Here is a 144,179-nt window from a genome sequence, read left to right as displayed (position 1 = left end):
TTAGTGCCCGTCCTCGGGCACTGTTGAAAAGTGTCCATGGAGGCTGTGGAAGGTTTTTGATTGGTTGTTGATGGGCTGATCGTCTTCATTTGTCATTGAATTTGTTGATGAGGTTCAATATGCTGTAACATCTTGATTGGTATGAATATGTCTGATGTGAGAGATGATGTTGTATTTGTCCATTGTAATAGCATAATGATGAGGCTGTTGTTTATTTATGAAAAGTATGTACAAGGGAAGTAGAATGATGAGGTTCTATGACCAAAGGGAAAAAACCCAATGGGAAAAAGTACCTTTGGGACACCTGCATTATTGGAATACTTATTAGTATGGAAAATATTAATATAGTACTCAAGGGATTATTTGCTAATAGATATGGAATTGAAAATTGTGATATCCGTGGAAGTTTACTGGCTTGACGCCAATTTGCCAAGGCCAGCACCAAGAGATGGGGAGCGTTGGGCAGTCACCAAGCCTCGTATTTCCTCGGTGCTGACTCCACTATTGCATGTAATGATTCTAATCCCAAGGTCAGTACTAAGCGATAGGGAACGTTGGGCAGTCCCCAAGCAACCTATTCGCCCCGTGTTGACTCAACTATCGTATGTAATGACTTTAAGAGCAAGGTCAACAACAAGCGATAGGGAGTTTTGAGCAGTCCCCAAACTTCCTAATTGTGCAGTAGTGACTCAACTGTATTTTTGTAATCATATTACCATGGTCTTCATCATCAGTTACACCAAGGTCTTTGCCATTGCCTCTAATGGCTTTAATACCTAGGTCAACACCAAGCAATAGGGAGCGTTGGGCAATCCCCAAGCTTCCTATTCGCTCAGTATTGACTCCACTGCTTGACTTTTCGATTAGCATGACATTGGTTTTCCAGTTGTAGTCCACTCAAGGTGCATAGGTGGAAGCAAAAAAGAGTGTTTAATGCGTATGTCCAATAATGGGACATCCTATTTATGCATTCACAGAAATGCATGGGAAACAATATGTTGTGCAAGAAAGATTTTGAGGGGTAATTCAAAAAGATGGTGTAGCTATAAAAGCATATGACATGGCCTTGCAAGCTAGCACCCCTTTAAGAATGGTTTTTGTTGACAAGGATATGTGCTCTCATCTTACTGTGCACTGTGCGTGAGTGTTGGACTCTACGACACTCCACCACGTGTAAGTTAATAGACTTCGACTCTTATGCTCATCTCATCTAGCATGAGCAACATGACTTAGATATGCTCAACTCTTCTAGATTGAGCGTAAGACTAATAACTACGACTCTTAGCACAAAGTTTAATATGACTTGAAGCTTTGGGACTAATGCTTTGCTCATTTTATGGCTTAGCAATCCGACTCTGACTATGCCAAAGAGTGTTTTTTGCACCCTGGCAACTTGACTTTTCACATTCTTGTGCTTACTACAAACATTTCTTCAAGTAAAAGTAAGCTTGAATCCTCAAAAAGAGGATTAGTGAAGGACCAAGTTGGCATTGAAGGTTTCTTTTGCCATACCTGTTTTATCATCTTTGAATCTCCATCACGTTAATTGGGTTGTTCTTCTTTGACTGAGAAGACTCCATTATTTGTTTGATTGTCCAATTAGGCATGTTGTAAAAAGTCTTTGATGTTGTTGTAGGCCTATGTTCACTATCGGCATTTGGCTTTTGACTAGGAGAATTGGAAGACTTAGGAATCCAAATCTTTTGATGACCTTTGTATCTCCTTTGTTGACTTTGTTGAGTTGTAGGTCTTGTTGAGCTCTTTAGATCTTCATGCAGATCTAGTGTAGTTGCAGTTGGCTTGTGGTTGACTGGTAGCCAAATCTTTGTATACCATGTGTAAAATTCTTGTCCAAGAGGAAGACTCTTTGAGATTCATCTTTGTTTTGTATCTGCTTGAAAATTGTGGTTGACTTTAGCATGTTTCGATGTTGTTTTGTTGTATACCTACTTCTTTGGTATCCTAGGATATTGCTGAGGTTGATACCTTGTGGGCCTTCTTTCTTGGGAGGGACTTGAAATTACTTCATATGCTCTAATCTGCAGTTTTGGCACCCATATCTGTTTGTTACCTCCATAGTACTCCTGTTCTTTTAAGCTCCATTGTGATGCTATCCATCCCATGTGTTTGTCTTTCTGTGTTGACTTCTTGTCTTTAATCCAAACTGGATCATTGACTTTGACTAAATGGCTCGGAATAGACACTTTCTTGACCTTCCTTTGATTTCTTGAGTACTTTGGCTGAAATATCTTTGCTTTTCTGGGCGTCTCCTTAGAGGTTTTAATTGGGTCAGCAATTGTCTTTAAGTTTTGAAATCCTTTCTTGCTTGAAGAAGCTAATCCATGAGGGTTCTTTGATGTAGAGGCATACGCTGTCACATCTTCTTTGCTAATCGGTGGAGGGTCCACTTTGGCCTTAACTTTGTCTACAAGATTTGTCTTTGATTCTTGTGACTTCTGCAACTCTGAATCTAGCATTCACGGTACCTGTAAATGTTGTTGGCTACCTCTTGAAGAAGAGAGTATTAGTATTGTATCTTCTTTGTAGGCCTTGTGTTGGTCTAACCACTAATGTCCAAGGATGACATCTTCATGCATGTCCTTTGAAGACTTTACCTGAAACTTTACCTGCTCTTCATGATTTTGGATGCTAAGGGTAGCAACCCTCTCTTTTTTATTTGTAGCCTTACACATGGTTTCTCTATTATCTGGCTTGCCTCAAGTAATCTCTAGAATACTCTAGATGTTATCTGCAACCATATTTCAATTTTCTTCTTTATCTAATAGAGCATTACATCTTACACTTGCTCCTTTTGTATTGTTGAGAACTACAGCTATTCTCATTGTTTGTTCTACTGAAGATCTTTGTCTAGCTTTTGCCATGGTCTCATCTTGACCTAGCTGTGTCTCTATGGAGGGTGGTTTGAGACTCTGTTTTCCAATTTTTCTTACAATAGCTGATTCAGCTAGCAATGTCTGATTAATCTTTAGACTTCCTATTGCTTCCTAACTTTTTGCAACCTCATTCTTCTTAACTTCTGGCTTTGGTGGCATTCTTTGCTCAATAGACATCATGGTTGCTCTTTGCTCTGTTTGATCTGCACTTGCTATTTCCTGATTTGCTTTAAGCTCTTCTGAAGTTCTCTATGATGGAGATGAATCCTCTTCAATAAGATCTGCTTTGATATCAGTCTCCATTTTAACTGTGCTTGAGGACTTTGTGTTGTCGTCCGCGGGTGACCAGTCTTGGTCTTCATTCTTTGTTGTCTTTGAAGACTGCATCTTCATTGAATTCTGTATCTCAAACATCTTTTGGGCCATTGGCATTCCCATTATGATGTTCTCTAGCATATCCTTTGTTGTGATCACATGGAATTGGGTTGTGATGATCTGTGAACTTACTTCAATGGTGGTGGAGATGATTCCCCAGCATTCTGCTCGTTTGTTTCCTGATATGCTCTCAAATTCAAGAGCATCTCCTAGCTGTGGTTGGCCACATCTTTTCCAAGTGCGAAAGGACATGAGGTTCTTGTCTAGTTGAAAATCTAGCTTTACTTCTCTTGACAGCTTATTTTCGTTTTCACCAACAATGTTACACTTGATCATCTTGTGATATCTTTCTGTATTGATTGCTTTTGCTATGGCAGTGTCCTTGAATTGAACTTTTTCTACATTTTCTTTGCTTTGACCACCTACTTCAATTGATTGTTGACTCCATTGTCTATAATATTGCACTTTTTTGTTTGCAATTGTTGAGAATTGTCTGCCTGCATCTGAGTAACCTTTGACCTTCAAAGATCCATTGTACTTTCTGGCAGAATCTCTCTCTTCTGTGGAGATTTTGGTGGTGACCTTTGTGTAGCTTTTTGAACTTTTTCTCCCATTGACTTTGACTTTTCTATCACCTGTTCTGGCAGCTTGAGGCTTTGCATCATCTTCATATAGTCTTTGACTTCAGTCGAGGGCCCATCCATAGGGGTTTGTACAAGGTCATGATCTTGCTGATATTCGTTGCCATTTGCATCTAGATATGCATATGTGAGCTTGATCAAATGCAATTGTTTGATCACTATGGGATTTGTCGACTTTTGACTTTAACTTGTGGAGATCAGCTGAAACTTTTGTCCCTGATGATCTTCATAGAGGCATTTGTTTGCAAATTCTGAGGGAACCTGGGTCAATTGGAAACTTCCAACAACCATATGATGTTTCAATGGTTTCTGCCTTGAAGAGGTATGTTGGCTAGAAGCTCTAGGGCTTCTAACTGCTGTAGCATTTCTTGGTACATAAGCTGAGCTTGATGGATTTACAGCTCCCCCCTTCCTAGGCTGATCACTATAGCCTGCTTCATTGTAAGAGTTCAAAGTTGTTTGGCTCTGGTTTAATCTCACCTTTTGGGACTGTGAACGTACACTTTGGGTAGCACTGTTGACATTTGGTATCTATAAACCTTCTACATAGTTTCCTATGTATCTTCATGAAACATGACAAATTATTCCCCAAGTCACGCTATAAATAGCATTATCTTTGCCCTCATATTGTCTATCCCATGGGTCTCCTATGATATGAGCTTCTGTGGTTTCAGGACCCAAGGCATCATAGATGTTAGACTCTCGTCTATATCTATGACTGTTTTGGTCAAAGTATATGCTAGTTTGGTCACAATGTCGAAGTCTGATTTCCAATGGAGGAGAGTTTGGCTCTGAACAGATTTCTGGGTTCACTCAGGTAATATCCTTCAGCTCTAGAGAGGATGGGCTATAATAGATTCTTTCCTCTGAAATGAACCATCCTTTTTTATCTATCATTGGACGCACTTCTATGAGCTGGTATGTGGGTCGTTCAAACACTGGTTGATCCTTTTTGTACAGTTGCCCTTTTTGGTCTACATAGTGTGCATATCAATTATGTGTACCATACAAAGCTAACATCATTGTGTTGGATGTGTCCCTTAGACTCGTGAATGATTGCACACTTATGGCAGTGGATGCAGAATCATTTACAAATTTAACAGTCTTTTCACCCTTCGATGATATCTCAACACCTTGACTAAATTCATGCAAGAGTTTGTTGTTCAAAGGATCAATTTTAAGCTTTTCAAGTGCCTGTGCATCTTTATGCCCATTTTGAACTTGCAGTGTTTTTACTGGTGCTTCTAATGGTAATGTAGAATCATCTGATTGCATTAAATGTGACGAGTTAAATGCACTTACATCAAGACTTGCATTCCAATTTTCTTTATACCTTGCTTGGCGGTTGATATGTCCTTGTTGTCTGGATTTCTTGGACAATCTTTAGGAAAATGTCCACCTTTTTGTCCACAATATGAGCAATACGCCATGACTGGTAGTATTTCACTTGGTTTTGTCATGTCAAGCTCTAGCTGAGAAGTTTCAGCTTTTTTACTTGCCAAGTTGTCGACATCTTCTTTTAAAACACTAAGCATCAAGCTATAGACTTCTCCATCTTTACCTTTGTACCGTCTTTGGCTCGGTTCTCCAATTAGATTGGCTTCTATTGGTTGATTTATTGGATCTTGCAATTATGGCTCTCGACTATAGATCTGACCATTGTAATCCATGTACAATGACCCTGATTGTATATGCACTAAATGGATGCTTTCGAACTTGTGAAGGTTTCTGGATAACCACTTGGGTTGATTTTCTGAACTTTTATCTGCACTTCATCTTTGAGCTTGCAATACCTGGCTCCACTGAAGTCTGTGAACATTTGGGAGTTCTCTAAATATGGCTTTACCCTGATCAATAGAATCTTGGCTCCTGTGCTGCTTTTGCTACTCATAAGATACCTATGGCCTTCTGAATCTGCATATAAGACTTTATCTCCATTGTAGTCATATAGCTGTAAAATCTGTTATGTTGCACTTGAACTCTCCGCTCGATTTGAGTCCATGTCAGTGGGTTCTGTACAAACTGCTTCCTAGCAGATTTAGGTATCGATTAGCAGAATTTCTCCTGTTGGATTATTATTAAACTGCTTTAGCCAAAACACTTTTGCAGTTGACTGCTCTTCAGACTCACAAGAGTGGATTAAATGTAGCTCGACACTGTCAAAATTAATTGCAACCTTTTGAAACGATGAAAAACTAGGCTTTTAACAGATTAATCTGCAATCCCCCGTGATTGGTCGATTTTCAACTTGATTTTGATAAATTTAGAAATTTGTCTGTCGCTCATGGTTTCGAGTTGACTGTTTTCTTGCCGGCTGATCTGATTCGCTTTTGTACAGTTTGCTCGGTTTTTTTCTTGGTTGTTGTTCTCCATTTGTGCTCGCTTTGCGGTGCACTTCTCGCATTTGCTTTTTGGCTTTTAATGTGCTCGTGGGTGACTTTTTACGGCGGTGCGTGTGTTTTTTGCGTTTCGGCCTCGTTCTGGCTCTTTTTTATTTTTTCTGGCTCTTTCGGCGACTTTCTTTTTATTTTTCCTAATTATTAGTGAAATTTTAAGTTTTCTATTTTTTTTGTTTTTTTATGAATTCTGTGATTTATTGTGAATTTTTCTAGCCACTTTTTATTTTTATGGATTTTTTTTAAATTTTTGCTTTTTTTAATAGAATTTTTTGTGAGCTGTTATGAATTTTTTACAATTTTTATGATTTATTTGTTAGTGTTTTTTATTTTTGTGATTTATTTGTGAATTTTTTGTTTTTCTACATTTTTATGGATTTTATGTGATTTTTTTTTTTAATAGAATTTTTTGTGAGCTGTTATGAATTTTTTACAATTTTTATGATTTATCTGTGCGTGTTTCTTATTTTTTGATTTATTTGTGAATTTTTTTTCTACATTTTTTTAATGGATTTTTTTGATTTTTTTATCTTTTGAATGAATTTTTAATGTGTTTTTTCTATTTTTAGCAATTTTTAAAACTCTTTTTGGTTTTTTTTTTTGAAGTTTTTTATTTTTTATTTTTTTGGATTTTTTATGAGCTTTTTAATTTTTGGTGAATATTTCTATGTTTTTGTGAATTGTTTTATATTTTTGTACATTTTTAAAACCCTTTTAAAATTTTTATTGAATTTTTTATTATTGTTATATTTTTTTAATTGAATAATGAAACTAACCTAAAGTAACTTAATTATACCAACGCTAGCTAAACTTAATCAAGCTAACTGGCAGCTTACCTGGCACGAGCGCGTTGACAACACTGATGACTAGCCTTGATTGCGCGCGCGTGCGGTTGATTGGAGCAGCGCGTTTCATAGCGGGGGTTTGGCATGCAGCAGGGCAGAGAGCACAAGCAGGCGCGCCAGCAGAGGAAGTCCTCGCGCCCGTGGGCTTGGAGGATGTGCAACGCGGTTTGTGGGGCGGACTCAACGGGCGCCGGGACAAGAAGGAGAGAGAGAGAGAGAGAGAGAGAGAGAGAGAGAGAGAGAGAGAGAGAGAGAGAGAGAGAGAGATAGAGAAGGTGTGTTCTCACGAAGGAGAGAGATGGCAAAAGAAGAAGAATTTGAATGTCTTAGGAAACTATCCTGCGAGACATTAAAAACTTATCTGGCAAGGAGAATTGAGAGAGAGAAAGAGGGAGGGGAAGTTAGAGAAGAGAGAGAGGGTGGGAGAAAGTTAGAGAGAGAGTGATGCGCAGTCAGCGGGGCAGCCTGTAGGGTGTGTGTGTGTTTTTGAATGCGCATGTGTGGGCGGTAGTCAGCGAGAGAGAAAGAGAGTGCGACAAGGCGGGGTCCCGACTGGCAGCGGTTTGGCGTGTAGTAGCGAGAAGCGAGGGGTGTGTGTGTGTGTGTGTGTGTGTGTGTGTGTGTGTGTGTGTGTGTGTGTGTGTGTGTGTTAATAGAACAAGAGGGGGTACACGCCCTTGTGATAGAGGCAAGAGAGAGAGAGAGAGAGCGGGCACGCTAGAGAGAAAAGGAGAGAAGAGAGAGAGTGAGTTAGAGAGAGAGAGGGTGTGTTTACGCGGAACGAGACGAGCACGGACGACAGAAAGAAGAAGATTTTTTAACGTCGTAGGAAACTGTCCCAAGAGACCGTGAAGGTCTATTCGACGAAGAGTTTTATGCACCGCAAGGGACGGTTTCGAAGTCCCAAAATTGTCCTTTAAAAATATATATATATATATATATAATCTAAACATCCAAAAATGCCAAAATTAGGCCGAAAATTAGCCGAAACTCCAAAAAATCCCAAAAATTCCACAAAACTCCCAAAAATTTCTAGAAACCTTAGAAAATCATTGTCATTTACAACCAAACATTTTTTATACGCAAAAGCACACCAAAAATAGTAGTTTTTATCGAAAATACAATTTACGACACAATCATCAACCTGGCTCCCGAAAATAGCAAAACATTCAAAACTCGACCACGGAGGGCACAAATGCGAACAAAATGATGCCTAAATACACACACACACACGCACAAAATAGCTCGTAAAGATCGCAGAATATCAAATTTTTATGGAATTAACCGAAAATTAATACAAAAATTACCAAAAATTTTCTAAAAATTCTCCACACATAGGGGAATAGTGCAGCCAAATAAAATTGCAACAATCTCATTAATTCAATTGCCCAAGAATTTAATCAATAAAATCTAAACTAGGCAATTAAAGCGGCAAAATAGGTCAAAATTTGATGCAATTGAAGTGTGTAAATCTCTGTTTTGAGCACAAAAATGCAGCAATTAACCATTACACACACCAAATATGCAATCAAAAATGAACCAATCATGCAAATTAAACACGTTTTTAGGCAAACACACTAATAAAATTGGCAGTGTTTACCAATCTTTAGGTGTGCACACAAAAGGGAAAATTTTGTCGAAATTGCAATGTGACTTCACAAATCATTAGTTGGGTATGAGCACAATACAAATCAATCATCACATTTGAAAAATCATTAAGCACACATTGATTTTTAGGTAGAGAAACATGGGCAAAATAGTGCACACACACCTAAAATTAGGCATACACACACTCATTAGAACGCACATACACTTGAAATTGACCATCCAAGCATGCAATTAACTCAATTAGGCACACAATTAGCAACGTACATTCACCAATTAGCAATTGAAACTTCTCAAATTCGTACGCCACCAAATCTTAAAAATTTCAACATTACGATGACATGAAAACGAACAATAGAAAAATTTTCAATCCAACATAGCATTGCATCAACATTACAATGCATCATGGTGGGATCTTTACACAATTCTACGCATCTTTATATTAGAGGGAGGTTGAGAATACCACTTTGATTACCTTCCATTGAAGATCAATTGAATGGTTGAATGCTCCAATCCTTTATAGCAAATTAGTAAGTTAGAAAAAATTAGTGAAATTAGCAAGCGATTAGTGTGAAATTAGAGTGTGTAAACACACAACTAGCAAGATACGGTGATAAATTAGAGAATTATGAACACATTGCTTCATGCACACACATCCAAAATCCACAAAAACATAAACACACAAGTGAAATTAGTGAGGGAACGCATTCGATTATACCACAATTACTCTAGCGTAAGCCATTGTTCCCGGCAACGGCGCCAAATGTTGGGGGTCCCATAGTTGCAATAGCTCCAATGACCAACAAAATTATCAATCCGGAGGGATGAGCTACCCCGCTAGGGCATGGAAACACTCACACGGTTTGTGAGCTAATCATGGCCACGTAAATGGTTAACTCTATGAGGTGAGCTTCTGGGCCTATGGAGGAGCTAAGCTGCAATGAAGGGCAATCTCCACATCCACTTCTCTTCACCTCTAATCAACCCAATCACACACACTAACGAGTGCAAGTGCACACAACACTAATCCTATCATGCAACACATTAATCGCAAGCACACATACATAGATCTATCGAGCACCACACTCCAATCAAACCTATATGCACACACAAGAAAAAGAGGGCAATCACACAAGATTAGAGAGGTGTTAACCACTAATTAGTTAAGATTTAGTTAATCTAAGCATCATAGGCAATCATAAGAAGCATGAGAGATGCATAGTGAAAGAGAATGAATCATTGATTAGTGTTAATCAAGTCTCATGAGCAAGGAGAAGCTCAAGGACTCCATAGCCACACACCTCAAGAGCTCTCACCAAAGAGTGCTCTCCACAAATGAGCTTGAGAACCCTAATTTCTTTTACACACTGCCTTATATACCTAGGGTAAAAATATGTAATGTCCGGGTGTCCAAGGCCTTTAGGGCTCCACCACTTACTGAATCTGTAACCTAGCACAGTAACTGACCTGTTCTTTACAACTTGGAACTCCCATTGAGCCCGTAACACATTAAAATATTACAATGTCTTCAAATAATTCGGGAATTTACAATACGTGACCACTTTGGAAAAATGTGAAAAATGTGTAACTCCAATCTTTACTGCTTTTTCACTTTGATCTTTGATGTACATCCCTACATCTTCGGTCTTTAGCAGCTCCTGTTAACTGGCGTTGACTCAGTTAATAGAGAAGAAAGGTGAAGGGGATCAGAGAGCACCACAGACGGAGAGTGAGAGAGAGAAGGAGACACACGACACACAGATATGGGTGGGGAGACTCAATCAGTGAGCAGCCCCCTATACACTTATGCTATGTATAAGGTATACAAGTCAGTGGGTGCCCAGACTCTGGGCTGTCGGGCAAGGCAGAGGCGCCTATGCCCCAACAACCTCCCACTTAAAGGCGATTGTGCCTTTAAGCAAGGGAAGCTAGTCTAAAGACTACAAAAGGCAAGAGAAAATCGCTCTCAACCGATGCCCACTGGCTGGCTGTGATCGTGTGCATCCGGTTGTCCTGCTCCCGTGTAAGTCCATACACCACCAGACGTACCACACACGTACTGCAAGTATGTACGCAATACCTGCATATCTCCCTCGTGCACTATGCCATCATCAGTCAACAAACGATTGACAACCCCAACTGCAAATGCTCCCACTACAGCTGTGATATCCGGTCTCAAGATCAGCATCTCATACATGAGACCACCGAATGCCGATGCAATGCTAGCGGGCCCTGCTAGCTCTACGGAGCATGCATCAACATATATATCCCTGGAAATAGGCATCTCTAACTGACAAGGCGTGTCAGCCACATCTATCTCCTGACTGTCCGCAAAAGACGCATCAACCTGTCGTGCAATCTCAAAGCAAACCAGCTGCTCTAGGTGTCTGCTGGAAGATATATCCTGCACAACTATATCCCCATGCTCACTGTCGAGCATAGAAAGGAATGATTGCATAATCGCTGACGTCTCAGCCTCCTCTGCAATCATCCACTGCAAACATGACCACTCAATCTGATGTGACTCACTAGAGCTCTCATGCTCTAACTCCTTATGCATAGACTCTTTCACAACGTCCTCCTGTCGTGACTCACTAGAGCAAGACCGCTCTACCTGTCTATCCTACATAGAAGTATCTCGCACAATTGACTCTCTGCTTTGCTCAGTCACTAGCAAAGCATGCATGTCTAACTCTGTCACCTCTCTATGTGACTGCTCAAGTCATGCCCCAATTGTGTGCACAACGAGCTCACTACTCTGCACTCCATGCAAAGCACCCTGCAACCCATGAGCAAAAGAGACTGTCCGGGTCTCTCGCTCTCTACATGGCTGTAACAAGATTGAGACTCGACCATCTCTCACGTGATCTACATGCAAGGGACAAAGCATGCCACACCTGGCACCTCTCGCAATCACTAGCGATCCCCAATGCATACGAAATGAGTGTTCTCCAAGCAATACATGGCATCCACAATGTCGTAACTGTTTGACTGAGTTCAAATCCCGTCTCTGATCTGGCACATAACGCACATGATGCAGGGTAAATCTCATACCACTGGGCAAGGACAAACATACGTCTCCTGCACCCTCAATGTCATATACAACACCATCAGCCATGTGCACACAACCAAGTCTCCCACTAGAAAACGTGCTAAACCACTCACGATGCGACGTGACATGGAAAGTAGCAACTGAATCTAGTAACCAATGTGAAGACAATGTGCAATCCGATATGCAATCCGTAGACATAAGATCGTCTGAAGACAAGCTAGATGTAAATGTGACATCGCCATCACAAGCATACTCAGTAACCACCATATTGATCTCACTAGCATCTGTCATGCCCAAATCTGCATCACTCATCTGTCGCCTCCGTTGTCTCAAACGCCTGAAACATCGACGCCTAATGTGCCCTCTATGTCCACAATGCCAACATGTCAAGTCTCTATGCCGTCGAGACTTGCGTGTGGGACCAATCTCTCCCATGGACATAGAAGTGGGACTAGACTCCCCTGTAGACATGGATGTCGCGTACATAGCATGTAAACTCTGCCATAAAGCATGAGTTGTAGTCTCCCTTGAGACCTACCAATAAACAGACTCAACCAGATGCAAACGAATCGTAGACATTGCTAACTCATCAAGATCCTGCCAATCATAATCACGCATAGACTTGGGCTTCGCCGATAAACCACGCAAGGGTTTATCCTGCCCCAAATCCGCCAATGCAACAAGCATATGCTCCTTCCAAGCAACAAAATCTGCACCATCAAACTGTGTCAGACCATAACGTTGGAAGTCAAATGAAAAATCAGCCATAATGCTCGCAAAAGAGCAACCAACAATGAGTAGCACATATCAACCAAATCAGCCCTAAACTGGCTCGAATCGCATCAACAAAAGTCTGCAAATATGGCTCAAAACCTGATGCAAAATTGCACCAATAAGCGTGCAAAACCTTGCACAAAATCACAAGTCAATATGACTCAATCGCGCATAAATATCTCACAAAATTTTGGCAGAGTCTCCTTTGCAACTGGAGCAAAATCTCAACAGTAAACCTCAAAGAGACAATAATATATGCCACAATGGCCAATCCGGGAATAAACTCGATCGGAATCACCTCACAAAGTCATACATATGAGCATACCCGCTCTTGCCGGAGTACCACTCAACAGCACCTCAAATGACATACATGTGTGAGTGATGATTGCTACCAAAATACCTTTCAATCGATGACCAAATGTCTGCCAGATAACCATAGCAACATTTTGCAAAACCTTGCAATATCTGTCGCTATGCACAATGGGAAATACGGCACACAAGGGCATACACAAGTGACTCCAAACTCCAACCAAATGATGGCTGAAAATCACCTGTCAAAGTGGGAGTAAACTCAACCACTAAACTGTCAAAGAGCAACCTGCGGATACGTAGAAGCTATGGCGAGAACCTGGATAAAATCCAATAGAGTTTCTTCTATAAATTGATCCAAATCTCAAATAATCTCAGCCATAAACAAATACACAAATCCATATATGGCATACATAAACCGCCAAGACCATGGCAACATAGCTCACTCTCGCATGAGTGGCTCTCTAGTCAAATGCATATCCAAAAACCTGTTTACACCTATGAATCTGCTGGTTGCTGCAGAAAATACTCCGTGTGTCTGAGATATACCAAAAGCAGTGTTTTTGGGACCCAAAGTGCACAAACAAACCTGTTGCTGTACTTGTTGTAATTCAAAGCAGAATTTCAGCAAATAGACATTGTCATCGCGTCCGGAGTGTGCCAAAACCCTGACCTAGACTCCTGGATCATGTAGATCTGACTCTGTATGACGGAGCTACGCAAAAACTGCGTTTTAGAGCCCGAAAATGGCTAAAAACGAGTTGCAAACAGTCTTGAACCTGCTCCTGCTCCACTCTGCATGATGCAATGTCCTCTCAATGCAAGCTCCAATGCAAGAGCTCTGCCACAACAGCATCCAAGCACTCGAATGTCAAGCTCTCCTCCGTCGAGCACTTCTCTATCGAGCTCCACTGAGCTCAAAGCTCCTCTCACCAAGGAAGCCGCAACCGCCTCCTCGACCAAGCTTGACCACACCAAGCTCCTAAGCTCCAAAGACAATCCGCCTCAAGCTAAAATCACTCTCCGTGAAACTCCGCGATCGAACTCCACCACAACGCCACCACGTCGAATCGCCCGATCCGACGTCGCCAAGCTCTACTGCCAGGCTCTGATACCAATTGAAGGGGATCGGAGAGCACCACAGACGGAGAATGAGAGAGAGAAGGAGACACACGACACACAAATATGGGTGGGGAGACTCAATCAGTGAGTAGCCCCCTATACACTTATGCTATGTATAAGGTATACAAGTCAGTGGGCGCCCAGACTCTGGGCAGCCGGGCAAGGCAGAGGCGCCTATACCCCAACAAAAGGGAATAGAAGCGAATGATGAAAAAGAAGAAGAAGAATATAAAGATGTACCTTTACAACATAGAAAATCAACAGCTCTAGAACGGATCAAGCAACATAAAAGATAGGAAGTGGAGGAGAATTTGAACATTGCCATCGAAATGCGGCAACGGATTCATAATGAGATCAAACGAAAAATGGAGCAAAGAGAAAGAGAGGATGCAAAGCGGCCATGCATCGATGTTCTCGAATCATCCGATGAATCTACCAAGGCCAGGGGAAAAGATGAAAACCTAGAAGAGAAGGGTGAGCAGGACACACTTGACCAGCAAGAATATGATTTTGAATCACCAAAAGATAAAGAGTTACCTTCAGAGGCTGGAACAGAAAAACAAAAAGAAGCTTTAGATCTTCCAGAACAAGTGGCAGACAAAGTGCTTCACAAAAGAAGGCAGATCAAGAAAAAGAGACAACACCGCTAGAAACCACTACAGCTTCGGTTGTCGTTGAAGTACTGAAAACAAAGGAAAGAACGATAGATGAGGTTGGAACCTCGGATCAGGGCCAAACAAGTCAAAAAAACCAAGATCGCCTCGTTCGCAAGTGGTGGTAGAGGAGGGAGCCAAAATGATCAGGTCGTTTGACATTGATGCATATTTAGACCAGATCAAGCTCCAGTTCCAATGTCAAAGAGCTCTCTACAGCTTGCACAAATTAGAGTTGGAGGACACCAAGAAAGAGGCAACAAAAGCAGCTGAAAACACACTGCAGCTACAAAATAAAATAGAGGAGCTACAAAAAGTCGAGTTGCCACTCCAATCAGAGTTACAAAGGGAACAAGAGAATGTTGCCTATTACTACGAGAAGGTCCAGCAGTTTAATGATGCCAACACTACTCTGTAGCAACAACAACTAGAGGAAGAGTTGGTCGAGGAAAGAGAACAGAGTGAAAAGCTGCAAGAGTCCTACGTGGTGGTCAGCAAGACTCTGACCCAGCTTTTAGCCTTGCAGGAGACTTCGAGCTCCTCAATCATGACAGCTAGATCGACCTCGCTGAACAAAGAGGTCCAAGATCTAAAGGAGGCCCTTGCTCAAGAGAAATATGACAGATAAATCATGAAAGTAGGGCATAAAGCATTGCAAAAAACTAAAGACAAAGACATTGAAAATTTGAGAAAGCAGCTGATAGAGGCACAAGGAGATTTGGATGCTCTAAGGGCAACACAAGCAAAGCCCGAACAAACAGTTCCAGTGGGATTTGAGCAAACAGGAGGACTTGAGCATTTCACTTTTGAAACTCACCAAATGGATATGCCAAGTACAAGCACAAGAAAAGCAACATAGCAATCTGAAGATCCAACCAAGACATCCATTCTAGATACGGCAAAGAAGAAATTCAGCACTGGATCTCAGAAGTCAAAGACCCTTCACACAAGGAGTATCTACAATATGAGCTCAAAGTGTTGGAGTCAACAACCTTGCTCATGATCACTCCAGATGAAGTGGTGAAGAACCTTGGGCATGAGATGATCGCCCTACCACTGATGAGGTAGGAGGTCCTATTATGGAAACAAAAAATGCTACCTGCCCTTGAGCCAAACAAAAGAGGGGATTACAGGGATGTTCATGTCATTGCGCTACAAGTTCAGACTATCATTGACACTCAACCCCTCTGGCAAAAGAAATGGTTTGAGCAGCAACCAACAGATGTAACATACTATAGAAATGCTCCACAACATCTCAGGATTGACCCAACTTATCGTCCCATCAATAGACAGCGATCCTAGGAAAGCTTTTACTCATGGAAAAGCAAAAGACTGGCAGTGTTGAATTACCCCGTCATAACAAAGCCAAGCAATAACAATCCCCCATAAAAAAAGTATATGGTTCAGACGCTCAAGGGGGTCATTGTCATAATAATCAATATCTAATTCTCCTAAATGATTTTCTCATATTAAATTGATCATTTAATGTGGGGAAGTGCCAAGGGAGAAAAAGCTAGAATATTGGTTAAGTTAGCAGACCGGCCACAGTAGGGATCCAAAGGAGGGAAAATAGGGATCCAAAGGGGGGGCCATCTGCAAAAGAGCCATGTGAAACAACGGGCTAAAAAGACCCTAAGGTTCAGCCCATTAAGACTTCCAAAATGCAAAGGTTCCAAAATTCAAAGGTTGTGTCCAAAGGTCAACCTTAGGGAAAATTGGATGCTTAGTGTGTGCCCAAAAAGTCTTTCTAAATCCCTACATGGGAGGGGGCGAGCCCCAAAGCTAGGGGATGAGAGAGAAAGCCACACACACACACACACAGGCTCCCTTTACACAAAGGGAATGAGGGACACATGTCAGCTCCCTAGGCCAGATGCCCACAAGCTATGTCCAATTCCTATTGGAAGACCCTTGAAGTGGACCAATGAGAATTAAGCTAGAGTAAATCTAGTTTAATTAATTTAAAAACATTTAATAAAAGAAACCAATAAGAATTAAGTGTCCTAGAAGACTATTGGGCAGTCTCCCAAGGGGTCCAATGAGCATTCAGGAGCCCCATGGCTTGCCTGATTCCTATTGGCCAGGAGGCAAAGGGGTCCAATGAGAGTTTAGTTTAATTATTTAATTATCTAAAGCTCTCACAAAAGGGGAAAGGGGGACACATGTCAGAAGGCTATCACTTATGCTGCTTAATCCCTATTGGCTTGACCTGGGGAGGTCCAATGAGGCAAAAGCCAGACTAACTTAGCAGCTAGGGCTCGCCCAAGAGAGAAAGTGGGCTGATTTTTGCTTGGCATAAACTCTCAACACTCTCACACTTGACAAGGTGGGAAGGGAAAATACTCTATCTCCTCCCAAGCTCTAATGGAGAGATCATCACCTACTCCAAGCTTGTGAGATAGAAGCCTACATCAACACTCTCTTGGCATGTGGATGCAAATCCAACCAAGAACCAAGCTTCAATGCATGCTCATCTTCTCTACCAAGCTAATTACTAAGCTAAGCTATGCTAATATGAGTGATTATGTGAGGAGATGTACTTCTTTCTCGTAAGATACTTCTTTTTCCTCTCAATCTACTCTCATACCCTGCTAGCTCTCACCATCTTCGAAGGTGTGTGAGGTCTTGGGTCTGAGAACGGGGATAATTCAAGTTGTGTTTGATTAAGTGTTTTGCTTGGTGTATGAAGCTTCCATCTTCATTGCACTAGCTAGTCTTGAAGGAACACAAAGAATTGTATTGTACAATGTCTCTCTTGATGGGAGAAACCATAATACAAAGCCTTTTGGAGGGGGGACCGGCTCCATGCAAATCCGGTCCTCAACTGTTGTCAATAGCTTAATTGCTCTCTCTTTTGAAAGTCTTGTCGATGCTATCTAACTAGGTGTTATGCTTTTTGTTGCTCTCTCCACCCAAGCACTCTTGTAATTCTCATTAGGAATCAACTCTAATGAAATGCCCACTATGTTCATACTAAATTCCGCTACACATAAGATTTTAGGCCATTAAATGTTACATTGGTATCAGAGCACAAGGTTTCTCTTTTCTTGCTCAAGAAGGGAGGTCCTCAAGCTAGCTACAAATGGTTGGTATTATTAATTGCCTGTGAGTAAGTAGAATAGGGATTTTTCAGCCTTTCAGTGCGCCTGCCTTTGTGCAGTTAACGGGGCATCACCGTCGAGAGCTATGGTCTTAATAATGGAGTCCTACGGGGCTTGCCTACGGCTTAACCACTATTGAGCTATTAGAAGCTTGACAGGAGCCGGTGCTGTTTTGGTGTCGAAAGACCCTCTCTTCTATTCCTTGCAATTAATGGTATTCGAGCCGCGGGTACAGTAGCTTGAGTGCTTTTTCTAAAGGGGTAAAGAGGAGTAGCAACTAGGGCTTGAAGTGCCAAAGTACACCTAAAAAGTTTACACCTAAAAGTTGTTAGAATGGCTGACAATATTAAAGAGAGTGAAATTAATGTTGATAACTTTGATTTTGCTCATGAGCAAGCTACTAATGATGCTTCAATGCTTGTTAATTATCTTGTTTCTAGGCTTCAACAAGCCATGGGCAATCCATCTCTCCAAAGTGAAGTGCAATGGCAGCTCCGTGCTCACGGGATTCTCCAAGCTCATCACCATGACAAGAGAACACCTAGGAAGCCTCCTTGTGAGACTACCAAAAGAGGTCTCTCTCCGATTCGGGAAGAAGAAGAGAATCCATATGAAGGGCTCAAGAACTTACTTCTTGATGATGCATCTCCTTCCCAAAGGAGAACTCAAGAGCCTCCACCGAAGGAACGAGAAAGAAGCGAGTCTCCCGCCACCTCGGCGGAGATGGCTCCACGAAGACGGCGGGCTAAACGCTCTCCATCACCACCAAAGCGGAGAAGACCATCACACTCTTCTCCACGCCATAATTCAAAGAGGGATGATAAAAAGCAAGAGAAGAAAAAGGCGAGAAAGAGGACACCCTCTTCTCCATCTTCTTCATCCTCTTCCTCTTATGAAAGCTATGGTGAAGACGACAAAGATCAAGACAAGAAAAAGGCGAGAAAGAGGTCACCCTCTTCTCCACCTTCTTCAAATTCTTCATCTTCTGAAGAAAGTGATGGTGCAACTTTTGAACCATCAAAAAGAAGAGGCCATAGGAAATCCTATGCCGCATGGAAGAGGTCGTCCAAGCTGAAGAAATTCAAAGAGGGAGGGAAGAGCATCTCTTTCCTTACCTATGATGGCACCTTCGGTGCTACAGACAAAGTTTTGGCCTTTATCCAGCAATTCGATGCGGCGTTTGGAGATGAGGGCTTCACGGAGTCCTCTAAGCTACGCCATGTAGCTATGCACTTTCAAAAGTCCGCCAGACAATGGTGGTCTAGCCTACGAGCCAACGGTGAAGCTCCACGAACATGGAGGGCTTTAAGAGCTTCCATTATGAAGCAGTTTTTGGCCACCGATGCCAAAGACAAAGTACTCACCGAATGGCGAAGCTTAAAGCTCTCTCCCAATGAATCCATCCACAAATATGTAGACAAGTTTTGGGACCTACAACTCAAAGCCACTGTCTTCAAAAAGTTGGATTTTGGAGAGCAAAAGCAACAATTTTGTGCGGGCTTAACCGAAGAAATGGCGGAGTATGTCAACTCCCAAAGGCCACGTACCATATCGGCAGTAATACACCATACTATGGTGGCCTCGCGAATCAATTTCCAAACGGGGGGTAAAAGAAATAATAAGCCCCCGGAAAACAAAGGTTCCAATGAGCCTAAAGGGAAGGACAATGTCCAAAAGTCTCCTAAGGGCAATTCCAACAAAGCTAAAGAGAAGGGAGTTTACAAAGGAAAGAATAAACTCTCTCCTGAAGAGCTTGAGCGTTATCGTAAAGATAACCGGTGTTTCAAGTGCGGCGAACAAGGGCATGCGTACCGCGCTTGTCCCCAAAAGAACAACCGCCAAGATCCTCCTAGAGCTTCTTTGGTTGAAATCCAAGAGGAGGAGATTCACCAAACTCACCACAAAGGATCTCCTCTATGCCATGCTTGGGGAAAGGTAAGAGAACATGATGCTTTTATTCTCTTTGACCCTGGTTCTACTCACAATTTCATATCTATGGAGTTAGCCACCAAGCTAGGCATACAATCCTACGAGATGGGAGATATCCTACCCACAGACAGTGCCTTCAAGGGGCAAGAAGCTTCAGTCACTCCCTTAATCGGGAAATTGAGGCTTCATGTCCAAGGCTATGTGGACAAAGAGGACTTCTTTATCTCTCCTCTCAAGCATGAGGATGTAATCCTAGGGGCACCATGGTTTGACTGTCTGGCTGCCCATGTTAAATTTCCTGAAAGGAGAATCTCCTTTAAGTTCAGGGAAAAGGACATGTATATAGATGCTAGGGAGATGGGTAACACCATTCCCATTGTACATACACCAGCTTTCAACAAGTCAATAAAGAGCTCTATTTCCGTGTACATGATTTTTGTTAAAGATTCTCAAAATGAACCTAATGCTTTAGCAAAAGAAAATAAAAGCAACCAAAAGGAATTAGAGTTATCCAATTTTCTCAAGGGGTTTCAAGATGTCTTTATTGACGACATCCCTTGTGAGCTACCTCCTAAACGAGGTAATGACGACCATGCAATTGAACTTCTTCCAGGAAGTTCACCGCCTAACAAACCTCCTTATAGAGTTTCTCAAGCTCAACAAGAGGAGATTATGCGGCAAGTGCATGAGTTAATTGAGAAGGGCATGGTTAGGCCTAGCTCATCTCCATTTTGCTCACCTGTGCTATTAGTGCAAAAGAAAGACGGCACATATCGTATGTGTGTCGACTATAGAGCACTAAATAGGATCACTATCAAGAATAGGTTTCCCGTTCCACGGGTAGAAGACCTATTTGATAAGCTACAAGGATCGACCTACTTCAGTAGGATTGACCTAAAAAGTGGCTATCATCAAATAAGGATAGTTGATCAAGACATTGTAAAGACCGCATTTCGTACTACATTTGGTCTTTACGAATACATTGTCATGCCTTTTGGCTTGACTAATGCACCAGCCACATTTAACCGCTTGATGGAGAAGCTGTTCAGACCTCATCGAACCTTCACTGGAGTGTTCTTTGATGATATTATCATCTACTCTAATTCCTTAGAGGAACACAAGCAACACCTCCAGGTAATATTTCAAGTTTTAAGAGAGAATAACTTTATGTTAATCGAAAGAAAAGTGAATTTTTCTTGCAAGAGATTCAATATTTAGGTCACATTATCTCTCAAGATGGAATCCAAATGGATCCATCCAAGTTAGAGGTAATAAAAGGATGGCCTAAACCAAGGAATCTTCATGAACTAAGAAGCTTTATAGGTATGTGTGCATACTATAGACGCTTCATAGAAAAGTTCTCACAAATTGCGGGACCATTACATGACCTAACAAAGAAAAATGTTAGGTATACGTGGTCTGCTAAGGAGAACAATGCTTTCGAAAAGCTTAAAGAAAAGCTTATCTCTCAACCTGTGCTTACACTACCGGATCTCTCAAAACCATTTGAGGTCCAATGTGATGCTTGTGGTGATTGCCTTGGGGCTGTTTTGCTCCAAGAAGGGCACGCCATAGGCTATGAGAGTCGAAGGCTCGACCCTGTTGAGCAAGCTTTAGGCATATACGAAAAAGAACTCCTTGCAGTTCTACATGCCTTAGACTCATGGAAGCACTATTTATTGGGGACTCCTTTCATTCTGCGAACGGATCACCAAAGTCTTAAGTACTTCATGACGCAGACCAAGCTCTCCGACAAACAAATGAGGTGGGCAAATTTCCTTTCGCAATTTCATTTTCATATTGCTCACATTGCTGGCAAGCATAATCAAGTAGCCGATGCACTCTCAAGACGACCGAGAGTGAATGCGGTTTCCATAGCAACTCACAATGATCTATCTTCAATGATAGATGAGTATGCTATTGATCCCGATTTTAGAGATGTGATTTCAGCCCTTGCATTAGGGAAGAAAGAAGAACCATTTACTTTACAAGATGGTTATCTTCTCTATGGCAATAGACTATGCGTTACTAACTCACTACGTGAGAAAGTAATGTATGAATCTCATGCTCCCCCATATGCGGGGCATAGAGGGATTCAGTCTACCCTAAAGGGAATTGAAACATATTTCTATTGGCCTACCATGAAAGTGAACATACATGAGTATGTTTCCAAATGTGTGGTATGTCAAAAGACAAAATTTGATAGAGGGAAGCAACTTGGATTGCTTCAACCCTTGCCAATCCCTAATTCACCGTGGGAGAGCATATCCATGGATTTTATCTTTGGATTGCCTAAGTCTATCCATGGGAATACGGGAATATGGACGATAGTAGACAGGTTCAGTAAACAAGCTCATTTTATACCTGTCAAAAAGACTATCAAAGCCCATCAAATGGCAACCCTCTTCATTTCACAAATTTTCAAATACCATGGCTTGCCAATGTCCATAGTATCGGATAGAGATCCTAGAATGACCAGTAATTTCTGGAAGGGTCTCTTTGAGAATTTAGGAACAAGGCTAAACTTCTCTTCGGCCTATCATCCACAAACTGATGGCCAAAGTGAAATAGCTAACCTAGCCATTCTCGATCTACTAAAAGCCTATGTAACGGAAGTAGATCAAAGATCCCAATGGGAGAAGTACTTACCCTTAGTAGAGTATGCTTACAATAACACTGTACATACTTCTACAGGAAAAGCACCTTTCGAGGTAATTGAGGGAAGATCAAAAAGTCCCTTGCTACTTAAGGTACATGGGAAGATCTTCGCTGCAGATGAGTATAGCCGAGACCTACAAGAATCTTTCCAAAAGATTAAGGATGCTATCTCTATCTCACAGCAAAGGCAAAAGGCTGCTGCTGACAAGCACAGAAGAGCCCAAGCCTTTAAAGAAAACGATTGGGTCTTGTTAAAGTTTCCCAAAGCTCGATTAAGGCACACGACGGGCAAGAATCCTACGGGCCACCAAAAGTACTATGCTAAACTAGCAAAAAGGTACTATGGTCCCTTCCAGATTCTTAGGCCAATCAATGAGATGGCCTATCAACTTAAGTTGCCCAATCATTGGCTCATACACAATGCTTTTCATGTGAGCCTCTTGAAGCCTTACAAAGGAGAGCCACCTCAAGAACCAACTATTGAAGACCCACCGGAGATCGAGGACCACGAGGAGGTGCTGCAGCCCGAGTCCATTCTCCGACATGAAGACAAGGTATTAAGAGGCGGTAAGACTATCCGACGATATCTTATTAAGTTTAAGAATTATCCTTTTGAAGATGCTAGATGGATGCAAGGCATACAATTAAAGGATAACCTAAACCTTGTCAATGCTTACAATGCTTCCCAAGAGTAAGCAAATGTACAAAATGTTAAAAATGAACAAAAATTTTTGTCTTATAAGACTCTCTTTTTCTTTATTTGTGCACAAAAAAAAAAAAAGTAGTATGCATGCTTAGATCAAGTTTGCGGAGACGACGTCTCCCGAACACCAAGTAGAGCTTGTCACTCTACTATGGAAGACTGATAAGACTAATGTGCAGACATGCTTGCGGCAGCCTCAGGCTCTCAAGTGCCAAATGGACTAGTCATCCATTATGGAATGATGTCGTAGGGTAACATAGGGATCCTCTACCCGCTAAGAAAAGGACTCATGCATATGCTTTATCTTCTCTACACCATAGTCGAGGACGACTATGATTTCAAGAGAGAGGTAATGTCATAATAATCAATATCTAATTCTCCTAAATGATTTTCTCATATTAAACTGATCATTTAATGTGGGGAAGTGCCAAGGGAGAAAAAGCTAGAATATTGGTTAAGTTAGCAGACCGGCCACAGTAGGGATCCAAAGGAGGGAAAATAGGGATCCAAAGGGGGGGCCATCTGCAAAAGAGCCATGTGAAACAACGGGCTAAAAAGACCCTAAGGTTCAGCCCATTAAGACTTCCAAAATGCAAAGGTTCCAAAATTCAAAGGTTGTGTCCAAAGGTCAACCTTAGGGAAAATTGGATGCTTAGTGTGTGCCCAAAAAGTCTTTCTAAATCCCTACATGGGAGGGGGCGAGCCCCAAAGCTAGGGGATGAGAGAGAAAGCCACACACACACACACATGCTCCCTTTACACAAAGGGAATGAGGGACACATGTCAGCTCCCTAGGCCAGATGCCCACAAGCTATGTCCAATTCCTATTGGAAGACCCTTGAAGTGGACCAATGAGAATTAAGCTAGAGTAAATCTAGTTTAATTAATTTAAAAACATTTAATAAAAGAAACCAATAAGAATTAAGTGTCCTAGAAGACTATTGGGCAGTCTCCCAAGGGGTCCAATGAGCATTCAGGAGCCCCATGGCTTGCCTGATTCCTATTGGCCAGGAGGCAAAGGGGTCCAATGAGAGTTTAGTTTAATTATTTAATTATCTAAAGCTCTCACAAAAGGGGAAAGGGGGACACATGTCAGAAGGCTATCACTTATGCTGCTTAATCCCTATTGGCTTGACCTGGGGAGGTCCAATGAGGCAAAAGCCAGACTAACTTAGCAGCTAGGGCTCGCCCAAGAGAGAGAGGGGGCTGATTTTTGCTTGGCATTCACTCTCAACACTCTCACACTTGACCATGTGTGAAGGGAAAATACTCTATCTCCTCCCAAGCTTTAATGGAGAGCTCATCACCTACTCCAAGCTTGTGAGATAGAAGCCTACATCAACACTCTCTTGGCATGTGGATGCAAATCCAACCAAGAGCCAAGCTTCAATGCATGCTCATCTTCTCTACCAAGCTAATTACTAAGCTAAGCTATGCTAATATGAGTGATTATGTGAGGAGATGTACTTCTTTCTCGTAAGATACTTCTTTTTCCTCTCAATCTACTCTCATACCCTGCTAGCTCTCACCATCTTCGAAGGTGTGTGAGGTCTTGGGTCTGAGAACGGGGATAATTCAAGTTGTGTTTGATTAAGTGTTTTGCTTGGTGTATGAAGCTTCCATCTTCATTGCACTAGCTAGTCTTGAAGGAACACAAAGAATTGTATTGTACAATGTCTCTCTTGATGGGAGAAACCATAATACAAAGCCTTTTGGAGGGGGGACCGGCTCCATGCAAATCCGGTCCTCAACTGTTGTCAATAGCTTAATTGCTCTCTCTTTTGAAAGTCTTGTCGATGCTATCTAACTAGGTGTTATGCTTTTTGTTGCTCTCTCCACCCAAGCACTCTTGTAATTCTCATTAGGAATCAACTCTAATGAAATGCCCACTATGTTCATACTAAATTCCGCTACACATAAGATTTTAGGCCATTAAATGTTACAGTCATCAACATGATGAAGGAGATACCAGATCTCGCATGCCAGATGCTCATCAAAATTTCCAAGATTCTAATCACCTGCATAATGGCATTCAATGATATAGAGGCAGCAAAGCATCCCTGGCAGGTTTTTGTGGAAGGCACAAGAGGGCTATGCTGGAATATGGAGACAGAAATCCCAAGCAAAAATGTCATCATGGGATTATATGCGAGAGTCATGTTACTGCCCTCCCACTACATGCAAACCTTTGAGGAGGCATTCATGACCGGATTCTTTGAGGTAGCACTCCTCCATATTTAATCCCATGACCAAAGATCTACCAGCTCGACATTATAGCATATCAGAGCACTCTCAGCAATAATCCCTTTAGAGAGCTGGAGACAAAAGTAGAGATCGAGGCAAGGGTGCAAAAGTTCAAGCACCTCACTAGGATGCTAGAAAAGAGACTGATCAGCTACTAGAAGACAGTCAAAATCGATTGCACAAGGACGTGCAATGAATAGGAAGGGGGGAATGTTTGGTGGACCCAGCAGACTGACACGTAAAAGACAGAAATGCACCAAACCTCATTGTACTCACTCATTTTTTCAAAAGAAGCAGTGTAGTTTTGCTAATGAGGATTCTCAATTGTAATATTATCTGTCATTCCCTCTTAGCCTCTCTGAGTCAACACATCTTGTCAATGGCCGAATAGCCATGGGAAAGTCCCCTTAGCTCTTAAGTCAAAACCCTTAGTTTTAAAAAGCACATCATCATTATCTTGGAAAGAATTGGACGTTGACTGTGAGAGCTCTTTGCTGCTACAAACTGTAATCCACTTTTCTCTTGTCTGGTAATCAGAATTTGATTCTGAATAGCACATTGTGTTCCTTGTCTCTTGCTCTACAATCTAAGTGTAATCATTCTCAATCCTGTTGTGGTTTGTGACGTCTTGTTTGTGAGCTAAATGCATTGCTTTGAGGTCTTAAATGGTTTTTTTTTTATGTTTTGACCTTGGAAAAGTGTTTCTATGCTTAAGGGGAACCTTTTGGTGTAGTTCTATTTCAGTTTTCTGCACATTTTTTATGATGGATCGTGATTTATGTACCTTCCCAGATGGCTGCAGAACTTGGTAGGTGAAGTCGCGGAGCGGAGCATGGGTCGACTCTCTCTCACACACACGCACACACACAGTGAGCTTACACAGTACAGTACGCAGAGAACTGTTAGAAGGGTTATCTCCCAATTCCTTAGTATTCACAAAGTATAAGTTAGTATATACAAAGAGTTAGAGGTAAGTGAGTTAGGCGGGCAGCCGGCCATATCCGCATAAGAGGCCACTTGGGCTTTAATCCCAACAACCTCCCACTTAAAGTCCAATGTGGCACTTTAAGTAACTATAAATCTATGAACATAAATGTACAAAGATTTACATGGCTGCCATCTATCCAATGCCCAATAATTCACGACAATGCACAAAGCCCTCTCCTGGAAGTCCCTTTGTGAGTAGATCAGCAGGATTGTCCTTGGTGTGGATCTTCAACAGTTGTATCTGCTTGTCTTCAAGTACTTCCCTAATGAAGTGATATTTCACATCAATATGCTTAGTCTTCGAATGGAACACTGGATTCTTTGCCAATTGTATAGCACTTTGACTATCACAATATAACTCTGGCATATCTGCATTGATTCCCAAGTCTGCAACCAATCTACCAAGCCAAATAGCTTCTTTGCATGCCTCATTTGCTGCAACATACTCAGCTTCTGTAGTAGACTGCGTAACACAATCTTGTAATCGAGATTGCCATGATATGGCACCTCCAGCCAATGTAAAGACATAGCCTGATGTAGATCTCCTCTTATCCAAGTCTCCTGCATAATCTGAGTCAGTGTATCCTCTGACACTCCAATCCTGACTACCATAGCATATGCGCATACTCTTTGTATGTTTTAAGTATCTCATGATTCCTTTCACTGCCTCCCAATGTTTCTTGCCGGGATTTGACATATATCTGCTAGCCACTCCCACTGCAAATGCAATATCCGGACGTGTAGCAATCATTGCATACATCAAACTACCCACTGCAGACGCATATGGAATCTTATCCATTTCAGCCTTTTCTTCCTCAGACACAGGACAATCTTGTTTGCTAAGTTTCACATATGGTGGCAATGGAACACTCAATGCCTTTCCCTTCTCCATATTGAAACGTTGCAAAACCTTTTCAATATACTCTGTTTGAGATAACCAAATCAACTTCTTTGATCTGTCTCTCTCAATGCGCATACCAAGTATATGACTTGCCTCACCCATGTCTTTCATGTCAAACGATTTTGCCATCTTTGACTTCAAAGCTGAAATTTCTTCCAAGTGTTTGCCAGCAATCAACATGTCATCCACATACAAAATAAGGATCAGCCAACTGCCATCCTTAGCCTTCTTTGTATATAGACAGTGATCGAACTCACTACGTTTGTAGCCTTGAGAAAGCATAAACTGGTGGAACTTATGGTACCATGCCCTCGGTGATTGTTTTAAGCCATAAAGACTCTTTAACAACTGGCATACCAAATGTTCCATGCCTTTCTCAACAAACCCTTCTGGCTGCTGCATGTAAATTTCCACATCTAAATCACCATGCAAGAACGCTGTCTTGACATCCATTTGGTGCAACACCAAATCCAATATAGCAACCAATGCAAGAAAGCATCTCAATGTAGTCATCTTGACCACTGGAGAGAAGACTTCATCAAAGTCAATGCCTTGTTCTTGCTTAAAGCCCTTGGCAACAAGCCTTGCTTTGTACTTTGGTTGACTATCATGAGCGGTGATCTTATGCCTGTAAACCCATTTACAAGGTAGAGCCTTTTTGCCTTGTGGTAATTTAACCAACTTCCATGTCTGGTTTTTATGCAGAGCTGTCATCTCTGACTGCATGGCCAACTGCCATTTTTTCGAGTCAACCACTTGTAATGCTTCCTTGTAACAAGATGGTTCTCCGCAATCTGTGAGCATGACATAATTTAGAGATGGCACATAACGATCAGGTGGTTTGGAGACACGCTCAGAACGTCTCACCACAACTGATTCTGCCTCTCTAGCCACTATAGGCTGTTCCTGAGCCTGACCATGCTGTTTTGATGTGCTAGCACTAGGTCCATCTTCCCTGAAGACAACTCTTCTGATCTCCTCTGTCTTCTCTGGCTTAGCGTGAAACTTGGCTTCATTGAAATGCACATCATTGCTACGAATAAGCTTTCTGGACTCAGGATCCCAAAGCCGGTAACCCATCTCGCCCGATTCTCCGTAGCCAAGAAATATACACTTCTTGCTCTTTGGTTCTAACTTATTTCTGAACTCCTTAGGAATATGGCTATAAGCTTCACAACCAAAGACTCTGAGATGCTTATACGAAGGTGCCTTGCCTGTCCATAGCATCTCGGCCACTGCACTCTTATCCAGAACCCTACTAGGAGACCTGTTGATCAAATGGACTGCTGTAGCCACTGCTTCCGCCCAAAATCCATCAGGCAACTCAGCATTTGACAACATGCTTCTGACCTTCTCTTGTATGGTCCTATTCATACGTTCTGCAACCCCATTCTGTGAAGGATTATATGGTGCAGTAAGTTCCCGCTTAATCCCTTTTGCTTCACAAAAGTCTTGAAAAGCTTTGGAAACATACTCTCCACCATTGTCAGTTCTCAAGCACTTCAGCTTCTGACCACTCTGATTCTCCACCAGCTGCAAGAATGTCTTAAAGACCTTGAGCACCTCATCCTTGTGCTTCAAGAAGTAAACCCATACTTTGCGAGAATAGTCATCTATGAATGTACAAAAATACGTTGCTCCCCCTAGTGACAAACTAGGCATTGGTCCGCATAGATCACTGTGTACAAGAGCTAACCGTTCGTCCCTACGATTCCTCTTTGATCTGTGCGGTTCCTGTGTTTGCTTACCATAAACACAATGCTCACAAAACTCGAAATCTTGAAATGAAAAGCCAGGCAAATAACCATAATGAGAAAGTATTTCCATTCCTCTTTTTGACATATGTCCCAACCTACGATGCCACAGTGACACACTTGGCTGCTCAATCACATTAATTACATGGTTTTTAACCTCTGAAACATGTAAAGTGTACAGAGTTCCTGACTTGCTGCCATGTGCTACAGTCATCGAACCTTTGGAGATCTTCCAAGCGTTGTTCCCAAAAACTGTCACATAACCCGCATCATCCAACTTCCCTGTACTAATCAAGCTCTTTCGGATTGCTGGAACATGTCTGACATTCTTGAGCCATAAAGAAGAGCCATTCTGAAACTTCAACTGCACATCTCCCACTCCAAGTATGTCACAAACCTGCTCATTGCCAAGTCTGACATAATCTTTAGTAGCCACATATGATGTAAACCACTCTTTGTGCGGAGAAACATGTAAAGATGCCCCTGAGTCGATAATCCAATCACTCATAGCATGTCCATCCTCTGCAGTCAAGAAAACAGAATCAAGATTGCTTGTAAGGAAGATGTCACCAGCTGCTATACCAGAATCACTGTCTGAACCAGATCCTGTGACATTCACCTCTTCAATCTTCACTGAACTCTTCTTTTCATCTTGCTCAGAACTCTTTGTTTTTCCTTTTTCTTGTTTCCACTTCATACAGTCTCGCTTCATGTGACCCTTCTTGCCACAATGGTAGCATTCTATGTCATCCTTTGACTTCGAATCACGAGACTTACTTCGGTTTTGTGCCTTCTTACCCTTCTTCTCTTTAAACTGTTGTCTCCCTCGAACGACCAAAGCACTATTGCCTTTGCCTTTGTCAATGTTCTTCCTGTTCACTTCCTCTGTGAGCAAGCTGCCTTCTACATTGGCACTTGTAAGACCTTCTGGCGCGACAGAATTACTTAACGCTATACGAAAAGTATCCCAACTGTCTGGCAAAGTGATTAAGAGAAACATAGCCTTCACTGATTCTGGAAAGACTATCTCCTGTGCTGTTAACTGGCTGAAAATTGTGTGAAATTCATTCAGATGATTTGACATGGCTGTCCCTTCCTTCATCTTCAAATCCACCAATTTCTTGAGCCAGTAAATCTGAGAAGCAGCACTTTGTTTCTCGTACATATCACATAGCTTTTGCCATACGCCATACGCTGTAGTCTCTTCTGCTACATTGAAGTAAACATTTTCTGCCAGTGTCAGCATGATTGTGGAACAAGCTAACTCGTCAAGCTCCACTCATCTTCAGCCATAAATTCTGGTCTCTCCCCTTTGAGCTTCAGTGGCTTCACTTGTTTTTTCTTCACCAAAACCTGCCAAATCTGCTTCTTCCAGAATGAAAAGTTTGTGCCATCCAGCTTCTTTATGTTGTAAAGAGTCTCACTTTGAGAAGATGCCATATCTGCCAAACTGTTTACTCCTGAGAAAAATCCGGCAGAGTTTCCCCTGTAAACTAGCCTCTGGTCTATAGATGATGCTCTGAAGACGAATAAGTGATGTATGTCGATGTCGATATTGATGTCGACCACCTCCTGCTTGTCAATCTACACAAGACGGATTTCTTTGCGGCTGAAATCTATCTTCTGCTGTAGTGCTCAGAACGAAATTCTGAGGGCATAAACGGCTTCGAAAGGGGGGTAAAACCCCAAGTCGCCTGACGGAAATGCTCCCGGAACGCCGAGTGTGAATTTTCGAACTCCGGATCCAGAATCTGCCGGAAAAGTGCGCGCGCGCGCGATTGCGCAAATCCGCACTGAACCAAGGCTCTGATACCAATTGAAGTCGCGGAGCGGAGCATGGGTCGACTCTCTCTCACACACACACACACACACACACACACAGTGAGCTTACACAGTATAGTACGTAGAGAACTGTTAGAAGGGTTATCTCCCAATTCCTTAGTATTCACAAAGTATAAGTTAGTATATACAAAGAGTTAGAGGTAAGTGAGTTAGGCGGGCGGCCGGCCATATCCACATAAGAGGCCACTTGGGCTTTAATCCCAACAGTAGGAATGTGCCCTTAGGTGTTGTAATACCTCTCCTTAAGTTTTGTGGCATTCCAAACTTGTTTGGATGTTGAAAAGACGTGATAACCTAGAGCGATGAGATTGGACGTACACTGATTTTCTGACTAGGAAGTGATTGATTTGCTTTTGGAGTAGTATGAATAGTCCTCTAAGTTCACTTTGGTGAGATTGACACTCTCATTAAGTCTTCGTGCCCCATCCCGAGTCGCTTCCTTGCATATTGACATTATGCTAGTAACAAAAAGCTATGTTGCAGACGTCCCTCGTGGCGACCCGCTACCAGACGACAAACATAAAGTTCTTTGATATGCTCATGCTAGATACTGATGAGTTGATACCAGGGCACATAGTTCTGCCTATGGGTGAGAGGGACGTAGCCATCCCAGTGTCGGCACTGAAACATCCATATGCGATGAGTAGTTGTGTTGGTGTAGTACATACAGATAAAGTAGGAGAGGCTAGGACAACCATGTTTGTGCAGATTTTGTCAGCGGTCGGGTGTCTCATGTACGATCTACTTGTGTTGAGGCCTGACCTAGCAATTGTAGTGGGACACTTGCAGCAAGGATTTTCAATCATATGGTGACTGACGCTTCATGGAGCTTACCATACAGAGTTGTTTGCAAGATTTACATGCAGGCTCTAGCATTGATATGCACGCTCGCCTACCACTAGAGCTGATACAATTGCATGTAGATCGACTGAGTGCACCAGTGGACGTAGGTTGAGAGCATCTCTCACCTATTTTCTTGTACATCCTAGTAGTTTAGCTAGTAGGACCCACTTATCAGCACATTGGCCTTTAAGTGGAAGATTGTTGGGGTACAGGTGCATGTGCCTTGCCCAACCACCCAGGTTATAGGCACCCGCCCACTAACACCTTATTCTTGTGTACATATACAAGGAATAAGAGGGAGCTCATACAAGAGTCTTGCGCCACCCACATGTTGTGTACTCTCTCCGTATCTCCCTTCCATGTGCACATCACATCGTGCATGCACGCATCCGCACATGCACTCTTCACTACACTGTTTTGGATAGCAAAAGCACCCAAGTGGGAAAAGTACATTGTGGCCATTTAGAATACCCTAGGTATAAAGATCAATAACCTTAATGTGAAAGGAGGCTTATCTTGAAGAGAAGAAGGAGTTCTAAAAATGTACGCTCAAGCTACGAGCTGCTCCAAACTTGTAATCATCACAGCTAATGATTTGTAATCAATTTTCAATTCTAAAACTTGCGCTCTTTCAATTATATGTAAGCATTGTCAGTTTTTTTGTGGTTCGCGACTACACATCTGTGAGCTGTAATTGTAGATTTGAGTGCTTAAATCACTGTTTATAGTCATTTTGACCATATATTGAGCAAGGAGTTTTCCCAGCAAACTTGAGCCGAGCCAGACTACACTCAATCTAGCAAGAAGAGGAGAACTATGCTACGATGGAAAATAACCTATATCAGAGAGGGATAGATGGAAATTTAAGAACCTTATCGTGGAGAACAAGTACTTACCAATCCTCAAGTAAGCACATGCCAAACCGGTAGGAGGTCACTTTCGACCAACAAAACCACAAAAGCGATACTCCTTGCAGGAATCTGGTGGCCTACTTTGTTCCTAGATGTAGAGCAATATGTCAAACAACGTGATGTCTGTCAAAGAATGAAAGTACAGATGCAACATGATGAGGTGTTGTTGCAACCAATGATGGAAGCAGGGTTTTTGCCAAATGGGGAATAGACTTTGTTGGGCCTATATCACCACTGGCATATCGAATTCATGCCCAATATGTCGTAGCGGCCACAAATTATTTGACCAAATGGGTAGAAGCTAGAGCAACACAAAAGAACGATGCCAAAACAACAAGCATAATTCTTGTATGAGAACATCTTCATGAGATACGGACCTTTGATTGAGATAGTGAGCGATTGCAGGACTCATTTCCTCAATGAGATGATTAGTTATCTAGTGCTCACAAAAAATTCAAGGAATCCAGAATGGATTGGGATCAGAATAAACACTCAACTTTATGGGCATATCGAGTAGCATACAAAATGCCATTGAACACAACACCATTCAATTTGGGGTTTGGGATAAATGATATACTGCATGTAGAGCACGCGTGCATGCGGATGCGTGTGTGTAGGTGCACTAACAAGGGAGAGTATGTGAGGGGGAATTGGGGAAGAAGGAGAAACACAGACAACAGCTTGGGTTAGTGGAGTAGAAAGTGAGAGTGCAAGTCAACCTCACTAACAAGGGAGAGTATGTGAGGGGGAATTGGGGAAGAAGGAGAAACACAAACAACAGCTCGGGTTAGTGGAGTATAAAGTAAGAGTGCAAGTCAACCTCACTTTCTCTCCCTATATTCATTATAGAGAAAATATCTAGGAGTGGATCCCATGGCCACTTGGCCTACACCCCAACAACCTCCCACTTGAACGTCAGGGTGGCCAATAGTGGCGTTGGTGCAAGCAAAGTGTGTCAACCATAGAAACTGGCACAAACAGGTATATACAAGCTAGCAGAAGCATGGCAGAGGGCTAGGGTAGCTACAAAGAGCCTGGGAAGATAAGTGGCAGTGGTGATGTATGCATAATGTGGTTTTCAAACCATATGGACTCCAAGGTGGGCAAATTACGGTGGCATATGAAGGGTAATCAAAGTGATGGTTTTTGGTCCAGATGTGTGGAGCTCAAGGTGCTAAAGGAGCAAGTCCAGACGGCTCGTCAAACGGAGCCATGGTGTGCACGATATTGCAATTGGAAATTCAAGGTGTTTGCAAATTTGAGACGGACAGTGCAAATGGAGACAAGTGGTTGAAGCCAGTTTGAAATTATGGATGTGTAGTGCTTGATTTATGGAGCCTGCTGGTCTTTTCAGATTGGCAATCTGAGTCCTGGATGTCAAGTTACGGAGATTTCAATTTTTGTTGGGGGTCAAGTTTGTGTCAGTTTGTCTGCATCGAGAAATGTGCCAATATAGGTTTTTAAAGCTCGACAGAGTTTTCAGGGGTAAAGGGAAGCACATGGAGCTAAAAGAAGAGGAAACACATTAAACGGAGTCTGAAGCGTGACGTTATAGCTGTTGAAGTTGGGGACTCGTTGTTGAGCAAATCAATACTGATGATTGTTGCAATTTTTGGACCAGCAGTTGGAATGCCTAGCGAAGTCAAAGTGCAGTCGAGATGGAGGAGATTGGAGACGGAAACATGGATTTTCAAGGGAAATTTAGGGCTCAAGATAGGAGCTCTACGCAAAGAATGGCAGGTCTATGAAGTTGGGCCAAAAAAAATGAGTTTTTTGGTGGAATTTTTTGGGGATTTTAGGAGCCCTTAGGGCTGTGTTGCTTAGAAGGCGACACGTGGTAGGGGAGACATCCCATATGTGAAAGTGGAAACGAGTAAGCTAGGCATTATATGTAGGAGCGTGACCTCCAAGTGAAGCAATGAAGCGAGTGGAGAGAGGAGCTCAAGGCTCGTGGTCTATGACAGACCACTGTGTGGGCTTTCTTGGTGGCGCAGTTGGCGTCCATGGGCAGCCATTGGCTGGTTTTGGCGGATATGAGCGGTGACGCTGAGGACAGTGGCAGTTGGTGGCGCCCTCAAGTGGTGATGTGGCAATGTCGTAGAGGCCTGTCCCGCACCCAAGTTTTTTGAAGGCAAAGGGTGAGAGCACCGACGGCACCGTCGGTGCCCCCCTCAAGGGTAGCTTCATGTGCTGAATTGAGGAGAGCAGGTGCCGAGAGCCGTGAGGTGATTCACATGCAGAGGAAGAGGGAGATGAAACTCAAAAAGTTGGCCCCAAGTGTTCGAGCCATGCATAGATGCTAAAACGAGATAGGACGTGTTGGAAAATGCAAAAAATGCCAAATGAGGCTCATTTGAGTAGCACGGCCTAGGGAAAAACCATTTTTTTTGTTTTTTGCCTTTGTAAAGACCCTATAAAAGGGAGTTCCCACACAATTTGGGGGGTTCTTTTTTGAGGCCAATGAATCGGGAGGACCAAGGTCTATCTGGAGCCGAGTTGCAATTATGTAGATGGTGTGGAGCCGGAGGGTTGCCAGATTTTCGTGTTGAGCTCGCCGATGCTTATGCCACCTAGGAGCTAGAGCTGTATATGGTCGGATTTGTTGAAGGAAGCCATCATCATTGTGCATCTTGTGTCGATTCCCCCTTGCCCCTTCTCTTTTTGGTTGTATGTGTGTGTTTCCGGGTGCGTGTAGGCAGTTGTGCCCCCCCGGATGATCTGTTGTGTGCAGAGAGATTGAGAGAGGTTGTGTGTGCGGTGAAGGGCTTGAATCAAGCTGTACATAGTGATTGGGCTTTGTTGGTGGTGTCATATCAAATGTGTGCGTACTGTGGTGTGCAATTGGTGGTTTGTCAGTGAGTCGTGTGATTTTTGAAGGTGAACTCTAGTGGTTAGGGGTGTTGTGATTATTCTAAGCTATAGAGAGGCATGTTGTCTATGTTTTGGGTGTGTACCTCTTTCCCCCTATCCATCTTCTGGTTCCCCCACTGAGGATCTGGTTGATGCTCCTGATTAAAGTTGAAGCGACATCAATGTTGAAGGTTCAAAATTTGAAGAGCAGGTGTTGCTAGCATGGCGTGGTCGGGATTTTTTATCTTTACAGGTGTTGAAGACGTGGAGGTTTGGCTGCAAGACTATGGATTGTTTCTGTTGGAAATCTCACTACGGAATATTTTTTACCATACTTGTCCATCATGATTGTCTGCGTATCTCTCTCCACTTCATACGTGAAGACATATAAGCATTTTTGCTACGTTAACTCCCTCACATTGGGTTTATCACACCTGTTATAGAGCATTTTCTCTCTGTTATCATACTTGTATAAACCCACATGCATATTGTCTGTGTTGACACAAGTAGCCACATTGATTTGCCTAAGCTTGGGGCATTTGGAATGTCTAGCTTTGGAGGCTTTTCCTCAGGCTCGACATCAATTTTTCCTTTGTGCCTGTTAACCCCACCTGTCCACAATAAAGGGATTATGCACAACTAGATACATGTTTCCTTCCTCATCAAGGTATCGATCACCATTGTAATCCAGAGGCACTATGAGCTTAAGCTCAGTAGGTCTCTCTTCTATTTTCATGCAATAACGATCCCTACCGTCTGTATAGATTTTGGCACCCTATTGTAGGTGCAAAAGTTTCATGGTTTGTGTTGAATGTGATGGTCCCACTCCCATTTTGGTTTCCTATTTGAAACTCAAACTTTTGGATCCCTCGGCCATGTAGGTATAAGATCTTTCTGAAGAAGTATCAGAAATACTTTCCTCCAAAATTGGCTCTAAGGTTGATAAATTTCCATGGTTCACACTTTTCTCTGTAGAAATGTGACTCGATTGGTCTCTAGCAATAGGGTTTCTATTCTAGTAAAACTTGCCTACTTGCAAATACATCAAGAAAGTCACAATTACAAAACTTTGACATGTTACCTTTTATGATGCATCTAGTCCTCCAATCAATAGCAAATGGTGATGAACTCTGATTTCCACGACCTGTACAAAAATCACTTGGTGGGTATAACTTTACAGCTGCTCCGCTATTCAAAATTGCTCAAATCAGAATTTTATCGCACTTTTGACACAAAATCCTATTTTGCTTGTAATATGCAAAATCCTATTTTGCTTGTAATATGCACAAATCAAGTCCAAATTGAATTTTGAGAAGACTACTATGCTCTTTAGGATTAGTACTAGCCTTGGTATCTTTCTGAGTTCACATAGGGGGTCATCCCGGGGGATTCACTCTATATACAAAATGGGACGCCAGTTGTTGCAAGCGGACAACTTTGATAAAACCCCTATATACAACTCATATTAGGAAATATGACCCCCCTTTCTATGCTTATACGACAACCAATGCAAAAAACTATCGTACCCCTATCTTACATATAAAATTTAGGTCTCACATTATCTAACTGAGTAAAACTATTCAAAGAGTGTGTAGCATAGTGACTGGCAACTTACTAAGAAACCACTTCTATTGATAACTAGATGTACCCTCAATGTGTCTTAGTTTGACTTTCAAACAATGTGCCCATTCACCCTGCACTCTAGCTACTCATCCAATTTTGACCCATCTAAATTACTCAAAGAACATGGTTATAAACTTGTGCTAGGTTCTTCGTGTAAATTTTCATCTATAAAAACTCTTTATAGCTTTCATCCCTCAACAAATGAACCCATAATCACAAAACAAGCGATTGATACAAAGCAGTGTTAGTTCTTGCATGTATCTTTGTAGCTATTGACTCACAAGTTTGAGGGCAGACTCTTTTGAGAAGCCATGATTTTGAAACACAAAACTTCCTCATTTTCCCCTTTTTTCACCCCCCCAACCCCATAAATATGATACCCCCTCTCTTATTTTTAAGCTTGGGAGATAAATTATTGGGGGCCTGCCCCTAGCTTATACACTTATGTAACTTGTAAAAAAAAAAAACCCTCCCCTACACTTATGTGGTGCGGTAAGTTTTCCATGGTGAATCCCTCAGGGGGGGGGGGGGGGGGTCATGGATCACGATCCATGTATCCCAGTGTCACAGAATCTTCTAAAACTTGGCACACAAGTCTCTCTCAGTCTCATGTTCCCTGTTATGTGATTTTTTTATGGTTTGATTCCCCTTTGATCACTCAAAAGTCACTTTCTAGATCAGTTGGTTTTTGGTACTCTTGCTTTTGGATGAGTTGTTTGTGTTGGTCTCTGCTACAAGGCTGTATGGTCTCGTTTTAAAAATTTAGCAGGGAGGCATGGATCGCGATCCATGTTCCATCAAATATGAACCTGAAACTTGGCCTACTATTTATTTGCAGTCTAAGGAGTATACCCCACCACTTATTTTTGGATTTGAAATACTTTTTCTTTATCAAAAGCTAGATTCTGTGTCTGCTTTGCAGTTTTTTTTAACTTGCAATCGGTATTTTTGGTGATTGGGTCAGATTTTTGTTGTTTTTTGCTATGATGCCCTTTACAAAAGTTTCCCCAAATGGTGTTAGCTATTGACTACCCAATCTCAGATTCAGATGCCTCGAGGGGTCATGGATCACGATCCATGTTCCATCACATTTAAACATGAAATTTGATCAGTTGTATATCTGCACCCTATAGAGGTTAGATTTCCACTTATTTTTTTATTTGGATTTCAAAAAGTCAAAGAAACCCCAATTTTTGCTCTATTTCCAAGGTTTTTGTGTTTTTGGTCCAATTTCTTGATTTGTATGAGTTTTATGTGTCAATTTTTCACCAAAAGTGTATATCTAGTGGCCAGGAACCTCAAAGAACCCTTTGGTATCGGTTTCTATCTAAAATGACTCATGGTCATGGATCATGATGCATTTTGGCTTGAAAATTTCCAAATCAACTCTCGCTTTCTTGGCCTACCCCTTTTTGCACTTATTTTTGGGTTTATATCTGCTTTTGAGCTCTGACCATCAATTGCTCCATATTTCAAAGTTTATGGTCTTGGATGTCAAAATAAGGTTTTGATAGCTTTTTTCTTGATCCTTTTTGCCCAATTTCATGGTTGCAAATGCTAAACTACTCCTAAGTATTGAAGTAAATCCTATGACTAAAAACCAACAAATGGTGCAAAACTGGAAGAAAAATTGAATATGGAATAGTACTTTCAAAGCATCAAAAAATATGCATAATGAAATGCTCTTATATCTCACTCACAACTCCCAATACCTCTAAAAAATGGACCTAGCAAGTCCCCGACTTCTAGCCTCTACCAAGCACTAAACCCCGTATCTAGCTGTCTGACTGTCAAAGTGTAAGTTGAATGGAAATCAAAATCAAAGGTCTCTAAGTAAAAAAACTATGACTAGGTCACTCACCACCTAAGGATCACTAAACCTGGCAGTGGTGCCAATGTTAGCGGGTCGCTGCGGTGGACCTATGTAGCATAGCTATCTGGCACTAACATAATGTCAATACTTAGGGAAGCGACTCGAATGGGGCACAGAGACTCTTTGAGAGTGTCAACCTCGAGAGAAAATATCTCTCGCACTAGAAAATCTAACACTCCTAAATCTGGCAAATTGTCTATATCATATGTCATGACGTCAGGCTGTCATGCCATTTTGGCACTCAAATGGAGTCCAGATACTATGAAACTTTAGGAGGAGGTCTAAAACACTTAAGGGCACAATTCTATCGAGTTTGGTTGCAATCCAATGAAGTTTCAAAATCACAATCCATCATGATGAAGGTCCTAAAAATTGCAACAATACATACCAAAAAGGTTGCTCTATTGTCTAGGAACACTCTCCTCTAGTCGAAACGTTAAAAAAAAACCAATAGCACACTCAAAAAAACCAATTTAGCTTGCTAACATGTAGTCACAAACCATAATTACACTTAAATCAAAGAGCAATAGACAAGGAACACAGTGTAAGTCTCGGAATCAAAATGCGATTACCAGAGCTCAAGATATGATGTTTTCAAAGCGTGTGAGAGTAGCTGCTTGCTCTCAATCATACGCTCCAAATTCAAAACCTTGTGATAATGATTATTCCTTTTCCCACTTACAAAAATGAACTTCATACCTAGTGCTTCTTGGCCAATGACTGGCTTTACAAGGTTCATACTCAAAATTGAACTTTACAACTTAGTAATTACGTGAACTCACTCAAAGATCATTTAGCTAACTCAGAGGTTCTCATATAATAACAAAGCTTTTCCAAAATAAATGATGGTCATCAAAAAATTTAGGGCTCAAGATGAAGGGGTCACTTAGAGGATGCCCGTCTAGTTCGACTACCAATAGCGGCTCTGAGGAGATTCCTTCCCCATGAGTACTTATAGCTTGACAAATTTGTGGACCAGAACCCAAAGTTTGTAGTATTTCTTGCAAAAAATACCATGTTATCCTATCATATGCCTTATCAAGGTCCAATTGGAGTAGAATACATCCTTGTTTCTTGAGCTTTGTATATTTCATACCTTTCATGGCCGATGGCCGCCAAGGTGTTGTTGTATATTGATCTTCCTTCAATAAAACCACGCTAATGGGAAGAGATAACATCAGCCAACACTCAGGACATTCATTTAGCATTTAATTAGCTAGCACCTTGTACACCACAATCACCATTGTAATTGGTCTCCAATGTAGGCCTTACAAGTGGAGCTTGCAGATGGTTCATTTTTGGAGTGCAATAGAAAGCTTCATCAATTACCGTTTAGATTTAGGATTACTAGGATCAGTTAAATTTTTCAATGATACCATTTTCACATTATGATGTGATTCTTGGCCAATCTTGGTTGTAAGAGTATGATCCTATCATCAGCTTCAATGATCATTCCATTCGCTTTATCATAATCATCGTGAAGTCGAAGTTGAAAGCAAGCTAGTTGCTTGGGGATGAGCTTAATTAATCCTTTCTTCACACCCAATTCAAGTGTACCTTATGTAAAGGCTCTGTTAACCATATGCAAGAAAGATGAGCCTAGAACCTCCCAAAATTCATGACAAAACTCAGCAGTAATCCCATCCCATCCTGATGGCTTTTCTTTGCCTAGTGTTTTAAGAATCCTCCAGGGTAAAGCGTCTTTCTAAATAGTTCACTCAGTTAGGGTCTACTAATGTTGAGGTGGCCAAAAAATTATTTGACCTAGCTTCTCTTATGAATGAGAGAGGGGAATCTTCCTTTCCAATGATTTGGTTGAGATAATCTAACATCACTTTGCCCATTTAATCAGGGTTATTGATCTGGGATCCTTGTTTGTTGATAAAGGAGGACATAGTAGCCTATCACTTTCTTACCTTGATCATTATAAGTAGGGTGTTTTTGTCAGCACCCTTAGTCTTGATGTACCTTTTCTTGGCTTGAAGTCTAAGGAGATTAGTCACCTCCATTTCCCTTTCATGCAAGGTCTGCTTGATCTTCAGCCATTCAATGTGTTCTTGGCCGGAGGCAAGGCCTTACATTTTCTTCTCGCTTAGCTCTTCAACTCTAGATTTGCAAACTGAGATTGAGTGGTTGTTACTCTTTTTTAGCATTGGACCCACTCTCTTGATTGTAGATTGGATTTTTTTACTTGTACTTTAATAGACATTGCAAGAGCCCTTCCGGTTGGGTGCAGAAAAACAACTTTAGGCTCCAGATCCTTGTGGAATCCTGTCGTCACTCCATTGGAGCCATCAAGAGCGGTGTTGTAAAAAGAAGGTAGTTCCTCAAGCATTTGTTTTCTTTGCACTGAGGCATCAGGATGGTTTGCTTGTATACACCACTAGTTGATATTATTTCTCCTCTTCATGCATTGCCAAAGCTTTTCTTGCTTTTTATTCATTCTTATGCCCTTCATATTCCATGACAACAATTGAAGTGTGGGGTTCATTGGGAGAGGGACAAGTTTTCAACATCCACATTCTCCACATCCTATTGGAATTAGGGTTGCATGAAAACACACAGAGCTTGGAGAAGATGAAGGAAGCTCAAGGCACACAATAGAGAGTATATTACTTAGCGTGCAATGAAAAGATTGATAGCCCTAGAGTGATGGGAATATGTATAATGCACGGGGGGGGAAACCTCCTAGTGACGGAAAAATACCCCGACATTCCTAAGTGTGTTCACACACATCACTACCACATGTACATGGTAACAAATCTCCCATGGGAGTGATGCAGTGAATGAGAGCTAGCACATAGAGTATATGGAAGTGACATGCCTAGTGAGGTCATGACCAATCCACAAAGGGGAGTAAGGCAAAAGTTTTGCGGAAAGCTTTGAACTTCTCACAAGACAATGCCGTTGTGAAAAGATCTACAAGGTTGTCCTATGTTGGCACATAAGTCAAGTTGACATCTCCTACTAAGAGCCTCACCCTGACATAGTGGTAATGTACCTCAATGTGCTTTGTGTGAGCATGAAAAATTTGGTTCCTTGCAATTGCCAATGTGCTTTGACTGTCAGTGTAGATAGTGTTGGAAGTGTCTTGTCCAACACCTAGATCAGCCATAAGGCGTCTGAACCATACACACTCAACTGTAGCTGTAAAGGTTGTCTTGAACTCAACCTCACAACTAGAACTGGACATAGCAATTTGCTTCTTGCTTAGACATGATATGCATTAACTGTCGAGCATGAAACAAAAACCACTCGTGGACACACGCGTGTCAAAACAACCAGCCCAATCCGAGTTCAAAAAGGCATGTAAGTTTGGCAGCAATAATCCCCCCTTGGGATAAAGCCAAGATATAAAGTGCCACTCAAGTAGCAAAATATTATCTTGAGAGCCTTCCAATTCTTAGACCCTGGGCTATGCATAAATTTGATGAAATGTGAGATTGCGGCAGCCAACAACAGTTTGGTAAAGAGTGACATCAGGAGGATCACCAACATCATGAAGACTCAACCTTAAACCTGTTTTCATGGGAGTGACAATAGGTTTGTAATTCTCAAAACCAAACTTACATAGCAATGTCTCTATGTAACTTGTTTGGCACAAGGCAATACCACCATCACACTACTTAAACTTTATTGCCCAAGTAATGATGGAACAATCCCAAATCTTTTTCTTGAAATTAGCATTCAAATCAGCCTTAAATTCAGTAATATGTTTCTCATTTGGCACAGTGATCAACAAGTCATCCACATAGAGAACGACAATGAGAAGTACATCATCCTCACGCTTTACATACAATGTGCTTTCTGTTGGACTGTTATGAAAGCCTCGTTTGACCAAATGAGTGTCAGCCTTCTCATACCAAGCACAAGGAGATTGCTTCAACCCATACAAAGCCTTTTCACATTTTCACACTTTATCCTCTTGTCTTTTCTTGTCAAAACCACGAGGTTGTGGTACATAAACTTCATCAAATCTATCACCATTCAAGAAAGCAATAATAATGTATGAATGAGTACGTCCCAACCAAAATGAGATGCCAATGCACACAGAAAATGCACAGTAGTCATACAAAAAGTGGGAGCAAAAGTCTCTTCATAATCTATGCCTTTTGTTGTGCATAACCCTTTGCAACAAGTCAAACTTTATAGCGATCAATCTCACCTTCCACTTGCATTTCAACTTGTAAACCCACTTTGTACCAATGGCCTTTTTGCTAGGACGCAAATCACATAAAGTCCATGTGTCATTTTCTATAAGTGCATCATATTCTGATTTCATGGCAGCCATCTAATTTTCTAAATTTTGTGCTTCATCAAAATACAAAGATTCCTCAGCATCACATAAGCTAGACACAGCCAAAGCATAACAATCTGATGCATAATTTGCATGGCCATTGATGAGAACCTAAACGAGTACGACTAGACAAAGGTGCATCCAATATATTGTCACGCAAAGTATGTACCTGCCATTTTGGCATACCTCTAGCCTACTCATTCTCAACCCTTTCCTCGTCAAGTACATCATGTACATCTACATCAGTAATAGGCTGATATGTAACTTTTTTGAAAACCCCATAGGTTGTACATTTGCCTCATTAGAATTCACATTCAAATTTCCACCACTGAAAAGAGGCAACAAAAGTGTCATAAATGTCCTATGAGCTTACATTGATGTCTTTAGGACATGAGAGTAAGGACTGAATAGAATCTTCCACAAACAAAACATCTTGTGAGACCAAGGTATGCTTTGTTTGTAGATGATACAACTTGTAACCTTTGATTTCAGCACTATAACCAACAAAAATACATTTGATAGCCTTATCATCCATTTTTTGGTGTTGCAACTGTGGCACCAAAGCATCTGCCAAATAGCCAAAAACATGCATGTGCTCAATAGAAGGCTTTGTATCATGCCATGCTTCATATGTAGTCATAGATTGCAAAGCTTTCATAGGAAACTAGTTAGGTACATAAGTGGCACACATGATAGCCTCAAGCCAAAATGAATGCAAAAAAGCTTGACTTTTGACCATACATCATGCCATTTCCATAAGTGACCTGTTTTTCCTCTCAGCAACACCGTTTTGTTGAGGTGTATACGGCATTGTATAGTGGTTTTTTATCCCACGACTAGCTAGAAATGCATTAAATTCATGAGACATATACTCTCCCCCTCGATAGGAACGAAGGGTGCCCATAGTACATTTTGAGACATTTTTCACCATAGCTAGAAATTTCTTGAAGCACAAAAACACTTCAGACTTTCCCTTAAGTGGATACATCCATGAATGCCTGGCGTAATCATCAATGAAAGTCACAAATTAAAGGTAATTGCTCAAGGATGGAGTTTGCATAGGCCCACAAACATCACTATGCACAGAGATGCAACCTGCATGTGGTCATACAAATTATTTCCCACACTTGTCATACAATGTGAGCTTATACATCCCATGGCATAAAATGCCAGATGCAACAATTTCATCACCAAACTGAGATCATGTACTGTAATAGACCAAGTCTAGTAAGTGCAGATACAGACAAGAGATTCTTCTTGATCCCAGGTACATACAATGCATCAACAAGTGTGAAAAGAAGTGCCATTTGTAGTAGTAAGCACAATCTTTCCAACTCCCTTAACCGGATAAGAAGCATTGTTGGCACAAGTGATTAAATTTTCATGCGGGACATCTTCAAGAGAGGTAAACAAGTCACGATGTGAGGTAATGTGCTTTGTAGCACCACTATCAAAATACCACACATGTGAATCTGTAGCAATTGACATGCATGCATCATGGACAATGGATCATAAGTACACTCTACACTAAAAGACCACTTTGCATCTACATCAGCATCACAATCTCCTTTCACAGAAGACCAACAATGGCTGCACTTATATTGGACCCTGTAGTTGATCCAGCATCTTTCTTCTTAGTGTCTTTTGCCTTCAATTTTGGACACTTCTTTATCAAGTGATCATTAGCCAATAATGACAACGCATCTTCTTTTTGCCTTTATCATCAAAATTCCCAAACAAATTGATGCCAGTAGAAGCATTAAGAACAAGCAATTTACCACTCATAGAAGAACCGTGAGAAGTGGCTACATTGCTGTTACCACCTTTTCTTTGAGCAGCAATAAAGGCCTGTTCAATTGCACATTGTCTAGTCCTGTTTGTTCTGGAAAGTGACTCTTGCAATAGCAACATGCATAATGCATCAAACTTGACAACTTCTAGATTTCCTTGGGCCATAAGTCTCCAAGTACTAGCAAAAGTCTCGTAAGAATCTAGCAAAGCATCAAGAATGTTATGCATAAGGTAACTATCAAAAATGACTTTGCCTATAGAAATAAGTTGCTCATTTACATCCTTGACACCAGTAAGGAAAGTGTCCATTTCATCTTCCTCATGCAGAATCTTTGACTTGCATAAAGACCAACTAGAATATCCCAAGATTGTTTTGTAGATTTTGCTAAACAAATGTAAGGAGAAATAGTGTGCTTCACAGATAATGTGATCAATGCATGAGTGTGTGCATCTTTTACATCCCAACCTACTTGCTCAACCATAGGCAAAACAGCTATGGCAGAAGCAATCCTACCACCGAAACCTGCAACATCCTCAATGCCTACATCCTCAGAACCAGGATGTACATCAATGCCCTGCACAATGTTCCAAAGTCCTTGTGACACTAGAATATGTTGTATCATATAAGCCCACATAGGGTAGTTGTCCCTATCCAATCTATCCTCAGCAGCAAACATCTTCACATCTGTGTTGTTGTCAACCATGGTAAACGTTGTACCTGATGTGAAAATGGTCCAAAAAGAGGAGAAACAAATCAAGAACAACACATGCTATATAACACAAACCATAGAAGACTGTAAGATACCTATTATGCAAAAAACGGCATTGACAAAAAAAAAGCACAAAATGACAAAATAGCCTGTGCAGTACTTCTTGTAGTGGGAACGGAGGCCGAAATGACCTTGAATAAAAATTTGAAAAAAACAAGCTCTATGAACCCCCCAAAATATTTGTCGACCTGCAGGCACTTGCCAAAGCTCACAAAAATTAAAAAAAGTGAGTAATTGTGTGCTAGAGTTGTTGCAACTAAGCTCGGGAGGATGGAACCTGCTCTGATACCAATTGTTGGAATTAGGGTTGCAAGAAAACACACACAGCTTGGAGAAGATGAAGGAATCTCAAGGCAAACAACAAAGAGTATATTACTTAGTGTACAATGGAAAGATTGATAGCCCTAGAGTGATGGGCGTATGTACAATGCACATGGGAGAAAACCTCCTAGTAAGGGGAAAAATGCCCCGACGGTCCTAAGTGTGTTCATACACTTCAGTACCACATGTATATGGTACCACAACCCTGGTCCCAAGAAAATCTGGGTCTCCAAGTCAAGGGACTTCTTTTCTTGTAGCACTGCAAAGGGAGCGTGAAGTGGGATGACACACGTCCCTCCTTTTAGTTGGGTGGGGGGTGGAGTGGAGCCTTTCTCTTCCAAGGCTCTAGTAGCCTCAAGGGACACGGATTTCTTTGCCACTGCCTTTACCCTTTTGACCCTCTCTAGACTTGAGATTTGCATAGCTGACATAGTTGTCACTGTCATAAACTTAGGTATAGAAGCAGGAAAAACTAAACTCACAAGACTACCTTTGACTGGGTGCATGAAAAATTTAAAAAGAAAATGAAGCATTGGGAGTACATCCTAATTCCCTTCCAATGTAGATTTATGATAATAAATATCTTTGTCATCCTGTAGATAACCTTCACGCCGACATTTCTACAATTTTTTCAAAAAGAACTGGAGTTCCTTTTTGAAACCAATTAAGGAACTCTTGTGGAGAGATAATATGACTACTAGTAGATCGTGGCAATGGGGTAAATGGGTAGCTATTGCTAAACCAAAAGCTCAGGGTGGGTTGGGCATCCTTGACCTTTTTACTCATGACTTGGCTTTATGTGCTTTTTTTTTGCTGATGAGAAATGGTAATGGAAGCCCACATGAAATCTAAAGGTGGTTTATGGTCCAATCTCAACATACAAAAGAAATTTTTCCCCCCTATGGAGTAAAAGCTCAAGTAGGTGGACTTAATGGAAAGTTGAAAAATGTATTAAATCCATTGTTGCACTCAAGTCGAAAGAAGAGATTGAGTACCAAAAAGGGACGGCTAGGCACTAGTTTCCATGGGGCCCATAGTGGAATCTTTGAGCCTTGATAACCATTGGTTGGAAATTTCCACGAATCTAAACAACAAGGGCCTTGACACCTTGGATGCTCTATGGAATGATAAAAAAGGGGATTGGAAAACCTTGGTGCATCTAAAGATTTGTTGCAATTTCTTGCTCCAAGAGGAAGTCCTCATTGGAAGACTACTAGAAAAGATATCAAACCTACCCTTCCTCCTTGCTCCACACCACTTGATTGAAAATCTTGGAAGTGGCTTGGAGAAAGACTATTCAGATTGCACAAGACTAAAACTATCTATGAAAAGCTATGCTTTACGGAGGTGTGGATCAAACACCTTAACAGGATCGTGCCCCAAAAAGTGGGCAACAAGCAAATGAAGTCGGGTACTTGGTAACATTTGGAGGGCCAAGACGGTGAAGAAAGGGACTAAATCTTCCTTTGGAGAGTTTTGTTTGGTTTCATCCCAATTAGAGATAAAGCCAAAGCTAGAGTCTTGCCGAAGGTACCTGTGTTAGGTGCAAGCACCCACATGAATCCCTCTTGCACCTATTCTAGGGATGTTCAAAAATCAGAGACTTCACGAGCTCAATCTGCAAGAGGTGTACATGCATTTAGGAACTCCCTTCTTTAGACACGGCCTTGCTATGGGCTCCAAGTTCATTGATGATTTGGATCTTTTGACTGACATATGCATAGTAAGTGCTACTGTATTGAGAACTATTTGGCAGTCCAAAAATGAGCTGCTATTTCGATGGAAGTGTGATCCCCTAGTCACAACTGTTGTTTTGGAAATGTGCTGGTGGAAAATACATTGTCTTATGCAACCAAGAAGGAGGAAAAGTTCCTCTACAGCAAATCTATTTCATTCAACATGGAAAGCACGAGTGCTAGATTTGAAAGTGAAGGTCGGCAAGAAACCTGTTAAGGAAGTTTTGATTCAGCGTGTCTACAATCACTCTAAAGTGTTTACAAATGGTGGAGATGTCTCACTGGTTTACCATCCACGATGCAACTGTAAGTGCTTTCTTAGGTGTCCTTTTGTATTCTTCCTTTCAGACCTTCTTGGTCTCTTACTTTCTTTTCTTTTTGAAGAGGTAGAACTATATTAAATGAGGTAGATCTAGTTCCCTAAAGTATTCCTAGATTCTATTCACTTGTCAGACTAAGTGATCTCTTAGTATTGGTTATTGCCATTGCAAATGTCTATCCTTCATCATACAAGGAATGGGAGCCAGTTGAGTGTATTGTAGGTCTCATATCTGTAATCCACACTGACATTGGTGTTTTACAGTATGTTGGAAGAACTAGCAAGAGCCTTGCAGATGAGGACATTTTCTTCTACAATCACTTCTACCAAGTCAACCAAAGAAATAAAAAAGGTACTTTGGTTAAACTCCCTCTCCCTACCAATTGGAGCTGAATTGACTGGCCAGTCCCGGACACCACAGTGTGTGAAGCTCTCTGAAGTAAGTTGTTTAGGGATGTGTAGAAGTCCCTACAAAATTTTGTATCCACCAAATTGGTGAAGATTGCTAATTTTTTTCCAATAAGTTTATTGGTAGAGCTATTTCACACTTTTCACATACATGTTGCAAAGACAATGCTACTATGTAAATTTGTAAACACTTGCTTCTATGACAAGCTTCTTGATAGAGAGTGGTATGTTAAAGAGGTGGATGGAATGTGTTGCAAGGTTGCACTGGACACTTTGGTGGCCAAGAACATGATTGGCACACAGTCACTTTTCATCTCCTTCTGGTACAAGTGCTCCCAAATTGTTGTTGGTTGATCTCAAATTGTGCCTATTGATCAAGAGTCGGCGGGCATGGAGAACAATGTTGTCATAGATATGGAGGTATTGGGCAAAGAGTTCAACCTTGTGATAGTGGTCACAATAAGGGAGCAATGCAATCTTTTGCAACTCCGGCACGACATAGTGGACGAAATCGTGGACAATGAGCCCTCAAAGTTCTATTTCTTACTAGGTGGACGCAAAGTAATGCAATGAAGGGAAAAAGAGATTGCTTGTAGAGAACTAACTGGCCGAGTTCAAATCGTGCGCCAATGTAACTTGGAGGAACTCCAATGGGTGTAACTTCTTCTTCGATTGAAAGCTATATTCATGACTTGCATCGCAGCATTTCTCTCAATTGAAATCTTTTATTTCAATTGTGAGATGATTCCGACCATTTGGTTGTAAGATGAAACTGTCTGTCTATCTCTCTCCCTTGTGAAAGTATGTGCAACATATGCAGATTTTGATGTCTAATCTCTCTCTCTCTCTCTCTCTCTCTCTCTCTCTCTCTCTCTCTCTCTCTCTCTCTCTCTCTCTCTCTCTCTCTCTCTCTCTCTCTCTCTCTCTCTGTGTGTGTGTGTGTGTGTGTGTGTGTGTGTGTGTGTGTGTGTGTGTGTGTGTGTGTGTGTCACGCGCGCGCGCACTGACACTTACATCCATGGAACCACATTGACAAGTACAAAGAATCATATTAATGTACATAGTTAGCATTTTGGAGAGTATTTGTAAGTACATATTTTGAAACAGTCAATGGGTTGCAATAAAAATTCTGTAGATAAGGGATCAGAATGTCCTCTAGGTAGAAGTCATGCTCATGCCCTTCAAATGAGGGTGTCAAGAGAGTTGTGCCTGATGGATTAAGTAATCCCTTATGTGGTGTGTCGTCTATCAACAGAGTGTTGTCAACATCAAATGGGACATGGATTTGAGGAAAAGGTTTGTAATAAAGTTGTACATTTGGTTTTGTAGGGTGGTGGTGGCCATCGATGACATCACACTATGATTGGCAATACACAAAATTAAATTGCCAACGCTCGATTTTGGCTATGTTAAAGTATGGCTATGAGGGGGTTGAGGTTTCTCAGGTGCATACAAGACCATATTGCGTCACAAAACCTAGGAAAAGAAATTGCAAAAATTCCTTGGCGCTCGGTCGTAAAATCACTCTGTGTTCGACTACAAGAAAGTTGCACATGTTGAGAGATCTTGCATTTGAATGATATGGCTCTCAAAAAAACAACAATCTGTTGATGTCAAGAATAATTAGTATCTACAAACATTTTGTAAAACAAATAAGTAGCTAGAGAATAGGATGACTTTCATATTCTTTTACATTGGTTATTACCGAAACAATCATGTCAATGTCTAGCATAGGTCCATACTGGGTTTGGGAGCTGTGGAGGTTATCCACTCCAATGTTGCCATCCTCATATTTTTTTCTCACCACTCCCTTGTTCTTTTGTTTATGAGACTCGTGTCTCCAGTGTAGAGTGGTCCATAGCTAAAGAATTAGCTCGTAACTTTTGCATAGCTTGCCATATACGAGCAATAGTCTTTTTATGCAACTGCAAGTAAACAAGTTTGTTATGATTTCAACACAATCACTGTATGCATTCCTTATTCCACATCAATCCAAATTCTAATATCACAATCTTAATTCTGGATGCATTCCTCGAATTGTCTTGTCAAGCTCGATGCAAACCAAGCTCTAGTGGTGGTTGCTCTCATATGGAAAAATGATGGTTGTGACTTCGAGCATCGAACAATGGGCAAGCCACTTCTTGAATGTGCTCTGAGGGGTGATTTTCATTTGGAGAAAGACAGAGAGTTGAGGATCCATGATATATATTTTTGGTTGACTTTGTGCAGGTAGATGGCTCTTGATCAAACTACAAGACAGTTATTGGAGTTATTCTCTAATCTAATGACTGAAAGTATGTTGAAGCTAGTGAACGCATCTTACTTTAGGCACATATAGACAATTGATCAGCTATTTGAGCATCTGGATCCTTCAATATATTATTGTCAACAAAATCTAGTGCAAGTATCTCTCTCTCTCCCCCCTCCCCCTTCCAGACTCTGCTTCTCCTCCCCTAGATTATCCACCTCTCTCTCTCTCTCTCTCTCTCTCTCTCTCTCTCTCTCTCTCTCTCTCTCTCTCTCTCTCTCTCTCTCTCTCTCTCTCTCTCTCTCTCTCTCGCTCGTCTTCCTACCATTGATATAAATTTCCCTATGCGCCATAGTGCTACTTCCCCCCTCTCCCTTTTAAACTCTACTTCTCCTCCTAGATTATTCACATCTCTCTCTCTCTCTCTCTCTCTCTCTCTCTCTCTCTCATACCTTCAAGTATATGTAGCTTCTAGGTTACTCTAAAGGACATCAAGACCTTCCTCTGAACAGTCTAATGTTGTTGAATGAATTTTTGACCCTCTTTGGGATGGAGTTGTGGTATGTGAGACATTTACTCTCTCTCTCTCTCTCTCTCTCTCTCTCTCTCTCTCTCTCTCTCTCTCTCTCTCTCTCTCTCTCTCTCTCTCTCTCTCTCTCTCTCACACACACACACACACACACACACACACACACACACACACACACACACACACACACACACAATGAAGGATAGTCTATGTCTCCCTCTCTCTTTTTCTCTATGTTGTGGTATATTAAGCATGCCACTGAAATATAGTACATGCATTATCTATTAAAACCGTACAGCACATTAAATGCCCAATATACATAATTAGACTTTTCACACGCGTTAGAAATGTACCGTGCATGGCAAAAATGGTTACATGATTGTTTAGATTATGAGATTGAGGGAGAGAGAGAATGATAACGAGAGAGAGAGAGAGAGAGAGAGAGAGAGAGAGAGAGAGAGAGAGAGAGAGAGAGAGAGAGAGAGAGAGAGAGAGAGAGAGAGAGAGAGAGTAGACACACACAAACGCACACACACACACACACACACACACACACACACACACACACAAAAAAATGAAATGATATATTAACATCTTCAAAAGGCCAAAGTGACCTATGAGACAAAAGAGTTTACAAATGGTGAAACTGATACAATGTTTATGTAAAAGACTAAAAACTAAAAAACTAAAACTGAACTGAGCTAAGGTGAAATGGAACAAAATGAAATAGGATGAAATGAAATGAAATGAAAGGCTGAGATGTTGGAATCAAGATCCTATCCTATGATATCCAACATCGGTCTTTTGTGAAGCTTATCAATGTCCTCCTCAGTGAGTACTCTGACTGGGCGTCTCCCATGTCGTGCCAGAATAGTCTGGACCCTCTAATGTGGCTTCCATCGATGTCTCGATGACCCTCTCAATCGTGGGTGTCAGGATTTCCCAAGCTCAGAGGCCCTCTCAATCAGTGTACCTCTGTTACAGGAAGACTCTGAAGTCTGTTGTGATGCATGCTCATTTGAATGTTGCGCATGTAGTCTAAAAAATCTGGTGATCTCCCTCTATGAGTTCTCCTACTGTCTAGTCTCCTCAAGAGGCTCTTCCTGTGTCTGTGTAGCTCCAATAAAAATAGCCCAAGGCATCTCTAATCTTGATATCTCATAACTTTCGCCAATGGTCCAAACCCCTCTCTAAATAGGCAATGGAAATGCCTCGTATCTCATAATACACTGGTCAGTGACAGATGTGATGTAACTCTATCTATGGCTCTATATGGCATAGCTTACAAATCATGGCCTTTGCTGGTACTCCTCTAAATCTACCATTCTCAATCTCTACCTAATGTGATGATGTGCACATCTATCCCATAATACATCGTAATCCATGGGATAAATGAGTGTCCACGTAGGCAGGTCTGATCATAAAACCATCCTCTGTAAGCTCAAGGAGATAATACAACAACAGGCAAACCCTGTTTTGGAGAGGGAACATTCGAAGGCCGTTTGTTGGTATCGAGGCGCAATGGTGGAAGGACAAGGTAGCACACTCAGACGCTCCACCGCAAGGAGTGGATCAAGGTTGGTTTTTTTCACAGATACCCCCCACCCCCCATGTTTGAAATGTGCACACACATTGTTTGGAACACACACAGACACACACGTAGATAGTTTAAAATACTGACCGTTTGCATTATAGGTCATTTATATGCCCAACGATCAATTAGTTTGCACCGATTTACTTGTATAATGCATTCTTTTGTTGAGATCAACGATCGATTTGTGAAAGAGAGAGAAAGAGAATGAGAGGGAGGGTGTGTGTGTGTGAGAGAGAGTAATTAGAGTGTGATTAGAGTGTGGTTAATTAGAGTGTGAGAGGGAGGAAAGAATGTATGTGTAATTAATGTACGAGAGAGGGAGATGAAAAGAAAATGTAAGTGAGTTTGAGTTTTATATCTTAATTAACTAAGTTAGTGAAAATAAGTAGGTTTAACTAAGTATCTTAATTAACTAAGTTTGAGTTTTATATCTTAATTAACTAAGTTATTCAAAATAAGTAGGTTTAGTTTTTAAAAAAATGAGTAGGTTTAGTTTAAAAAGACTTTAAATAAACTTCAAGAAAAATTTAAATGATTGTTTGAAAAGAACACAATTAAAAAAACCAAGAAAAGTAGAGAGAGAAAAATGTAGAGAGAAAGAGTTAGAGAGGGAGAGAAGAGAGAGATAAAGAGAAAATGTAGAGAGAGAGAGAGAGAAATAGTTAGAGAAGAGAGAGAATGTAAAGAAAGGGAGAGAGAAAGAGCAAAAGAGAGGGAGAGAGATAGAGCGAAAGAGAGGGAGAGACGGAGAGAGGGAGAGAGTGTATTACTTAGTGTCCAATGGAAAGGTAGATAGTTGTAAACCCTCACGGCTCAAAGACACCCTATCACCTACGACGGACGTTGTAACCTACGGCGGACATTGTATTATTTATTTGGTAGAGTCAGGTACCGGGCTTGTCGGTCCAATAGGAAAAGGGTAAGAGTGATCGCCGATGAGAGGCGCACTCTAACTGGAACATTCAAGGGATTAGTTGGCTAAGCATGGGCGCCCAAGTGTGAATGGGGCGAGCTCATATAAAAGTCAACTAAACCTAAAATTCACTCATTCTCTCATTTGTGCAATAGAAGATTGCTCTTGCTCCATCTCCATCTTCTTCTTCTTCATCTCCTTTTGTGTGTGTGTATGCATGAGAGAGAGAGAGAGAGTGTTTGCAATCGAGCATTGCGACGACAGCACGGTGGCGGCGAAGCGGTTGAGCGTGGCGAAACGGCGGCTCCTTCTTCTTCGCGGCGAGGAATCCTCCACGAAGCAAGCGTAGAGCGGTGAGTGACACACCATCGCCTTCTTTGAGCTTACTAGTTTAGGCTTGTTGTGTGCTTGGAGCCATTTGTGGCTCGCACACGGTGTATCGGCAAGTTCCTTGCATTGACACGTGCGACATACGCACACATTTTTGGCGCCGTTGCTGGGGATTGTGTTAACCCTCACGGCTCACGGACACCCTATCACCTACGAGACAGACGTTGTAACCTACGGCGGACATTGAATTATTTATTTGGTAGAGTCAGGTACCGGGCTTGTCGGTCCAATAGGAAAAGGGTAAGAGTGATCGCCGATAAGAGGCGCACTCTAACTGGAACATTCAAGGGATTAGTTGGCTAAGCATGGGCGCCCAAGTGTGAATGGGGTGAGCTCATATAAAAGTCAACTAAACCTAAAATTCGCTTATTCTCTCATTTGTGCAATAGAAGAGTGCTCTTGCTCCATCTCCATCTTCTTCTTCTTCATCTCCTTGTGTGTGTGTGTGTGTGTATGCGTGAGACAGAGAGAGAGAGTGTGTGATCGAGCATTGCGACGACGGCATGGCGGCGGCAAAGCGGTAGCTCCTTCTTCTTCGTGGTGAGGAATCCTCCGCGAAGCAAGCGTAGAGCGGTGAGTGACACACCATCGCCTTCTTTGAGCTTACTAGTTTAAGCTTGGTGTGTGCTTGGAGCCATTTGTGGCTCGTACACGGTGTATCCGCAGGTTCCTTGCATTGACACGTGCGACATACGCGCACATTTTTGGCACCGTTGTCGGGGAATGCCATACATTAAGCTCCAGTAGCACTCTGTGCTTCTCCGTGGTGCAATTTCTATTGTAGGAAAGGTAAGGAAGGAGGGTATGTGTGTTGAGAAGAGGGATTTGGTGTTATACTGTGTGTTTTTTTTGTTAGTGGAGTTTTGAAAGGTACAGTGTTTATTCTCTGTGTATTAAGGTTGTTAGTTTTCTTTGTTAATGGAGATTTCAAAGGTACTGTGTTTATTCTCTGTGTATTAAGGTTGGTTAGTTTTCTGTGTCCAGTAAGTACGAAGTAGATCTGTGAGAGTTAATAGAGTGTGTTAGTGTGTAACAGTAGGTGTATTAGTTAGAAGTAGGTAGATAGAGTGTGTGTGTGCTCTCGCGCAGGCCAATACCTACTCCACATGTACTCTCTGGAGCGCCTTCACCCACGGTGCCTACTCACTTAGGTGACTTGGCAACATTTGCTCAAACTATCGGTCGACGTATTGCTGAGAATATGCGTTACGCGTCTGATAGAGAGCCTAGAAGTAAGGCAGTACAAATAGCCAAGCTCACACAAAAATTTAGTGGAGACGGGGATGTGAGAAAGCATATCGAAGTGTTTGAACAAATATGCGATTCTCTAGGAGAACACAATGAGCAATGATTTAAGCCTAACCTTAAGTGGAAAGGCTGGGGATTGGTATAGAACCCTAAGGGTGGAAGAGAAAACGATTTACCCTACTCTTAGGAGACTGTTCTTAAAAGAATACATACGAGAGGGAGTACTTTGGGGTGTAGCCTCTCATCTCCAGAAAGCCCAACGAGAAGAAGGAGAGTCGGTGAGAGACTTTATAAGTCGCTTGAAGCATTTGAATTCTCGTTGTAATCCAAATGAGCGCTTCAACAATAACTAATTGCTTGATAGATTCATTAGGGGATTACGACATGAGGATATCTACAATGGCTTAGTCATTAGAGGTATCACCACTTGGGAAGCAGTCACCACCAATGCGATCCAATTGGAGGATAATTCAATGATTCAAGGAGAAAGAGTGTCTGTTGAGACTAAATCTATTAGCTCGCAAGCATCAGGGCATCAGCCAATGACCCTAAAGCCTATTGCTAAGGAGCCAAAGATATTTGAAATGACTTTAGCAGATCTCACCAAGGCTATTCAAGAGAGTCTTACAGACAATCGTGCTCCGCAAAACAATCATATGTATCCAAGAAGGGAGCAGCAATGGTGCTCAGTATGCTATGGACCGCATAGTACCAGTGAATGCCCTACTGTTAGAGTAAAATTTAAAATTCAATGGGAACTGCAATGCCTGTGGGAAGTATGGTCATCAAGCTAAGGATTGCATAGTATTTAAGCACGCGATGGTCAATAGAACAACCTTAGCATGGACAGACACACCTCGAGTGCCTGCATTGATGCTGGCCCCACCTCTTGAACAAACAGCACAACACATGGTCCCTAGGGCCCAAAATGTTGTTCAAACAACACCCTTACCACCTCCAGTGCTAGGACCGCAACCACCACATCCGAGAATCACATTTGTGAATCAAGTGGGTTGTGAGTCATCTATTTCTTGTTTGGAAGGCTGTGAGGAAGATATAGATCCTAATATCACCTATGGGATGGATGTGCTTGAAGAAAGTCCACAATAGTACATGGAGGAATATTAAGGACAAGTCAAACCTGTATATCAAGTAGCTGCTCTTGCGGCAAGAGGCCAAAATATCAATTACACTGCTAAGAGACCACCTCTTCAATGCTATGAGTGTGGAGGTCCACATCGTGTAGCCGAGTGTCCCATTAGGCTACAAAAGAACACCACACTAATGCAAACCGATCAAGCGAGCATGTCTACAATGCCAATACTCGTGTGTAATCGATGTGGCATAGATCATTTGATTGCCCAATGTCCAAATAATCCAAATGCACCGAAGATCACGCCATTAAACTTGATTGAAGTTACCTAGTAGCCATCACCAAGTACACCCGTGGTACCAGTAAACGTACTCACACGATCAATGCTCCAATTATATTCTTGAGGAAAGAGACACGGCATCAATTGCCCAATCTCAGAAAAAGAAGAAAACACGAAGAAAGAGATTGCAAAAAGCAGCGAAGTCAGACCCCAGTTCAAAGACCAACATAGGGACTCGTGACGACCCCGTATATATGAACGACGCTAAAGAAGATTCTGATTCAGGTGAAACCATGGAGACCAAAACAACCACTAAGATAGAAACCAACAAGAAAGATCTTCATGAGCCACAATGGCCAGGATCCAAGAAGAAGATAGGAACTTATCCAAACCATACAGAGGAGATTGAGCGAGTCAAGCAATTAAGGAGTTTGGTAGAAGATACCCAACAAGATCTAGAACCAGCACCTAGGCAGATCCAGATTACAGACACCGTGTTCCCTACGCAACAACAACCTCACCAAGACCATAGACCCTTAGCCACACCTAGTGTCATCCAAGAAGAAAGTGACTTAAAGTCATGGGAAAGTGGGCAGAATGTTTACAGAGGGACTACTTGATCCTATCCAAGAAATGGAGATCCCATCTTCCCCACGTCAAGGGACTCAAGGCCAAAAGGTGCCGTTAAACATTGCCAAATTGATTGATTTCATGTCTTCAGAAGTTAGAACCACCATCATTTCCAAACTATATAAAGACCATGAGCTAGTCTCAGCTCTTCGAGCCTTCCTCAATGGAGAACTAAAGTTTGGGCTACCACAATTTGCACATATGGATGGAGCTGGGGAGATGCCAACAGAGGAGGAACACTTAGATCCACAACCCAACCTAGATGAGAACCTTGTTATAGAAATACTTGTTAACAAGTTGGGACAATACTTTGAGGGTGATGAATCCAATGCGACCATACCAATCACTACTAAGGGATTAACTGTGAAGGGAATCCTTGATGGTGGCGCTGGGGTTAGCATTGTGACTAAAAATTGTTGGGAAACTATAGGAAGACCTCACCTTGCGACGACAACCATAGTAGTGAAGATGGCCAATGGGTCTATTGTTAAACCTATTGGGATGCTAGAAGATCTCAAATTCAAGGTGTTTGGACATAAAATAAGAGTTACCTTCATTGTTATGGATTTCTCTAAGCACACTATGGCATCTGAGATGATCTTAGGACATCCTTTCATGAGGGAAGCAAAAATGGTGCATGACTGGTCTAAAAACCATGTCTACCTGCAGTTCCAAGATTCTGTCATTCGAGTGGATCTTGTTACGGGTCGAGCACACTGATGTTGGGGAAGATTCTCCTTATATGGATGTACTACCTGGGATGACTGAGTTGGACAATGTGGATTGGGTCCACCTAGCAGCAACCATAGACACTTGGGGAAATAGGGGGACGACCTGGGTAATACCTGAGGGATATGAAATACCACCACTTGTACCCTTAAACATGCTAGAAGCAATGCATATAGCTTCTGATGATGTACAAGATGAAAGTTTGACTGGCATTGAAACCAGTAGCGCCTCACAAGACTATAGCCCACACAATTTGGGGTCAGAATCATCAGTTGAAATTGACTCTGAGGACAAAGAATCTGATTAAATCTTAGTGCAAATGTGGGGACAAACCATTCAGGGCCCAGTGGTAACCTCGATGATAATCTATCCAAGGGAGCAGAAGACACAAGTAGTGATTCCTCTAGTGAGTCTTCACTAGAAATCGATCGTAATCGAGAATTAAACAAGAAGAGTAAGAGATATAAGAGGCGACGATATCGAGCATATGTGCGTGCTAGAATAAATCTACCGCAGAATGGCTTAATTATATAGGGGCATGTGATGCTCATCGAAAGTTGGTAGATAACTGGGGTGAATACCTTCAAAGCGTTATGTGGTGTAGTCCACAACCCATTGACATCGCACAACTAGAGGCTACAGAGAAGCCAAAGTTGAGTCGTACCGTAAGGAGACAACAAAATCGAGAGTTAGCTCAACAACAAAATGAATTAGAAGTTAAATCACAGTCCACAGAACAACAGGACCCCACAGACTTACACCCTGCACCTGAACATTTCAAATCCAATACCATAGAGGAACATAAGGTTGTGTATACAAAAGCTCAAAGAAAACCTATCGATGGGAGCAATGGAGTCTATGATGGTCCAGCGATAGTTAAGAAAATAGAGTTAGCAGACCCAGGAGAAGATTCTAAACCTGTTTTCATTGCCCAAGATCTGACTGAGACTGAGGAGTGTGTACTTAAAGAGCTTCTCAAGGAATTCAGGGATATATTTGCATGGACTTATCATGATATGAAAGGTGTTCAACCTTCCGTGGTGCAACACACAATCCCTATGAATAGCATGGCTAAACCAGTTCATCAACGAATCCTAAATATGCAAAAATTGTTCAAGAAGAGATTGAAAAGCTTGTGGAATGCGGATTCGTATACCCTATTGAGCACTCAGAATGGGTGTCACCAATAGTGATTGTGCCAAAAAAGAATGGGAAACTCATAGTGTGCGTGGATCTCAAGAAGTTCAACGCCACCACTAGGAGGGACCATTACCCCTTGCCATATTCAGAACACGTGCTTGAAAGAGTTGCAGGGAAGGAAGCTTATATCTTTTTAGATGGGTACTCTGGCTACAATCAAATCACAATTGCACTGGAGGACCAAGCTAAAACAGCCTTTATAACCGAATTTGGAGTGTTCGCATTTCGTGTTATGGCTTTTGGTTTAACCAATGCCCCTGCTACCTTTCAAATATTAATAAACACTGCTTTTAGAGAATATTTGAGGGAGTTTTGTGAAGCTTTCTTAGATGACCTTTGTGTTTATTCCTCTTGGAAATAACATCTATCATGCTTACGAAAAGTGTTTGAGAAGTGTAGACTGTATCGCATCTCCTTAAACCCTTTCAAATGCCAATTTTGGGTTAAACATGGAGTCATTTTAGGGCATATAGTGTCCAAAAATGGGATTTCCACAGATGAGAGCAAAATTAAAGCCATTGTTGAATTGCCACCACCTACAAATTATAAAGGAGTTCAAAGGTTCATGGGCCATGTTGGTTATTACCGACGGTTTATTTTAAACTTTACCGAGATAGCTCGTCCTTTGTACAAGCTTCTTATTGAGTTCCAATGGACCGCGGAGTGTGACCATGCTTATGAGTCATTGAAAAAGACCTTGACTAGCACTCCTATTCTACGAGTGCCCGATTGGAATGTAATTTTTCATGTACATATTGATGCATCGAACTTTGCTATTGGGTGTGTTCTAGCTCAACCAGGAGAATATAAACTGGACTACCCCATTAGCTTTGCAACTCGTCAGTTGAATGATGCCGAAAGAAACTACACCACTACAGAGCGAGAAGGTTTAGGTATGATTTATGTAGTGAAGAAATTTCGCTACTACCTTCAGGCCAACAAGCTTGTGTTCTATGTTGATCATCAAGCCTTGTTGTATCTAGTAAATAAACCTTGTTCCACGGGAAGAATTACACGATGGTTGTTAATTCTCCTTGAGTTTGATTTTACTGTTGTGGTGAGACCTGGTAAAAGACATGTCATGGCTGATCATTTGTCTCGCATACCCAATGGTGAAGCCCCTACTGGAGTCGATGATGAATTGCCTGATACTTCTCTATTCCTAGTCGAAACCATAGCTGAATGGAGTGAGAAGATTGTGAATTTTCTAGTTAATGGTTGTCCACCCAAAGAGCTTCGTAAAGACAGAGCTCGAAAACTGTTAAAAGAATGTGAACCTTACTCTCTCATTGCGAGAACTCTCTATAGGCTAGGGAAGGATGATATTCTTAGACGTTGTGCGCATGAGGATGAGTATTTATACATACTGCAAGAAGCCCACATGGGTAGAGCCGGAGGACATTTCTCAGGGGAACTAACAGCTAGAAAGGTGTTGCAATCAGGCTATTGGTGGCCAACCTTATTTAAGGATGCATCACTTTTTGCAAAAGAATGTGATGAACGCCAACGTTACAAGATCACACAACAAAAGGATAGGATGCCCTTACATCCTGTTAAAGTGACTCAACCATTTGAAAAATGGGGTTTGGACTTTGTAGGCCCAATTAGCTCGGCAGCTCGTTGCCACTGACTATGTGACAAAGTGGGCGGAAGAGAGGGCGACACGTAAGGCCGATGCGAGGTCAACTGCCAAGTTTCTCTTTGAGAACATTATTACAAGATTTGGTTGTCCCTTTGAGACTGTGAGTGACAATGGTACTCATTTTATAAATGGAGTAATAAAAGAACTCACTACCAACTTTATGATAGCTCACCATAAATCCACACCTTATTATTCACAAGCAAATGGCCAAGCTGAGAGCACCAATAAGACCTTAATCTCTATCTTAACCAAAACGGTGGAAGCTCATCGCACAGATTGGGATTTAAAGCTTACATCAGCTCTATAGGCTTATCGTACTGCGTATAAAGTTGCCATTAAGTGCACACCATTCAAGATGGTGTATGGCCAAGAAGCGGTTATACCATGGGAGTTTGTCGTTCCTAGTCTTCGAGTAGCTTCTCAAGAAGGTTGGGATGGTAACCCCTTAGTTGAGCGATTATATATCCTTGAAAGGCTAGATGAAGAGAGGCAATTAGCTGTGCAAAATTCACTTGTGGAGAAAGATAGGAGGAAGAAATGGTTTGACCGTCATCTAAAGAACAAAGATATCAATGTTGGTGATAAAGTCCTTATGTATGGAGTGCGTAACGAAAAGAAAAAGTTGAAATATGTGGGAAAAGGACCATATAGAGTATGTGAGATCACCCTACAAGGAACCATTCGTGTGGAGACTCTTGATGGAGTTGAACCATTGGATTCCTCAATGGGAGAAAATTTAAAAGATACTATGATCTTTTAAGCCAACAGGAGTTGCGTGCCATCCATACAAAAAAGGCAGCTAAGGCACAAATAGAATTGAAGAAGATACAAGCTCAAGCTGAGGCTAAGGAGCGACAACAACGTATAAGACGAAAACGAGAGGCTAACCTTGGAGTCACACATGCATTCCACGTTGAAATCGACAAGGATTGGTTGGACTCTGACACACCTCTACGATACCCTATTGAGCTAAACAGCACTTGTGGAAAAGTGCTATATAACACCTTATTGGACATGGGTGCTAAAAATAATCTGCTATCATATGGGGTGTGGTGTCAGTTAGGGAAGCCACCTCTATCTGAGAGTATTATCCAAGTCAAGGGTGTAAACAAGAAAAAAACTGCAGTTTTTGGAATCTGGCACACTTATGTCAGTTATGACAATGGGGTTGTAGCTCAAGACTTTTTGGTCATGCCTGTTGGAACTATGGAGGGTAATATAAACCTAGGACGCACATGGATGATAGCCACCAAATGCACTATTGATTGGGGGACAGGGGGTGTCACAACACAGAAACCAACTCTTAGCCCTGCCACGCAAGCCATAGTCCCTGAGATATTGCCTCTTAAGGAAATAAAACCCAAAACATTGCATGTCCAAAAGGTTGAACCATATGTCCCCATAGCCCAAGTCTCTAAAGCTTCAACTGATGTAGCTGAAATAAAGCTTGAGACACACAAGACCCATCCCAATATAACAAAGAAAACATACAAGTGGGTCCCTTAAGCTTCTTTAGCAACCATGACGGATGCTAAAAAACAAAAGCCTTGTAAGAAACGTACCACTCGCTCCAAGAAAAGTAAGAAAACGTGGCGTTGGATTCCTAAACGACTATTGGAAGCCCAAAGCTACTATGAAGGAAATGATCAAATCTGGGTGCCAAAACGTAAATTGTGCTCTTACTTGTCACCGGGCCCATGTGAGCTCAATCATGTGGCTCCAAAACAAATTGAAGATCGTGGAAAGGAAAAAATCACGGAATGCGACACACCCGCTCCAGAGCTAGTTTGGGTACCAAAGAAAAAACGATTTGTTCCACCTAGCTCAGGAACAGGGAAAGCAAATGAAGCTTCTTGCTCTTCATGTAGTTCCTATACGAAAATAGAAGCTTTGACACAACCTCCACCTACCATTGTACATATCCATGCAAGCAAGAAAGAGTTTACACCTCCAGTTGTAAGTTCACCACCTACAACGATGTTGCAAATAAAATCAGGGGAGAGTACCTTACCACCCTTGCAACTAGATGAAACGCATAGAGCGGTCGAAAACTATTGGTTAAAGCCTTCACCTATAAAACTTGGAACAACTGGTTTCAAAGGGTGACGACATCATTTCAAACGGTATGATCTACCCAAGGAAGGGGGGAGTGTTTGTTGACATCCATCATTCACTTGCTTCCCTCTCAACCTTTCTCCCTGACCTCTTAATCTCCAATCTTAGGGAATGTATATATAAAGCCTTATACTCACAAAAACAAGATAAAAAAGTGAGAGAGCAAGAGCCATAACACAAAATCATAAAAACACATTATGCACAAGAACACGACCCTTGTAATATTTGCACTCTAACCATCATCTATTTGGGTGTACAGATATGGCTAGTACGCTAGAGTCATCCACTCCTGCCTTGGGTGAGAGGTACCCTCGTTACTTTTCACAAATGTTTCACATGGCCTTTCCGGTGCTTGCATGTGAATGGGATTTGGTAGGTACCCTAGCATGTGAGAGGAATTTTGAGGAGTTAGAGTGGCTGATACGTCTCTTGACCACGATTGATCCATACTTAGTAGAGAGCGTTTCTCCCATTGCACAAGCCTATCCTTTTGACCAAGATGACTATAGGCGTCTAGTGACCTTCTTAGTAAACATGGGTACCTATGATGAAGAAGAAGATTTACATGACTACACGGATGGCACATATGGTCTCATGGATGATGACTTTGTTTATCTCAACGACGAGGATAGGGGTTTGGCCTTAGGGTTTCCCCCCAATCTCTACAATATCCTATTCCCTTGACTCTCTAAGGAGAGTGCAAATATTTAAGTTAGGATTCCTTATGTTTTTTTTTTTGTTCAATAAGTGTTAGTACCTTTTCCCACTTATGTGCCTCCTAGAGGTATTCTTTGTGTTTCTTAGTCTGTACAGGAATGTGTTGCTGTTGTTAGGATTTGGACCTTCATGGGATCTCTCTCTCATTCACACTTCAAATCAAGCGCGACCATTGACAAAAAACAGGTGTTTCTTCTCCATTAGCATTGCCCCTTATCTTTTTGCATCCATGTTTGTCTGCTTTGATTGTGATTGGTAAAATAATTCAGCACATTTGCTTAACACCAAACATTATTCAATGAATTTTTTGTCATAATCGCTTGTCTAGATTTAAAAATCAAGCAGTCCGACTAAGCTAGTTTGACCAAGTTAGGTGTTAGAGATCTTCTCTTAATACCATGGGGAATGCCTTCTTAATAATCAATGGTTACTTAGATTCTTAATCCGATTTAGGCACCATTGTGTGAAATGTACTAGGGCTTTCTAGTGGACTTGACCCTATTGACCTTTAGCTTAAGTATCATAAAGGGAGTTTACTTGAGTGATGAGCCTGGGGAGGTGTATCAGTGTTATATGACCCCCCAAAGTTACAAAATTAAAATGATGAAAATGAACAAACAAAAAATCAAAGTGCCACAATGTAAAATCTTAAGCTGGAAGAGAAATCTCAGCTTGATTGGGTACTTCACTCACATGTATCGCCTATGGTACTAGAGCCCTAGAGGTTCCCAGTGTGGGCGTTTTTCCTTAAAAAGCAAAAAACCCAAGGCATACAAAATAAGGACACACATCAAATTGAATCACTGTGAAAAGACTTTGGGGGGTCAAAGAAAAGGTAATCAATCTGGCTATGATTTCATGAGAAATTCCTTTTATCGTAGCTTAACTACAAGATCTTCTAGGTATAGCCTCTAGTCAGCCCTCGAACATGAAATACTTTGCTCTCGCGATTAAACAACTTAATTGACCAGAGAAAATTAAGAAGCTTACCCATGGTATTAATAATCGATCTCTAGTGCCTTTGAACCGTTAAATTAGTGACCCCATACTTGTTTAATTTTTTACCTTTACATCTGTTTATGCATTTGATTATATTGCAATTTAATGTTTATTGCTGACAAATTGTTGAAAATTCTGTTACCAATCAATTTGTCTGCCTAAAACTGCATATGCTTTTTAATCGCTTATGAGAATGCAATTACTGTGAAAATTTGTTTGATTTTGCAGTGAGTGAAGAAGGCTAAGGACATTCATCTCAAATGCTCTTCCACCTCGACGAACAAGCTTCAACTCAATAGCTTCCCAGGACGGAATCTACATCAGGAAGGGGGGCATGTTAACACTCACGGCTCACGAACACCCTATCACCTATAAGACGGTCGTTGTAGCCTACGGCGGACATTGTATTATTTATTTGGTAGAGTCAGGTATCGGGCTTGTCGGTCCAATAGGAAAAGGGTAAGAGTGATCGCCGATGAGAGGCGCACTCAAACTGGAGCATTCAAGGGATTAGTTGGCTAAGCATGGGCACCCAAGTGTGAATGGGGTGAGCTCATATAAAGGTCAACTAAACCTAAAATTCACTTATTCTCTCATTTGTGCAATAGAAGAGTGCTCTTGCTCCATCTCCATCTTCTTCTTCATCATCTCCTTGTGTGTGTGTGTGTGTGTGTGTGTGTGTGTGTGCGTGAGAGAGAGAGAGGGAGGGTGTGCGATCGAGCATTGCGACGACGGCACGGCGGCGGCGAAGGTTGAGCGCGGCGAAGCAGTGGCTCCTTCTTCTTCGCGGCGAGGAATCCTCCACGAAGCAAGCGTAGAGCGGTGAGTGACACACCATCGCCTTCTTTGAGCTTACTAGTTTAGGCTTGTTGTGTGCTTGGAGCATTTGTGGCTCGCACATGGTGTATCGGCAAGTTCTTTGCATTGACACGTGCGACATACGCGCAAAGAATGCCATACACTAAACCTTAATGGCACTCTGTGCTTCTTTTGTGGTGCAATTTCAATTGTAGGAAAGGTAGGGAAGGAGTGTGTGTGTGTTGAGAAGAAGGATTTGGTGTTGTACTGTATATTTTTTTAGTTAATGGAGTTTTCAAAGGTGCTGTGTTTATTCTCTGTGTATTAAGGTTGTTAGTTTTCTTTGTTAATAGAGTTTTCAAAGGTACTGTGTTTATTCTCTATATACTAAGGTTGTTAGTTTTCTGTGTACAATAAGTAGGAAGTAGATCTCTGAGAGTTAATAGAGTGTGTTAGTGTGTAACAGTAGGTGTATTAGTTAGAAGTAGGTAGAGAGAGTGTGTGTGTGCTCTCGCGCAGGCCACGGCAACCTTATCCTTTTTTAAAAAATTAAAATTAAAATTAAAATTAAAATTAAAAAAATAATAAATTAAAGGTAGGACCGGGATCGGGAATATCTCCTAGACCCAAGCCCAGACCCAAGCCCAAGCTCACGCTCAGGCCTAGGCCTTAGTCGCCTTTTAAAAAAACGAATTTTAGCTTCACACGTAGCTAAAAATCGATTTTTTGAGGACCAACGGAACTTTAGATGCCCGAAAATTGTGATGTAAAGCACACAGCGACCCTCTAAGTGATACACTCATTTCGAGCTATCACACACTTTAATCAGAAAAATCAAACATTAAAAAACATTAAAAACGTAAAAAACAAGAGTGAAAACGGACACTTAAAAACGGTAAGCGGTTAACCTTCGAGGTTATTCGCCGACGATTGTAGGGTGCCAAAGGCACATGCATCTAGGCTCTGGTCGTGTGCTAGAGACGGCGCAACTAGAGAGAATTTCGACTTACGCGAATTCTCAATATCCACCTACTTTAGGTTCTAGCCCCTCGGCGGGGACCCAAGGTAGTACAAACCAAGACCCGAACGTAGCGGCTAGTGACTCTTCCTCTGACTACGACGTCATGGAGGGTTTCCCAATGCCTAATCCCGATAGCTCGAGCCAAGACATGCATGCCATGGGTCCTCCGTCTGGGCCGAGCGTGCTTAGTCGCCTGAAGGAAACCTTTAGTAGAGCCACTGGCTCCGAACATGGAGCTAATGATGTAAATGAGGGGGGTGGGGAAGTAAATTCTCCATTCGTGACCAATGTAGACCCTATGCCCTTAGAGAATGTGCATGTGAATACTTCATTCACTGCACCTCCTGACTCTTCAGAGTTATTTCCCTCCGAGGTCATATTACCCGATGATAGAAGCCTTGCCGAAGTACAAGAGGTTGAGCGATATATCCTTGCAAGCGAGGGAAAAGGAAGTCGAGAGCTTACGTAAGGTGGAGCAACAAAGAGAGTTAAAAGAGAAAGCCCCTATGTCAATATCCTTGCTAAGAGAGCAATCGAGTGCCCCTGACTTAGCAACCGCTGAGGGCCAACCCCTAGAAAGCAACATTGCATCTAGCTCAAAGGACACCCCTAGCACCTCAATCCTAGATGGAGTGTTCTTAAATGAGAACTGGGAGTACGAACAACAAACAGAGACTCTGACCGACCTATACACAGGTCACACCTATCACGTGGGTTAGTTAGATGTCCTACAATCCACAATGGGCGCTACTACTGTGGAGGATCAACAACAAAGAGTTTGTGAGGTCATCCATAGGGTCATTGAGTTAGAGAGACAGAACAAGGGGATCAACATGCCTTCAACGGGTCTCATGAGATTCTTAGATACAGGAAAGGCTAAACAACCGACCTTATCGCAAATGGAGACTCCCTCGGTAAGTCCAATGGATCCCCATATGTTGTTTCTCCAGGGGTCTCAGTGCAATCTGAGCCCACAAGTGATAGCTTCACCTTTCCAAGTCTAGCTCATCTTTCCCTTGATGACACCACGGCTACCATGCCTACCCCAATGATGGGCATGCCGAGAAACATGCCATGGCCTCATTTGTTAGTAAAGCACCGATACATGGTAGCTCAATGCCTACAATAGTACCTACAAGTGTGTACCAATCGTATGCACCTATGGGTCATCGCACTCATGTAGTCCCTACCCCTCCTATTGTTTCAACTACCTATGCTCCACAACCACAACACCCGAGTTCTTATTTCCATGGGACTATACCGGCTAGCATTAGCATGTCACATCCGACGTCTGCTATGCTTAGGGCCACACATATGAAATTTGGACCACCACATGGCACAACATCGTACCCAACGTGGAACCCAAGGGCTTCCTGTGCGCCAAGCCCAATGCCAATACCTACTCCACATGTACTCTCTGGAGCGCCTTCACCCACGGTGCCTACTCACTTAGGTGACTTGGCAACATTTGCTCAAACTATCGGTCGATGTATTGTTGAGAATATGCGTTACACGTCTGATAGAGAGGCTAGAAGTAAGGCAGTACAAATAGCCAAGCTCACACAAAAACTTAGTGGAGACGGGGATGTGAGAAAGCATATCGAAGTGTTTGAACAAATATGCGATTCTCTAGGAGAACACAATGACCTGCATAAGAGCAATGATTTAAGCCTAACCTTAAGTGGAAAGGCTGGGGATTGGTATAGAACCCTAAGGGTGGAAGAAAAAACGATTTACCCTACTCTTAGGAGACTGTTCTTAAAAGAATACATACGAGAGGGAGTATTTTGGGGTGTAGCCTCTCATCTCCAGAAAGCCCAACGAGAAGAAGGAGAGTCGGTGAGAGACTTTATAAGTCGCTTGAAGCATTTGAATTCTCGTTGTAATCCAAATGAGCGCTTCAACAATAACTTATTGCTTGATAGATTCATTAGGGGATTACGACATGAGGATATCTACAATGGCTTAGTCATTAGAGGTATCACCACTTGGGAAGCAGTCACCACCAATGCGATCCAATTGGAGGATAATTCAATGATTCAAGGAGAAAGAGTGTCTGTTGAGACTAAATCTATTAGCTCGCAAGCATCAGGGCATGAGCCAATGACCCTAAAGCCTATTGCTAAGGAGCCAAAGATATCTGAAATGACTTTAGCAGATCTCACCAAGGCTATTCAAGAGAGTCTTACAGAGAATCGTTCTCTGCAAAACAATCATATGTATCCAAGAAGGGAGCAGCAATGGTGCTCAGTATGCTATGGACCGCATAGTACTAGTGAATGCCCTACTTTTAGAGTAAAATTCAATGGGAACTGCAATGCCTGTGGGAAGTATGGTCATCAAGCTAAGGATTGCATAGTATTTAAGCACGCGATGGTCAATAGAACAACCTTAGCATGGACAGACACACCTCGAGTGCCTGCATTGATGCTGGCCCCACCTCTTGAACAAACAGCACAACACATGGTCCCTAGGGCCCAAAATGTTGTTCAAACAACACCCTTACCACCTCCAGTGCTAGGACCGCAGCCACCACATCCGAGAATCACTTTTGTTAATCAAGTGGGTTGTGAGTTATCTATTTCTTGTTTGGAAGGCTGTGAGAAAGATATCGATCCTAATATCGCCTATGGGATGGATGTGCTTAAACAAATTTCACAATACTACATGGAGGACTATCAAGAGGCCAAAATATCAATTACACTGCTAAGAGACCACCTCTTCAATGCTATGAGTGTGGAGGTCCACATCGTGTAGCCGAGTGTCCTATTAGGCTACAAAAGAACGCCACACTAATGCAAACCAATCAAGCGAGCATGTCTACAATGCCGATACTCATGTGTAATCTATGTGGCATAGATCATTTGATTGCCCAATATCCAAATAATCCAAATGCACCGAACATCACGCCATTAAACTTGATTGAAGTTACCGAGGAGCCATAACCAAGTACACCCGTGGTACCAGTAAACGTACTCACGCGATCGATGCTCCAAAAACAAAATTATATTCTTGAGGAAAGAGACATGGCATCAATTGCCCAATCTCAGAAAAAGAAGAAAACACGAAGAAAGAGATCGCAAAAAGCAGCGACGTCAAAGCCCAGTTCAAAGCCCAACATAGGGACTGGTGATGACCCCGTATATATGAACGATGCTGAAGGAGATTCTGATTTAGGTGAAACCATGGAGACCAAAACGACCACTAACATAGAAACCAACAAGGAAGATCTTCATGAGCCACAATGGCCAGGATCCAAAAAGAAGATAGGAACTTACCCAAACCCTACAGAGGAGATTGAGCGAGTTCAAAGCCCAACATAGGGACTGGTGATGACCCCGTATATATGAACGATGCTGAAGGAGATTCTGATTTAGGTGAAACCATGGAGACCAAAACGACCACTAACATAGAAACCAACAAGGAAGATCTTCATGAGCCACAATGGCTAGGATCCAAAAAGAAGATAGGAACTTACCCAAACCCTACAGAGGAGATTGAGCGAGTCAAGCAATTAAGGAGTTTGGTAGAAGATACCCAAAGGGATCTAGAACTAGCACCTAGGAAGATCCAGATTACAGACACCGTGTTCCCTACGCAACAACAACCTCACCAAGTCCATAGACCCTTGGACATACCTATTGTCATCCAACAAGAAAGTGACTTAAAGTCATGCGAAAGTGGACGTACTCACTTCTTGATGGAAAGAATGTTTACAGAGGGACTACTTGATCCTACGAAGAAATGGAGATCCCATCTTCCCCACGTCAAGGGACTAAAGTCCAAAAGGTGCCGTTAAACATTGCCAAATTGATGGATTTCATGTCTTCAGAAGTTAGAACCACCATCATGTCCAAACTATATAAAGACCTTGAGCTAGTCTCAGCTCTTCGAGCCTTCCTTTATGGAGAACTGAAGTTTGGGCTTCCACAATTTGCACAGATGGATGGAGCTGGGGAGATGCCAATAGAGGAGGAACACTTAGATCCACAACCCAACCTAGATGAGAACCTTGTTATAGAAATACTTGTTAACAAGTTGGGACAATACTTTGAGGGTGATGAATCCAATGCGACCATACTAATCACTACTAAGGGATTAACTGTGAAGGGAATCCTTGATGGTGCCGCTGGGGTTAGCATTGTGACTAAAAATTACTGGGAAACTATGGGAAGACCTCACCTTGCGACCACAACCATAGTAGTGAAAATGGCCAATGGGTCTATCGTTAAACCTATTGGGATGCTAGAAGATCTCAAGATCAAGGTCTTTGGACATAAAATAAGGATTACCTTCATTGTTATGGATTTCTCCAAACACACTATGGCATCGGAGATGATCTTAGGACATCCTTTTATGAGAGAAGCAAAAATGGTGCATGACTGGTCTAAAAACCATGTCTACTTGCAGTTCCGAGATTCTGTCATTCGAGTGGATCTTGTGACGGGTCGAGCACATACTCTAGGAATCAGGTAATTGATCATAGATCTGACACCACAGTTCACTCGGCCCCATTGCAGTATTGTTACACGTGTAAAGCGGACACTGAAGTTGGGGAAGATTGTCCTTATATGGATGTACTACCTGGGATGACTGAGTCGGACAATGTGGATTGGGTCCACCTAGCAGCAACCATAGACACTTGGAGAAATAGGGGGACTACATGGGTAACACCTGAGGGGGATGAAATACCCGTACCCTTAAATATGCTACAAGCAATGCATACAGCTTCTGACAAGACTCATTCTAATATAACGAAGAAAACATACAAGTGGGTCCCTAAAGCTTCTTTAGCGACCATGGCGGATGCTAAAAAACAAAAGCCTTGTAAGAAACGTACCACTCGCTCCAAGAAAAGTAAGAAAACATGGCGTTGAATTCCTAAATGACTATTGGAAGCCCAAGGCTACTATGAAGGAAATGATCAAATCTGGGTGCCAAAACGTAAATTGTGCTCTTACTTGTCACCGGGCCCATGTGAGCTCAATCCTGTGGCTCCAAAACAAATTGAAGATCGTGGAAAGGAAAAAATCACGGAATGCGACACACCCGCTCCAGAGCTAGTTTGGGTACCAAAGAAAGAACGATTTGTTCCACCTAGCTCACGAACAAGGAAAGCAAATGAAGCTTCTTGCTCTTCATGTAGTTCCTATACGGAAATAGAAGCTTCAACACAACCTCCACCTACCATTGTACATATCCATGCAAGCAAGAAAGAGTTTACACCTCCCATTGTAAGTTCACCACCTACAACGATGTTGTAAATAAAATCAAGGGAGAGTACCTGACCACCCTTGCAACTAGATGAAACGCATAGAGCGGTCGAAAACTATTGGTTAAAGCCTTCACCTATAACAACTTGGAACAACTGGTTTCAAAGGGTGACGACATCATTTCAAACAGTATGATCTACCCAAGGAAGGGGGGAGTGTTAGGTTGACATCCATCATTCACATGCTTCCCTCTCAACCTTTCTCCCTGACCTCTTAATCTCCAATCTTAGGGAATGTATATATAAAGCCTTATACTCAGAAAAACAAGATAAAAAAGTGAGAGAGCAAGAGCCATAACACAAAATCATAAAAACACATTATGCACAAGAACACGACCCTTGTAATATTTGCACTCTAACCATCATCTATTTGGGTGTACAGATATGGCTAGTACGCTAGAGTCATCCACTCCTGCCTTGGGTGAGAGGTACCCTCGTTACTTTTCACAAATGTTTCACATGGTCTTTCCGGTGCATGTGAATGGGATTTGGTAAGTACGCTAGCATGTGAGAGGAATTTTGAGGAGTTAGAGTGGGTGATACGTCTCTTGACCACGATTGATCCATACTTAGTAGAGAGCGTTTCTCCCATTGCACAAGCCTATCCTTTTGACCAAGATGACTATAGGCGTCTAGTGACCTTCTTAGTAAACATGGGTACCTATGATGAAGAAGAAGATTTACAAGACTACACAGATGGCACATATGGTCTCATGGATGATGACTTTGTTTATCTCAATGACGAGGATAGGGGTTTAGCCTTAGGGTTTCCCCCCAATCTCTACAATATCCTATTCCCTTGACTCTCTAGGGGGAGTGCAAATAATTAGGTTAGGGTTCCTTATGTTTTTTTTTGTTGTGTTCAATAAGTGTTGGTACCTTTTCCCATTGACGTGCCTCCTAGAGGTATTCTTTGTGTTTCTTAGTCTGTACAGGAACGTGTTGCTGTTGTTAGGATTTGGACGTTCATGGGATCTTTCTCTCATTCACACTTCAAATCAAGCGCGGCCATCGACACAAACAGGTGTTTCTTGTCCATTAGCATTGCCCCTTATCTTTTTGCATCCATGTTTGTCTGCTTTGATTGTGATTGGTAGCATAATATTCAACGCATTTGCTTAGTACCAAACATTAAATTCAATGAATTTTTTGTCATAATCACTTGTCTAGAATTAAAAATCAAGCAATCCGACTAAGCTAGTTTGACCAAGTTAGGTGTTAGAGATATTCCCTTAATACCATGGGGAATGCCTTCCTAATAATCAATGGTTACTTAGGTTCTTAATCCGATTTAGGCAGCATTGTGTGAAATGTACTAGGGCTTTCTAGTGGGCTTGACCCTATTGACCTTTAGCTTAAGTATTATAAAGGGAGTTTACTTGTGTGATGAGCCTGGGGAGGTGTATCAGTGTTATATGACCCCCCAAAGTTACAAAATTAAAATGATGAAATGGACAAACAAAAAATCAAAGTGCCACATTGTAAAATCTTAAGCTGAAAGAGAAATCTCAGCTTGATTGGGTACTTCACTCACATGTATCGCCTATGGTACTAGAGCCCTAGAGGTTCCCAGTGTGGGCGTTTTTCCTTAAAAAGCAAAAAACCCAAGGCATACAAAATAAGCACACACATCAAATTGAATCACTGTGAAAAGACTTTGGGGGGTCAAAGAAAAGGTAATAAGTCAGGCGATGATTTCATGAGAAATTCCTTTTATCGTAGCTTAACTACAAGATCTTCTAGGTATAGCCTCTAGTCAGTCCTCGAACATGAAATACTTGGCTCTCGCGATTAAACAACTTAATTCACGAGAGATAATTTAGAAGCTTACCCATGGTATTAATAATCGATCTCTAGTGCCTTTGAACCGTTAAATTAGTGACCCCATACTTGTTTAATTTTTTACCTTTACATCTGTTTATGCATTTGATTATATTGCAATTTAATGTTTATTGCTGACAAATTGTTTAAAATTCTGTTACCAATCAATTTGTCTGCCTAAAACTCCATATGCTTTTTAATCGCTTATGAGAATGCAATTACTGTGCCAATGTTGTTTGATTTTGCAGTGACTGAAGAAGGCTAAGAACATTCATCTCAAATGCTCTTCCACCTCGACGAACGAGCTTCAACTCAATAGCTTCCGAGGACGGAATCTACATCAGGAAGGGGGGCATGTTAACCCTCTCGACTCACGCACACCCTATCACCTACGACGGACGTTGTAACCTACAGCAGACATTGTATTATTTATTTGGTAGAGTCAGGTAACGGGCTTGTCGGTCGAATAGGAAAAGGGTAAGAGTTATCGCCGATGAGAGTCGCACTCTAACTGGAACATTGAATGGATTAGTTGGCTAAGCATGGGTGCCCAAGTGTGAATGGGGCGAGCTCATATAAAAGTCAACTAAACCTAAAATTCACTCATTCTCTCATTTGTGCAATAGAAGAGTGCTCTTGCTCCATCTCCATCTTCTTCTTCTTCATCATCTCCTTGTGTGTGTGTGTGTGTGTACGTGTGTGTGAGAGAGAGAGAGTGTGCGATCGAGCATTGCGACGATGGCACGACGGTGGCGAAGCGGTTGAGCGCGGTGAAACGGCGGCTCCTTCTTCTTCGCGGCGAGGAATCCTCCACGAAGCAAGCGTAGAGCGGTGAGTGACACACTATCGCCATCTCTGAGCTTACTAGTTTAGGCTTGTTGTGTGCTTGGAGCCATTTGTGGCTCGCACACGGTGTATCGACAAGTTCCTTGCATTGACACGTGCGACATACGCGCACATTTTTGGCGCCGTTGCAGGGGAATGCCATACACTCAGCTTGAATGGCACTCTGTGCTTCTTTTGTGGTGCAATTTCAATTGTAGGAAAGGTAAGGAAGGAGGGTGTGTGTGTTGAGAAGAAGGATTTTGTGTTATACTGTGTATTTTTTTTGTTAATGGAGTTTTCAAAGGTACTGTTTTTTTTCTCTGTGTAAGGTGTTAGTATTAAGGTTGTTAGTTCTGTGTAATGTAATGTACAGTAAGTAGGAAGTAGATATGTGAGAGCTAATAGAGTGTGTTAGCGTGTAACAATAGGTGTATTAGTTAGAAGTGGGTAGGTAGAGTGTGTGTGTGCTCTCGATGTAGGCCGCGGCGACCTTATCCTTAAAAGTGGGTAGGTAGAGTGTATGCTCTCGACGCAGGCCGCGGCGACCTTATCCTTAAAATTTTAAAAAAAAATTAAAAAAATTAAAATTTTTAAAGGTAGGACCGGGATCGGGAATATCTCCCAGACCAAAGCCCAAACCCAAGCCCAAGCTCACGCTCAGGCTTAGGCATCTATCGCCCTTTAAAATTACGAATTTTAGCTTTACACGTAGCTAAAAATCGATTTTTTGAGGACCAACGGAACTTTAGATGCCCGAAAATTGTGATGTAAAGCACACAGCGACCCTCTAAGTGATACACTCATTTCGAGCTATCACACACTTTAATCAGAAAAATCAAACATTAAAAACATTAAAAACGTAAAAAACAAGACTGAAAACGGACGCTTAAAAACGGTAAGCGGTTAACCTTCGAGGTTATTCGCCGACGTTTGTAGGGTGCCAAAGGCACATGCATCTAGGCTCTGGTCGTGTGCTAGAGACGGCGCAACTAGAGAGAATTTCGACTTACGCGAATTCTCAATATCCACCTACTTTAGGTTCTAGCCCCTCGGCGGGGACCCAAGGTAGTACAAACCAAGACCCGAACGTAGCGGCTAGTGACTCTTCTTCTGACTACGACGTCATGGAGGGTTTCCCAATGCCTAATCCCGATAGCTCGAGCCAAGACATGCATGCCATGGGTCCTCCGTCTGGGCCGAGCGTGCTTAGTCACCTGAAGGAAACCTTTAGTAGAGCCACTGGCTCCGAACATGGAGCTAATGATGTAAATGAGGGGGGTGGGGAAGTAAATTCTCCATTCGTGACCAATGTAGACCCTATGCCCTTAGAGAATGTGCATGTGAATACTTCATTCACTCCACCTCCTAACTCTTCAGAGTTATTTCCCTCCGAGGTCATATTACCCGATGGTAGAAGCCTTGCCGAAGTGCAAGAGGTTGAGCGATATATCCTTGCAGCAAGGGAAAAGGAAATTGAGAGCTTACGCAAGACGGAGCAACGAAGAGAGTTAAAAGTGAAAGCCCCTATGTCAATATCCTTGCTAAGAAAGCAATCGAGTGCTCCTGACTTAGCAACCGCTAAGGGCCACCCCTAGAAAGCAACATTGCATCAAGCTCAAAGGACCTACCACCTCAATCATAGATGGAGTGTTCTTAAATGAGAACTGGGAGTACGAACTACAAACAGAGACTCTAAGGACACACCTATCACGTGGGTTGGTTAGATGTCTTGCAATCCACAATGGGTGCTACTAGTGTCGAGGATCAACAACAAAGAGTTTGTGAGGTCATCCATAGGGTCATTGAGTTAGAGAGACAGAATAAGGGGATCAACATGCCTTCAACGGGTCTCATGAGATTCTTGGATATAGGAAAGGCTAAACAACTAACCTTATCGCAAATGGAGGCTCCCTCGGTAAGTCCGATGGATCCCCCATATGTTGTTTCACCAGGGGTCTCGGTGCAATCTGAGCCCACAAGTGATAGCTTCACCTTTCCAAGTCTAGCTCATATTTCCCTTGATGACACCACAGCTACCATGCCTAACCCAATGATGGGCATGCCGAGAAACACGCCATGGACATCATTTGTTAGTAAAGCACCGCTACATGGTAGCTCAATGCCTGCAACAGTACCTACAAGTGTGTACCAATCGTATACACCTATGGGTCATCGCACTCATGTAGTCCCTACCCCTCCCATTGTTTCAACAAGCTATGCTCCACAACCACAACACCCAAGTTCTTATTTCCATGAGACTATACCGGCTAGCATTAGCATGTCACATCCGACGTCTGCTATGCCTAGGGCCACACATATGAGCTTTGGGCCACCACATGGCACAACATCGTACCCAACGTGGAACCCAAGGGCTTTCTATGCGCCAAGACCAATGCCAATACCTACTCCACATGTAGTCTCTGGAGCGCCTTCATCCACAGTGCCTGCTCACTTAGGTGACTTGGCAACATTTGCTCAAGCTATTGGCCGATCTATTACAGAGAATATGCATAACACACCTGATAGAGAGCCTAGAAGTAAGGCAGTTCAAATAGCCAAGCTCACACAAAAATTTAGTGACACGGGGATGTGAGAAAGCATATCGAAGTGTTTGAACAAATATGCGATTCTCTAGGAGAACACAGTGACTTGCATAAGAGTAATGCTTTAAGCCTAACCCTAAGTGGGAAGGCAGGGGATTGGTATAGAACCCTAAGGATGGAAGAAAAAACAATTTACTCTACTCTTAGGAGACTGTTCTTGAAAGAATACATACGAGAGGGAATGCTTTGCGGTGTAGCCTCTCAGCTCCAGAAAGCCCAACGAGAGGAAGGAGAGTCAGTGAGAGACTTTATAAGTCGCTTGAAGCATTTGAATTCTCGTTGGAATCCAAATGAATGCTTCAACAATAGCCAATTGCTTGATAGATTCATTAGGGGATTACGACATTAGGATATCTACAATGGCCTAGTCATTAGAGGTATCACCACTTGGGAAGCAATCACCACCAATGCGATCCAATTGGAGGATAATTTAATGATTCAAGGAGAAAGAGTGTCTGTTGAGCCTAAATCTATTAGCTCGCAAGCATCAGGCCATCAGCCAATGACCCTAAATCCTATTGCTAAGGAGCCAAAGATATCTGAGATGACTTTAGCATATCTCACCAGGCTATTCAAGAGAGTCTTAGAGACAATCGTGCTCTGCAAAACAATCATATGTATCCAAGAAGGGAGCAAAAATGGTGCTCAGTATGCTATCAACCGCATAGTACCAATGAATGTCCTACTTTTAGAGTAAAATTCAACGGGAATTGCAATGTCTGTGGGAGGTATGGTCATCAAGCTAAGGATTGCATAGTATTTAAGCACGCGATGGTCAATAGAACAACCTTAGCATGGACAGACACACCTCGAGTGCCTGCATTGATGCCGGCCCCACCTCTTGAACAAACAGCACAACACATGGTCCCTAGGGCCCAAAATGTTGTTCAAACAACACCCTTACCACCTCTAGTGCTACGATCGCAACCACCACATCTGAGAATCACTTTAGTGAATCAAGTGGGTTGTGAGTCATCTATTGCTTGTTTGGAAGGCAGTGAGGAAGATATAGATCCTAATATTGCCTATGGGATGGATGTGCTTGAAGAAAGTCCACAATACTACATGGAGGACTATTGGGGACAACTCAAACCTGTCTATCAAGTAGCCGCTATTGCGGCAAGAGGCCAAAATATCAATTACACCGCTAAGAGACCACCTCTTCAATGCTATGAGTGTGGAGGTCCACATCGTGTAGCCGAGTGTCCTATTAGGCTACAAAAGAACGCCACACTAATGCAAACCAATCAAGCGAGCACGTCTACAATGCCAATACTCATGTGTAATCGATGTGGCATAGATCATTTGATTGCCCAATGTCCAAATAATCCAAATGCACCAAAGATCACGCCATTAAACTTGATTGAAGTTACCGAGGAGCCATCACAAAGTACACTTGTGGTACCAGTAAACATACTCACACGATCGATGCTCCAAAAACAAACCTATATTTTTGAGGGAAGAGACACGGCATCAATTGCCCAATCTCAAAAAAAGAAGAAAACACGAAGGAAGAGATCGCAAAAAGCAGCGAAGTCAGACCCCAGTTCAAAGACCAATATAGGGACTAGTGACGACCCCGTATATATGAACAACGCTGAAGAAGATTCGGATTCAGGTGAAACCATGGAGACCAAAATGACCACTAAGATAGAAACCAACTGTCATAAAATCTAATATCTAACCAACCCAAATGATTTTCTCATATTAAATTGATCACTTAATGTGGGAGAATAAACGGGAACAAGTGTTAAGATATAGATATGTGCTTATAGATCTATCTCAACACGGGGCCAATGGTAAAGGGGCCAAATGAGAGATGGTCTATCAAAGAGCAAGGCTAACCAATGGAGCATAAGACCTTAGGGTTAGCTTCATTGAAGACCTCCAATAATGTGTGTAAAAGTCCTTTGACCTTAGGTAAGCTAGGGCTGAGCTTGAGGCGGGAACCCGGCCAAGCTGGAGGTGCTTGTCATGCTTGAGGTGCTTGATTAAGGTGCTTGAGGTGCTTGATCTGCTACATGCTTGAGGTGATTGACTTGCTACTTGATTAAGGTGCTCCAGGTGCCTTGACATGCTTGCCTGAGATGCTTGTGGGAATACCCTAGTCCAAGTGCTTTGTCATGCTTGATGACTAAGGAGCTTGAGCTCCTAAAGTCAAAAGCATCCCTACAAGAGGGGGGGCGAGCCCTTTTCCTAGGGATTAGAGAAGAGAACACACCCTCACACTCACAAGGGAAGCCCCAACTTGAAGAGGCAGCAAGGACACATGTCAGGTCCCTACCCATGTTACCTTCATGTGTTGCTTGAAGCGTATTGGCTAGGCTTCAAAGGGGTCCAATGATAAATTTCTTGAATTATCTAATTGTTTTTGCATTTATCAAGTCCTCTCTCTCTCAAAGGGGAAAGGGGGACACTTGTCCCAAGCCTACACCTAATGCTAGAAATGGCCCAAGCTTGTGATTGGCTAGGCTTGGCAAGAGCCAATGAGCTTCAATTATGAGCTAGAAGGGGGGGTCGACCTAGCAAGGAGGGGGCTTGCTTGAGGGGTATACTCACCCACACACACTCACAAGCACTCTCATTGTGTGCTATGCAAAGTGCAAGAGTGCCCTCTCCAAGCAAGTATAGGTTGAGAGCCTACACCAATACTCTCGGCTATGGAGTGCAAATCCAACCAAGAGCCATGCTTCAATGCTTAAGCTTGCCATCTCCTTCTTCTTCATTACTATGCTATTATGTATGCTAGCAACAAGAGTATGATAAGTGAGGAACTAATTCTTTCTCCTACGAAATGTTTCTTCTTCCTCTTCCCTACCCTCATTCCCTGCTAGCTCTCTCCACCTTCGAAGGTGTTTGAGGTCTTGGGACTGAGGCTTGGGATAGTTAAAGCTTTCTTCAAGTTTATGTTATGTTTGTGATTCATGAAGCTTTCCATCTTCATTGCATCACCTAGGTCACAAGGAACACAAAGACTGTATTGTAACAAGTCTCTCTTTTAATGGGAGAAATCACAATACAAATGCCTATTGGAGGGGGGACCGGCTCCACATAAATCCGGTCCTCAACTGTTGTCATGTTCTCTAAATTCTCTCTCTTGCAAAAGTATTGTTCATGCCAAGTTAACTAATTGTTATGATTATGTTGCTTTCTTCAAATATGTTCACCCGTTATGCTCACAAAGTTATTTCTCAAAAGTACTCTCATTAATTTCCGCTACTCTCAAGTCAAATAGGCCAATTCCATTACATTGGTATCAGAGCATTTGGTTTCTCTTTTCTTGCTTAAGAAGAGAGGTCCTTAAGTAGCCTAAAAATGGTTGATGTTGTTAATTATAATAGGGTAAGTGGAATTGGGATCTATTATCGGTTTTGTTGAGCCCACTATGTGGGGGATGGTGCACACCTCGGGAACTTTGGACTTAATAATGGAGTCTTTCTAGACTTGCCTACGGCTTTACCATTATTGAGCCATAAGAAGTCCGAAAGGAGCTAACCCTTGGCAACTCTGCTATGTTAGACCTACTCCTCTACTCTCTATAATTAACCACTTTGAGCCGTGGGTGTAGATACTTAAGAGCCGATTTTCAAAGGCTAAGAGGAGTGGCAACTAAGGTTTTGAATTGCCAAAGCATACACTAAGTACATACATAAATTTTGTTAACATGGCTGACAATAATCAAGAGAGTAATTGAACATTGATAACTTTGATTTTGCACATGAAGGTGCTAATGATGATGCTCCCATGTTTGTGAATTATCTCGTCACTAGTTTGCAGCAAGCTATGGGCAACCCTGCTTTGCAAGCCGAAGTTACTCAACAACTTCGTGCTTATGGAATTTCCCTTCCTCTCCAAGAGGAGAGAGAGCTTAGGAGGCCTCTTGAAGAGACCCCCAAAAGAAGACTCTCTCCCATTCGAGAGGAGGAATCCAAAGAGCAAGAAAGCAATGAAAGTCTAAGTTCCTCTGAAGATGTGGCTCCACGAAGACGGCGGTCTAGACGATCGCCTACTCCTCCCAAGAGGAAAAGATCAACACATAGTCCTTCTCCTCGTCACTCTGAAAGTCAAGAGAGGAAACAAAGGAAGAAAAGGGCTAGGAAGAGGTCACCCTCTTCTCGTTCTTCTTCACCTTCCTCCTCTTCTGACGAAAGTTATGGCTATTCTCCTAGAGAATACAAGAGGGGAGGACATCACAAATCATTTCCTGCATGGCGAAGGTCACAAAAGCTAAAGAAGTTCAAGGAGGGAGGAAAGAGTATCTCTTTTCTCACCTATGATGGCACCTTCGGTGCTATCGACAAAGTGTTGGCCTTCATCCAGCAATTTGATGCGGCCTTTGGAGATGAGGGCTTCACAGAGTCCTCCAAGCTACGCCATGTAGCTATGCACTTCCAAAAATCAGCTCGTCAATGGTGGGCTAGCCTTCGTGGAAATGGTGAAGCCCCAAAGACATGGAAAACTCTACGAGTTTCCATCATGAAGCAATTCCTTGCAAGCGATGCAAAGGACAAAGTGCTTACCGAATGGCGCAGCTTGAAGCTCCTCTCCCATGAGTCTATCCACAAATATGTAGACAAGTTTTGGGATTTACATCTCAAGGCTACTGTCTTTCAAAAGATAGATTTTGCCGAGCAAAGGCAACAATTCTGTGCGGGATTACCTGAAGAGATGGCCGAATACATCAACTCTCAACGGCCTGCTACTATTACCGAAGTAATCCATCACACCATGGTTGCTTCACGCATCAATTTCCATCAAGGGGCTGGACGTAATGTCAAGCCCATGGAAAACAAAGAGAAAAATGATGCAAAGGGGAAAACCAATACTCAAAATAATTCCCAAGTCACTTCCAACAACAACAACAATCGATCCAAGGAGAAGGGAGTTTACAAAGGTAAAAACAAACTCTCTCCTGAAGAGCTTGAAGCTTTTCGCAAGGACCATATGTGTTTCAAGTGTGGGGAGCAAGGACATGGCTATCGTTCTTGCCCCAAGAAGAATACTCGCAATGAGACTCCTAGGGCTTCCACCATCGAAGCTCCAAAAGAGGATGCTCATTGCAAAGGATCATCACTCTCCTATGCTTGGGGAAAGGTAAGAGAGCATGATGCCTTCATCTTGTTTGACCCTGGCTCTACTCTCAACTTCATATCAATAGAGTTGGCCACCAAGTTGGGCATTCAAGCTTTTGAGATGGGAGATATAGTAGTGGTTGATGCAGCTTTCAAGGGACAACAAGCCTCCGTTACTCCCTTGATTGGGAAGTTGAGGATTCATGTCCAAAGCTATGTCGACAAAGAAGACTTCTTCATCTCTCCTCTCCAACATGAGGATGTTATCCTAGAGGCACCATGGTTTGATCGCATGGTTGCCAACATTAAGTTCCCTGAAAGAAAAATCTACTTCACCTACAGGGGAAAGAACATGTATATAGATGCTAGTGAGCGTGGTCGCACTATTCCACTTGTAAATCCTCTTGCTTTTGATAAGTCAATGAAGAGCTCAGTTTTTGCGTACATGATTTTTGTCAAAGAGTCTCTAAAAGATACTAATGTTTCATCAAATGTAAATAATGGGAATCAAGAAGACTTAGACTTGTCTAATTTTCTAAAAGGATTCCAAGATGTGTTCATCGATGATATCCCTATGGACTTACCTCCAAAACGAGGGGATGATGACCATCGTATTGAGCTCCTTCCTGGAAGCTCACCACCTAACAAGCCTCCTTATCGAGTCTCACAAGCTCAACAAGAGGAGATCATGAGGCAAGTACAAGAGCTGGTAGACAAAGGGATGGTGAGGCCTAGTTCCTCTCCCTTTTGTTCTCCAGTCCTTTTAGTGCAAAAGAAAGATGGTACATACCGTATGTGTGTAGACTATCGAGCACTAAACCATATCACTATCAAAAACAAATTTCCCGTACCTCGGGTAGAAGATCTGTTTGATAAGCTACAAGGCTCTACCTACTTCAGTAGGATTGACCTTAAGAGTGGCTATCATCAAATAAGGATAGTGGATGAAGATATCTCAAAGACCGCGTTTCGCACAACGTTTGGTCTTTATGAATATCTAGTCATGCCTTTTGGCTTGACTAATGCACCAGCAACGTTCAATCGTTTGATGGAGAAAATTTTTAGACCATATCGCAAATTCACTAGAGTGTTCTTTGATGATATCATCATCTACTCCAAGTCTTTGGAGGAACATAAGCAACATCTCCAAGTGATTTTTCAAGCATTGAGGGAGAACAAGCTTTATCTCAACCAAAAGAAAAGCGAATTCTTCCTTCAAGAGATTCAATACCTAGGTCATATTATCTCTAAAAATGGTATCCAAATGGATCCATCAAAGTTAGAGGTAATAAAAGCATGGCCTAACCCAAGAAATCTACATGAGCTAAGAAGCTTTGTTAGTATGTGTGCATACTATAGACGCTTCATAGCAAAATTCTCTCAGGTAGCAGGACCACTACATGACTTAACTAAGAAGAACGTTAAGTTTGTATGGACTGCTAAGGAGCAAAATGCTTTTGAAAATATCAAAGAGAAGCTTACTTCCCAACCAGTCCTCGTGCTTCCGGATCTCTCAAAGCCATTTGAGGTCCAATGTGATGCTTGTGGTGATTGCCTTGGAGCAGTTTTGCTTCAAGAAGGGCATGCCATAGCATATGAGAGCCGAAGGCTCAATATTGATGAACGAGTCTTGGGCATTTATGAGAAAGAGATTTTAGCTGTTCTACATGCCCTAGACACATGGAAGCACTACCTATTGGGGACTCCATTTATCCTACGAACCGACCACCAAAGTCTCAAGTATTTCATGACGCAAACCAAGCTTTCCAACAAAGAAATGAGGTGGGCAAATTTTCTTTCGCAATTTAATTTCCATATTGCTCACATAGCTGGTAAGCACAATCAAGTAGCCGATGCACTTTCACGACGACCAAAAGTTAATGCGGTGTCTATAGCTACTCACAATGATCTATACTCTATGATAGATGAGTATGCTACTGACCCTGACTTTAGAGACATAATGTCAGCCCTTGCTTTGGGGAAGAAAGAGGAACCATTCACCTTACAGGATGGTTATCTTCTCCACGGCAATAGGCTATGTGTTACCCATTCCCTTCGTGAGAAAGTTATGTATGAATCCCATGCTCCTCCATATGCGGGGCATAGAGGTATTCAACCTACTCTCCGAGGAGTAGAGATGTACTTCTATTGGCCTACCATGAAAGTGGACATACAAGAGTATGTATCAAAATGTGTAGTATGCCAAAAGACCAAGTATGATAGAGGGAAGCAACCTGGATTACTCCAGGCATTGCCTATTCCAAATTCACCATGGGAGAGTATATCCATGGATTTCATCTTTGGATTACCCAATTCTATCCATGGGAATACAGGAATATGGACAATAGTCGACAGGTTTAGCAAGCAAGCACATTTTATTCCTGTCAAAAAGACTATTAAGGCACATCAAATGGCAACTCTCTTCATATCTCAGATTTTCAAGCACCATGGATTACCCACATCCATGGTGTCAGATAGAGATCCCAGAATGACCAGTAATTTCTAGAAAGGTCTCTTTGAAAATCTAGGAACAAGATTGAATTTCTCTTCGACCTATCACCCACAAACGGATGGCCAAAGTGAGATAGCCAATCTTACGATACTCGATCTACTCAAGACGTATGTTACTGAAGTAGATCAACGCTCACGATGGGAAAAGTACTTACCTCTTGTAGAGTATGCTTACAATAATACTGTACATACTTCTACGAGAAAAGCACCTTTTGAGATCATTGAGGGAAGACCTAAAAGTCCCTTGCTACTCAAAGTACATGGGAAGATCTTCGCCGCTGATGAGTATAGCCGTGACCTACAAGAATATTTTCAAAAGATTAGGGAGGCTATATCCATCTCTCAACAAAGGCAAAAAGCTGCTGCTGATAAGCACAGAAGAGCCTTAATGTTCAAAGAAAATGATTGGGTCTTACTCAAGTTTCCTAAGGCTCGATTAAGGAAAACGACGGGCAAAAATCCTACGGGCCATCAAAAGTATTATGCTAAACTAGCAAAAAGATACTATGGTCCTTTCCAAATCTTGAAGCCCATCAATGAGACGGCTTATCAACTCAAGTTGCCCAACCATTGGCTCATACACAATGCCTTTCATGTAAGCCTACTTAAGCCCTACAAAGGAGAGCCACCAACTGAACCAATTATTGAAGACCCTCCCGAAGTTGAAGACCAAGAAGAGGTGCTACAACCCGAAGCCGTCCTTCGGCATGAAGACAAGGTACTACGACATGGTAAGATTATCCGACGGTATCTTATTAAGTTCAAAAATTATCCTTTTGAAGATGCTAGATGGATGCAAGGAGTACAGCTTAAGGATAGTATGAACCTTGTCAATGCTTACAATGCTACATTAGAGTAAGCAAATGTACAAATTTCTTTTAAATGACTCATGTTTTTGTCTTATAAGACTAGTCCTCTTTTTAATTGTGCACAAATTTAACTAGTATGCATGCTTCGAATCATGTTTGTGATGACGACGTCTCTCAAACACCAAGTAGAATTTGTCACTCTACTTTGGGAGAATGACATGGACTAAAGAGCAGACATGCTTGCGGTAGCTATGTCTCCCAAGCACCAAATGGATTAGTCATCCATTTTGGAAAGATGTCATAGGGTAAAAAGGGATCCTCTACCCACTAAGTAAGATTGACTAATGACTAAAGCTTTATCTCTTCTACCTCATAATCGAGGACGACTATGATTTCAAGAGAAAGGTAATGTCATAAAATCTAATATCTAACCAACCCAAATGATTTTCTCATATTAAATTGATCACTTAATGTGGGAGAATAAACGGGAACAAGTGTTAAGATATAGATATGTGCTTATAGATCTATCTCAACACGGGGCCAATGGTAAAGGGGCCAAATGAGAGATGGTCTATCAAAGAGCAAGGCTAACCAATGGAGCATAAGACCTTAGGGTTAGATTCATTGAAGACCTCCAATAATGTGTGTAAAAGTCCTTTGACCTTAGGTAAGCTAGGGCTGAGCTTGAGGCGGGAACCCGGCCAAGCTGGAGGTGCTTGTCATGCTTGAGGTGCTTGATTAAGGTGCTTGAGGTGCTTGATCTGTTACATGCTTGAGGTGCTTGACTTTCTACTTGATTAAGGTGCTCCAGGTGCCTTGACATGCTTGCCTGAGATGCTTGTGGGAATACCCCCTAGTCCAAGTGCTTTGTCATGCTTGATGACTAAGGAGCTTGAGCTCCTAAAGTCAAAAGCATCCCTACAAGAGGGGGGGCAAGCCCTTTTCCTAGGGATTAGAGAGAGAACACACACTCACACTCACAAGGGAAGCCCCAGCTTGAAGAGGCAGCAAGGACACATGTCAGGTCCCTACCCATGTTACCTTCATGTGTTGCTTGAAGCCTATTGGCTAGGCTTCAAAGGGGTCCAATGATAAATTTCTTGAATTATCTAATTGTTTTTGCATTTATCAAGTCCTCTCTCTCTCAAAGGGGAAAGGGGGACACTTGTCCCAAGCCTACACCTAATGCTAGAAATGGCCCAAGCTTGTGATTGGCTAGGCTTGACAAGAGCCAATGAGCTTCAATTATGAGCAAGAAGGGGGGGTCGACCTAGCAAGGAGGGGGCTGGCTTGAGGGGTATACTCACCCACACACACTCACAAGCACTCTCATTGTGTGCTATGCAAAGTGCAAGAGTGCCCTCTCCAAGCAAGTATAGGTTGAGAGCCTACACCAACACTCTTGGCTATGGAGTGTAAATCCAACCAAGAGCCATGCTTCAATGCTTAAGCTTGCCATCTCCTTCTTCTTCATTACTATGCTATTATGTATGCTAGCAACAAGAGTATGATAAGTGAGGAACTAATTCTTTCTCCTACGAAATGTTTCTTCTTCCTCTTCCCTACCCTCATTCCCTGCTAGCTCTCTCCACCTTTGAAGGTGTTTGAGGTCTTGGGACTGAGGCTTGGGATAGTTAAAGCTTTCTTCAAGTTTATGTTATGTTTGTGATGCATGAAGCTTTCCATCTTCATTGCATCACCTAGGTCACAAGGAACACAAAGACTGTATTATAACAAGTCTCTCTCTTAATGGGAGAAATCATAATACAAATGCCTATTGGAGGGAGGACTGGCTCCACATAAATCCGGTCCTCAACTATTGTCATGTTCTCTAAATTCTCTCTCTTGCAAAAGTATTGTTCATGCCAAGTTAACTAATTGCTATGATTATGTTGCTATCTTCAAATATGTTCACCCGTTATACTCACAAAGTTATTTCTTAAAAGTACTCTCATTAATTTCCGCTACTCTCAAGTCAAATAGGCCAATTCCATTACACCAACAAGGAAGATCTTCATGCGCCACAATGGCTAGGATCCAAGAAAAAGATAGGAACTTATCCAAACCCTACAGAGGAGATTGAGCGAGTCAAGCAATTAAGGAGTTTGGTAGAAGATACCCAAATGGATCTAGAACCAGCACCTAGGCAGATCCAAATTACAGACACCGTGTTCCCTACGCAACAACAACCTCACCAAGTCCATACACCCTTAGCCATGCCTAGTGTCATCCAAGAAGAAAGTGACTTGAAGTCATGGGAAAGTGGGTGTACTCACTTCTTGATGGAAAGAATGTTTATAGAGGGACTACTTGATCCTATCGAAGAAATGCAGATCCCATCTTCCCCACCTCAAGGGACTCAAGGCCAAAAGGTGCCGTTAAACATTGCCAAATTGATGGATTTCATGTCTTCAGAAGTTAGAACCACCATCATGTCCAAACTATATAAAGACCCTGAGCTAGTCTCAGCTCTTCGAGCCTTCCTCAATGGAGAACTAAAGTTTGGGCTACCACAATTTGCACAGATGGATGGAGCTGGGGAGATGCCAATAGAGCAGGAACACTTAGATCCACAACCCAACCTAGATGAGAACCTTGTTATAGAAATACCTGTTAACAAGTTGGGACAATACTTTGAGGGTGATGAATCCAATGCGACCATACCAATCACTACTAAGGGATTAACTGTGAAGGGAATCCTTGATGGTGGCGTTGGGGTTAGCATTGTGACTAAAAATTGATGGGAAACTATGGGAAGACCTCACCTTGCGACCACAACCATGGTAGTGAAGATGGCCAATGGGTCTATTGTTAAACCTATTGGGATGCTAGAAGATCTCAAGATCAAGGTCTTTGGACATAAAATAAGGATTACGTTCATTGTTATGAATTTCTCCAAGCACACTATGGCATCGGAGATGATCTTAGAACGTCCTTTCATGAGGGAAGCAAATATGGTGCATGATTAGTCTAAAAACCATGTCTACTTGCAGTTCCAAGATTCTGTCATTCGAGTGGATCTTGTGACTAGTCGAGCACATCCCCTAGGAAACAAGTTTATAATTGATCATAGATCTGACACCACAGTTCACTCGGCCCCATTGCAGTATTGTTACACGTGTAAAGCTGACACTGATGTTGGGAAAGATTCTCCTTATATGGATGTACTACCTGGGATGACTAAGTCGGACAATGTGGATTGGGTCCACCTAGCAGCAACCATAGACACTTGGGGAAACAGGGGGACGACTTGGGTAACACCCGAGGGGGATGAAATACTCGTACCCTTAAACATGCTACAAGCAATGGCTTATGACAAGACTCATCCTAATGTGACAAAGAAAACATGCAAGTGGGTCCCTAAAGCTTCTTTAGCGACCATAGGTAGTGCTAAAAACGGAAGCCTTGTAAGAAACGTCCCACTCGCTCCAAGAAATGTAAGGAAACGTGGCGTTGGATTCCTAAACGACTATTGGAAGCCCAAGGCTACTATCAAGGAAATGATCAAATTTGGGTACCAAAATGTAGATTGTGTTCTTACTTGTCACCTGACCCATGTGAGCCCAATCCCGTAGCTCCAAAATGAATCAATGATCGCGGAAAGGAAAAAATCACAGAATGCTACACACCCGCTCCAGAATGTAGATTGGGTACCAAAATGTAGATTGTGTTCTTACTTGTCACCTGACCCATGTGAGCCCAATCCCGTAGCTATAAAACGAATCAATGATCGCGGAAAGAAAAAAATCACAGAATGCTACACACCTGCTCCAGAGCTAGTTTGGGTACTGTAGAAAGAACAATTTGTTCCACCTAGCTCAGGAAGGGGGGAGTCCCATGAAGCTTCTAGCTCCTCATGTAATGCATCCATAGAGGTAAAGCTTATTCACAGCCTCCACCTACAATTGTGGACCTCCATAAAGCTACAAAGGAATCCACACCTCCCGGTGTTCAATAATTACCTGATGAACCACTTCAAGTTCGATCCTAGAAGAGTACCTTACCACCCTTACAACTCGACGAGGTGCCTAAGGTAATAGAAAACTAATGGCAAAAATCATCACCTATTACCAACTGGAACAATTGGTTTCAAAGGGTGACGAGCACATTTCAACGGTATGATCTACCCAAGGAAGGGGGGAGTGTTTGCTGACAGTCATCATTCACTTGCTTCCCTCTTACCCTTCTTTCCATGACCTCTCAATCTCCCAATCTTAGGGAACGTATATATAAAGCCTTATACTCACAAAAAATAATAATAATAAAGAGCAAGAGCAATTAGCAAACGAGTATGCACAATAAAAGTCAAAAAATTGACCCAAACCTACACATTCACATCCGAAACACTGAAACAGAAACCTATGTCATAAAACACCTTTGATCCTCATCACTCGAGGGATGGAGGGTAGGTAGGATTAGTACGATAGGAGTTCTGTTTTAGAGTTTAATGATTAGCAAAGTTCTTTCTTCCCACTTATGTGCCTCCTAGAGGTATTCTTGTGTTTCCTAGTGTGTACAGGAACGTGTTGCTGTGGTTAGTATTTGGACCTTCATTGAATCTTTCTCTCGTTCACACTTCAAATCAAGCGCGACCATCAACACAAGCAGGTGTTTCTTGTCCATTAACATTGCCCCTTATCTTTTTGCATCCATGTTTGTCTGCTTTAATTGTGATTGGTAACATAATATTCAACGCAATTGCTTAGTATCAAACATTAAATTCAATGTAATTTTTTGTCATAAGCACTTGTATAGGTTTAAAAATCAAGCAGTCCGACTAAGCTAGTTTGACCAAGCTAGGTGTTAGAGATCTTCTCTTAATACCATGGGGAATGCCTTCCTAATAATCAATGGTTACTTAGGTTCTTAATCCGATTTAGGCAGCATTGTGTGAAATGTACTAGGGATTTCTAGTGGGCTTAGTCCCTATTGACCTTTAGCTTAAGTATTATAAAGGGAGTTTACTAGTGTGATGAGCCTGGGGAGGTGTAACAGTGTTATATGACCCCCCAAAGTTACAAAAATAAAATGTTGAAAATGAAAAAAAAATAAAAAAATCAAAGTGCCACAATGTAAAATCTTAAGCTGGAAGAGAAATCTCAGCTTGATTTGGTACTTCACTCACATGTATCGCCTATGGTACTAGAGCCCTAGAGGTTCCCAGTGTGGGCGCTTTTCCTTGAAAAGCAAAAACCCCAAGGCATACAAAATAAGCACACACATCAAAATTGAATCACTGTGAAAAGACTTTGAGGGGTCAAAGAAAAGGTAATCAATCAGGCGATGATTTCATGAGAAATTCCTTTTATTGTAGCTTAACTACAAGGTCTTCTAGGTATAGCCTCTAGTCAGCCCTCGAACATAAAATACTTGGCTCTCGGGATTAAACAACTTAATTGACTAGAGAAAATTAAGAAGCTTACCCATGGTATTAATAGTTGATCTTTAGTGCCTTTTGACCGTTAAATTAGCGACCTCGGACTTGTTTAATTTTTTATCTTTACAACTGTTTATGCATTTGATTATATTGCAATTTAATGTTTATTGCTGACATATGGTTTAAAATTCTGTTACCAATCAAATTGTCTCCCTAAAACTGCATATGCTTTTTAACTGTATATGAGAATGCAATTACTGTGCCAATGTTGTTCGATTTTGCAGTGGACTGAAGAAGGTTAAGGACATTCATCTCACATGCTCTTCCACCTCGACGAACGAGCTTCAACTCAATAGCTTCCGAGGATGGAATCTACATCAGGAAGGGGGGCATGTTAACCCTCACGGCTCACGGACACCCTATCACCTACGACAAACATTGTATTATTTACTTGGTAGAGTCAAGTACCGGGCTTGTCGATCCAATAAGAAAAGGGTAAGAGTGATCGCCGATGAGAGGCGCACTCTAACTGGAACATTCAAGGGATTAGTTGGCTAAGCATGGGCGCCCAAGTGTGAATGGAGAGAGCTCATATAAAAGTCAACTAAACCTAAAAATCACTCATTCTCTCATTTGTGCAATTGAAGAGTGCTCTTGCTCCATCTCCATCTTCTTCTTCTTCATCTCCTTGTGTGTGTTTGTATGCGTGAGAGAGAGAGAGAGAGAGTGTTTGCGATCGAGCATTGCGACGACACAGCGGCGGCGAGGCGGTTGAGCGTGGCGTAGCGGCGTCTCCCTCTTCTTCGCGGCAAGAAATCCTCCACGACAGGAAGCATAGAGCGGTGAGTGACACACCAACACCATCTCTGAGCTTACTAGTTTAGGCTTGTTGTGTACTTGGAGCCATTTGTGGCTCGCACACGGTGTATCGGCAAGTTCCTTGCATTGACACGTGCGACATACGCCACACCATGCCCTGACGACATGATCAGTCCACAAAGGGGAGTAAGCCCAAAGCTATGCGGAAAGCTTCAAACTTATCATGAGACAATGCCTTTGTGAAAAGATCTGCAAGGTTGTCCTGTGTTGGCACATAAGCCAAGCTGATCTCTCCTCCTGAGAGTCTCTGTCTGACATAGTGGTAATGCACCTCAATGTGCTTCGTGGGAGCATGAAAAATTGGGTTCCTCGCAACTGCCAACGCGCTCTGACTATTAGTGTAGATAGTGTTGGCAGTGTTCTATCCAACACCCAAATCAGCCATAAGGCGTCTGAGCCATACACACTCAAATGTAGTTGTGAAGACTACCATGTACTCATCCTCACAACTCGAAGTGGCCACAGTAGGTTGCTTCTTGCTCAACCATGATCTACATGAATTGCCAAGCATGAAACAAAAACGGCTTATGGACACTCACGTGTCAAAACAACCAGCCCAATCTGAGTCTAAAAAAGCATGTAAGTCCGGTGACAATGATCCCCCCTTGAGATAAAACAAGCCAAGATGTAAAGTCACACTCAAGTAGCGAAAAACCCTCTTGACAGTTTGCCAATGCTTAGACCCTGGGCTATGCGTAAATCTGCTGACGTGTGAGACTGCAAACTGAATATCTAGCCTCGTGTTGCATACATAAATGAGGCAGCCAACAACAGTTTGGTAAAGAGTGACATCAGCAGGATCACCACCATCATGTAGACTCAACTTCAAACCTGTCTCCATGGGAGTGGCAATAGGTTTGCAATCCTCAAGTCCAAACTTACATAGCAATGTCTCTATGTAACTTTTCTAACACAAGGCAATACCACCATCACAGTGCTTAAACTGTATACCCACGTAATGATGCAATAGCCACAAATCTTTCATCTTGAAAGTAGCATCCAAATCAGCCTTAAATTCATCAATATGTGCCTCATTGGGACCAGTGATTAGCAAATCATCCACATAAAGAATAATAATGAGAAGTACATCTCCCTCACGCTTGACATTCAATGTGCTTTCTGTTGGACTGTTACGAAAGCCTCGTTTGGCCAAATGAGTGTCAGCTTTCTCATACCAAGCACGAGGAGATTGCTTCAACCCATACAAAGTCTTCTTACATCTGCACACTTTGTCCTCTTGTCCTTGCTTGAAAAAACTGCGAGGTTGCGTTACATAGACTTCCTAAAAAATGTCATCATTCAAGAAAGCATTAACAATATCGGATTGATGTACATCCCAACCAAAATGAGCTGCGAATGCACATAGAAAATGAACAATAGTCATATGGAAAGTGGGAGCAAAAGTTTCTTATAATCTATGCATTTTTGTTGCGCATAGCCTTTTGCAACAAGTTCGAGCCTTTTGGCGATCAACTTCACCATCCGGCTTGCGTTTCAACTTGTAAACCCACTTTGTACCAATGGCCTTTTTGCCAGGAGGCAAATCATATAAAGTCCATGTGTCATTTTCTATAAGTGCATCATATTTTGATTGCATGGCAACCATCCAATTTTTTGAATTCTATGCTTCATCAAAAGACAAAGGTTCCTCAACATCATGTAAGCTAGACACAGCCAAAGCATAACAATATGATGCATAAGAGGCATGGTGAGAACCTGAACGAGTACAACTAGACAAAGGTGCATCCAATTTGCTGTCATGCAAAGTGTGCACCAACCATTTTGGCATACCTCTAGCTTGCTCATTTTCAGCCCTTTCCTCATCAAGTACATCATGTACATCTGCATCAATAATAGGCTGATCTGTAATATTTTTAGAAACCCCCATAGGCTGTACATTTGCCTCATTGGAATTTACATTCGTACTTCCACCACTAAAAAGAGACAACAAAGCGGCATAAATGTCATGTGAGCTTACATTATTGTCTCTAGTACATGACAACAAAGGCAAAACAGAATCTTCCACAAACACAACATCACATGAGACCAAAATATGCTTTGTTTGTGGATGGTACAACCTGTAAACTTTGCTTTCAGCACTATAACCAACAAAAATACATTTGACAGCCTTATCATCCAATTTTCTGCGCTTTGCTTGTGGCACTAAACCATAAGCCAAACAACCAAAAACATGCATGTGCTCAATAGATGGCTTTCTATCATGCCATGCTTCGTATGGAGTCATAGACTGCAAAGCTTTTGTAGGATGCCTGTTGAGTACATAAGTGGCATACATGATAGCCTTGAGCCAAAAAAGAATGTGGTAAAGCTTGACTCTTGACCATACATCTTGCCATTTCCATAAGAGGCTTGTTTTTCCTCTCAGCAACACCATTTTTCTGAGGCGTTGATGGGAGCAAAGCGAACCCCGAACCCCGACGGCCTCTAAAACACCGGGGACCGAATGGCGCGCCTCGAGCCTGTCATGGTAAAGCAAACAGGGGGCACCACCTAGCTTCAGCGGCTAGGACGCAAACAACACACCACCATAACAAAGTTTTCATCCAAGAGAGATGGATGCTTGGGAGCAATGATGAAGAGGAAAGGGAATGAGATCAAGTGAGAGAGAGAGAGAGAGAGAGAGAGAGAGAGAGAGAGAGAGTGAGGGAGGGGGTATAGCGGCTTAGTACTTAGGCACCACAAAAGGATGGCGAATCCGCACACCCTTCACACATACACAAGCTCACTCCAAACACAAGACTAGGTGGCGATTCCGCACACCTCACATGGGCAAAACATTGCAAGAAAACATACTCACAAAACCTCAAGCTTTATTTAGAGAATAAGGCGATGAAATGGGGAGCATAGGGTAGGGGAATGAGAAGGGAGAGCGTGGTAGAGCACATGGCGGATAGGTGGGAGTTGATGGCGAAGACTCGCACGAGGGTTATGGCCATCATCCTTCATTTAGTTGCCCTTCATCTTCCATAGCCAAGGGTGTAGAGGTCATGCTCAAGACAAGCATGGTGATTGCGGTGATGGTGATGGTGTGGGTGTGGGTGTGTGTGTGTGCACTAGGCACACACAGTGCATAGTGTGTTCTTTGGTGATGTTGTGTGTGTTTTTAGTGTGATGGTGACCCCTCTTTATATAGGGGAGGAGGGGGGAGAAATTCTAGAATTTAGAAATGAAGAAATCATTATCTACATAGGCCATGTGACTGTGGGCCCCACTTGTCTGGCTGTGTGTATATGTGCCAAAACAGCAGTCTCATGAGAGAGAGACTAAGAGAGAGAGAGAGATGGGTTGATGAAAAAAAGTGAGAGGTGACATGGAGAATAAAGTAATTACAAGAGGGGAGATAGGGGAGTGTGTTCACAGGTGAATCTGTGTGCAGATGTGTGTGAACACAAGAAAAATCAGGTAACCACCGGGTGGGGATGGGTCTGTGGGCACTTTGTTTAGTGAAACTGAGTGTGTGTGAGTGTGGGGGAGGTTATTTAGCTACAAGACAAGAGACATTTCAAATTTTAGAGAGAGAGGGGGGTATTTGGATCATGGGAGAGTGTAGGAGAGAGAAAAGGGGGGTGGGGTATACTGTTTTGGAAGATAGGAGAGGTGGCATGTGAGTTAGGGTGCATTATTGGTAAGGACAGGGGTGGGGTAGCTTCAAGGGAGAGAGAAAGGAGAAAGGACAAGGGGAAGAGAGAGGGGGTTGACCTTTTGAGTGGAGGAGAGGAAAAGGGACACCCTGCGGGGCAACAGTGAAGAAAAAGGAGGCAAGGTGGGGATGGGCTACCCCGCAGGCATGAGGTGGCCTATTTTACCTTTCTTATATATTTACATAATCATACTTTATTTTTTTCTTACTTTTTCCAATGCCTTTTATCACTCCCTCCCTAAGAGGGGGTTTTCATGGGGTGGGGACGAGAGAAGAGGGGTATGGGAGCTTGGCTTGTGAAAAGCCCCCATCAGCGTTTACGGCACTGTACATTGGTGTTTTATCCCACGACTAGCCATAAATGCATTAAGCTCATGAGGCATATACTCCCACCCTTGATCGGAATGGAGGGTGTCCATAGTACATTTCGAGACATTTTCAGCCATAGCAAGAAATTGCTTGAAGCACATGAACACTTTAGACTTAGCTTTCAACGAATATACCATGCATGCCTGGAGTCATCAATGAAAGTCACAAAGTACAAGTAATTTCCCAAAAACGGAGTTTGCATAGGCCAACAAACATCACTATGCAGAAGTTGCAATCTGCATGTAGCACGAACTGACCCATTCTTTGGAAACTTAGCACGCTGCATTTTACCCAAAATATAGCCTTCACAAACATGGTTGACAGGTGCTTCAAGAGGCGGCAAAGAAGCAACCATAGCAGATTTCTGCAAACGTAGCAAACTGGTAATATTTAGATGCCCAAAACGTGCATGCCATAGTTTTGCATCTGAAACAACCCTTGAATCTACAACTGCATTTGCAAAATTTTATCCACACTTGTCATACAAAGTGAGCTTATACAAACCCACGACACAAAAGGCCAGATGTAACAATTTCATCACCAAAATTGAGATCATCAACTGTACTTCTGCCATCCACAAATTTTACTACCAGTCCAAGTCTAGCAAGTGTAGATACAAACAAAAGATTATTCTTGATCCTAGGTACATAAAGTGCATTAACAAGTGTAAAAGAACTACCATTTGCAGCAGTAAGCATGATCTTTCCAACTCCCTGAACTAGATAAGAGGCATTGTTGGCACAAGTGACTGAATTCTCATGAGGGACATACTCGATAGAGGTGAACAATTCATGATGTGAGGTAATGTGCTTTGTAGCACCACTTTTGAAATACCACACATGTGAATCTACAGCTACTGACATGCATGCATCATGGACAACATGACTGTAAGTGCACTCTACACTATAAGCCCATTTTGCATCAACATCAGCATCAAAGTCTCGTTTCACTGAAGACTCAACAATGGCTGCATTTGTAGTGGAACTAGCATTTGCAGTGGAACCACCCTCTTTCTTCTTAGCCTCTTTGGCCTCCAACTTAGGACATGCTTGATCAAGTGATCATTAGCTTTACAATAATGGCAACACATCTTCTTTTTGCCCTTATCACCAGAATTTTCAGACAAATTGCTGCCATCAGAAGCATTAGGAATATGTGATTTTCCACTCGCAGAAGAACCATAAGAAGTGGCTGCATTGTTGTTACCACCCTTTCTTTGAGCAGCAATAAAAGCCTGTTCAATTGCACGATGTCTAGTCTTGTTCTTTCTGGTAAGTGACTCTTGCAACAATAGCAATGTGCATAATGCATCAAACTTGACAACTTCAGGATTTCCTTGGGTCATAAGTCTCCAAGTACTAGCAAAAGTCTGGTAAGAATTTGGTAAGGCATCAAGAACAGTTTGCACAAGGGAACTGTCTGAAATGACTTCACCTACAGAAATAAGTTGCTCATTGATATCCTTGACACCAGCAAGGAAAGTGTCCATATCATCTTCCTCATGCATAATCTTCAACTCCAGCTCTTTAGGTAGCAATGCAATTTTTGCCTCATTGCGGCTTGCATAAAGACCAGCTAGAATATCCCAAGCTTGTTTTGCAGATTTCGCTGAGCGAATGTGAGGAGTAATGGTGCCCTTCACAGACAACACAATCAATGCATGAGCTTGCACATTCTTTACATACCAACGAGCTTGTTTGGCAAAACAACTCTAACAGCAGCAAGATCTGCAACATCCTCAACATCACCTACATCCTTAGAACCAGGACGTACATCAATGCCTTGCACAATATTCTAGACACCCTTTGACACAAGAACATGTTGCATCATGTAAGCCCACATAGGGTAATTGTCCCCATCCAATTTGTCCTCAATAACAAACATCTTAAACACATCTATGTTGTTCTCAGCCATGGAAAATGTCTACATCTGATGTGAAAACTGCCCGAAATGAGGAGAAACTGAGTGAGGTCAACATGTTCTATATAGCACAACCCACAGTAGACTGTATGGGACATGTTATGCAGTAATTGGCACTGACAAAAATTTTGCACAAAATGACAAAATTGCCCGTGCAAACCTGATTGTACTGGAAACGGAGGTCGAAATGGACCCGAATCAAAAATCTAAGCGCGTGCGCGCGCGTGCACATACACAAACACAGAGCACAAGCTTACCCAAAAAATTTGTCGACCTGCGAATGCTCGCTCACTGAAATCGGAGAAAGTGAGCAGGCGTGTGTTGGAGCTGCTGGCTACTAAGCAAGGGAGGACGCAACCTACTCTGATGCCAATTGTTGGAATTAGGGTTGCAAGAAAACATGCACAGCTTGGAGAAGATGAAGGAAGCTCAAGGCACACAACATAGAGTGTATTACTTAATGTGCAATGGAAAGATAGATAGCCCTAGAGTGATGGGCGTATATACAATGCACGGGGGGAAAACCTCCTAAAGAGGGGAAAACTGCCCCGACGGTCCTAAGTGTGTTCACACACATCACTACCACATGTATATGGTAACATCTCGGCCATTCCAAAAAAGACAGCTCGTAGCCCTTCAAAAACAGATGGTTCTTAGCACGTCCTTGTATCATACCGACAAAGAAGATGTAGTAAAAACGTGCCGAATTCCATTATTCCTTCAGAAATAGAGGACACACACACACACACACACACAGATAGAGAGAGAGAGAGAGAGAGAGAGAGAGAGAGAGAGAAAGAGAGAGAGCATGTTGGGCTAAGGAAAATGTTGTAGCCTGCAATGGCGTGTGCCCCCTGTGTATGCATACATTGCTTGTCATGTAGCTTATTGTATAAGCATACAAAAATCTGCTTGTACGATGCTCTCACATAGAGATGCATCAAAAACCATAATTCACGTCTTGACCTAGTTACATTGTATGCACATTGTATGTGGTCGTGACTGAACCAGATTGATGTAATGATGATACTTTGCCCATGAATTAAGTTTGTGTGATTAATTCATTTTAAACAATCAATATCTTTCTTTGTCCTTGTTGACAGAGTAACTGGTGTTATAGTGGAAGTGTAAACAATGAGTGAGGTGAAGCACATTCTACCTACTATGATGGTCTCAGTAGAGTGAGTCAAAACCAAAAGTGCCTTGAACAATTTGTACTAGCGTGGATACATCACAATTCCATGTTGGCATACATAAAGTGTGAGCTTATATCCCTATGGCTAGTTGTCTAGAAATTCAAAAGTAAAAATCTTATTCGAATCTGGCTCATATCCGTATCTATTGCTTGATTAAGCTGTCATATGTACCATATACGCCCTCTTGGCATGTAATAACCTGCAGACACATTGGCAAATTCCCCCAAGTTCATATATTCATATACTAATAGCATATTCTAAACTTTGAAAACGTCGATGCGAGATGCCAAAATTGAAGCCTTGCTTCACATAAGTACTCATGGAGTTCTTGTGCTCATAGCTAAGATATACTCTTGCTAACTGACAGATGTCATAGCAAAAGAAATTTGACCTTGTCAATCATTCATAAATAATTGACCTTGGCTAAATGTAATCTTATTGAGAAGCAGAACAATACTTGCAAGTTATGTAGCTTGTACCTGCTTGGCTTGATTACTAATGTCCTTGGTTGATGAAAGCGTAGAAAAATGTTGCCTAGGAGCCATGCCCTAGCAAAAATTCCAAGGAAAAACTCAAAACCTAGAGAGACTCTTGCCAGCTTCCTAAACTGGAACAAAAGGTGGCCATGTCAAGCACCTATGCCTCCTTCATCAAGTCTAGCAACATGCCATGCCGACCTCCGTGAGAGTTTATAGGATTGCTGCTTGGCCTTGCCTTTGCACCAAAATTTAACCTCTGATGAGCATGCTCTATCAAGGTATTTAGGAGAATCCATGCTTCTGATTGAGATTGTTTTGTATTCAAGCCTGCTTTGCCTAACCACAAGACTTGCTGGACAAATGCAACCTTTGCTTGCCGTGCTTGTAACACGGAGAGATTTACGAGATTCAATGAATTCATAGTGGGAAACATTAAAGTCAACTTGCTTACCAACTCTTACAAGCCCGTTTCGAGCAGCTTGGGTACTTGTGAAACTATGTGACCTTGTTCGTATTTTTGATTCCCTTGTTTTCATCATCTTGCATGTTGCATGACCATGCATGCCAACTTTCTCATATCGAGATCCTTGGGAGAGCTTGGTCGTAGTCTTAACTGTGGTCCTACCATGTTGGCTCGTAGCCTTGCCAATTTTCCCTATTGAATCTCAAGCCTTGCTCGAGTGCATACGACCTTGTCGTCGCAGCCTTGCTAAAACCTTCATATTGAGAGTGCTTCATGTTAGGTAAAGACAGTGTGCCTCATTGTGCTTTGCCCATGTCCGTCGATCAGTGTTCAACCGCCCACATTTATCTCCGTATTCTTTATACATACAAAGAATAAGGAGCTCTCACTTATTAACACAATGTACTCATACAGTGAGATTTGGGAGCTCCACTCCACATCCTTGTGGCGTGCTCTCTCTCTCCCTCTCTTCTCTCTCCATCTTTACTGCACACACGCACGCCTTTGATCCATTCCTTCACAATTGGTATCAGAGCTTGGTCGGCGCGAATCCTCAGTGTTGTGGTCGTAGCAACTGTTGGTGAGCAACCACCAAATCTGTGCTCATGGAAGCTTGAGGGAAAATCCCAAGCTTGAGAGAAGGGTGTATTGCAAGTGTGTATGCTTTTTTGCAGTCATACTTGCAGGAAGAATGCAGATTTTCATTTTTGCAGGTCATTTTTTGGGCTCCAAAACAGTGTTTTTTGTGTAACTTTTGCATACGAAATGCGATTTATGCAAGGTTAGGGTGTAGGCTGGGGTTTTTCCACACTCCGGACGCAATGGTAAGTTGTCCATTTGGACTGATTTTGACCTCCAAAATTTTTGTTGCAGCAGCTGTTTATTGTGTGTCGAGGATTCCACACATGGTTTGCTCTCGGATGTGAGAGTGATATTGGTTTGCAAGTTTTCTCACAGGTGGGAGAATACGATGTATGCCTTATGTGGTTTGATGCTCAGGGAGACTCATGTGATTGCAGTTTGAGCTCGGAAATGTGTGCCTCGAGCATGTTTTTTGGCAGTCACATGTAAAGCAAGTATTTGTGTACTAGATTTGCAGTGTTTGCAATGATGTATGCAAAGTGTGGAGATTATTGCATGTATTTGGAGTGTGGTTTGATGCGCTTTGGTTTCTCGTGGCTTTGAGCATGTAGTCACTTTGGTTATTGGTTTTGTAGCCGGTTTATGTGCATCATTGGTGCGATTGAGATTGCGATTGCTTGTAGCACTCAAGATTTGTGTGCAGTGTTTTCCCTTTTGGGTGGCGCATCTCCGGCTTGTTTTGCTCTGCATTTTTGGTCTTGAGTTGTGAGTGCTCGGCCATTTGGAGCTTCTAGTTTTGACTCCCAACTACAGGTTGAGTTTAGTACTCCCACAAGTGTTGCCATTTGCAGTTGAGGACATCTTCAGCAGTGTTTTGGCTTGCATACAATTTCAAGACAACAGGTGTCTTGAGCTTTTGCTTTGTGTATACTTTTGTGGGATGGTGGTTGGAGTTTACTCGCCATAGTTTGTGATCGAGCTTAGATCTCACATTGATAGGTTTACAAGCAGGTTTGAGGGTCATTTGTGAGCTGAATTTTTCAGCCATCATTCCCTCTTTGCAGGTGCCTATGTATGGCTCAATTGTAAGCTAATTTGTAGCACATATGTGACCTGTTTCTTCAGCTATTTGAGAGCTGAATTTGGGACTGTTTTGGGACTGATTTGCAGCCATATTTTTCAGCCATACACGAGCTTGTGTTACTCTACAAGTACAGTTCTTGTTACTCTTGATAGTGGCTGATTTTTGACTCCCACTTTTACACCGGTTGTGTATGCTATAGTTTTCTGGCACGTTGTTCATTCATTGACACATTTTGGTAGCAGTTTTTCACTCACATATGTATGTCATTTGTGGCACCATTGAGTGATACTCCGGCTAGAGCGGTTTGGCTCTGTGTATGACTTTGTGAGGTAATTCCGGACGAGTACATTCCCGGATTGGCCATTTGGGCATTTGTTTTTGTCTCCATTGCGATTTACTATTGAGCTTTTTTGCTCCAGTTATAGAGGAGACTCTACCAAAATTTTGTGAGATATGTATCCCTATTGCAGAGGCTAGTGAGCTTGACCGCTTACTCACCTTCTTTGCTTCAGGCAGTGGGTTGCTCTTAGGTGGGAGAGTCTTGTGATCTTGAGCATTGTTTGCCATAGTTTTGGCATGAATGTGAAGACGCTTCAGGTTAGAAGCGGTTCTCTCTCATGGTTGCGACTAACATGTTGGCACTATAGCCACGATGGGCATATTAGGCACCGTTGCTTCAAGCGTATGAGGCAACGGAAGAGGTAGATGCATGGTGCTACTATGAGGACAAATGCTAGAGAGTATGCATGTGGCGGGCATGTCACTTTTGAGTCTAGCTTGCCTTCAGACTACTTTGTGTCTTGAAATAGCACATTGTCTACGCGTTTTCTACAAGACGAGCATGTAATTTTTCACATGACGCCACATCGTGATTTGTTTTGCTCTTTCTCTGGTGGGAGACTTGGTTGTGTGTAGTTTGCTGATGGTTCAACATATGACATAGAGGGTGCTGGAGATGTATGCATGTATTTACCTAACGTGCATTGCTTATGCTACGAGATTTACGTTATGTACTAGGACTCAGCCAGAGTCTCATTTCAGTGCGTCAATTGGCAGAGTAGTGGAGATTGTGTATTGCTTGGAGAGCGGTCATTTCAGATGCATAGGGAATCACTGGTGATAGCCAGAGGTGCTAGAAGTGGTATGGTATACCCTTTGTATATTTCTAACACACGAGGCAATGTAGTCTCTGTGTATTTGTAGCCATGTTTGGAGTGAGAGACTAGGCATGTCTCTTTTGTGGATGTGATGCATGGAGAGTAGGTTGTGCATTTGTCTTGTGGTGACGTTCCTGCAGACACAGCTTGGTCAGTCATCAGTTGAGGTGACATCACTTGAGCTAGAGACCGATGCATTGTTCTATGATGCGTCTGATACGTTTGAGGGTGACAGTGTCCTTCAGACAGCTATGTGTGATTGCAGTGGTGTTGATTTTTTTATTTTGGAGTCATTCTCAGTAGATATGCCTTTGCCAGACGATGTTGACATGGTGATGCATAGTCAGGTGGTTCTTGATGAGGATGCATATGGCACTGAGGTTGTTGACAGGGATAGGTTGGCACACATAGTGCATGTTTCGTCGGCTTTTGGGTCTCTCATGTCTGACCTTTTGGTCTTGAGACTTGATCTTCCTTATGCGGCTAGTGCATTTGCAGTGGGAGTTGTCAGTTGTGCAAAACTTGACACTTGCATTGTGCATTATGGAACCATGCAGGTTGTCACTCAATACCTGCATCAGGAGTGTCATCATGGCTCTAGCCCTAGTGGTATGCATATTGCATTTCCACTAGAGTGGTTACATATGCACTCATGTGTTTGGAGTGAGCCAATGGACATAGGTTGAGAGCCGTCTTCTCTCACCTCTTGTATATACTAGTTGTAGGCTAGTCTTCTCGCCACTTATCGGCACCAACCTTTAGTGAGAGAACGTTAGGTAAAGGCGGTGTGCCTCATCGTGCTTTGTTCATGTCCGGCCACCCCCCGGGGCGGTCACTTTTTAGAATGTGTATGCTATCACGTGAGTTAACCGGAGAGGATTATTAAAAGATCAAAATGTATCAAAATGTACACATACAGAGGGGGGTGGGGGTTTTTTAAATAGGCACGTAGTGTAAATATAGTATGTATATTGAGGTATTATTAATAACCTCTTGAACGCACGTGATATAGGAAGCTTTTGATAAGTGACCGCCCCGGGGGCCACCCACATTTATCTCCTTATTCTTTATACATACAGAGAATAAGGAGCTCTCACTTATTCACACAGTGTACTCATACATTGAGATTTGGGAGCTCCACCCCACATCCCTGTGTCGTGCTCTCTCTCCCTCTCTTCTCCCTCCAGCTTCGATGCACACACGCACGCCTTCGATCCATTCCTTCACACTCCATGCCAAAGAATATGGCCTTGTCAATCCGCAAATTTTAGATTTTTTGAAATTCTCCAAATTGCTTGCAAATTTTCTGCTTGATGACGATCGTGTGGAGCTTTTCCACTCGTTAAAAAGCTTCATGATAAGTCCATTTGGGTGCCTCCTTTTGTCAATCGCCATGCAAAGAGCCCCACTATGGGAAACCCCTCTCGGTTCAATCAAATTGGCCATAACCATACCCTAAATGGGCACCCGATATGAAACCTAGTGCAAGCTTGAGCGATGGGCCAAAGTGAAGCAAAACGCAAAGGAAAAATCACTTGCAACCATCGTGATGCTGCTCACTTGCCCATGGTGCAAAGACTAAAATTGTCCAGCTTGTCAAGATGCTCCCTTATGGAGCCACGATCGTAGAAAATGGATGACATCATTCTGCCTCCTTCATCCGTGCAAGCTTGCGTTCTTGCGCTGCTCCTCGTCTTGTCCATCCTGCCATGGCTTCTTGTGTGTGTGAGACAAGGAGAGAGAGAGAGAGAGAAGGCATGCATGCACATGCAATCAAGAGACTCCACAACCACCCTTCCTCTCCCAGAGCTCTAATACCAGTGTAAGATAGAGGGGAGACAAACCTGCGACCAACCGTCCCTATATATAGGCCCTTGGCCCTTTCGCTCTTAGCTATATATAGACCCCTATACTCCAAGTGTGTCCGACACTTTGCTAGGGACATGCCCTACTAGTATTACCCTTGGCATGACATTATACCCATCATCTCCATGTAACATGCAAACCACTATGAGTGTAGGCTCTTCGTGAGAGCATCTGCAGGGTTGTCATTTGTATGAACCTTGACCAGCTTAATGAGCTTGCTAGCCAATATGTCGCATATCATTTGACGATGGACTTCTATGTGTTTCAACTTGGAGTGATACACGAGGTTCTTCACTAATGCAATCGTACTTTGACTAGCCAAGATCTTCCAATAGGCGAGCTAACCACACAACTTCCTTGCTAGTATCACAAAATGCCACATACTCTACCTCTATGGTGGAAGATGGTATACAATCCTAGAGACATTGTCACCATTTTATTTTTTGGTCTACTTAAATAAATTTTCTCACTTTAGAATTGGCCATTCTAGTGAGAGAAATAAAAATAGTAAAAGGGCCAATTATGTACAATGGAGAGAGGAATATGTTCATGATCTAGAGAGTTCCAAAATTTGAATGTATTTTTCAAAAGTGCCAATGAAATTCAATAAGGATTGAATAGGGGTTTTATGAGACAAAAACGAGATATTTGCGAGTCCAAAAGAGTCCAAAATGGATCCCGAAAGCCTCTGAAAGTGGGCAGTATGGCTAACCAAAAGGTGGGAATGGGAGCCAAGGTGTTGTTATCCTCACATGCCAACCTAAAGCTATGTGGAGATAAGGATGTGGTCCACAAGCCTCTCGTGCAAAAGAGAAGGTAAGAGGAGTAGTTCTAAGAATAGAAAACTGCTTTTACAAGACCTAAAGTGAAAAAAAGCCTTCATGGTTGCTACTTGAGAAATAAGAAGCACGCTTATTACCCTGAGAATTCAACTTTTTGAAATTTTTTTGAAGGGGATTTGACGTAGGGCAGTAATAGAGTGCATGTGTCCAATTTCAAGTGATTTAGAGAAGTTTTGCATCAAGAATTACTAGACACTGAAATTGTCAAGATATTGTACTAAACTTGCTCAAAATTTATAAAAAACCAATTTAGAGCTTATTGAACATACCCTTAACTAGTGGAAACCATAAAAAATTTCTAAAAACCAATTCAAAGCTTATTGAACATACCCTTAACCAGTGAAAATCATCAAAAGGGCAAAATGAGGCCAACAAATAATAACTGTGCTTATTATCTCCTCCTAGCCAGAGAGGTCATTTTTGAAAATTTTTGGTTGCCAAGGGTAGTCATCTGGACACAGTTTGCTACTTGAAATTGAGTGTTTAGAAATTGAAGGTTGCAATTTGGTCATACTTTTGCAAATTTGAGACAATTTTTTTTTACAAAGGAGTCATTGTATATATTTGTAGCTAAAAGATGGACTTGGAGACAATTTTAAATTACAAGACTCGTCAAAAACAAGCTTAGAGCCAGTTTGAAATTACAACTGTAACAAGTTGGTATTAGATTTAAATGCCATGCATTCAATCTCATTGATAATTATTGATCTTTATGTAACTTAGATTGGGCCTTGCACTAGAAAATCGGAGGTTTAACAAAGAAACCAAGAGCATAGTGTCCATTGAGTGTAAACCCAACGGGGGGCAGTAGAGACCATAGTTAAAGAAGTGCCATATACTTACTCCAACTCCAACTCAAAGATGTCTTCCTTTTGGAGTACTCAGACCTCGCTCAAGTTCAAGAATATATTGACCTTTTATAAGACCAACAAAGCATGGGGCTCAATTTTAAAGATGTCTCCCTTTTCCACTCATTTGGGTAATGATACCTCATTCAGGTCCAAGCATATATTGACCTTTTATAAGACCAACAAGCATGGGGCTCAGATTTATCTGGATTCTAATGAGGATTATGTGGTTAGAGTCGATGACCATACTATTGTGATATTAGGTGACTTACAAACACTAGCTAGTAACCTAAAAGGTATTTTTTCGGTATAGCTCTATATTGGTCTTAATCCATCTATAACTCTCTCTGGGAGTATCCTTGTCGAGATAATGTAAAATCTAGGTCAACCGTTTTAGAAAAAACAATTCTTAAAGTTACATCCACTTTTCTCTCTCTCTCTCTCTCTCTCTCTCTCTCTCTCTCTCTCTCTCTCTCTCTCTCTCTCTAGTACACATTGGAAGTCCAAGGCCAAAAATAAATGGGACCTTGTGTAAGGTGGCACACCTACTGGAAATACTTAACATGGAGAGAGACAAATGGAAACGTTAAATACACCGTGAGGTGCATCCCTGATAAGGAGTATCTAATCGGTGGCACCTTACACAGTCTCTAGAGCGCATGGGTGTATTGAAGACGCTGATTGGGAAACCGGTGCGCGGTACTTATAAAAACGCAAGGCTGCAATACCACAACTCCGAATGCTTTCATCTAACCTACGCACGTAGCTGTATCCTCTCACAACATACACACAGGCAAGGTGATTGCTACCTGGCTCTTCTCTTACATAGAACGTAACCTGCACACATACAAGCACATACAGCTGGCGGCATACTACCCCATCGCACGAACGACATTGAAGCATCCAAGCAGTGGGATCGTTAGCAACTTTGGGTGGCGACACAACAATACATAAAGGAGTTGTGCTACTCATCATAGGTAATTAGACACTGGTTTTTAGTTCTTTTTTTTTTTAACTCTTTGCATTTAAATAGAATTAAAAGTTATATGAATAGACATGGAGAAACTAGGAATAAATATTTGCTTTGGATAGCATACCGTATGTACAGAATATGAGTCTTTGGGATTGACACTAACACCTATATTCCTAATGATGTGTTGCAACAAAGTCCCTAGGGACTGGCCAAATCCGTTTGTTTGACCATTTAAGCACACAATATCAAGAGCAATTTCAAACTATAGACTTGTTGAGGTTACAAGTATTGTAAACAACATTGACTGATGATTATTTACAATTATAGAAAGGCTATGCTCTATTAATGAAAATGTTTCACTGTTTTGACCTAGATGTGATTATTTTTCACAGTCTATTATGGTCCAACGGTTTAGCAAGGCTTTCAAGTGACTACAGTGAGCTATTTACCCATTGTTTTTCCTCTTGTTATCAAAGTGTTATAAGAATAACATTCACCATACGCATTTGTAATTATAATCATGAAAATGCAAGTTTGAGTATGTTCTTGATAAAGGCATGCACACTAAGTGTTATGGGCCCTAGTGTGTAGCAAAGGCTTACTCAGAGTGACATGCAAATTCATGAAGTTGATAGCTTACGAAGAATTTTGCACCACAGGTATAGTAACTCTATGAGATTTACCATGGATCTACCAACCATCATACAAGTTGATGGCTCATTATGGGCACTTAGATAAGTTGATTGGGCTTTGTGAAGTTTGTTCAGTTCCTTATTCAATCTCTAAACTTAACCAAATTGGCTGTGAGTCACTATGACCCTTGTTTATCAGTTATTTTTGAAAGATTGTCTGTAAATGGTTGGGGAGACACAACTCACTACAGTACTGCCACTCTTCCAAAGACGGATGGGCAACTGGTAAGTATAACTAGTGCTAAAGGATACACGCACACATTAGCAAGAAGCAACCCAAATGGAACGATTATCTTTCTGGTTTGGAGTTTGTTTATCATGATGCAAAGCATGTTGCGACTAGGTTTAGTCCCTACATGTTTATGCCAGGTTTTCAACCTTGATCATTAGTTCTGGTGGGGTTGTCTACTAATAGAAATGATAGCAAGTCAAGGATTTAATACATGATGATGAGTTATGTCAGCAGGTCACTTGTATGGAAACTTGAGAAGAGGTATTCCCAAATGTTATAGTATCTTCAAAAAGTATGACCCTTGGTCATTCACATAACCACCTCTTAGTTGTGATAGCTCGTCTACAATACTCAAAGTGAGTTATAAATTGAGTCTACACATTATGTTGGATTTAAGGCGATTACACCAACAATTGCACAGGGACAACAAGGTGGAAAATCAAGATGTTTCTCTTGGTTTCATTGAGCCTCCTACTAAACTGTGCACTAGTCACATGAATAGCTGGACCTCTGCGAGGTGCCACTGTGGAAAACATTAGTGTTCTTGAGAAGATCTTACCGCTTTTGTTTTCGAGGACGAAAACGCTTCAAGGGGGAAGTAATGTCATGCCAAGGGTAAGACTAGGAGGGCACGACCCTGGCAAAGTGCCGAACACACTTGCAATATAGGGATCTATATATAGCTAAGAGCCAAAGGGCCAAGGGCCTATATATAGGAATGATTGGGTGGTTATTCCCAGGTCAGTCTCCCCTCTGTCTTACACATAGGGTGAAGCCACTTGAATGCTTCACTATTGTTTAGGTTGTACATACATAGGCCACTTGGGCTACACTAACCTTCAAGTGGGAGATTGTTAGGGTTCAGGCCAACTCGTTGGACACCCATCTCACTGACCATACTAATGCTATTTATTATTTGGCTATATGGAACAATAAGGAGTAGTGAGGTGTTAATCCTTACGTAGAGCTCCACCAAGACTGTGTACACTCGTCTTCTCCCTCACATGCACTCGCACTTTGCACGCACCACATGCACACTCACACTAATTTCCTTCTTGTATGAGTTTCTTGTCTCAAAGCTTCAGCTTCCTTAAAATTGATTTCATGCCAATAAATTTCATTAAGTGGATTATTCTCCATGGTTATCTTTAAGCATCTTACCTTTTTTTTTTCTTTCCTTTGATGAAATAGTTTAGAAGCTAAAGAAAAGAGTATTATTCTCAAAGAGAAAAACCTCTTTCTTTATACCAATGAAATCTTAATTAGCTTTAGCTTACTTTATACATAATTCATCTTAGTATAGAGTGCATTTTTGGGTACATAGCCAAACATCATTATAACATACATATTACTAGCAAGCTTATACCCAAAATTAAGAAAATGATTATTAACATGAGATGACACAACGTTGAGGGCAGGATTGCATAAGGCCGACAACCCTTCTCCCTCCAAAAAGGCTTTTCATTACTCATGCTCTTGAAGCTCTATACAATGAAGTATACATAGGACTATGGAGGCCAAGATCTCCATGACCTAAGCAACTTAGCGACTTCTTTGATCATCATATGCCGTCCTCCTCTTCTTCAAAGCATCAATGAATAAAAAAATACAAGTATATTACACTAAAAAAAAGAGTGGAATCCATAGGGCTTTGGTTATGAGCTTGACAAGAAGAAGCTCCATAGCATAGTAGTATATGGAATACTAGCAGAGGTTCTTGAAATTATTGAAAGTCTTTGATAATCCTATTAAGTGACCTATGTAATCTCTAAATTAACTCTTGATTTCTTCTACAAAGTTGTAGAGCTTAAAAAGAGCAAGATTTTGGTAAACAAAGTTTTGCAATCCGACCTTGTATAATGAAGTTATGACCGATTTATTGAAGACTACTTTTTTGAGCATCTACGAGGAGGTGGAGGAGTTCAGAGTATGGGAGCATGAATGTGGAAATCTAGCCTCTTTGTGGATTTTATAGAGGCAAATGAATATCCTAGGGTCTCATGCCTGTCCAAAGGCCCTTCTACCCACTTCGCCTGCCACTGTTCCCACCCATCATAAGTCGCATTTTGTTGTTTTGAACATCTTAAAATTCTTAGGAGATGACGGTAATGTTTGAATCAAGTCCCAGTTCACTGAATGAACCTGAATGAAATAATGGATCCTCATGAGTTCCAGATATGACATCACATTTGTTGTTAAGTACTCGCCAAGTGGAAAGACATGCCTAAAGAAGGTGCCACTTGGGAAAACATTGGTGCTCTCAAGAAGAAATTCTCACCTTTGTTTTTTAGGACAAAAACTCCTCTAAGGGAGGAGTAATGTGAGGACATAGGTCCTACAAAGCACATCCCTAGGATGATGGCACAAGGGCCATTATTCAGTACAAATAGAGGTTTGGATGTGAGGAGTGTCAAGTTGTCTTCCTGTTGTCCTCTTAGTCATTTCCATAGGGGCCCCTAATTCATCTTAAATGGAAAAAGTATTTAAAAGTTAAATGACGCTAAATGTAGAACGCTTAGAACCTTAGCAACCGAACCTTAGCAACTCAAGCAAGGCCAAAACTAGTGTCGCTTAAGGACGCACGACAAGAAAAAGGAAGGTGAAGCAAGGGGCACACAATCTCTCTCTCTCTCTCTCTCTCTCTCTCTCTCTCTCTCTCTCTCTTTGTTGTCTATTGTGCCTAGGCAATTAATGCATGTCTTTGACAAGCTTTCTATCTGAGCTATCATTTCTTGAACCTTTTGCACCTCTAGAGCCTCCGTCTCACAATAACAATGCATTGGCCTACAGAGAGAATTTTCGTGCTAGACAAAATCTGCAAAGGTGGCACGGTAGGACGTGCAACACGATCCAATTGGAGTGGCAATGGACCAGGGCATGGACGACGGTAGGAACAAAGACCTGAGGTATTGTTGGGTGGTGAGCACGTTGCTCGAGGGAAGTGGAGTATGAGGCCAATAGTGAGGCATACCCAATTGTGGCATCTACAAGCGATAGACAATACCAGTGGGCAGCATCTTGGGAAGAGCCTGGGTTGATTGCTAAGGAATGAGGCCTTGGACTGTAGGTGGTAGCATGCATACAAAATATGCCCCATGATTGACAAGAACGCCAAGAGGGATGCCCAAAGAATACGAATTGTCCACAATTGAATTTTGTCCAAGCCATCATACTAGGCTTACAAGAGAACCTTCTAAGAAATGAAATGATTCTTTTACATGCTAGAAAATAGTAGTAGGCACCTAGTAATGAAACGATTTAAGCGCCACAATGGGATTTGGGCTTTGGAAGCGCATTATGCTCTGTCTACTTTTGTTTTGAGTTGTTGCCATGCCATTTAATTAAAATTACTTCTTCCAATAAGCTTAAGATCCTTGGTAGGGTTCGCAATGTTGCAGGGGATTTCTTGTTTTAGTGGATCGGTATGCCCCCTAATTCCCCCACATGGGTTTCGGTTTTTACTTGGTGAGCCCAAGGCTCTTTTTGCAATATTTGAACGCAGAAGCCACCACGTGGCAATAGATTTTAATTTTTTTTTAACATGAAAAGCTCAATAAAAGAACACTTTGCCGTGAAAAGCTGTGAAGTGAATGAAATAAGAAAAGCGCTCTGCGTTGCTCAATTGCTAAGGTTCCCCAGAAGAGCTTCGTCAACAGGGTTCTCTGGCCACTCTTTGCAAGAGTGTGCGCGCGTGAGAGAGAGAGAGACTACCCGTGAGTGGCTGATCCAACTTGAACTGCGTTACTCAGATTCAACAACCATGTGCCCTGATCGGCCATCCTTCATGTTCATGGAAATGATATGCAGCAAGTCTCGACTCCCCATGCCTAATTCGCAATTCTTTTTCGCCCAGCAAGCCGGGGAGAACCGGAAAGGAGATGTACCGGAGACCTTAATTCAAACCCCAGTTATATTTCGCAGACCATCAAGCTGGAGGGTACTTCGGATGCTTGCCGACTTGATGAGCACTCTTAAAGATCATATATTTCGTGAGTGCAGCTCTAATGAAAGAGAAGATATCAGATTTCAATCGATGATCAGTTGGCCTAATCTGCTGGAGTCGAAACACCAAAATTCATTGCCTTCGCAGGCCCATTCGACACAATTTTCAGCTGGTGCTTTCCGGCTGTTGGCAATGCAGACGACAGAGTCCTGAAGTAATTAAGCCTGCGACTTCAATGCTAGCTGCTTGCGCTTTTAGCATGTGAGGGGATTAGTGGCAGACATTGTTGAATATTGCCACTAGTGCAAGTCAATATAGTCTGACGAGCCATTGGCTTCAGACGCACTCCTCGTCTAGCTCTGTTCATAATATGTAGCCTATCTGAAAATTTGATGAGGCAAGCATTTCGAAACGATCTGCAGACAAACAAATTTTTTTTCTCATGATTGGCAATTCGACGCAGAATATGGTGTTCGCGGGAGTTGGTTAATTTGTAGCTCCAAGGAGATGCAGTAGCATTGCAGCGGAAGTTAAGTAGTTAATCATGCAGCGGATGGACTCACGAAGGCAAGAATACATAATTGCTGACCGAAGTAGCTTACAACGCGCACGCGCACGCACACGCACACGCACACACACACACACACACACACACACACACACACACACACACACACACACACACACACACACACACACACAGAGAGAGAGAGAGAGAGAGAGAGAGAGAGAGAGAGAGAGAGAGAGAGAGAGAGAGAGAGAGAGAGAGAGAGAGAGAGAGAGAGAGAGAGAGAGAGAGAGAGAGAGAGAGAGAGAATGTAATACTGATCAGAGGATGTAGCACATAAAGTTGCATCTACGTGTTTTGTGTATGGCAGGGAGGACATATATTCACAACACTACACATCCCAATTGCCAAAGTGCAACTCCAACTCGACAACATTGCAAGGTCCGTTATCTGCATCCAATTTCCCATGCGCATCCATTTGCTTGGTGCAACACATAAACGGTACGGGGTAGGGCACGGCTTCCGTTTCTTATAAATTTTTGGAGAGACCACAGTGCCAACTCTCCACCATACTTTTGTATGGCACCTCTGTATGACGTGCACTGTATACTTTGCACTTTTAGTCTGTGATGTTTCAGTGCAAGATGATATGTTTAACTATTCACATTGCTTTTTTGTAGCTTGACTCACATATCGACTTGTAGATTGGACAATCAAAAGGCAGCAGTACAACATTGTAGGTCAGCAAAGCACTTCATTTATTGTTGCACTTCATTCATGCTTTATCTATTTGCTTGTTTTAGAATTTTTTGAATTACTTCCTCTGCTTAGGTTTATTTGGATCTCGTTTTCAAAACTATATACTCGATGTCGATCAACATCTACACATGTTAGTTACACACGCAACTCTTTGTATACGGTTGCTAGCCAATGCATGTGATGTATTACAGTAGTGAATACACAAGTAGTGAATGCATGTGGTGTATCACAGTAGTGAATTCACCTGTGCATCTTTCTTTAGCTCTAAATAATTGATACCATACTAGGTGTCTAACTAATTGATGACATACTATATATGTCCTTGTTTCTCCCATATTAGGTGTCTGCTAAAAGATTTCACTCCAAGCGTCAATAAGCTAGAGAGCAAATTACTGCCAACTTGAAACTAGCTTACCGTCCATATGCTAGGTACAGTCATGGTTTGAAAGTTACTGCATTGTATAAAGATTGGAGCATGCAATGTGATATCTTTGCTCACAATCTAGAAATGTCCCTCGTACATATATAGCGATAATTGAGGTCAATAGAAAAATAGAAAAGACACTCCTCCTGCCCTCACTTTTGCATTATTGTTGCGCGCTTTGCCATCAAAGGTGCAACATCAAGACTTAGCATCATTGCATCTACAATCCATTACCAATTCAAGATACCAACCATGAATCAATAGTATGCCCTCTCTATTCATGAGACCGATGAGCAATAATTGGACATAAAAGAGACAAATATTATAATTATAGACGAGCTATCCATGTTAACCTAAACGACTTTTGACCTTATCGTAAGACAAAATGGCAACCTAACAAGCAGTACATTGACAAATCCCTTCAACAATAAATGTGTTCTTATGTTCGGTGATCTTATCCAACTATCCTCAGTTTGTAGTCACGCACAGGAGCTTTGTAACACATGTAATATCACAAACTCGGTCCACTGGCTACATGTAACTTTGTACAAGATGTCATGCTCTATCATACATGCAACGAACCCTAAAGTCCTTCATTTCTTTGACCATTATTCTTGAAAGAAAACAAGCAGTAGATGAGATCAATTGCAGCTTGGGTGCATGTATTATAAATGAATTGCATGTGCATAACTACTCGCAAAAAGTATTATAGGATTTTTCAAATGTATATCCCTTTCACGCACTGCCACCTTGTCAAATTAGTCATGCTCTTGTTCCCTTCAGTGCTAGATGCTAAATGTCAATTTGCATATGTCATGTTATATCCTATAGATGTTATATAGCGAGGCCCACCAAGCAAGACTAGTTCTTTCTTGTGGGTGTAACTTTCTGCTCTTTATATGGGTGGCGCTTTGTAAAGCCGTACTATCATCTGCTCCTTGCGTTCTTGTGCACCCATGGCATGGTTTGTGCATGGGCTCCGTCTAATTCTTTTTTGTTTAATCGATGCTATTACAAACAATCTTCCCTTTGGAAGGCCTTGCGATTTGATTTTTTTGTCCGACTTCATGTGAATCCACTTGATCTAAGAAATAAACCCTAAGTTCATATACAACTAGCCTCCTCTGCACCCCGATCTTCGGCGGGTGATTTTTGTTGCAGGTAGAGTTTCTCTCGCCCCTGCCGGCCTGCTTCAACAAGCTTGCCCATCATGGGGCGTATGCACAGTCGCGGGTAAGCTCTTTCTCCATTCTTGCTGACCATTGCTCGTTTCTGCATTTTTTCCTAGATTTGATGGTGGATCGCGAGAAGCGTGTGTACATTTGAAAGTTTTCACTGGAAAAACGCGAATTGTCAGTGCTACCTTGTTTGCTTGCCAGCTCGAATGTGCGGCATTGTGCAGGGATATCGGTTTCCATGATTAGGGTAGATGGCATTGGCGGATTGAGTTTTAGATTATCTAATTCCAAGGGACATATTTGGCTCCAGTGTCTCTGCAGTGAATGCATGTCATTTCCTTAGCATATATGGTTGTGTATATGAATCAGCCCTAGCAAATTGGCAGTGTTTACATGCTACCAAGGATGTTTGCCTAGCAGCTGGAAAACTTGTCCTGGGAGCATCATGATCATGAGTAGCCTTTGTTTTTATCCTCTTTGCACCTCAATTTATGCCTCGTTGTCTCTCATTTCTGCTAAACATGTCATTCACATCACTGCTCCCTTGCAGGAAGGGCATGTCCTCATCTGCCCTACCATACAAGAGGACTCCCCCTAGCTGGCTGAAGATCTCCAATCAAGAGGTTAGATGTCGCTTGTGCTATCCTCCTTGCATGGTGTGGATTTTGAAATGATCTGACACCTATACAGGGGATCTTTTTTGCAGGTTGAGGATCACATCTGCAAGCTTGCGAAGAAGGGTTTAACTCCATCTCAAATTGGTGTTATTTTGAGAGACTCTCATGGAATTGGCCAGGTTAAGAGTGTAACTGGCAGCAAGGTCCTGCGAATTCTGAAAGGGCACGGTAATTGCCTTTTGCAACAGATGCATTTCAGTAGCTTAGAATCGGCATTGCTGCCTATGGAAAGTTCAGATCTTCTTTATTTCTCCAGGTTTGGGCCCTGAGATCCCTGAAGATTTGTACCATTTGATTAAAAAGGCGGTTGCAGTGAGAAAGCATCTGGAGAGGAACCGCAAGGATAAGGACTCTAAATTTAGGTTGATTCTGGTTGAGAGCCGAGTTCATAGGTTGGCTCGCTACTACAAGAAAACCAAGAAGCTTCCTCCCAACTGGAAATAGTAAGTGCTTTTTCTGTGGTGACACAAATGTATGGTCTCTTGCTTGTGGAGAAATCCTGTTCTCATACTCTGGCCTTTGCTCCCTTTGTGGTCTCACTTACATTTTTCGTTACTTTTGCAGTGAGAGTGCTACAGCAAGTACGCTTGTGGCTTAGGAACAAGCTAGGAGCTATTCTTGGCCTTTTAGGAGTTGATGTTCTCAAGGCACAACAAAGAGATTGAGCCTTTTTGCTGCTCTTTGAGACACGACAGATGATTGTTGTAACTGAGCTGTACTCTTTTGACACGTAATCGGAATTTTCTTTTGTGTTATGATTTCTGTGGCTACAATCTTCAACAGACTGTGGAGTTGAAAGCCCAAATTTCTCAGGTATGCTAGTCAGAAAGCAGGGCATGGGATAGTTTGCAGTCCTTGATGTTTTTTCTGGCCGTGATGATGAAAAGCCTGGATTGTGGTGCTATGCCTTAGGGGTGGGTTCAGACAAACCTGCTGGCTAAGTTGCAAGTTTTGCTACCTCCGCATCCTACCGTTCCCACGCAACGCAGGCACCATCCCATATTGCACTGTGCGATCTGCTCTCGGCCACTCTGTTAGTGTGATGACAGAGATCAAAGGCAAGGGTGCATCTTGCACTGATTAAGTGCCCTGCAAATCAGTGCTTTCAAGGGGGAAAGGGGGGTTGCCCGATTTAAGATGGGTCTTGAAGCTTAGAAGTTTTTCCTCCCCCAATCAGTATACGTCAGCTGAGACGCATGCACCTGCGCTACTCCCTACTGTTGTGCTGTCTTAACCTGGCTGTAGTCTTAAATTTTGAACGTGAAGTGAATATGCAGCTGCCGACAATCCTATGCGCCTATATTGATATGCTGTACTACTGTGAGGGAGGTACTCCATATAAGCAGGCCAAGTACGGCTTATCAGTCTGGGTCCTCGGGGATGAAGCTATTCTTGGATGGGCTTTCCTGATGGTGTTTGTTGTGTCTTTCGAATTTATGGTTGGTTAGTCGCTGGTAGCTTACACTGCCAAGATGGTAGCTGCCATTTTTGAAGTGCTTGTGTGTCTTGGACTTGGCAACTGCACAGTGCTAATTTAATGAGGATCATTATAGTTTTGGGTCGCCTCATCCCTCGTTGCAAAGCAGCTTGCAGCATCATATGCTCAATCCATGGACCAGCCCACTGCATGCCAAACAAATCTCATCTCCAATCAGGCTATGCCTTATGCTGAGAGCTCCCTTCATTTTTTTTGTTTGTGGACTTGAGAAGTGATGATCTCTTGAATATCCTTGCATTTGGTTCTTGAAATTGGATTGTCCTCATACCTATTGGTATAATTTACCATCACATAATTTGCTACCATGTGCCACTGACATGTGGTAGTCTGTTTACACCGAGTGTTAGTCCTTTGCAGGATTCATGCTATTCGTATGACATGACACTAGCTATACTCACTCAAAGATGAACATAGAGCGGATATGAGACTCAGCTCCTAGCCAGAGTGTTGTGATTCACAAGATGGCTTGTAAATGAGAACTCAAATCTATATATAGGATTTGTTATTTGCCCTTAATGGACCTTCTTAGGGTGTCTTGTTGTGATTGCAAGATGAGAGTTGGAAACCGTGGGAGCTCTCATCAATGTGTCTCCCTTGATCCTACGTCGAGAGTGAGTATGAGGATTCATGTGGGCGTCACTCTTGGTAGAGCTTCAGAAAGAATCTTGGTGGGATAGAATAGAAAGTGTTTCAAGTTAGTGTCCATGGGTTTAATGCTAAAGGACTAGATTGAGCGCAGAATTTAGAACCTGTCCTCTGGATTGGAAGGTGGAAGATCACTCTGACTTGTTGACACAAACTCAAGTTGGACAATCTTAGAAACTCAATATGACCCTACATAGGTCACGCTAATGAAAGTGTTACTCTTATGGAGGGGAGAATTGTAAAAAGCCATTGCTAGGATGGCCCACCCTTGGTGGGGCCTAGTTTTGTTGAATTGATGTGGATAGCTTTGCAGCATTTCTCTGCGGGGATGCATTGCGATACTACAATGCTTTTGCTCTTTATGGTGTCACAACGCTTGTAGTTATTGTGCATGTGGTGATCTTGCCAAACATGGTACTAGGGCCGATTGAGTGGGTTCAATGACCATAGTTGGCCGGATCAGGATCCTCCTTTGAGCTGATGCTCACCTTGGGCAAGGTAGTCTCCTATTGAACATCCATTGGGTGGGGGTTCCAGCCATGCAAGGGTTTGTCCCTCTCGGCCCTGGTCCATAAGTGCATTATGGACTTCGTTTGGTGAATTGTTAGAATTCTCATTTGTGTCCATATAGCTTCTGAAGTGGTGTTTTCGACCATCATTTGCACTTGGAACTTGATAATAAGTGCCTATAAATTTGAGACTCGATTCAGACTAATATACTGGTGAGTTAAAGTTTTGTTTCTTGCTTTGGGCTCAATTTGAAATACGCTCCTAGAAGTTGGTCCTTCCATGGTCCATTTTCACAGTATGTACCATGAGGCCCAAGGAAGAATGGTTTTTATGATGCTTTGATAAGTGAATTGTGGTTTGATCCGTTTGCTCCCTTATCCTCCCCTTCTGCTGCCTCATTATAGTGGTGATGTTAAAAGAGGCACAGAGGATGGGTGAAGAGCTTTATACAAACTTTTGGATAGTATTTATGTTCATAACCTTGCTATACTTAGTGTACGGCCGGCAGTAAAAGCAGCCAAGAAGTATGCTTGCATGTCATCCTTCACAACATTTATTCAGCTCAATGATGGGGTGGATGAATATTTTGTGTTGACACAGGGAGCTTGGTGTCCTCAAAATTTTGATGAGCATGTTTTCGTGCTTACTTTTAGTAATGGGTAGCAGTGGAAAGGTTCATAAGTATCTTGAGTGGTTGTTGATGGCCATCGTTGATAGCCTTAATGTTGATTGCTTGAGGTGGCCATGGTTGACAACAATCAAGATCTTTGTATGTTGCATTGTGCAATGGTTTGTGTAGTCTTTTCAACAAAGTTGATGTACATCATCTTGTGATTGAACCTACAAATGTTGTCCTCACTAGTAAATACTTTTGAGGATGTCTTAAGGTTTTTGTTCCATTTTTACTGAGGTAATGTATGGATTTTGTTGTAGCTAGTGTAGTAGAAAGGTCATAATTATGCATTACTTAGGTTAGGATGCTTGGGATACAATTGATAGATTGTATGAAGTGAAAAATGAGGCTTGTGTTGCTACCAATGTAAGCAACTAGAGAGTAGGCATATAAATGAAAAGGACTCATTCGAATAGTTTATTAGATAAGATCAAGGACTTAAATTGATCATAGTAATCATATAAATGAAGAGAACTCTGAGTAGTTTATTAAATAAAGATCAAGGACTTCAGTTCATCAGTCATTGTTGCAGAGGAAATAATCTAAAAATAATTTAATTTTTACCTTTTGTAGGTTTGCACCTCATGGGCTCCTATATTCTTATTTCCGCAGTCTTTCTATTGGTAAAAGTAAATGAATCTACACAAAACATGAATTTTATGTGTGATAAGTTGAGGGGAAAAGTTAAAAGCCCCCTTTTTAAAATATAGCAAAAACTTACCTTAGGACTAAGCGAGTACTCTAGGAAAAACATATATATTGTGAGAGTTGCAGCGCAAGTTGTAATTGTCTCTCTTTTATTAGTGGGCAAAGATTGCCATTACTTTGAATCTAAGAAAGATGATAAAAGAAGTTTATGAAATGTTCACAAAATATCGGGTTTATTGCATTTTCCGACCGGTTAAAATTGCAAATTTTTTGCTAGAATTTTAGTGTAGATATTGAGAAATGCTTCAAGTTTTAACCTAAAACCCAAGGAGAGTTTGAAGGGTACCCTTATTTTTTTTCTAGTTGGAAAAAAGTTTTAGGCGAGCTCTCGTGCAGTTTATTGCTTGTGATGTCCATGGTTAGACAACAATCAAGATCTTTGTATGTTGATTGTATTATCAAGGATGTATATGATATGATGCATTGTGCAATGGTTGTGTAGTCTTCCAACAAAGTTGACGTATATCATCTTGTGATTGTACCTACATATGTTGTCCCTCACTAGTAAACACTTTTGAGTTTGATTAAGGTTTTAGTTCCATTTTTAGTAAGGTAATGTATAGATTTTGTTGTAGCTAGTGTTGTAGACATAGTAGAAAGGTCATGAATTATGCATTACTTAGGCTAGGATGCTTGGGATACACTTACTTGATTGTATGAAGTGAAAAATGAGGCTTGTGCTGCTACCAATGTGAGCAACTTGAGAGTAGGTATATAAAGGAAGAGGACTCTTGTGAATAGTTTATTGGATAAGATCAAGGACTTCAATTGATCATAGTAATTTGTATTAATGAAGCGAACTTTATGAATAGTTTATTGGATAAGATCAAGGACTTCAATTCATCAATCATCGTTGCAGAGGAAATAGTCTAAAAATTGGCTCCTCATGGGCTTCCATATTCTTATTTTTGCACACCAATTATGTTAAAAGGAATTGCAAAACCTTGTCATCTTGAGTCGTCTTTCTATTGGTACAAGTAAAAGAATCTACACAAAACATGAATTTTATGTGTGATAAGTCAAGGGGAAACGTTAAAAATCCCCTTTTTTCAAAATTATAGCAAAAACTTCCCTTTGGACTTAAAAAGTTAATAATGGGACTCCATTTTTATTTCTTTCAAGCAAGTAGTCCAGGAAACATATGTATTGTGCGAGTTGTAGAGCAAGTTGTAATTATTTCTCTCTTCTATTAGTGGGCAAAGATTGCCATTACTTTGAAATTAAGAAAGGTGATGACCGAATTTTTTGAAATGTTCGCAAAAAATTGGGTTTATTGCACTTTTCAACGGCTAAAATTGCAAAATTTTTGCTAGAGTAAAATTTTAGAAGTTTAGTGTAGATATGCTTCAGATTTTAACCTAAAACCCAAGGAGAGTTTCGAGGTGCAGATCAAGCTTTTACTGCAAGTCAAAAAGGTTAAAGCTTGTCTGTTTTATGGACTAAAGGAAGTTGATAGGGAGACTTTATTATTAATTCTACGAGACTAGCACTCTAGGCAGATCACGAATGTGCAGAGCAAGTTTTTATTGCTTGTATCTTTTAGTAGTAAGTAAAGGCTGCCCTTATGTGTAAGAAAGTAATAAGAGGCATATGTGTAAGGTGTGGCTTGTATAGTTGCTGATTTGTAGCCTATTGTATGCAAAAACAATGTATACATGTTTTTGTCATTTGAATTTTGTAAGTTTGTGGCCCTTGAAAAATCTACCAAAAAAGAAAGAAAGAAATAAATGAATATACGTACTCATTGTCTATCCTTCGAGAATGTGTGAAAAAATGTGAGGGCTCTATATTTGACAAAATGTAGATTCTTTGTTTTTTATATATATTTTAATGAGGTTATCCTCTTTTATACTTAAAAGACTCTCTTATAAGATTAAACAATTGCTGTGAGTCTTGGTAAGAGCTAACCATTAAAGCTCTAGATCATTCACAGTGGATGCAACAAGGAGTGCATTTCCTAAGATGCATGACGATGAAGCTCCAGGATGTTACATATGATGCAAAGCAAGGACTTCTCACTAAATGCAATAATCTATGCTTGCCTTTTGAAGGCATGTAGTAGAAGGTGATATGGGCAAATGAATTCGATGATAAGTTTATTGGTCAAGCACTCTTTCTCTCCAGTTATCATTTAAAATGTACTTATAGCCAAGTAAGCTCTCGATTTTTGTCAATGGATGCAACAAGAGGACAATGTCATAGATGCAAGGCCGAAGAAGGTATGGGATTTTTATAGAAGATGTGAAGCAAAGGATTCTCTTTTGATGCAACATCTATATTTATATCTTGGAGAATTTTAAGCATTATGCAAGAAGTTGAACGTAGGAAAAAAGTTTGTGAGTAGAAAAACTTTGTGCTTAAGAATGCTTTGGTATATGCATAACATGGCATACTGTGTCCATGAAGACTCCACAAACTTGATGAGCTTGATGGTTGGGATGCTAGCTCTTTTATCCTGATTGCACAATATTCCCAATAGGGAAAGGGTAAGCAAGAGATCGTCTCTAGGTGCACTCACCCAGGGTTGCATCTTGAAAGAGTTGAAATGAGCACAAAAATTGCTGAACGTCATGTTTGTAATGTTTTGATCTACACGTTTTCCAAATGTGGTGTACTTTTGAAAGCATAGAAAGTTGTTGATATTTTTTTTATCCAAAATGCCATCGCTTGAATTGTATTGATTTTACGATATGTTCAAGAGGGGCAAGGCAAGAAAGCACTTGGCAATTTATGGAGTCATGGTTGTCTCTTGGGATGCACTTATAGGAGGATATGCCAGAAAGAGCTATCCAAGGAAGCTATGGACTATTTTCAATGGATGCAACAGAACGGCATTGCCTCAAATGTAATGCAAAGAAGCTTTGGAATGTTTACAAAGGATGCAAAGGAAGGGCTTCTGTCTATTTGCAATCACCTATTTCTTGCATCTTGAAGGCATGCGGCACTATGCAAGAAGACACGAGCAAAGCTACAAACAAATTATGAGATGGTTAGTCAAGTGATCTTGGTCCTTGAAAAGAAATTTTGTGCTTATAAATTATTTGGTCAACATGTACACTAAGTGCAATATATTCACAAAAGCCTTACAAGTTCTTGGAGATTCTTGGTTGGAATGTTCTCTTACAATGTGCTTATAGCAAGATACCAGGAGGAAGCAAAGGATGGAAAACAAGGGCTTCTCTTTAGATGCAACCACCTATGCTTGCACGTTGAAAGCATGTGGAATTATTTAGAACTTAAACATGAGCAAAAACTATCACCATGAGATGGTTAGTCTTATGCTTTTGGAAACCGGGTTTGTGCTTAGCAAAGCTGTGCTCGCAAACGTGCCAAATGCAGTGTACTTATGAATGCACAAGAAGTTGTTGATGAGCTTCCTATGTGGAATATTGTCTCAGCCTTGCAAAATATCTAAAATGCAAAAGTAAAGTGTGATTGTGTATGTGTGAGTTTCTTGCAATCTATGCTTTTTTTTCTTGGCCTTTCCTTCTCTTAAAAGCTCTTGCACCATATAATCATTGAATTTTTTGGCTTTGGAAGCCATTAAGGGATATAGTGCGTTACATGAAATATGGACCCGTAAACAAATTTGTACAAGATTATTAGGTAGCGGTGCTTGGAAAAAAATATTGTGCTTGCCACATTGGTTGACAAGTGCACCAAGGTGGTGTATTCATAAAAGCCCCACAAGTTCTTGATGAACTCTGTGTATGGGACGTTAGTAGGGGAAGTGTGAGAAGACAAAGAGAGGCTTCTCGCTAAATACATTCCCCTACGTTTGCATCTCACAAGCATGTGGCATCAAGTGATCATCCACCAAATGAGCAAAAATATTCTTGATATTCATGTGCTCTTGGAAAACAGTGTCATTCTTGAAATTTTTTTGGTCAACCCGTATGCCAAATGTGATGTACTTTCGAAGCATAGAAGTTGCTGATGAGCTTCCTATTCAACTATTGTCTCTTAGAGTGCATTGATTGTAGGTTATTTTCAATAGAGGTAATGAAGAACTAGGCTATTTGCAGAGAATGTGGAGGGAACTTTCTCTCCAAATGTAGTCTCTTGGCATGCATTTATAAGTGCATACTCTTAGCATGCCAAGGAATCTCTATTTTGATGGATGCAATAAGAGGGCATCCCCTCATATGCAAGTCAAAGATGCTCAAGATGTTTACAAGGATATAAAACAAGGACTTTTGTCCCAATTCTATCAACTATGCCATCTCTTCTATGGACAATGTTTTTATTTCTATAAGATTAGCACTCTAGAAATGAGTATTTTACATATTGAGAGAGCAAGTTTTTATTCCTTGTATCTTTTACTAGTAAGAAAGCTGTCGTTGTCGTTGTCCTCATCATTTCCATTGTTAGCTCCACTAGCCTGTCCTTGTGAAGTAAAGTATGCCATCCACACTTGTACCCAAGCCTCCACATGCCTTTCAAAAGCTACACACTCACAAGGGGTATGATATCCAAGATCTCCCTAGTTCATAACTGCATTGTGGGCTATTAATAGCTGCAACTTGCTCAACATCCTATTCAGCTGGGTTTGCATTACCATCTAGCTCATACATGGCATTTAATAGAGAGTTGGTGGTTTCATTGGTTGCACGGAAAGCCTCCATGTTGTTGTGTTCACTTTGTGCTTTACATAAGTTACCCATTACATACACAGTATCCAGAATATAATTAACGTGCACATTGTTCATATAAGATCGACATGGGGAACATATGGACCACGACGAGAAGCATGCTTGCGTTGAGCGGCTTGCCCATGCTAAATGCATTGTCCACGGTTACCCCTTGGCATGGTGAATGTGTGGGCCCAAGAAGAATGAAAGAAAATCTTTAGTAAATAAGTGTAGAGAAAAATTGCGCATGAATAAAATGTGTAATTTTTTTTCCTTTTATAGAAAACCCAAAGTCATTTTACATTTTAAGGCCATTCACACTCACTTTGATTGCTTTTTGCATAAAATATGACATCAAACAAGACATCATTTTAAGGTTAAACACCATTGATTAAATTACATATAAATCGTGGATTATTAAACATCACAAATGCAATAATCTCACTTATTGTAAAACAAACATCAACCCTTTGCAAAATTTAAATACATTGACAAAAACAAAAACAAACTTTAGTTTCACATGAGATATAAATGGAGTTCATAAGAAGTATATATACGGAATTTGATTCATGGTTTTGGTGGTGGCTGTGCTATTTGGCCATGTGCTTGTGGGCTCCATGTAGCCAGGTGCTGGCGGAGGACCCATGGACAGAGAGGGAAAGGGTGACCTATGGAGTGGTTGTCTGTGATATGGCCAACCATGCAATATAGATGGATGTCTACTTGGAGGTGGATTAGCACCATGGGCTCATGGGGATGTGATGACTGCGATGTGGGTCTCCATGGATTGTGAAACATGGTTGAAAAGTAGAGTCAAATCTAGCCCACTTGGAAGCTACCCCTATGGCAAGACACGTGCCATAAACACATTGCGATCTCATTCGTCGATGCTGATCCAGTGTCATTGTAGACAGTCATACTTCGTTGCCAAGTCACTATATCTAGTAAGATAATCTAGGACTGCATCACCAACCCTCATGAATGTACCAAAAAGCCACTTGTAGAAGATCATGTATATCATTGGACACTGTAATGGAAACTATAGTTTTTACCTTCAATTGATTCTTGACTTACCGAGCAGAGAACTCGCTCTTCTCCACAGCGAGCCAAAAGGGTGCTCCAATATGGTTGAGAGTCCATGGTGCCTCTTGGAATGGTTCCAGAATCATATCACTATCAACTTGAAAAACATCACCATTAGATGTCACATCATCTTCGGTGTGACGATTGTAGAATGGAACAATTGAGAGTCCATCAAATCTATATATAAACATGGAAAGCAGCAAAGTCTCAACCTACAATATGGTTTACGTAATAATAGAAACAAAAATATAACTATCATCAGACACATAGAGGAATGACTTAAGACTTATTGAATATATGAAATAATCAACAACAACATATTTACACCAGAACATCCAAAGAAAAATGGTATGGAGATGGCAAAAATCATACTTACAAGTCTTCTTGGTTACAACTACTAGATGGTCCACTTGACACACCAACACAACTACACCATTGGCAAAGAAAAATTTACAGCTAAGGTGAACACACTAGCAATGAGCTCGATAGAGAATACATTCCAATGGAGAATGCCGCCAATGTCAACACTAAGTTTGTAATGTGTCGGTAAGTTTGCTCAGACAAGTCACACCCCTCTGAGCCGTTGATCAGGATCCATTCGACTAGTGTGAGAGAGGGAGCTTACAAAACAATAGGTCTCTCAAAGGGTTCTACAATGCATAAGAAGATGTAATGAATGTCCAGATGAATCAAGTATAAAAAATAGATACTAAAGTGTCATAAACACACTCAAGAATGCTTTTTGGGTCCATAAGCACCCTCCATAGATGGTCACATTTGCAAGGATTGCAAGATGAATGGGAACTACTCCAACAATCCCAATTTCTACCATGTCCGCATCAACATGTGTAGAGATTGCATCACAAGAAAAACGTAATCAATTTTTGGAAAACACTTTGATTCAAACATCATGCATTGCCTTCTATTTGTATTTCTTACCGTGTGAAAAGGAACCAAGCATACTGGAAGGCTTGAGCAATGATTTGAAAAAGGGTGACTACCCTCGCTTTGTCCAATTTCCATGGAGGTGGCGCATACCAAGCCCTTAGATCTTAAACCCCATGATGGACTCAACCTACATGATTTTGAGTGTCGCTCAAAGTCACCCTGCTCGAAATATGAACCTCCACCTTATTGTTTTCTCCTTTCAATCTGCTACTCTTCTAATGACTCCTCCAATTCTTCAATGACTACTTGACCTCTCTTCTTTCCACTTGATGGTCTTGCGGTTGCTATATTTGGGCTTGGACATTTCTTGGCCATGCTAGGAGAAATGATATTGAGACATTGATTAATGGTGACGCTTGCGCTCTTGTCCTTTTCCCTCACCTTCTTGTGGAATGGTACAAGTCAAAACAATAGTGAGGATAATAAACACTAATAAGTATCACGTACTTTTCCTAAGAAGGAAATAACTGACCGTTGTATGCTTCTGCTTTGTTTTTGGGGAACCCACCACTGACATAGTCCAAGAACCATGGATAGTATCTCCACACATCCTTACCATGAAGCTTGTCTATCCACTCACTAGGATATATCCCACTCTTCCCTCTCTCTCAAACTTCACCCATGCATCACTGAGATGCTCGGGGTACAAACTCTTCAAGCTTTTCTTGAGGGCGTCTACCCACCATCTACAATATACAGGATTGACTCCATTGACCAAAACATACAATATGAGTCATATACACCCATAAAACTTAATAGTTACATACTTGTAGAGTAAGCATCACACTATGCATGCATAGTGCATCTGCAACTCTCCATTCTGTGTGTCCCATATGGTTTTCTTCCACCGCATAAATTCTTTGCTGAAGTGATCTTTCCAAAAAGCTTGCAATGCCTCTTCAAGAGATAGACCATAATCATGGGCAGCATATGCATGAATCTTCTTCATTGTTGAATTCTCCAACTCCATCTTCTCTACCAAATTCAATACACCCCTGCACTTGAAGCATTAGCAACATCACACTCATATATATGATCTTGTTCTCTAATGCTACTATACTCATCTTTCTAGCCGTTGCCACAAAAGACATGCATTCTAGCCACTCTAAGAATGCATTTCATGTGTAGGAATAGTGTCCTTAATCATGGTAACCTCGCCCACTAGAAAAAAATTTCTACAATGTTTCATTGAATATAACGTCAGATAATCAGCAAAAAGACCAATACATTCAGAAGCAAAGAATACTCGCTCCGCACGACGCATCACACAAAGAATACTCACTCTACATGGCTGATGCATCGTGCAACCTCGAACAATCTTATGGGGATTATTTTTTACCCTTTCTCTTGCCAACCCATAAATGAAATACACTTTTAAAACAAGTCTTCACTGTTCTTTATTTTGGCAATGATAGCTATTTCCCTTAAACAAAATATAGTGAAGTCATTCAATGTATGTATATTATAAATAACACTCACCTTCCACAATAGTTGGGCTAGCAAAGACATTATTAGTCTAACCCACCTTGAATGGTTCATGGGAGTGCCATGAAGTGACCTCTCAGTGACCCGCAATCCACGTGGAGGGAAGTCCATGAGTACCTGTCCACATGGAGACAAGCCACCCCTGTGGATGGGTAGCACCCATGTTGCACACCCCGAGGGCACTTGTACCCATGTGGTAGGACATGTAGGCATATACATGTCCACATGTCCTACCACATGGACACAAGCCCCCCCGTGGCATGCCACACGGGTGCTATCCATCCACGAGATAGTCCAAGTGAACTACCCCGAGCGCCCATCTCAAATGCGTATCTAGGTGTGAGAGAGAGCTAAAAAAGCGATTGCATAGCGGAGAAGCATGGAGTTTAAGCTATGATCCAGACTGCATCTAGAGATACCTAGTGTCTAGTGATATTTCTTAATGTATATGAATAAAATTATACTAAAGAAAATGCCCAAGTGAAGGGTGAATATATGTGTACATTGTGTTGCAGGAATAGAGAGAGAGAGAGAGAGAGAGAGAGAGAGAGAGAGAGAGAGAGAGAGAGAGAGAGAGAGAGAGAGAGAGAGAGAGAGAGAGAGAGAGAGAGAGAGAGAAATAGTGGAGGATAAATAAGAGTGCTTAGAGACACGAGACAATGACAAAAGAGAAGCTTTAAATGCCCCAAATAAAAGATGCAAACCATAAATTAATGCAAATTTTTTCTTTGGGTATAACATAACTTCAAAATATAAATGACTAAGTACAAGCATTGAACCCTAGTGGGATCGATTGGTCCACCCATCCACATGCACTCCTACTATGTAAAGAGAGAATTTCACTCCGTTGGGAGCAAGCCAGAACACCTCCAACTTACCTAAGCCATACATAAGCCAAGGCCACTTCGCCTCCCTCCATGAACTCAAGCTCTGAAAGGATTCCAACTACCAGCATATGGTAAGAAATCAACACCAACCATACCAGTTTAGGTGCCGCACCTCTTTGGTCCTAGACTAGGTGTTTAGGCCAAGCCAAGGCAAGATCCATGATGCATTAGCCGTGTATGTGCCACACCTCTTCTGTCCCAGATAGGATGTTTAGGCTAAGCCAAGGCAAGATGTGCAATGCATTAGTCATCTACGTAATTCAATCCCTGACACACTAACTGTGTAGATGAGCCTAACAAAAACAAAAGAACTTTTGTCTAAGGTTAAGTCATGTAGGTGGCCGAATCTTATATTGACATTGTCATGAAAAACATAACACATGAGTTCAATCAAAATAACATCTTGATTATGCACAAACAATAATTTCCAAGGTAATTAGGATGTGCAAGGTCTCCACCCTTACACCTTTGCCAAAAACCATCAAAACCACTTTCCAAGTCAATACTTTCCAAGGCAATCATAGTGTATAGGATCTCTCTCCTTACACCTCATACATAAACCATCAAAGCCACTTCATAATCTAATTCGAAACCAAAAGCCATAATCCAATCCTTATCACATTTGTGAGCACCCCACTCTACTCTAGGTGAGGCACATCCATCATGCAAAATCGTCTCTATTACATAACATGGCTATAAAATTTTTGGCAACACAACCATAACAAGGAAAAAAATCCAAGAGCCTCACTATCTTTCACTACCAAAGTTCACAAAAAAAAAACCATAAGGGATCTTCAACCCTTGACCATAAACCATATTCTCCACTGAACCGACTCCCACAGTTGGAGTTTTGACTATACACACTGTACTCAAACAGAGCCAACACACACGGATTTTAATGAATGAATTTTTATGTGTAAAAAGAATTATGACCACCAACAAAAAATAATCTCAAAATTCCGTTTTGGAAGTGTTTAACCGTGCATAAAAAATATATTATGACCGCACCTCACCCCCTTGCACATAGTGCTAGTTTTGACCTAGAAGCCTTGGAAAGCAGTACACACATGTAAATGAGACATGCACATCTATCTTTGAGGTTCCATAAATCATATAACCTCACCACATCAATCCAATCATTATGCAAAACAACCCCAACACTTTGATCAACCATATGCCATAACTTCACATGTAGGTGCAAAATAACTTGTTTTCATTTTTAGATGCACATATGACATGCAAAAGAAAGTGTTTGACCTCATACCAACACATCAAGCTCAGATCTATAACACAAATTAACACATTAACACATCGATTTCTAACAATGCATCAATATCAAATCTATAACATAGAATAATACCTTAACACATCACTTCACTCATATGAGACTCATGCTAACAACCATGACACAAAAAGAAATCGCTTTATGCAAAACTGCCCATGCAGTTCGGGTTGACTAATCATATATCCACACATAAATTTATGAAAATCAAATAACCAAAATAAACCATAAAACATATATAAACCTCTCATCAAACTCACAACTCTACATGGTACTCTCCTTAGCTAGTTAGTACCCATACATGTATAGGTAATCTCGTACAAAGAACAATCAATACCTCACAATCACGAAGCAATAACGGTGATCTAAGTACATTTATCAGCATTTCTAATCAAGATTTTTATTTGGATAAGTGGGGTTTCTCATCCAACAAATCTATATAGTGGTTCTCCAAGGATCCTAAATATTGGCTAAGTACGATGAGCCACAAGTTGTAATTTTTTTGCATGACACATACAAAGAAAATTCTCTAAATAATGTGTTAAATCGTTGATTCAAAGGGTTTTACTTGATTTATAGCGGCTTTGAAGAGACGGCCCAAAACAATGTCCCTATCATCTACGTGCTGTGAGACCAGAAAGCGCTTTTTGTGCATCTACGTGATCATAAATACACAATATACATATTTTAATGTGATAAACATGATGAAATAAGCATGGAGCATCCTGATACACATTCAACAAGCACATATACCTATGTACACAAAAAAGTAACCACTGAGAGTGTAGTTTCTCGAAAACAAAAGTAGGGAAAGAGATGATGGCTATGGAGTTTATAGCTTCTTACCTTGACCAAAAAGTGATTACCAGTGATCAAAAGGCTTATTGATTTGCTACAAGAGAGTGGTGATAAGATCTAACTAGAGTATTTTGCCACAAAGTTGATGTAGAGTACGTACACCGTGAAAAGAGAAGAGAAAATTGTTAGTAAGTAAAAAGAGATGGCCCTTCTTCTTCTTCTTTTGCATGAATGAGAGAGAGATTCTTATGGAGATGATGATGAAGAGCATGCACCACGCGATATAATATGTACATAGAGTTTCACCGTATTCTATGCAATTGATGACATTGGAAACTAGTACTAATGCCCCTTTTATGCTAATTTTGCAAACCGGAGTGCTCCCTAAGGCAAAAACTAAGTGCCCCCTTCTGGCTTAGAATAACTCCTAGCTTTTTGGAGATTTTTTTGAAAAAATGGTACAAATTTTGAAATTCAACTTTGACCAAAATCATCCAATTCCTTTGACAAAAATTAATTCTGTGATTGGTATCTAGCAACTAATGAGAGCATGAGTGAACTAGACCGCACTACGGTGCCCTGTTGTAATCATGACACTTATCGTAAGCTTCGGTGTATTTATGGTGCCACTTTTTAAAAATAATCCCTGTAAAAATTCTATTTAATCCCATTTCTCCACCGTATATCTAATTTTCACCCATATATAAAGCCCATTTTTGAAAAACACAAAAAACTAAAAATAGCATAAAAAGCACAAAAAAGCATTTTTTTGAAAATTGAACCATAGCTTCTTCTAGCTTGCCTGAACTAGAAAATAGACATGCTTTTCACTCAAAAGTACAAATACATTAAAAATATGATGTCTGGTATCCACCAAACACTCCCCCCTTCTTAGCGCGTGTCATCAAGGCCCTTGATACGACCATGTGCAATCTAGTCGTTAGGGTTGTCATCCAATTTGTCATGAAGGCTGGTCTTCAGCTTTGGAGTTGATAACACGTCCTTGAGTGAATTATATCTGCTGTGTGCTTGCCATGTGAGTTTGCCTTTTTGGAACTGTTCCTCTTTAGATAGTTGACTTGAAGATGAAACTAGTTGGTGGGTTCCATTGCAATTAGAATCCTTTGCATTATATTACCAACTTTGAAGCACTATGTAAACTCTTTATGATTGTTGTGGATAGCTCCCCTACTAAATTTGTGATTGCTTGTTCGTGGTTTTTGTATGTCCTTCTTCGAATGGTCATGGTTGAATGGAGCATTGTTGTTGTCCTTGAAGATAAGAGTTGCTTTGGAGAAGCATAATTGAGATCTGCATCAGCTGTTGCTATGATTTTGACAAATGATATGGGTAGAAAATTCCTTATTGTGGATATAGGAGGAATGTATATAAGAGGATAGTGATGATTGTTCTGGATTAGGATCTAAAACTTGGATGACCAAAGGAAAAAAACCTGATGGGAAAAAAGTACCTTCAGATATGCTCTTATTGGAGTTGAGTAGTTGGACTTGAAGTACCTATTCATGCAAAGTGAATAATTGGGAGAAATAAAGGAAGAGTATCTAATGCAAGTGTCAATTATGGAACACTCTTTGTGCAAATGAGAATTTTGTCTAACAAAAGTATGCAATGTAAGAGATGGAGTTCACTAGGTGCTTCAAGAAACAAATGCACAACATGTGACATCAAAGAATGTTGTAATAGCTTCCATGTTTCTAGGAAGGGTTTTTGATGTAGATGTTTCTCCACTTGTACCTCACTGTGCTCAGTGCATGAGTGTCTTTTGGACTTCCTCCTTCACTTCACCAGACTTAAAATACATAGACTTTGTCTCTTATGCTCACCTATGCTAGCATAAGCGACACAATGTAAATATGCTCAACTCTTCCAACTTGAGTAGTACCTAGAATAGCTAAGACTCTTAGACCACAAAGAATATTACTCAAAGTGTTGGGACTACCGCCCGCTCATTTAGTGTCTTATCTACCCGACTCTGACTCTTATGCCACGTATTTTTAATGGCAACTTGGACGTACCTGTTCAAGGCCAGAAACCCAATTCCATATGTTCTTGAGATATAGACCTCTTTCATTGTTTTGATCTTTGGATGCCACCATTTTGTCCAGTAGGTTGGTATACTTTCTCCCCTCTTGATTTTTTTGTCTTATGTTGATACTTTTTTGTGAAATAGGTGCTACGACCGTAGTAGAGATTGATGGTGGAGACTTTGCTTGATCTCCCATGATATGCGGTTGTAGATGTTTGTGGGTTCTCTGTGATCGAGTTTCCAATAGCAATTTGTTGTTTTTGGTCTCGGGTTGATCATATTTTGCATTTGCCCCTTTTGCTCTATGACTCAATGGACACTAGTCTTTGGTATCCATATCTGCCTCCTATGTCCCTTTACTATTGTAAAAGCCTTGCTTCTATATTACAAGATGAGGTATCCATCTTGATGTTGTAGCACCCTCATGGCGTCTGTTGGATCTTGGTTGTGATTGCTTGCATTTGTGGAGCCTTGTGTTACATGACTTATCCTTGTGGTTCCAGGGTGAGCTACTACTTTTGGTAACCATATATGAGATTTACCTTCATAAAATCCTTGTGTTTTGAGTAGCTTGACTGGAATCATCTATTGCTTCACATGTCTTTGTTGGGTAGCTTGATAGACGTATGACTTTGGTACCCATACTTCTCGCATTGCTTGTTTCTTTGAGGGTCTTTTCTTTTGTCTTTTGTTGTTGCTCTTTCTCCTGATTGAGGTGTTTCTCTTTCATTGATAGCTTGGATTTCTTTGTGAGAACTTTTCTCTAGAGGCGAGTAGGTCCAGGCTATTACCTTAGGCTTTTTGGCCCAAATATTAGTGTTTTCTTGAAAGTAGACTTGAGCAGTGATTGACTCATTTGATGCTACCCACATGATTACCTTTTGTTGTTGAGGTTGAACTTGTGATTGGTGTATCCAAACTAGATCTTTGACTTTGATGTGCTCTTTGGATACTAACACCTAGTTGATTCTTTTGGACCTTTTTTGGAGGCTTTGTTGTGATGGAAACTTTGGTTGATAAACTTTTTGCTTAGGTTTCCATTGCATTGTTGATGGTTTGGATTTTGATATAGAGGCTGCATCAGAAGTTTGATAGATACTTCTTGAAGTTAAAGCTAACTTGTGAGGTTGATAAACTTCAGTGTTTGCTTTGACTTTTTTTTTGCTATGGTTAGTTGTTTCTTTTTTGCATGGATTTGAGATGCTTCTTGGACTATCACTTGTGTTGTTGTTGAAGCTCTTTATTGTTGTTGAAAGAAAATGTTCATCCAAATTTTTGTTAGGATCAGACTCTCTTTGATGTGATTGGAGTCAATTATGTAGAAGGCATCCTTGAACTTCCCAATACTTAGCTTGAGTATGGCTTTTGCCATGCCAAAGCTAGTAGCTGGCATTTTAGAACTTGTGTAAGATGTTTCTTCTCGCTCCTTGATAGGTGGCTTGCCCATCATTATCCAAGTGTCATAAGACATTAAATTCTTTGTCGCATAAGGAATTATCACATTTGAACATGTAATTTTGAGTTTGTTTTCTCCACATACATTGAATTTGACCAATGTAGGAGTCAATCAATCTTTGGCCCTATCCTTGTTCTTCTCTTGATCTTGAGTCTGTTGAACATCTAATGTAGAAAGGCTACTTCTTCATCTGCTTTTAGCTGTGCATATTCTAGAGTTGGCTTCTTTGGAACATCTATTTTTGATTCTTCAGGTATGTCAATGGTGACATATTCTTGTGGTTTCTTTCCTTCCTTTGTTTTCACTTTTGTATCATGATCCATGACATAGTTGTTTCTCACCTTTCTGCTTTCAAACACAAAAGTTTCATTAGCTTCATCACAAAACTTTGTAGGAATTATTTTATTTATGCACACCTCTAGAGTAGCCAATATTTGATCCCATTCAAAAGGTTCAAACAAATGTTCTAGATATGACTCTCGATCATTATCCTTTAATGATCTTTGTAGGATGCAATTTTCTTTCGTTAGGCTCCCAAATTTGGGCACGCCACATATCCAAATATACTCTTTGTTATGCATCCATGCAGGTATTTCTTTTTCATTGACCATTTTTGAGTCAAATTCCTCTAACATCTTTGTAGCTATGGTCTTTGATGCTAATCCCTTGCTGATCCTCATTGTAACACCCTTGTGCTGCAAGTAGAGGTGGTCATAGCTCCAATCTTGCACCATCTTAAGTTGACGCATGAATGGTCACCCCAAAAGGACATCAAAATTGTTGCTTTTTTCAAAAATCCACTATTGCAAAGGTATGCTTGTACTCTATGCCCCATGAGGATACTATGATTTGTTTTAGTATGCCCACATGTCTCTCTACAAATCCATTTGGAAGTTGCAATTTCGTTCATGTTTTTTAGAGAGCCGGTCTTTTCCACTTTTCCCATATTTATTTTGTAGCTATGGCCACTCCAACCCTGCTATCAAGTATAGAAATGGTTTTCACTCCTTGGTGCTCTAGTGGCAAGGTGGTCTTTCCCTTTTCTCCTTCATAATAATCTCCCACCTTGTTTCCAAATATTGATTTTAGCTTAGGTCTCTCTTGTGTCATTTTACTGATGTGCTCTTCTAAGGGGATATCTTGAAGATGAATTTTCTATCCCATCTTCTTTTGATTTTGGCCCACTTCTCCATATATGTGGTTTGATTTTCAACAACTCTGAGAGAGTGATATTACATTGTACAGAATTTGACATTAGTTCATGAAGGCTTTTGGTGTCCACCATTTTTGGTGTGGCTTTTCACTGAGAGGTACCACTCTAACCTCAAATTTAGTTTCATGTTCTCCTATGAAAGATGACAAAAGTCATCAATGTTTTAGGTTTACTCTCCTCCAATTCTTTTGTACCTGCATCACTGTATAGAGATTGTATATCTCCATATATGTGGTTTGATTTTCAACAACTCTGAGAGAGTAATCTTGCATTGTATAGAATTTGACATTAGTTCATGAAGGCTTTGGTGTCCACCATTTATGGTGTGGCTTTTCACTGAGATGATACCACTCTAATCTCAAATTTAGTTTCATGTTCTCCTATGAAAGATGATAAAGTCAACAATGTTTTAGGTTTACTCTCCTCCGATGCTTCTGTACCTGCATCACTGTATAGAGATTGTATATCTCTAAGGTAAAGTTTGTGATCCATGTCTCAGTGATAGGTGCAGACTTAAAAGTTGCACTACCATCTTTTGCACTCCTAATTGATTCCCATTACTTATAAATCTTGTGGAAATGTCTCTTCCACCTCTAGGATAGGTGCCACAAATTATGATCTTGCGTCATTAGTGGTGTTGGCAGCTACTCTATTGTCCAATGATGTTTCTGTTTTGGGATTCATTTGATCATTTATTTATTCTTTGTTGTGCTCAAATTTTTTGTCCCTTTTTTGGATTAAAACTTCTTGTTTAGGGATGTTTTGTTTCTCTGGCTTTGCTAGAGCATGAGCGGTCTTTATAGCCGTTGGCACATTTCTAGTCTTTGTTTTTCAACTTCAGAAGGTGGATAAGTCAACCATCTTTGTTCTGGTGTCTGATTAATTTTCAGTCTAGCATTGTAAGCTTTCAATATAGCCTCTAAAGATTCAAAAAATTTATCAACCAAGACTGAACCTCCCAATGATATCTTCAATGATTTCTCTTTCTTTGCTTGTTCCATGTTTTCCTTCTCTTGTTTCAACTACTCTTTGATTTGTTGCAGCTTGTTTTCTAAGGTGGTTTTCTCTTTTAGCCTTGTTGCCTTTATTTTGTCTCGTTCAGATTTCCACAATTTTCTTTGAGCCCTCACTGATAAGCTCTTTATTTCAATCTGAACAGACAATGTGTGTTTTATTTGACATGTTTATCTTTGGAGGCTTTCTTGAGCTTGAGCTCAAGTCACCACATTCATAAGAACCATGGGTTCTATCTTAGACCTGCTTGAAGAAGGTATCACTTCTACAACATTCATTGTTGCTTTTCCCTTGTTGTTTGGGTGTTTTGGACAACTAAAAATGACATGTGTATCACCAAATTTCAGACAATATACAATTACTACCTTCTTTCTTTGATACAGACAATTTCTTACCCAATGATTGTATCCACACTTGTAGCATGGTCCTACTTGTTGCGTAACTGGTGATCCAGTTGATGAATGTTCTTGCATGGTAAAAATGGTCTTTGATTCATACTCTTGATTGGCTTGAACATCAAGGTGCTCTCGTCCCCATGGAATAATGATTTTTATTGGGTTGTGGCACATACGATAGATATGTATCTCTAGCATCAGAGCTACTCTCTAGCATCATTACCTTAGGCATCTCTAGGCTTGTTGTAATACGAAGAAGACCTCACCAATGCTTGGCTCTCATGTGGTTCAATTGGTTGAGTATAGTTGACTACTACTCTACCATCGTTCAAAAGAGGTGCTTGTTTCCCTAGCATACATTGCGATCTTGGCTGAGTGTTACACCATGGGGTGGGATAATCCCCTCCGCAAGTGCCACACTTTCTCAACTGTTGCTATCGTACATTTGGGTTTTTTTATTGTTCTGGATAAAATTGTTCTGGATCATTTTCCTAATTACCTCCTCGACCACTTGATCAAAATTTAGCATGGTTGGATTTTGCACACTCTAATTGATTGTGGATTCACTCATCATAGAAGAGGCCCTTCCAGTCTTACTATCTGCATCTTTGGTCACCTCTCTTTAGGCCTTACAATTTTCAACTAGATATAGAGCTTCTCTAGTGACTTGCTCAAATGTTGTGTATGCTTTCAAATACAGATCCTTTTTGAGAGTCTCCTTCCTCAGTCCTTCTATAGAGAGAACTAATAACCTCTCATCTTGTGGTAACTCTTGTCTTGGACATATCTCTATGTATCGTTTGAAGTGAAGCAAAGCTTTCTTCACCTTTTCAATATCTTTTTTCTTAAAAAGCATAGATCTATGACACCTTCTTGTGCTTGATCCCCCTTTTAGAGAAATCCTCTGTAAATTCTTGCAAGAGTTGTTCTATGTGTGAAACATTATCTCTATTCAATGGTTAGAACCATGTCAAGGCCGTTCCTTCCAATGTGATCCCAAATCCTTCGTATACTGGGTGTGAATATCTGCCACATGTTCAGCTCTCAAAACTTATTTAAAGAGTGAGACATGTGCGTACAGATTCCTTGATCCATTGTACTTTGTCTTGACACATTTGGCCACTTAAGATGGTCTCATTTGTTGTGGTTCATGATAAGATTAGGGGGGATAATAAAGAGAGGCATTCATGATAGTGACATGCTAATTACAAGCTTAATCAACTAGGGTTAAGTAATAGAGATTAGGCTAGAGTGTAAACACAAATGAAACTAGATTAGTTATCATAGAAAGAAGCTACAAGAGTGCTCTTATATAGGAGAGCTAGAGGGTAGTACAATGTGTAGTACAAGTGTCCACATCACCTTCCTCCTAGGCATCCACATGTGTCCTAGGCCAACTAAGCATCCTAGTAGACTAGAGGTAATTCCCACTTATAAAGACCACAAACCCAACAAGTCTCCCCTTGGACTTTGGGCTATTGTGTTTGACAATGATGATTATGATGACTCTGACCGACTCCAATTCAGGAGTCCACTCCAATCCAGGAGCAATACATGATGTCTTCAATCCAAGAGACCCAACATCTCTGATCCAAGAGACAAGATATCTCCCCTTGACCTAATGAGGTCAAATAGCATGACTTCATTACAAGGGGCAAAATATTTGTCAGAGTTTACAAAACACCAATGTAAACAATGTTGCTATTGCCTACCTCTTCCTCCTCTTCTTCTTCAATCATATTTGCTGATGCTCGGTTGCTGCCACTTCTTCTGCTAGTACTAGCTCCTCGATCCTTGAAGAAGAAATTTGAAGCAAGATGCCAAGTCTTCCTGCAATTGCTGCATGCCTTGGAGGAGAGGCAATCTTTGGCAATGTGTCCTTGCTTCCCACACTTGAAGCATGCCTTGATGTTGTTGTTGGATGAGGTCACAAAGGCTCTTCCCCCTGCAATGAAAGCTCCTCCTGATGATGATGCTAGACTTGCATGTTTCTTCTCCTCCTTCTGCAAAAACTGATCACATCTTGAAGCTTTGTCTTTGGCTCTCTCTCCTCTAGAATGGTGACTACGTTGTCATATGCTTTAGGTAATGCACTAAGAAGTACCACCACTTGGTCATCTTTAGGGATGTTGCACTCTAGGTAGGTGAGTTGTGTGAGAAGACTCTTAAGCCTTTTGACTAGGATGGCTATGTCTTTGTCATGCTCCATAGTTAGCTTATATAATTGACATTTCAAACTCACTTTGGAATTCTTGGTCGTGGCACCAAAATTGGTCTCTAACACTTCCCATGCGTCTTGTGCACTTTCACATTCCCCAATGAAATGAATGTAGTTGTCGTGTAGTGAAGTGATAATGATACCTAGTGCTTGCTCATCCTTGGCTAAAGCTTGTGTATTCGTAGACCTTGTTTGTACCCCTTCACTCCTTTCTTGATTTTGCTTGATGACTCTTCATATTCCCTTTTTCATTAAGTAACCCCACAGTTTTATCTTCCATGTGTGGAACCTGACCCCATTGAAATTTTCTATCCCCTTTTTACTCATTGTAGAGAGGTCTTATCACTTGGAGACTCTCCAAGGACAGTGTCTAACTCCGTACAAATGCGTAAAGTAAAATATACTTTATGGTGTAAAGAGTAGGAAGTGAAACTGAGTATTCTGGATGGGATGCTGAGACCTTGAGGCTTGGCACTTGGTGTCTAATTGAGTGTTGCATTGGGAGTGCTCCCTTGGATAGGCTTGGCACTTGGTGCTCGAGAGGCCTCGGGGTTTTGAGGCTTGATGGCTCTTGGAGGTCGTGGGAATGGGAGCTCAATAGGGTGGCCAGACAAAGCGGCTAAGGTCAGAAGTGGGCAGTCATGAGTGACGTGAGTGAGCACGCGAGGCGGTCAAGCCAGCCGGCCGGTTTGGTTGGTTGCAGGCCACCGGATGAAACGGACGGCCGGGGTGTGAGAATGCGCGGTAATGAGTGACCGGTTCAGTCCATCAATTTGGACCCGACACCATCATTTGGAATAGCTTACCGCCTAGCTGAGGTCCACCGGTTGGTGCCCCTTGACCATCTTTAATGCCATGGTAGGCCTTCCCAAGTGGACTAATTGGTGGCTTTTCGCAAGTGGGTTCCCATCCGGAGAGTGGAGTCAAGACACACACACACACACACACACACACACACACACAAAGTTTTTCAAGATAGTAATTAGTTTATCAATTAAAATATTGAAAAACCAGAGGTTATTAGCTCAAAATAAAGCTGAAAAACAGAGGATTTGTGCAGGCAATTGAACCACCAAAAAAATTCCAATCAAGATGCTTGAGGGCTCAATAGAAAGACCACGTTCAGAGATTTCTCCACACATAAGTGGCATGTCCAACATGTGCTAGATGAGAGAGTAATTGGAGCTCAAAGACACCCAAAAATTGTACTAAAATGCAATGAGATGAAATTGATTGGCAATTAATTGAGATTAAGGAGATTCCCAACTAATCTAGCATAGAGTTGATGCAAATGCAACCCTAATCAATTCTAATCAACCAATGGAGAGTAGTGGCTCATTGGATCACCAAGAACTTGCTCACACATAAGTGATTAGAAAATTGATTAAGATGATCCTAACTAATGATATTAGGAGATGCTAATCCCTTGCTAGCTCTGATACCAATTGATAAGATTAGGTGGGATAAGAAAGAGAGGCATTCATGATAGTGACATGCTAATTACAAGCTTAATCAACTAGGGTTAAGTAATAGAGATTAGGCTAGAGTGTAAACACAAATGAAACTAGATTAATTATCATAGAAAGAAGCTAGAGTGTAAACACAAATGAAGCTAGAGTGTAAACACAAATGAAACTAGATTAATTATCATAGAAAGAAGCTACAAGAGTGATCTTATATAGGAGAGCTGAAGGGTAGTACAATGTGTAGTACAAGTGTCCACATCACCTTCCACCTAGGCATCCACATGTGTCCTAGGCCAACTAAGCATCCTAGTAGACTAGAGGTAATTCCCACTCATAGACTAAAGACCACAAACCCAATAGTTCAATTACTAAGCTGACCAATTTGGGATCTCTTACAAAGATATCTCTCGCTCTCTCTTCTTGTCTTGGAGAAAATCTAGGTAGAATCCTCTCTGATATATGCTTTGGCATCGTTTTTGGAAATCTATATCTGACACTTGGTTTAAGTACATAGAGGTTGGAGTACGCTTGTATGTATATCTTAGGTCAATTGGATTGGCAAGTTTTTACTCTCATCCATAATTATCTACCATCAAAACTTGCTCTCTTTGGACATCCGTATACGTGAATGCATATAGGTTCTTATGGTTTTTCAACTCTCCAGCGTTGAGTTCTACACACTTATAGAAGGTATATCAATCCCCATTTGTGAATCTATATAAGCCCTCATGAGCACAATCTGTTGGGTTCAAGCCTTGTATGATCTAATCCCATGGGAACACCACTAGTTTTAGGTAAATGTGCACTCCAGTCTTTGTGGAGTTTGCATGGCAGTTTTTGCATGGTTGGCTTAAGTTCTCTATATATGTACAAGGACTATTGAAAAAAAAAAAACAACAACAAGCGTTATTTTTCTTTTCTGGCTTCTGTGTCGACTCCCTCCCTCTCTCTCTCTCTCTCTCTCTCTCTCTCTCTCTCTCTCTCTCTCTCTCTCTCTCTCTCTCTCTCTCTCTCTCTCTCTCTCTCTCTCTCTCTCTCTCTCTCTCTCTCTCTCTCTCTCTCGTTTTTCTCTGCACGCCCTTACTCCAAGCCATGGCTATCCTCCGGCTTCATCCACCATAGCTTCCCAACCTCAACAGATGGTATCAGAGCTTGTGCTCTCGGCCTCAGCAAGCTTCAATATAGCGTGTGCAGGAACCGTTGCTTGCAGCAAGGCAAAGCCGTATGTCAACTTGCGCCACTGTGGGCACAACCTGCCTCAACAAATTCGCCCTGGAAGTCTGTTGCGTTATCGACACTACAACCCCTACTGGTTCGGCCTCTACAGGCACTACTGAAGAACAAAACTCCATCTGCGCTGTCAGCGTCTGCTACACAGAAATCTCCTTCTTTATTTTGTGTTCACACCTTATTAAAGTGACCAATTTCAAGTAGCCCCTTAAACCAGAGGGATTCACACCCCGCAGCCGCAGCCTAGGCATATCGGTCAAAAGAGAGTGGCTATCGGCAAAAGGAGTTCTGTGCATCGTTCGACCATTTTGAACGGCCATCATATGGCAAGGCAAGACAGTATGCACTTTCCTACAACATTTCAAAATGCTGCCAATGATGGTAGGAGTGGTAACAATGATCAGGGTACGTTTCATCAAGGCTCCCAAATGAGCATTTTGCATCTTAATTTACATGCAACACCTCTCTTGAACGCGTATGCCAAGTATACCAGTTTAGTGGTTCGGATACAGGTAGCAATGCGGCAAGTGATGCAGACCATGATGATTTTCTTCAAGCTCATATGAATAGGAGCAGCACGTTGCCTACAAGCAGAACCTTAGACCAAAGATGATGAATGTAAGGGGCCTCGCAATACAGTAAGGAGCTTGTATGAAATCCGAGCTGCTATGAATAGGAAGAGCACCTTGCCTGGAAGTGAAACCTTGGATCTCAGATGATGAAGCCTTCATTTTCTAATTGAGATGATGAAGCTCAGGCGCCTCGCATGGGTTGGAGGAGCATTGATGGCATGTCTCGCTCACAGACGTCATATTTGACGTCCGTCACATTTGAATTTCAAATTAAAGTGAGCTCACAATCAACGTGTGAGAGGGATTGGGCTCAAGTTCATATGAGAAAGCATTTGAAGCATGCTAAAAGGGAGAGCAAGCCTTTGAAGCATGAAAGGAATCGGCCTCAAGTTGAAAGGAATCGGGCTCAAGTTTGTATGAGAAAGCATTCGAAGCATGCTAAAAGAGAGAGCAAGCCTTTGAAGCATGAAAGGGATCGGCCTCAAGTTTGAATGAAAAGGATTGTCTTTATATTGTGTTTATTTGTTTGAAAGGCATCTACTTCAAGTTTTAATGGGCACACCTTAGATGCAAGCTTTGGCATTCAGACTCCGAGAATATCTTGTGGCCTAGAATGAGCAAGGTGTTGAAGCATGCTGAAAAGGATCGGCCGCAAATTTGAATTGCAAATTTAAATGAAAGGCCGGGGTAGCTTATTGTTTGAGAGGGATCAATCTCAAGTTTGAATGAGCAAGCCTTGGAAGCATGCTTTGGCTTTTGGACTCCGAGAGTATCTTGCTGTCTAGAGTTCAAAAGCATGCTTTAGCATTTGAACTCTAAGAATATCTTGTGGCCTAGAATTTTAGAGCATGCTCTGGTCTTTGGACTCTCCACTCTAGAGTGCTTATATAATGGCCCTTAATCTCAAGTTTGAGCCTTCTTGTCACAAAAATTTAGTTCTAGACACCACAAGTATTGTCATCAATGAACATGTCTATAGTGTATAGAAGCTGATCCCCAAGAAAGTGTATTGTCACACCCCTTGTTTTGTCTTTGTAATCACATCATGGTTGAATACCACATACATTTGATAAGGCTCAACCTAGAGTTTGGGCCTGATGTTGTGTTTGAAACAATGTCTGCTTCTAGAGAATTGTGCTTGAGGATGAAGGTTGAAGAGTAGTCATTTCTGAACAAGTTTGTAGTTTTGAGACTCAAAAGCTTAGCATCATATGCGATTTTACCAGTCCATGACCACTGAAAATTGCATACAAAGACAATGTGCATCCTAGAACGTCATTGTTCACCTCTTCTCAAGAAATAGAGAACAAGAAGAAGAGTTGTTCCATTTTTGTGCATTTTTCCATAACTCCTAAATATGTGTTACATGGTAAGATCAAGTACCTACATAAATAAATAACTCAAAGAATGAATGTCATAGCTACAATGTTCTTAGTTAGGAAATTAAATTATGAAACTAAGTTTGTTATCTCACCGCCTCTCTAGTGAGTGGATGCTAATATGCCTTCTTATTACACATGAGGGTTCATGTACGTAAGAGCACAAGTCCTACCCTAGTTTCATCTACAATAAAATCTCCAATTGCTTGACCATGCACATGGTGACTAAAAACCCCTCATCGGCCAAAACCTCACAAGCAACATCCATGCACTTTGTCACTACTAGACCCTTGGAAAATGTGTTCCACTTGGGAACACTCATGCCCTCTACAAATGTGAATGATGA

At 41.5% G+C, this 144,179-nt stretch overlaps 1 protein-coding gene across 1 annotated transcript; it reads left to right on the top strand.

Moving 5' to 3' along the window:
• Positions 1-114,919: 114,919 nt before the first annotated feature.
• LOC147450965 (small ribosomal subunit protein uS15) lies at positions 114,920-116,450 on the top strand. The gene is made up of 5 exons (XM_086519932.1): positions 114,920-115,073; positions 115,569-115,641; positions 115,725-115,863; positions 115,952-116,138; positions 116,260-116,450. Exons 1-5 carry the CDS (start codon positions 115,051-115,053, stop codon positions 116,291-116,293), a joined length of 456 nt encoding a protein of 151 aa, XP_086376058.1. The 5' UTR covers positions 114,920-115,050; the 3' UTR covers positions 116,294-116,450.
• The last annotated feature ends 27,729 nt before the right edge of the window (positions 116,451-144,179 follow it).

This window comes from Adiantum capillus-veneris, chromosome 9 (assembly GCF_014529385.1).
Source record: "Adiantum capillus-veneris isolate H3 chromosome 9, ASM1452938v2, whole genome shotgun sequence".
Classification (NCBI taxonomy): domain Eukaryota; kingdom Viridiplantae; phylum Streptophyta; class Polypodiopsida; order Polypodiales; family Pteridaceae; genus Adiantum; species Adiantum capillus-veneris.
The sequence above is the reverse complement of the archived record's forward strand: the minus strand, read 5'-3'. Positions and strand labels throughout refer to the sequence as shown.

What these genes read in the sequence shown, in the direction of transcription:
- LOC147450965 (XM_086519932.1), top strand. Translation starts at nt 115,051, where the DNA reads ATGGGGCGTATGCACAGTCGCGG. An exon ending in GGGCGTATGCACAGTCGCGG is followed by an intron (nt 115,074 to 115,568) that starts GTAAGCTCTTTC and finishes GCTCCCTTGCAG; the next exon opens with GAAGGGCATGTCCTCATCTG. An exon ending in GCGAATTCTGAAAGGGCACG is followed by an intron (nt 115,864 to 115,951) that starts GTAATTGCCTTT and finishes TTATTTCTCCAG; the next exon opens with GTTTGGGCCCTGAGATCCCT.